Below are 144,179 nucleotides of genomic sequence, written 5' to 3'. Positions count from 1 at the left end.
ATTAGTTACTTGATCGGTTTAATGACTGGTCTGGTTCACAACCTTAAAGTTAGTAATTTAACCGGTTTAATCGGCCGGTTGGATTCTGACGACCCCTAGCTGCTACCATAGCATATCCCACCTCTGCTGGAAGAAGAGAAGTAGAAGAATTACTTGTTGAATCGAGGATCAGGATGGTGAATTTGCTTAGCGCGTTAATGGTGACTCGGATGTTGACTCGGGACCACCCTCAGGTTCAGGCGGCGTCAGCTCTTGGCAGCGAGATTCCGTTTGGCGATGTGTGGTGGTTCGTGTACGCCGGAATCTCCTGCTTCCTTGTGCTCTTTGCAGGAATCAGTCCGGCCTCACCCTCGGTCTCATGTCTCTGTCTCGTCGACCTCGAGATCCTTCAGCGCAGGTTCTCCCTCGAGAAGAAGCAAGCCGGTACTCTACTACTCCTCTTCTTCCTCTTCTCTTTCTCTCTTTTCTGTTAACTATTCTTATTACTACGGTGTAGCGGTTATACTTCCCGTGGTTCAGAAACAGCACCAGCTTCTTGTCACTTTGCTTCTCTGTAATGCTGCTGCCATGGAGGTATTGAATTTCCAATCCCCTTTCTACAACTCCTTCCAATCAATTTCTATTCGGTGAATCTCATTGTATATATATGTATCTGATATTCGCAATTGTGTATGTAGAGTTTCGTACTGATTGCTAAACCCTGCCTAACTCTTAAATAGCTGTTGGCTTTTGGAACTTGCAATCTGCAGGCTCTTCCCATATACCTTGATAAGCTATTCAATCAGTTTGTTGCCATCATCTCTCTGTCACTTTGTTCTTTCTTTGGGAGGTTTTCATTCCCTCTCAATGTTATTTCAGAGTTTTTGTCCTATCATGCAGTTTGAAAGGCTTTGTGATGGAGGTTATTCCACAAGCATTTGTAGTAGATATGGTTTGCTGTAGGTGCCACCTGCATGGCTTGTGCGAATTTTGATGTTAATCTGTTATCAGTTGCCTATCCGTAAGGAAGTCCTACAAACTTATTGCAAAGTGTATCTAGATTATGATGTGTGCCAGAAAGATCTTTTGCAGTTGTTTTGTGGACAGTTAAACGATCTTGGTTAGTTAAGAAGATTCTCTAGTGTGTTAGCAACATGCCTGCAAGGGTTTAATTTTCTGAATAACAATTGTTCCAGGTTCTGGACTACCTGTTGGGGCACAATGAGGCTTTATTTAGGCGTGCTCAATTAAAAGCTCTTGTATCCATTCACAGCCAGGAGGTATATATTGTTATTGTTCATCAATCAACCCAACTGTCTTGTCTTCTGTTTGATTAACAAATATTGAATTTGCTTGTTGTAAGGCTGGGAAAGGTGGTGAGCTTACACATGATGAGACTACAATTATTAGTGGAGCGCTTGATTTGACCGAAAGGTAAGTGCTCTAATTCACACAACATATTGACTTCAACCTCTATATTAGTGTTTTGTTACATGGCAATCCAATGCGGTTTTCAATTTGTCATATCAATGCGGCAGAATTTGAGGTTTCTTAACTATTTTTAGTTTTATAGCACACAGTGATGGTGGAAAGTGGAAACATGTGAAGGCTACTGCATGTACTGGTAAATTCTAACTAGGGTCTTGTGTTTTCTTCTTAATTTTGTCTTCGAACAGACTGCTGAGGAGGCTATGACTCCTATCGAATCAACATTTTCTTTGGATGTTAATTCAAAATTGGACTGGTTGGTTATCTTATATTCATGGTCATTATTCTTTTATCAATAGGGTGTAAATAGGTAACATAATTGTTTTTAAAATGTCTCTAATTTTTAAGATGAATTCTTGCTATTCTTGCTGCTGAAGATATATTTTCTGCCTTTGCTTGCATGTTAGAGCTAGAAATTCTTAGGTTGCATTCAGGTAGAATTCTTAGTGTGTATACCTTTTTCCCTAAAAAAAAAAAAAAGAAAATTAACCTTAGCAACCTAAAACCAGGGAGGCAATGGGAAAAATTCTTGCTCGTGGGCACAGCCGAGTTCCTGTCTATTCTGGAAATCCAAAGAATATTATCGGTCTTCTGCTTGTAGGTTTAACCTTGCCAGAATTTGACTTTTTCCCGATTATGTAGCCTCTTTGGGTTCTTCTTATTTACATTAATTCTTTTCTATAAGGTCAAAAGTCTCCTCACTGTACGGCCAGAAACAGAGACCCCTGTCAGTGCTGTATCCATTCGGAGAATTCCACGGTGCGCTTGTCTTTATTAATGTATTATCTCGCTTTGCAAATTTGGCATAATATCCGTTGTGTAACGGTTTATTTATATGGACAGGGTTCCATCAGATATGCCTCTCTATGATATTCTTAATGAGTTCCAAAAAGGAAGTAGTCATATGGCCGCTGTTTGTTAAAGCCAAGTCGAAAGGGAAAGAAACTCCGCAGATAATTGAAGAGAAACAAAGAAGAAAGCACTATTTTGATCGGGATTCACAGTTGACTACTCCATTACTTCAGAACCAGGACGATAAATTGGAAAGTGTAGTTGTTGATATTGACAAGTCTTCAAGGTCACCCAGTATCAATAAACTAACTGGTTTGCAACGTAGTGACAGCAAAACAAATTCATTAGAAAATATTGAAGAGGGTGAAGTGATTGGTATTATCACTTTGGAAGACGTATTTGAAGAACTTCTGCAAGTAAATTTCTTTTCTGAAATATGCCCTCCTTCTCCATTTCTCCAATGTTTTAATCATCCCCGCCCTCTGAAGTCTAACCTCTCTGCTTATTATAATTGTTTTACCATGCAGGAAGAAATTGTTGATGAGACTGATGAATATGTTGATGTTCATAAGAGGTAAATGGAGAACGAACCTTCAAAACTTAAGTGGTAGAGATGGATGAAGCTAATGCAAATCTGAGTTCTGATGTTCGTGCAAATTATATTTTGCAGAATACGTGTGGCTGCAGCTGCAGCTGCTTCCTCAGTCGCACGAGCTCCATCAACTCGAAGATTGACTGGTCAAAGGGGAGCAGTAAGTGATTAATTCTTCTTCTTCTTCTTGCCATAGTTGATATATGAAGTCAAATTTCCACTTTCTATAGGGTTTGGGTTTTGAATTATCACTTAGGTAGCTTGAAGTATCTTATGTAATTCTCCAGCATGAATGCTAGCTCATTATGTTTGTGTTTTGTGGTCTTGTTTCTTAAACATCCAGGGAGGCCAAAGTAAACCTGGGCAAACTCCTAAGAAGTCTTCAGAGGATCATGGATCCAATTCTACAAGGTAACAGAAGGAACTATGTGTTAAACTATCCAGATAAAGAGCCGTTAGTACGGAGTGGTTGCCTTTTGTGTCAACAATATGATGTTTACAAGGAAAAGCTCTGGATAGTTTTTATTTATTTATTTGATTTTGTTATCTATAAGTTTTACAAGTTTCCCTTCTGAAGGGGAGTATTTATATATGCATGTATGTTTATTGATATCCTAAAGATAGCTAAGATTATTGGAGTAATTCTGCCAACTTTTCTGCTGATGGAGCCAAAACGTACCTATCAACTCTATCAAGGCAATTCTCAAACCAGCCCTCACTTTAAATGCTAATGGAAGGTTATTGTAACATGTATCCTATCCACATTTCCGTTTAATTATCGCTTCATGGATTGTACAAATACCAGTTTTAATTTGATCTAGAAGGTAATTAAATAATCCAAGACACTGTTGTTGACTCTTCGTATTGGGTGATAGCATCCGTATCTTAGAACATGCAAAAGGGTTTTTGATACGGAATTATCTTCGTACTTATTCAATGGAAAAATTTTACGTGGCTATATAGGGTATGAAATATCATCATGATTAACACTATCATTATTTCTATAAATTGTACGCTGTTGAAGATTCCGTACTCGATCGTAACGTATAAGAAATGTAGTTAGAAACCTAGAACAGAACCAAATAAAGTAGGCAGAGAGATATGTATGATCCGGTCCTTGGTGGCTTGGTGCACTAGCACAGAGTGTGGGCTATTTAATGTGCAGTACAAATTTGTCACTCATGGAGTGGAAAGACAGCTACACACACCCCTCCTCCCAGCATAACACGTTATGTGTTCCTTCAGAGTTTTGCCAATGAGAAATAATTTTTGTACTATTATCTTTTTTTTTTGGTTATATTATGTTTATATCTAAAAATAAAAATGTATATCAAATGCATTAAAAGAAATTAATACAAATAACACAATTTTCTGTGGCGCGCTGAACCTTGGCCCATATGTGCACTTCTGTTTTCTATTCTATTACCTGTTTTGAGATGTCCTATCCTATCTACACCGAAGCAGTGTCTTAGTTTTTCTCATACCACAAGTTTTTTTTTTTTTTTTAAGCCTTTCGTCCACGTGTATTTAAAAATAGTAAAATAATAGAGTGAAGTTCATTCTGACTTCTGAGTGGGTAAAAAATTGCTTTAAGGAGGAGTAGTACGATTTCTGTAAACATAACTTAAGAGAAGGGGATTGTTTTCTACAAATGGGTCTAACAAGAAAGGATCGGATTCAAGAAAAAAAAAAACGATGGTTCTAAAGCAAAATATACATACATGAAAAGAACAGAGAAAAGAAAACTTGGAAGCTTATTTGGAAAGGTTGAGAAGCTAAGAGAGTAAAAGAAAGATGAAAATATATAGAAAGAAAGAAACCATATGATGCAAGGGCTGTACATTCATGTTTGTTCATAATAAATGAACACTTATTAGACACTTGATGAGCAAACAGAAGTTGTAATTGATGAGCCTTCAACTGCTAGTACTCTGCACTTTTTTTTTTTTTTAAAGAGTAGCATACTAGCACTAACAAAAAAAACAAAGATAAAAAAAACTCGCTATACTAGAATGTATATGGTGCCACTCGTAATTCGTAAACTAGTCCTCCCAGCGTAGAAGGAAGACGGTACACCTCCATATGATATAAAACCTAGTCTTTGTTCCCTCAACTGCCTCGAACACCGTCTCATCAACTCATGAGTTGGCTTCCCAATTCTCATTGACAAACATTGTCGCCTTGCCATCACGTAAAAGCTAACAATAAGATAGAGATAGTTTTGATAGAGTTTGATGAAGCAACTAACTAACTTGATAGAATGAAGCACCAGAGAACTTGGTTGCTCTCTGATCTCTATATATATACAAGTTATAAGGTTGTAATGAATGGCTTAAAAAAACTATTGGTGGCCCCTTATAATGGAACGAAGTAGTGTGTGTCACAATAATAATGTCTCCCTTGTGCCAAATCATCAAGAAAACGACTTGCCATTAATTAAGAGTGCTTAACCTTGTCGTTATTAACCCTCTCTACATTATCTATGCATAGCATATTCGCAAAACAAGCGCATTTGTCCCTCATTTTCAGGTCTGCCTCCATCTATCTCTCTTATCATTACATTATTTATCATAAACTTCTCAATAATCCCATGTAATGTATACAAGCTAAGCAATGTTACATTATTTTATTTTGCACCACATTTTAATTTGTTCAATATGCAGCACAATGTTGTGATTATCACCTTTATATACTAGATCATCATCTTACATATTATGTGGATTGTAGAAAATGAAAAAGTGTTGCACGTTTTGAAAGCCGATATTAACAATGTTAGTTAACCAGTCTTGTCTAGCATCAATTAACAATGAGTTATTCATTCTAGAAATTAGTAGTTTATTATTTCATTTCCAAACAAATTAAACAGGCTGCGAGACAAGGACAAACAAGCATTTCAATTTATTCAAAGACACGTACGTTTGGTAATTAATTATATATTTATATTGAGACAACACAACAAACCACAGACATGCATGCACAAAAATAAAAGTTGGCCACAGGTAGGGAGGAAGAGATCGAGGAGAGATTTTAGATTAGATCATTGTATTATAATATTCAGCACCAACTTTGATACACAATTTCATCATTGATGATAACATATAGATGATGATACCTTGAAAAATGGTAAAAAATAAAATACTACAAAATGAGTAATGCTTGCTTAAATTAGTATCATATTAGGCTAAGAGTACTTATGCCAATTAATAAGCATAGAGATACAGACCCTCATGATATAAAACTTTCCCCTTTGTTGTCTTACCATTCTCTAACTCAAATTGCACCTAAACATGTTGCTCCTCCAATTCAGGCAAATTTAGTCAAGTGAGAACCTGGCATGATATAAAACCTTATTGGACCACGTGTAGAGTTGCATGACCTCCAATATCTAAGGCTCCACTTGTACTTGAATTTCGAATCAAAGTCACGTGACATCTCTTCCCAAATTCAACTCACAAGTTCTAAGTCCAATCATGCCAGCCAGCGGCCATTAGTGATTGTCCATTCTCTCCTGAAAGCGATTAGCAAGTACAAAAACATCACCCTTGTCTCTAAGGCTGCGTTTGTTTGCATAGACAAAACACTAAGACAAAGACACAGAGATACAAATAAAATCGTGTTTAATATATAAAGACATAAATAAAGGCATTGTGTCAAAAAATAATGTATTTTGTATCCCTCCTAATAGAAAGAATATAGAAACATTAAGAAGAGACACAATTTATTTTTTATTTTTTTGTTCATTATTTTTTTAATTTTTTATTATTATATTTTATTTTCAAATTTTTTGAATGAAAAAATAAAAATAAATTAAATTTTCATATTTTGTTTTAATTTATCATTAAATAGAATACAAAAATACAAAATTTATGTCTGTATTTATTATATCTTGTTGTCAGAAACAAATGCAGCTTCGCTAAAGCTCATATCATTATCCTATCAAAAATGAGGGTCAAGCATGAGACACAAGTGATGAGGGTTTATTATTGGTTTTCCACTTAACCCTTTGGGATGAACCCAACAAAATAAACCAGAACTTTAGCATCACCCCCTTTTCTTTCGCCAGGCCACTTTGGATGAGATTAATTTGCTCTACTTCTTCAAAGTTTCAAATCAAATGGGTGTAGCATGTGACTTACAAGTTACAATCTTGTCAAATAATAATATCGCAACACTATACTAATACTGTTCGGAAAAGAAGACTATGGCAAATTGGCAATAATAATGAAACGCTCCCACATCTTATCTTTAGACAGATAAAGTATTATCAAAGATAAGATCTTTAGAATACATATATAGAGATCAGAAAACACTACTAAACTTTTGATTAGAGTCACTTTTAGAGGCCTAGCTATATGTAGGTATTAGAGTAACATTAATGCAAAGCAATGCAAGTTTGTAAGATCCAAATGGGGACATATTATTTCAGATATGTTTGAGTTTCTAACTTCTAAGTTTATGTGAAATGAGAGTAAATCATTTTCTTCCAAGCTGGTAGGGAGTCTTGTATGGTAGATATTTCTGCGAAGACATCTTTACATAATATTGTAAGAAAAATATTGAGTACTGTCGAATTTAGTATCACACATTAGTATTAGTTTTACCGGTGGATTTATTGACGGTTTAGATGGGAAATTCGTCAAGTAAAATCATTACCGGCGGATTTTCATTTTCGACGGTAAATTCAAGGATAATAATTAGATTGAGGTTGGTTGGATTTGTGGGAACTATAAAGATGGATATATGTCCAATTTTAGGGAAATTTATGTAAATTTTTTTTAAATAATATAAATGTTGAAGAATTTGTATTGTATATATGCTGATTAGTGTTAATTTGTATTTTCTTTGCAAACATGACGACAGGTAGCAGAGGTGTCATGAGTCGATCTTGTGGTCGTTAGGGAGAATTTTCACTACCGGTATCCCAAGGACTTCTCAATCATCACCCTCTACCTCGACTACCCCGTCGACCCTTGTCACATCATAGGCGGGTCCATCAAACCAGCAGTTCATCATGGTCTTGAAACCTAACTACGTGGCTCCTTCTGCTACGCCCCCACCTCTGCCCCCTACAACTTCAGTGACAGAGACTGCGGTGGGTGATTCCTCTAATGTGTCCCAGCCAGATGATCCTCCACTATCGCTTGTCATACGGACGAGGATTTGACTTGATGGCATGCATGCGTGAGTACTATTTTAAGGTCTTTTATCTGCAATCTATTTTGAATTTGTTAAGTTTTATGTGTTTTTATGTGTTTGTTAATTTTAAGTTTTTCATTGATAGGTTTGCACCAAACAACAATGCATGTACACAGGAGATCTCCAATGTGATTAAGTCCATGTACGACAACCCATGGCCATGAGCTACACGAAGATCCCTACTGAGATCAAAGAGTGATGGTTTCAGAAGTAGACGGTAAGAACCCAATGTTGTTGAATTAACTATATTTATTTTAATCGTATTTTAATTCGACTAATTAATGTTGTTAAATTACTTTATGCAGGAGAAATTTATATGGGATAGGGAACATAATATCTACTACCACCGGATAGCTAAGTGACTTCAGCATGATGCAGGACGTTCATCAGGGGAGCGACCACCTCACGATTTGGCTCCATCCAGATATTAAGAAGGAACTAGACGCCCATTTTAGTACTGATGAGGGGTTCAAGCGTCGCCGTCTAAAGAACAGAACTAATATGGCTTTGCTGAGGTTGTCAAAGTATACCGGTGGGCTCTCATGAAGACAAAGAACAGCCTGGTATGTAGTTTACTAATATTTTATTAATTAATACTTGAATTAATTGTTACTTGATGCGTGAGCATCTTTCCTATCTTTTTCTAGTGAATTTGCATTTGAATTGTTAAGTTTAATCAAGATTTAAATACTTTTTAGCCACTATGAATGCTACTTTGAGTTGTGTGTAATTTTATTTATTTCAGGTAGCATTCGAATGGATTTGACGGAGTTTTATAGAAGAAGAGAAGAAAGTGAATGATGCTGTCAACCCTAACCTCCTTGCACTCCAACGAAAATAACTTGAGTTACAGAGATCCAATTGATGTGATTCTAGTGGCATTAGAAAGCTAACTTTCAGAACTTTTCAACAATGTATAATAGTATACACTTCTTTTCCAACCTGTATGGCCATATTGGCGCCTAACTTGGCTATTCCCAAGTTAGGCACCGGAAGAAGAACCAGCGCTCCAAAAGCTTGCTGCCAGGGCAGCGCCTAACTTCAAAATCCCGAAGTTAGGCGCAATGATCAAAGGATCTTCAATATGCACGCTGCCAAGGGAAAGCCTAACTTCAATTTCTTGAAGTTAGGCGCCAATCCAAGGAAAAGGAATGGTCCGTGCATCCATCAATTATTATGCTCGAAGATTTTAATTAATTTCGATTAAACCTTATTTTATTTATAAACAGGAAAAGATATTATTTAGTTTTAGAAAATATATTTTACATTAATTATGATTAGATATAAAAGGAGAAGAGATCTTGACCTAGAAAATCTTCTAATTTTTCCACACTTTCATACTTTTCTCTACTAGGGTTTATTTTCTCCATGAGGAACTAAGCCTCCATTGTTAAGGTTAGGAGCTCTATTTATTTTGATGGATTAATAATTATTTGTTCTTCTACTATTGATTAATGTTTTTATTATTGTTTAAGAATTGGTTTCGTTCTTAATCCTAAGAATTAGTGATTATTGGAAAATAACTCTAATTCAACTTGAATTCTATTTGAATCTTGGAAAAGTTATATCATTAGAATTACATCTTGAAATCAATTCCTCACGACTCTCTATTTATCTAGATTTAACGCGATATGTGACATATAATCATCTTATTTTTGGGTATCTAAGGTTTGTGTGGCTCATAAACTAGTTTTGGACTTAACCCTCTAATTGGAATCAAGTGACCAAGAAATTGGCGGTTGATGAAGGTTAGAGGAGACTAAAAAGGTCTAAGGAATTAGGGTTTAGTCACATATAGTTTGCCATGAACATAATCTTTGCATGATCAAGGTAGTGAACATTGAATATTAATCTGGAAATTTAAATATCTCTGACACCTTAACTATTTTTATCATATTATTTTCTTAACCAATTTTAGTTTGCTCTTATTTAATTTTCTGTTTTTATGTTATTTGCTATTAAAACCCTAAATTTTGATTGTCTAAGTAGAATAACCAATTGACTATTGTTGCTTGATCTATTAATCCTTGTGGGATCGACCCTCACTCACCTGAGGTATTACTTGGTACGACCCGGTGCACTTGCCGGTTAGTTTGTGGGTTATAAATTCCGCACCAAATTTTTGGCGCCGTTGCTAGAGATTAATTGTGATTAACAACTACCAATTGATTGATTACCTAGATTAGACTTTTTCTTTGTTTAATTTTCTTATTTTATTTTTATATTATATTTTTTCTTTTTCGAAATGTTTTTATATGAATTTTTTTTAAAAATTTAATATCTCTTTTTGTTTTTTTTCCTTTGGTATTTTGTGCTAAGGAAAATAATGGAAAGAGATCATATGGGTTACTACTCGCACCCAAGGAGTGATTCATATTATTGTAGATGGAGAAATTACCCAAATTTTGGTTGAAAAAGTCAAGACCAAAGAAACTTCAGTGCTCCATGTTCCATCTATCAGGAACCACCATCTTCACATTCATACCAAGAACCATCCTCCTCTTTTTATTCATATCAAGAGCCACCATCTCTTTATTCATATCAAGAACCATAAGCTCTTGAGATTCTTATGAAAGAATGCATACATGATATGAGGATGAGTGTAAAAAATATAGAGAAACATGCAGAATTTATTATCAAGCACCTGGACAAGATACATGCAAATTCTTTCCCAAGAGATACAATGCAATATCCTATGGAAGAAAGTGAGAAAATCAATCAAAAGAGTTCATACTCCAGTGAATTAGAGAACTCTTCACCCTCACACATGGAAGAAGAGAAAGATGCACAAACAAAGGAGGAAGCCATGCACACTCCATACTTGCACATTCTAATAATTTAGGAGAAAGCCATACAAGTCCCTTTAATTCTATGCATGCAAGCTCTTGAGAAGAAAAATATAAATGCACCACCCACATTTGAATTGAAACCTTATCCCCCAACACTTGAATATGCTTTCCTTGGTCCTAGTGAATTAAAGATTTGTATGGGAGTTGCTTTTTGGTGGATATCATTTTTCTCCTTATGTCCACTGAAGTCATTTCTCTTAACCAACTGGAGAAAGAGGAAGAAATTCAAGAACCAACCGTCAAACTAGTGACGTTAAAGAAGCGCTTGTTGGGAGGCAACCCAACGTTAGGTAATTTATTTTCATTTATCTTTTTGCTTCGCTTCATGTTGCATAAGTATTTCATGGATCAAGTTTGGTGTTGTTACATGAACATGATAATTGCATTTCACTGGGTACTTGGCCCAGACTTTCATTGATAGTGTCACATTAAGTTTGGTGTTTGATAAACCACTATTTTATGGTTTATCTTGTGCTCAATTGAGTAGATTTTATCAATCTTTCATACACTTATTCATATGATTTGCATGAGTTTATGTTTTCCTTCCTGATTTTGTGCTATGATTGAAAACATGCTTCTTTGGTCTTAATTTTGATATGTTTAACCCTCTCTTATTACCATTCGATGCCTTGACATGTTCGTTAAGTGATTTCAGAGATTACAGGACAGGAATGACTTGGAGGATGGAAGGAAGCATGCAAAAGTGGAAGGAATACAAGAAGTTGAAGGAACTGCAAAGCTGTCAGCCTGACCCTCTCGCACTAAAACAGTCATAACTTGAGCTACAGAGGTCCAAACGACGCGATTTCAGTTGCGTTGGAAAGCTAACGTCCGGGGCTTTGATTTGATATATAATATCCATAGTTTCCCTGAAGCTATGCGACGCGAACACGTGCTCTACGCGGATGCGTCGCAGTGACGAAAATCAGCGTGACAGATTTCTTCTCTAGCGATTTCTGGGCTGTTTTCGACCCAGTTTTTGGCCCAGAAAACACAGATTAGAGGCTATAAAGTGGAGAAATCCATTCATTCATAATCACCAGCTCATAATTGATAATTTTAGATGTAGTTTTTAGAGAGAGAGGTTCTCTCCTCTCTCTTAGGATTTATGATTAGGATTTCTCTTAAAGGAATTAGGATTTCAACTTTATTATTTCAACTTACAATTTCTTCTGAGTTCCAGGTTCAATGTTCTTTTTATTTATTTTATTAATTCAGTTTATGAACTCTTTATGTTTAGATTGAATTTCTTTTATTAATGCAATTGAGGTATTTCAGATTTATGATTCTTATTTAGCTTTTTATATTCTTGGCTTTAATTGATTAACTGGATACTCTTGAGTAATCAAACTTATCGTGATTGTTAATTGTTATTTTTGCTAATTGAATTGAATTCTACTAACTCTAGTCTTTCCTTAGGAGTTGACTAGGACTTGAGGATCTAACTAATTAGTCCACTTGACTTTCCTTTGCTTTTGTAAAGGTTAACTAAGTGGGATTAAAACTTAATTCTCATCACCATCGATAAGGATAACTAGGATAGGACTTCCGAATTTTTATACCTTGCCAAGAGATTTTATTATTATTAATTTACTTTACTTGTCGTTTAAATTACTTGTTCCTTACTTTCAAAACCCCCAATTTACAAGATTCATAACCATTAATAAGAACACCTCCCTGCAATTCCTTGAGAAGACGACCCGAGGTTTAAATACTTCGGTTTATAAATTTTAAAGGAGTTTGTTACTTGTGACAACCAAAACTTTTGTAAGAAAGGAATTCTTGTCGGTCTAGAAGCTATGCTTACAACGGGAATTTATTCGTGAAAATTCTAGACCGCGCGAGAGTTTCGTTCTTCAAAATGGCGCCGTTGCCGGGGAATTGTAAACGTGTGCCTTATTATTGGTTATTGTAAATATTTGCTTTTAAATTGATTTATTTTCGAAATTTTTTTTTTCAGATTTTTAATTTTAAATTTTTTTTATCTTATCTTATCTTAGTTTTAAATTTCAAAATTCAAAATTTTTTTCAAAAAATCATATCTTTTTCAAAATCTTATCTTATCTCATTTCAAAATCAAATTTCAAATTTCAATATTTAAATTCCAAAATTCAAAATTCAAAAGTTAAATTTAAAATTAAAAAAAATCAAACATTTTCAAAATTTAAATCTTTTTCAAACCTTTTCTCTTATTTATTTTATTTTGTTTTATTTTCCTTTGCTTGTTTATTTATTTTTATTTTTAATTTTTATTAGTTACTATGAGTTCTCACCCCCGTCGCTTTGAGTTTAGTTCCAATGTTGTTGCAAGGAATGGAAATTATAACAGGAACATGCATCAAGGTCAAAACAATCAGAGATGGAAGGAGCCACGAGGATCTGATCAACCCTTCCGGCAGCAACACCTTCCACAATACCACATACAAAGACCATCCTACAATGCATGCCAAAACAATTGTTATGGTGGATCTTTTCGCAACAACCAACACCCACCTAACTGCTATAGTCAAGAGCCATTCCGAGGTGCATACCAAGACGATAGATATGGTGGACCCCCATCATATACCTATGACCCACCTCCTCAACATAGCTTTGAACCACCATACTCGCAAGCCCCTTACAACCAAACACCTCCAGACGACCCTAACCCGTATCTACCATACCAATCACCTTATGAGCCAAATGAACCATACACAGAACCACCCCCATTCCAACACAACTACTCTCATGAACCACCACCTCAATATACACCATCTCCTTATCATTATCAAGATGAACCACCTTCCTATTATAAACCCTCTCTCCCAACCAATGAACCCTCATATCCACCCCAACTTCCAATGGATGACAAACTTCGTGTTCTTCTTCAAGGGCAAGCAAAGATGCAAAGGAGTGTACTGGAACTCGCGACTGCCTTAACCGAGGTAGTAAATAAATTAGCTTCCCAACATCTAAGCACTCAAAGTACTCCCATGGCTACATGTGGAGAATCAAAAGAAGAGCGCAGCATGAAGGAGACACTAGAAACTTCAGTGGATAATGAGGAACATGGCTTTGTATTGGAACAAGTGGAGGAAGAAGTGGTTGCAGACTTAGGAGATGCTGAACCTCCATGGGAAAGTCAGGTTATAGAACCTCCTTCCAAGGCGATTGAAATTGATGATGAGGAGGGTGTACAACCTCCAAGGCATATCATAGTTGAAGACTTGGAAGAGGTTGGTCAAGAGATGGAGATTAAAGAAGAAGAAGCACAGCCTCCCATGTCCTTGGTGAGCAATGAAGAAGAGATTGAATTGGAGGAAAGCTACCAAGAGGAAGAGGTTGATATTGAAGAAACTTGCAAAGAGGTGGAAGTTGTCAGAGAAGAGCACAAGGGAGTGGAGCTTGCAAATTCGTTAGAAATACCTCCCCTAAGTTGCCATCATCCTTCACAACATTCAAGTGGGTAAAATTCATATCCCTTAGTTTTATAATTCCACTTGAATATGGGCTACTGGAGACGGATGGTCAACTTAGAGCTCTTTGTGGCATTAAGAGTAAGAGGAAGATGGTTAGTGGTTGGAGTTGTCAAGAAAGGTTCAACATGGTTGTGTGCTCAAGGTTTAAATACAAGGGTTGGTGTAAAGCTCAACTGAATGGGTCTAGGAAGTTGTTTGGCCGCTTTAGTGAGAATTTAGATTGCTTGCTACCCAGATGGAATCATAATGATCAACAAGAAGACGGGTGCAAAAGCAAGATTTGGGACCCCAGAATTCATTCTGGAAATCAACACTCTTGGGGCCTTGTCACTTGCTTTAACTTACTTGAAGGCTTTCTACCCTAGTTTGGGATCCCGGAGGCTACTGGAATTCCAAACATTGGTGGAGATTTTTGGATGAATTCAAGCACAAGCCACCATAACAGGGAGCTCACCAAATGTCCAACTTAAGGACTTTAACTAAAAGTGTTAGGTGGGAGACAACCCACCATGGTATGATAGTTCATTTTCTTCCATTTTGATTTTATTTCGTTTTTGAGTTTTATTTTATTCTATTTTTATTGAACCTGCAATTATTCATAGCATCCACACTATCATTGCATGTTGTATCCTACATAAAAAAAAATGTACGCGACGCGGCAGCGTCGCCAATGCGTCCGCGTCATATGTACGTCAGGAAGAAAAAGAAATCAAACAGAGAGTCACGCGAGAACGTGGCTGGAGACGTGCCTTTGGCACAAATTGCCCACGCGACCGCGTCACTGACGCGTCTGCGTCATGTGGGAAAAATGCCTCCCACGCGTCCGCGTCAAGCACGCGAATGCGTGCCCTGAAAATCGACGTAAGAAAGGGTGCACGACAGCAAGTTGTGATAGAGTGGGGCTGGAATGGCGCTAGATGCACAGGCCCTACCACGCGAACGCATGCCCCACGCATCCGCGTCATCTTCCAATATTGGCCATCCACGCGATCGCGTCCACCACGCGAACGCGTCACCCTGGAATTTGGCAACAATGAGTTTTGAATAGAGAGTTGTGCGAGCGCGAGGTTGTCCTCGCGCCAGTAGCACAGAATGAGTCATGCGTCACGTGACCGACGCGTCCGCGTCGATTCATATAAGCGCAATTCGCGCGAACGCGTACCCGCGCGTCCGCGTCGCTAGCGCCGCACAAATATCTGTAAGACCCGGTTAATTAATGGTTAATTAACCATAAATGAGAATTTATTCTAGAAAGCCAAAATGTTATTTTATGGCTAAATGTGATAGAGGAAATTGAGACGAGAATTTCGGTACCAATTTTATAGAAATCGGACCAAGATTGGACCGAACGGGCCAAACCGGACCAACCGGACCCAAAGTGGGCCCTTGGCCCAACATAACTAAACCAAAACCCTAGTTTTCAGCACTCTCTCTCCTCACACAACACCAAAACACGCTGAAAATGGAGGCTATGGAGGGAAGAACACTCTCTCAAGTTCTTTCTCTCACTTGATCTTCAAACCACCATAACTTTTGATCTAGAGCTCCGATTGCCACTCCGTTTGCGGCCACGCGTTCACCGCGGAGTGCTCTACAAAACCCATACAATTAATCTTGAGGTAAGCCACGTTTTACTGTTCGAAATTCAGCCCTTGATTTCGAGTTTCATGAGCAAAAATGTTGAGATTTTGGGTTCTTTGATGTTATAGGACCCAACTCTCTTGAAGGAGAAGGTTAATCTTGTCTCCTTGGACCTTGGGTGTGGTAAGATTCTCAACTCTAGTGTAATTTGTTGTTCTATGAGGTTTGGGTATTGAGATGTTGTGTATGGTATGATGATTGTGGCTTAGGTTGTGTATATGTGAATATTGGAGCTTGATTGGTGATTTTGGAAAGCTTGGAAGGGGTTTTGTGTGATAAAATCTGTTCTTGGAGGTGTTAGACCTTGAGAGCTTAGGAGAAGTGGTTTGGAAGTGCTCCGGTTAGCGTGGGAATCGGCTAAGGTATGGTTTCAGTTTCCCGTATCTAATATGTAATGTGGTAGGAAATACTTAGGCTAGAGGCCCTAAGATAGGCATTGAATTGTTGGTGTTGTTGAATAGTTGAGATATATGATGTGTTCATATATGTGATTATGAATATTGATGCCTTGATTGTGTGGAATATGAGAAATGCATGTTGTGATATATGCTTGATGGATGATTGAGGTTGAATTGATGGGTGGTACCATGTTGATGGTGAGTATGATGTTGATTATGTATAATGATGGTTAATTGGAAATGGTATTATTGGAAATTGGGATGAGGAAGGATGTATGACATGATATTTGTTTGTCCTTTAGCCATTTGATTGAGAAGTGTTAAAATGGTTGGATGTGGTTTTGGAAACCTTGGTAAAGTGTCAATGTGTGAGTTGAGGATGGCTTGTTGTTGATTTTGGTACATTTTGAATGATTTCAAAGAGAAGGGTTGAAATTGGCATGTTTGATTGATTTTGAAAAGAGTTGAAAGTGCTTGTTTTGAAAATGGCACCTTGTGGTTTTGTATGAAAACATGGTTTTTGGGCATACTTTGACGGGACATAACTTGGACTACGGATCTCTGATTTGTGCCAAATCTGTTTAGAAATGAAATTGGATCCGGGATGTCCATGCCGTTCGAAGAACGGGTGAAAAACGATTTAAAATGAGGAAGTTATGTCCGTCGGAAGATTGGGGTTTGAATCTGTAAATTCTGCAGCTTTTAACTTAGAAAATTTTTAGCAGAATGACCCCTCGCGCGTAGGCGCACTTGGTGCGTACGCGCCGTTCTTCGAGAAAGCGCCATCCACGCGTGCGCGTACGCGTGGACCTGTTTTCATCCCAAAGTTGATTTTTGAGTTTTAAAAGCCAAATTTCATACTTCTAAGCCTCCGATCTCACCACTTATGTCTTAAATCATTATGATATGCCTAGCATGAGAAAAAGGGCTAGTGAATGTGGTAACTTGCGAGTGAAGCAAGGGAAAAATGAATGATCATTGAGGATCAAAGATGATTATGTGAGATGCGGAGAATGGCGGTGGAAGTGCTTGTTGTGCCATGGGCCGAAGGGCCGTAATTGTTAATGAATTGGCTGGTTATGGATTTAACCGTGAGCCGGATGGCTAGATTATTGCCGTGTTACGGCGGAGCCATGTTTATGGCCAAGTATAAATGCATATATGATGTTGATTGAATTGTGAAGGTTTGCACTTCCACCATTGGAGATGAGGGTTTCCCTGGGTAGTAGCAATGGCTAGCCACCATGTGCTCCAGGTTGAGACTCGAAGCTCTTTTGACCCTATGTCGTAAGTGTGGCCGGGCACTGTGAAAGGCCCGGATGAGCTCGCCCCCATAAATATTCACCAGTAGGATGATAAATATCACAGTAGGGTGATGGATATGGATCATGATTATGATCAAGTTTATGATGAGTATAACTCGAGTTGGGGATGCACGACAGAGGGACAGTCCAATGGCTAGCTACCAGGACTTGTCGGGTTGGCTCTATAACCGACAGATGATATCATCAGCCACTAGGGACAGGCATGCATCATAAGCATACTACATGAATTGTTTGAGATTGCCTATTTGACTGCATATTACTTGCTATTTGCTAAATGCTTATTGTTCTTATTTGTAAATCTCTTGTCTGATATAACTGTGTTTGCTATATTATACTCCTGCTGGTGTTGGGAGGTCTGAAGGAATTGAAAGGGAAGTATTAGTTAGACTGAAGATCTTTAGTCAGTTGCCACTTACGGTTTAGCTTGTTTATAAGCTTTGATATTTCTGGAGGAAGTTCTAGGATTGCCTTCGGCTTTCCTCTATTATTATGTATTATATATGTGGAAGCTGTTACCGTGCTGGGGACCTCTGGTTCTCACCCATGCGGATTTTGTGGTTTTCAGATGCAGGACGCGAGGCTTCTCGTTGAGGCATGCTGGGGACTTCTGGATTAGCGAAGATCCTTTGTTCTCGGGACTCTATTTTGATTATATATTTGTTTAGATACTTTTATCTCCATTAAATAATACAAACTGTGATGACTCCTTCTAGAGGGGATTTTGGAGATTAGATTTCTGTATTTGTGTCCCTTTGGGTTTCCTTGGGTTTCCTTATTTTATTATATGTATATATTGCTATGCTCGAACCGGTTACCTTCGCGCCGGATTTTGAGTCTTGATATTCCTGTTTTTGATACTCTTTATATATATGATCTTGCGTTAGCTTATCCTTTGCTCGTTGTGTTAGTGATCGGAGTGTTGCGCTTTCGAGTTGCGGTTTTTGTTTACCCTTTTTTCTACAAGGCTCCTAGTTATAATCAATCATTCATACTACTATACGTACTAAATTTTTGTTTTAGAGGTCGTAATACCTTGCCATCTCTGAATTATGACTTAAGCATAAGTCTCTGTATGGTAGGGTGTTACATTATGGTATCAGAGCAGTTCGTTCCTGTAGAGCCTGAGGAATGGACTGACTATGCTTCTGTGCATTCTCTGTATGTGTGTTATGTGCTGTTAGTATATCTACTTGATATAGTTGGCATAAACGTTCATGAGCATGCATTTGGGACTTTGAAGCACTAAACTTCCGATATTGAGACTGATCAACTTAATATCGATTGTTTGGTGTGTATAGGAACCAGATGGCGCCTCGTGGACGCGGTAGAGGCCGTGGGAGAGGTCGTACTAATGCTCGTGCGCCGGAGACTAACCCTAATGACCCGGTGAACTTTATGACTGCGTTGGAGAATATGGCTGCTGCTATGCAAGCCACTGCTGAGGCTCTTGGTCAACAGATGAACAACCATGGTAATGACGGAGGTGGAGTTCAGGGCCCGATGACACTGGCGAACTTTTTGAAGGTTAATCCACCTAAGTTCAAGGGAACTACTAGCCCGACTGAGGCCGATACATGGTTTCAGGCTATAGAGCGAGCACTGCAAGCACAAGTGGTACCTGAAGGACAGCGTGTCGAGTTCGCTACCTATATGCTCACAGGTGAAGCGTCGCATTGGTGGCAAGGTATCCGACGCCTTCTGCAGCAGGGTGATGATTATATCACCTGGGATGTCTTCCAAGAGGAGTTCTATAAGAAGTACTTTCCGACTTCTGCTAGGACGGCCAAGGAGCTTGAATTGTTGCAGCTGAAGCAGGGTACTATGTCCGTATCTGAGTATACTGACAAGTTTGAGGAGCTGTTCAGATTCTCTCGTATGTGTCAAGGGACTCCGGTGGAATATGAGGAATGGAAGTGTGTTAAGTACGAAGGAGGACTCCGGAGTGATATTTTCGGTTCGGTGGGGCCAATGGAGATTAGGACTTTCTCCGAATTGGTGAACAAGTGTAGGGTTGCTGAAGAGTGTGTGAAGAGGGCAGCCGCTGAGAAAGGAAGTCACAAAGGATCATTTCCACAGAACCGAGGGAAGAGCTTTGCACCTAGAGGTCTGTCTTTCAAGAGGGGAGGTTCTTTTAGGAGGCCCAACAACAACTACTCCCAAGGGAAAAGGTTTGGGAAGCAGCCTCAGAATGATCAAGCTTGTACTAGGTGTGGGAGTCACCATCCGGGAGTACCATGCAAGGCCGGATGGGGTTTGTGCTACAATTGTGGAAAGGCGGGGCATAAAGCCGCAAGTTGTCCGGAGAAGCAAAAGCAAGGTGCTGGGAAAGCACAACAGACTGGTCGGGTGTTCACCACCTCAGCTGTGGGTGCAGAAGGATCTGAGACACTCATTCGAGGTAACTGTGAAATGGCTGGTCAAACTTTAAATGCTTTATTTGATTCGGGAGCATCGCATTCATTTATTGCATTTGAGAAAGCCCATGAGTTAGGATTGAAGATCGTAACCTTAGGTTATGACCTAAAGGTACATAATGCTACCCATGAAGCCATGGTAACTAGGCTAGGATGCCCGAAAGTTTCGTTCAGGTTCAAGCAGCGTGATTTTGTCCATAATTTAATCTGCTTACCGATGATCGGTCTTGATCTTATCTTGGGATTGGACTGGTTATCTGAGAACCATGTCCTGCTTGATTGTTCTACAAAGTCGGTGTACTTTATGCCGGAGATACAGAAGGGCCGGTCGTGGTGAATAATTATTACTTGAATTCGATGATGGTGAACTGTTCTGGAATCGAATGTCAGGGTATCCTGTTGTTAACCGCTGGTGTTTCGGGTGATGATCAAAAGTTGGATCAGATTCCGGTAGTGTGTGAGTTTCCGGAAGTGTTTCCCGATGATATTGAGGAATTTCCACCTAACCGAGAGGTCGAGTTTGCTATTGAGTTGGTGCCTGGGGCGGGACCAATCTCAAGTGCTCCTTATAGGATGTCACCGTTAGAGATGGCCGAGCTAAAGTCTCAGTTAGAGGAATTGTTGGGTAAGAACTTTATCCGACCAAGTGTTTCCCCGTGGGGTGCTCCAGTATTACTGGTAAAGAAGAAAGATGGAAGTATGCGGCTCTGTGTGGATTACAGGCAGCTGAACAAGGTCACCATAAAGAATAAATACCCATTGCCGAGGATTGATGATCTCATGGATCAATTACAAGGAGCTGGGGTTTTCTCCAAGATCGATTTGCGATCCGGTTATCACCAGATAAGGGTGAGGGGTGAGGATATCCCTAAGACTGCTTTCAGGACTCGTTATGGTCATTACGAGTATACTGTAATGTCTTTTGGGTTGACGAACGCTCCTGCAGTGTTTATGGATTACATGAATAGAGTGTTCCGTCCGTTTCTGGATAAATTCGTTGTTGTCTTCATTGACGACATACTAATTTACTCCAAGACCGAAGAAGAGCATGCGGAACACTTGCGGACCGTGTTGCAAATTTTAAAGGAGAAGAAACTCTATGCGAAATTGTCTAAGTGTGAGTTTTGGAAGGATGAGGTAAAGTTTTTGGGTCACGTGGTGAGTAAGAGGGAATAGCCGTAGATCCAACTAAGGTGGAGGCTGTGATGGAATGGAAGCAACCAACCACAGTAACTGAGATAAGGAGTTTTCTGGGTTTAGCTGGCTATTACCGAAGGTTCATCAAAGGCTTTTCGCAATTAGCTTTGCCGTTGACAAAGTTAACTCGCAAAGACACTCTGTTTGTTTGGACTCCTGAGTGGAGGAGAGCTTTCAGGCATTGAAGAAAAAGTTGACCACTGCACCTGTGTTAGTGTTACCTGAGCCGAACGAGTCTTTTGAGGTGTACTGTGATGCATCGTTGAAGGGTCTAGGGTGCGTGCTGATGCAGCATCATAATGTGGTGGCGTATGCCTCACGACAGTTGAGACCTCATGAAGTTAGTTACCCTACGCACGATCTGGAACTCGCTGCGGTCGTATTTGCCTTGAAGGTGTGGAGGCATTATCTCTATGGGGTTAAGTTCCAAGTCTTTCCGATCACAAGAGTTGAAATACCTCTTTGATCAGAAAGAGCTTAATATGAGGCAAAGGAGGTGGATGGAATTATTGAAGGACTACGACTTTGAGTTGAATTACCATCCGGGAAAGCGAATATAGTGGCGGATGCGTTAAGTCGGAAGTCGTTATATGCGTCTTGGATGATGCTTCAAGAGGAGAAGTTGCTCAAGGGATTCGAGAGTCTAAAAATTGGTGCTCGAGAAGTATTGGAAACTTGTGTTTGAGCCGATTAGAAATCTCAAGTGACTTTAAGTCCGAACTCCTAAAGGCTCATGAAAATGATGAAGCATTATGGAAGGTGTTACCGGCTATCGAGCAAGGAAAACAGTGGAGAGTGTCGGAAAAAAAGATGGGTTATGGAGATTCAAGGGTAGGATCATTGTGCCGGATGTTGGTACTTTGAGACAAGATATCTTAAGGAGGCACACAAAAGTGGATTCTCCATTCACCCGGGAAGTACTAAGATGTACCATGATTTAAAGGTGATGTTTTGGTGGCCGGGTATGAAGAATGATGTGGCGGAATATGTTTCAAAGTGCTTAACTTGTCAAAAGGTAAAGATTGAACATCAAAGACCTTCCGGGATGTTGCAACCTTTAGAGGTTCCGCAATGGAAGTGGGAAAGTATTGCAATGGACTTTGTGTCGGGATTGCCAAGGACTAGGACTGGTTTTGATGCTATCTGGGTGATTGTGGACCGACTGACGAAGTCAGCTCACTTTTTGCCCATTCGGATGACTTACACCCTTGAGGAGCTAGCTCGGTTATACATAAAGGAGATTGTGAGACTCCATGGTGTACCTGCTACTATAATCTCTGATAGAGATCCTCGTTTCACTTCGAGGTTCTGGGGTGCATTTCAGAAAGCTTTTGGAACCCGATTAAGCTTGAGTACAGCTTACCATCCTCAAACAGATGGTCAATCTGAGAGGACGATCCAAACACTAGAGGATATGTTGAGAGCTTGTGTTTTGGACCAACCGACGAGTTGGGATCGGTATATGCCGTTAGTGGAGTTTGCATACAATAATAGTTACCATGCGAGCATCGGAATGGCTCCGTATGAGGCATTGTATGGGAGGAAATGTCAATCTCCACTATGTTGGTATGAAGCTGGAGAGAAAGGCTTGTTGGGGCCAGAAATGATAGCTGAAACCACTGAACAAGTCAAGAAAATCCGAGACAGGATGCTTACGGCGCAGAGTCGCCAAAAGAGTTACGCCGATCAGAGGCGGAAGCCCTTGGAATTTGAGGAAAGAGATCATGTTTTCCTGAAGGTTACTCCGACCACAGGAGTAGGTAGAGCGATTAAAGCAAAGAAGTTGAATCCTCGATATATTGGTCCATTTCAGATCCTGGAGAGGATTGGGCCGGTGGCGTATCGGGTGGCTCTACCACCTCATCTTTCGAACCTGCACGATGTGTTTCACGTGTCACAGCTTCGGAAGTACACTCCTGATGCTAGCCATGTGTTAGAAACTGAATCAGTTCAGTTAAGAGAAGATTTGACGCTTCCAGTGGCTCCAGTTAGAATTGACGATACTAGTATCAAACGATTGCGTGGAAAAGAGGTTTCATTAGTCAAAGTGACTTGGAGTCGAGGCGGTGTTGAAGAACACACTTGGGAACTTGAGTCGGAGATACGAACGGATTACCGCACTTATTCTCAGGTAATTGAATTTGAATTTTGTGGGCAAAATTCCCAATTAGGTGGGTAGAATGTAAGACCCGGTTAATTAATGGCTAATTAACCCATAAATGAGAATTTATTCTAGAAAGCCAAAAATGTTATTTTTATGGCTAAATGTGATAGAGGAAATTGAGACGAGAATTTCGGTACCAATTTTATAGAAATCGGACCAAGATTGGACCGAACGGGCCAAACCGGACCCAAAGTGGGCCCTTGGCCCAACATAACTAAACCAAAACCCTAGTTTTCAGCACTCTCTCTCCTCACACAACACCAAAACACGCTGAAAATTGAGATGGAAGGGGAAGAACACTCTCTCAACTTCCTTCTCTCACTTGATCTTCAAACCATCATAACTTTTGATTTAGAGCTCCGATTGCCGCTCCGTTTGCGGCCACGCGTTCACCGCGGAGAGCTTTACAAAACCCATACAATCAATCTTGAGGTAAGCCATGTTTTACTGTTCGAAATTCCAGCCCTTGATTTCGAGTTTCATGAGCAAAAATGTTGAGATTTTGGGTTCTTTGATGTTATAGGACCCAACTCTCTTGAAGGAGAAGGTTAATCTTGTCTCCTTGGACCTTGGGTGTGGTAAGATTCTCAACCCTAGTATAATTTGTTGTTCTATGATGTTTGGGTATTGAGATGTTGTGTATGGGTATGATGATTGTGGCTTAGGTTGTGTATATGTGAATATTGGAGCTTGATTGGTGATTTTGGAAAGCTTGGAAGAGGGTTTTGTGTGATAAAATCTGTTCTTGGAGGTGTTGATACCTTGAGAGCTTGTGGACAAGTGGTTTGGAAGTGCTCCGGTTGAGCTTGGGGAATCGGCTAAGGTATGGTTTTAGTTTCCCGTATCTAATATGTAATGTGGTAGGAAATACTTAGGCTAGAGGCCCTAAGATAGGCATTGAATTGTTGGTGTTGTTGAATGGTTGAAATATATGATGTGTTCATATATGTGATTATGAATATTGATGCCTTGATTGTGTGAAATATGAGAAATGCATGTTGTGATATATGCTTGATGGATGATTGAGGTTGAATTGATGGGTGGTACCATGTTGATGGTGAGTATGATGTTGATTATGTATAATGATGGTTAATTGGAAATGGTATTATTGGAAATTGGGATGAGGAAGGATGTATGACATGATATTGTGTTTGTCCTTTAGCCATTTGATTGAGAAGTGTTAAAATGGTTGGATGTGGTTTTGGAAACCTTGGTAAAGTGTCAATGTGTGAGTTGAGGATGGCTTGTTGTTGATTTTGGTACATTTTGAATGATTTCAAAGAGAAGGATTGAAATTGGCATGTTTGATTGATTTTGAAAAGAGTTGAAAGTGGCTTGTTTTGAAAATGGCACCTTGTGGTTTTGTATAAAAACATGGTTTTTGGGCATACTTTGACGGGACATAACTTGGACTACGGATCTTGATTTGCGCCAAATCTGTTTAGAAATGAAATTGGATCCGGGATGTCCATGCCGTTCGAAGAACGAGTGAAAAACGATTTAAAATGAGGAAGTTATGTCCGTCGGAAGATTGGGGTTTGAATCTGTAAATTCTGCAGCTTTTAACTTAGAAAATTTTTAGCAGAATGACCCCTCGCGCGTAGGCGCACTTGGTGCGTACGCGCCGTTCTTCGAGAAAGCGCCATCCACGCGTGCGCGTGGAGTGCGCGTACGCGTGGACCTGTTTTCATCCCAAAGTTGATTTTTGAGTTTTAAAAGCCAAATTTCATACTTCTAAGCCTCCGATCTCACCACTTATGTCTTAAATCATTATGATATGCCTAGCATGAGAAAAAGGGCTAGTGAATGTGGTAACTTGCGAGTGAAGCAAGGGAAAAATGAATGATCATTGAGGATCAAAGATGATTATGTGAGATGCGGATAATGGCGGTGGAAGTGCTTGTTGTGCCATGGGCCGAAGGGCCGTAATTGTTAATGAATTGGCTGGTTATGGATTTAACCGTGAGCCGGATGGCTAGATTATTGCCGTGTTACGGCGGAGCCATGTTTATGGCCAAGTATAAATGCATATATGATGTTGATTGAATTGTGAAGGTTTGCACTTCCACCATTGGAGATGAGGGTTTCCCTGGGTAGTAGCAATGGCTAGCCACCATGTGCTCCAGGTTGAGACTCGAAGCTCTTTTGACCCTATGTCGTAAGTGTGGCCGGGCACTGTGAAAGGCCCGGATGAGCTCGCCCCCATAAATATTCACCAGTGATGGTGATGGATAAATATTCACCAGTGAGGGTGATGGATATGGATCATGATTATGATCAAGTTTATGATGAGTATAACTCGAGTTGGGGATGCACGACAGAGGGACAGTCCAATGGCTAGCTACCAGGACTTGTCGGGTTGGCTCTATAACCGACAGATGATATCATCAGCCACTAGGGACAGGCATGCATCATAAGCATACTACATGAATTGTTTGAGATTGCCTATTTGACTGCATATTACTTGCTAATTGCCTAAATGCCTTATTTGTTCCTATTTGTAAATCTCTTGTCTGATATAACTGTGTTTGCTATATTATACTCCTGCTGGTTGTTGGGAGGTCTGAAGGAAGTAGAAAGGGAAGTATTAGTTAGACTGAAGGATCTTTAGTTAGTTGCCGCTTACGGTTTAGCTTGTTTATAAGCTTTGATATTTCCTGGAGGAAGTTCTAGGATTGCCTTCGGCTTTCCTCTATTATTATGTATTATATATGTGGAAGCTGTTACCGTACTGGGGACCTCTGGTTCTCACCCATGCGGATTTTGTGGTTTTCAGATGCAGGACGCGAAGCTTCTCGTTGAGGCATGCTGGGGACTTCTGGATTAGCGAAGATTCTTGTTCTCGGGACTCTATCTTGATTTATATATCTTGTTTAGATACTTTTATCTCCATTAAATAATACAAACTGTGATGACTCCTTCTAGAGGGGATTTTGGAGATTAGGATTTCGGTATTTATGTCCCTTTGGGTTTTCCTTGGGATTTTCCTTATTTTATTATATGTATATATTGCTATGCTCGAACCGGTTACCTTCGCAACTGGATTTTGAGTCTTGATATTCCTGTTTTTGATACTCTTTATATATATGATCTTGCGTTAGCTTATCCTTTGCTCGTTGTGTTAGTGATCGGAGTGTTGCGCTTTCGAGTTGCGGTTTTTGTTTATCCCTTTTTTCTACAAGGCTCCTAGTTATAATCAATCATTCATACTACTATACGTACTAAATTTTTGTTTTAGAGGTCGTAATACCTTGCCATCTCTGAATTATGACTTAAGCATAAGTCTCTGTATGGTAGGGTGTTACATTATGGTATCAGAGCAGTTCGTTCCTGTAGAGCCTGAGGAATGGACTGACTATGCTTCTGTGCATTCTCTGTATGTGTGTTATGTGCTGTTAGTATATCTACTTGATATAGTTGGCATAAACGTTCATGAGCATGCATTTGGGACTTTAAAGTACTAAACTTCCGATATTGAGACTGATCAACTTAATATCGATTGTTTGGTGTGTATAGAAACCAGATGGCGCCTCGTGGACGCGGTAGAGGCCGTGGGAGAGGTCGTACTAATGCTCGTGCGCCGGACACTAACCCTAATGACCCGTTGAACTTTATGACTGCGTTGGAGAATATGGCTGCTGCTATGCAAGCCACTGCTGAGGCTCTTGGTCAACAGATGAACAACCATGGTAATGACGGAGGTGGAGTTCAAGGCCCGATGACACTGGCGAACTTTTTGAAGGTTAATCCACCTAAGTTCAAGGGAACTACTAGCCCGACTGAGGCCGATACATGGTTTCAGGCTATAGAGCGAGCACTGCAAGCACAAGTGGTACCTGAAGGACAGCGTGTCGAGTTCGCTACCTATATGCTCACAGGTGAAGCGTCGCATTGGTGGCAAGGTATCCGTCGTCTTCTGCAGCAGGGTGATGATTATATCACCTGGGATGTCTTCCAAGAGGAGTTCTATAAAAGTACTTTCCGACTTCTGCTAGGACGGCCAAGGAGCTTGAATTGTTGCAGCTGAAGCAGGGTACTATGTCCGTATCTGAGTATACTGACAAGTTTGAGGAGTTGTTCAGATTCTCTCGTATGTGTCAAGGGACTCCGGTGGAATATGAGGAATGGAAGTGTGTTAAGTACGAGGGAGGACTCCGGAGTGATATTTTCGGTTCGGTGGGGCCAATGGAGATTAGGACTTTCTCCGAATTGGTGAACAAGTGTAGGGTTGCTGAAGAGTGTGTGAAGAGGGCAGCCGCTGAGAAAGAAAGTCACAAAGGATCATTTCCACAGAACCGAGGGAAGAGCTTTGCACCTAGAGGTCTGTCTTTCAAGAGGGGAGGTTCTTTTAGGAGGCCCAACAACAACTACTCCCAAGGGAAAAGGTTTGGGAAGCAGCCTCAGAATGATCAAGCTTGTACTAGGTGTGGGAGTCACCATCCGGGAGTACCATGCAAGGCCGGATGGGGTTTGTGCTACAATTGTGGAAAGGCGGGGCATAAAGCCGCAAGTTGTCCAGAGAAGCAAAAGCAAGGTGCTGGGAAAGCACAACAGACTGGTCGGGTGTTCACCACCTCAGCTGTGGGTGCAGAAGGATCTGAGACACTCATTCGAGGTAATTGTGAAATGGCTGGTCAAACTTTAAATGCTTTATTTGATTCGGGAGCATCGCATTCATTTATTGCATTTGAGAAAGCCCATGAGTTAGGATTGAAGATCGTAACCTTAGGTTATGACCTAAAGGTACATAATGCTACCCATGAAGCCATGGTAACTAGGCTAGGATGCCCGAAAGTTTTGTTCAGGTTCAAGCAGCGTGATTTTGTCCATAATTTAATCTGCTTGCCGATGATCGGTCTTGATCTTATCTTGGGATTGGACTGGTTATCTGAGAACCATGTCCTGCTTGATTGTTCTACAAAGTCGGTGTACTTTATGCCGGAAGATACAGAAGGGCCGGTCGTGGTGAATAATTATTACTTGAATTCGATGATGGTGAACAGTTCTGGAATCAAATGTCAGGGTATCCTGTTGTTAACCGCTGGTGTTTCGGGTGATGATCAAAAGTTGGATCAGATTCCGGTAGTGTGTGAGTTTCCGGAAGTGTTTCCCGATGATATTGAGGAATTTCCACCTAACCGAGAGGTCGAGTTTGCTATTGAGTTGGTGCCTGGGGCGGGACCAATCTCAAGTGCTCCTTATAGGATGTCACCGTTAGAGATGGCCGAGCTAAAGTCTCAGTTAGAGGAATTGTTGGGTAAGAACTTTATCCGACCAAGTGTTTCCCCGTGGGGTGCTCCAGTATTACTGGTAAAGAAGAAAGATGGAAGTATGCGGCTCTGTGTGGATTACAGGCAGCTGAACAAGGTCACCATAAAGAATAAATACCCATTGCCGAGGATTGATGATCTCATGGATCAATTACAAGGAGCTGGGGTTTTCTCCAAGATTGATTTGCGATCCGGTTATCACCAGATAAGGGTGAGGGGTGAGGATATCCCTAAGACTGCTTTCAGGACTCGTTATGGTCATTACGAGTATACTGTAATGTCTTTTGGGTTGACGAACGCTCCTGCAGTGTTTATGGATTACATGAATAGAGTGTTCCGTCCGTTTCTGGATAAATTCGTTGTTGTCTTCATTGACGACATACTAATTTACTCCAAGACCGAAGAAGAGCATGCGGAACACTTGCGGACCGTGTTGCAAATTTTAAAGGAGAAGAAACTCTATGCGAAATTGTCTAAGTGTGAGTTTTGGAAGGATGAGGTAAAGTTTTTGGGTCACGTGGTGAGTAAGAGGGGAATAGCCGTAGATCCAACTAAGGTGGAGGCTGTGATGGAATGGAAGCAACCAACCACAGTAACTGAGATAAGGAGTTTTCTGGGTTTAGCTGGCTATTACCGAAGGTTCATCAAAGGCTTTTCGCAATTAGCTTTGCCGTTGACAAAGTTAACTCGCAAAGACACTCTGTTTGTTTGGACTCCTGAGTGTGAGGAGAGCTTTCAGGCATTGAAGAAAAAGTTGACCACTGCACCTGTGTTAGTGTTACCTGAGCCGAACGAGTCTTTTGAGGTGTACTGTGATGCATCGTTGAAGGGTCTAGGGTGCGTGCTGATGCAGCATCATAATGTGGTGGCGTATGCCTCACGACAGTTGAGACCTCATGAAGTTAGTTACCCTACGCACGATCTGGAACTCGCTGCGGTCGTATTTGCCTTGAAGGTGTGGAGGCATTATCTCTATGGGGTTAAGTTCCAAGTCTTTTCCGATCACAAGAGTTTGAAATACCTCTTTGATCAGAAAGAGCTTAATATGAGGCAAAGGAGGTGGATGGAATTATTGAAGGACTACGACTTTGAGTTGAATTACCATCCGGGAAAAGCGAATATAGTGGCGGATGCGTTAAGTCGGAAGTCGTTATATGCGTCTTGGATGATGCTTCAAGAGGAGAAGTTGCTCAAGGGATTCGAGAGTCTAAAAATTGGTGCTCGAGAAGTATTTGGAAACTTGTGTTTGAGCCGATTAGAAATCTCAAGTGACTTTAAGTCCGAACTCCTAAAGGCTCATGAAAATGATGAAGCATTATGGAAGGTGTTACCGGCTATCGAGCAAGGAAAACAGTGGAGAGTGTCGGAAAAAAAGATGGGTTATGGAGATTCAAGGGTAGGATCATTGTGCCGGATGTTGGTACTTTGAGACAAGATATCTTAAGGGAGGCACACAAAAGTGGATTCTCCATTCACCCGGGAAGTACTAAGATGTACCATGATTTAAAGGTGATGTTTTGGTGGCCGGGTATGAAGAATGATGTGGCGGAATATGTTTCAAAGTGCTTAACTTGTCAAAAGGTAAAGATTGAACATCAAAGACCTTCCGGGATGTTGCAACCTTTAGAGGTTCCGCAATGGAAGTGGGAAAGTATTGCAATGGACTTTGTGTCGGGATTGCCAAGGACTAGGACTGGTTTTGATGCTATCTGGGTGATTGTGGACCGACTGACGAAGTCAGCTCACTTTTTGCCCATTCGGATGACTTACACCCTTGAGGAGCTAGCTCGGTTATACATAAAGGAGATTGTGAGACTCCATGGTGTACCTGCTACTATAATCTCTGATAGAGATCCTCGTTTCACTTCGAGGTTCTGGGGTGCATTTCAGAAAGCTTTTGGAACCCGATTAAGCTTGAGTACAGCTTACCATCCTCAAACAGATGGTCAATCTGAGAGGACGATCCAAACACTAGAGGATATGTTGAGAGCTTGTGTTTTGGACCAACCGACGAGTTGGGATCGGTATATGCCGTTAGTGGAGTTTGCATACAATAATAGTTACCATGCGAGCATCGGAATGGCTCCGTATGAGGCATTGTATGGGAGGAAATGTCAATCTCCACTATGTTGGTATGAAGCTAGAGAGAAAGGCTTGTTGGGGCCAGAAATGATAGCTGAAACCACTGAACAAGTCAAGAAAATCCGAGACAGGATGCTTACGGCGCAGAGTCGCCAAAAGAGTTACGCCGATCAGAGGCGGAAGCCCTTGGAATTTGAGGAAGGAGATCATGTTTTCCTGAAGGTTACTCCGACCACAGGAGTAGGTAGAGCGATTAAAGCAAAGAAGTTGAATCCTCGATACATTGGTCCATTTCAGATCCTGGAGAGGATTGGGCCGGTGGCGTATCGGGTGGCTCTACCACCTCATCTTTCGAACCTGCACGATGTGTTTCACGTGTCACAGCTTCGGAAGTACACTCCTGATGCTAGCCATGTGTTAGAAACTGAATCAGTTCAGTTAAGAGAAGATTTGACGCTTCCAGTGGCTCCAGTTAGAATTGACGATACTAGTATCAAACGATTGCGTGGAAAAGAGGTTTCATTAGTCAAAGTGACTTGGAGTCGAGGCGGTGTTGAAGAACACACTTGGGAACTTGAGTCGGAGATACGAACGGATTACCCGCACTTATTCTCAGGTAATTGAATTTGAATTTTGTGGGCAAAATTCCCAATTAGGTGGGTAGAATGTAAGACCCGGTTAATTAATGGCTAATTAACCCATAAATGAGAATTTATTCTAGAAAGCCAAAAATGTTATTTTTATGGCTAAATGTGATAGAGGAAATTGAGACGAGAATTTCGGTACCAATTTTATAGAAATCGGACCAAGATTGGACCGAACGGGCCAAACCGGACCCAAAGTGGGCCCTTGGCCCAACATAACTAAACCAAAACCCTAGTTTTCAGCACTCTCTCTCCTCACACAACACCAAAACACGCTGAAAATTGAGATGGAAGGGGGAAGAACACTCTCTCAACTTCCTTCTCTCACTTGATCTTCAAACCATCATAACTTTTGATCTAGAGCTCCGATTGCCGCTCCGTTTGCGGCCACGCGTTCACCGCGGAGAGCTCTACAAAACCCATATAATCAATCTTGAGGTAAGCCATGTTTTACTGTTCGAAATTCCAGCCCTTGATTTCGAGTTTCATGAGCAAAAATGTTGAGATTTTGGGTTCTTTGATGTTATAGGACCCAACTCTCTTGAAGGAGAAGGTTAATCTTGTCTCCTTGGACCTTGGGTGTGGTAAGATTCTCAACCCTAGTATAATTTGTTGTTCTATGATGTTTGGGTATTGAGATGTTGTGTATGGGTATGATGATTGTGGCTTAGGTTGTGTATATGTGAATATTGGAGCTTGATTGGTGATTTTGGAAAGCTTGGAAGAGGGTTTTGTGTGATAAAATCTGTTCTTGGAGGTGTTGATACCTTGAGAGCTTGTGGACAAGTGGTTTGGAAGTGCTCCGGTTGAGCTTGGGGAATCGGCTAAGGTATGGTTTTAGTTTCCCGTATCTAATATGTAATGTGGTAGGAAATACTTAGGCTAGAGGCCCTAAGATAGGCATTGAATTGTTGGTGTTGTTGAATGGTTGAAATATATGATGTGTTCATATATGTGATTATGAATATTGATGCCTTGATTGTGTGAAATATGAGAAATGCATGTTGTGATATATGCTTGATGGATGATTGAGGTTGAATTGATGGGTGGTACCATGTTGATGGTGAGTATGATGTTGATTATGTATAATGATGGTTAATTGGAAATGGTATTATTGGAAATTGGGATGAGGAAGGATGTATGACATGATATTGTGTTTGTCCTTTAGCCATTTGATTGAGAAGTGTTAAAATGGTTGGATGTGGTTTTGGAAACCTTGGTAAAGTGTCAATGTGTGAGTTGAGGATGGCTTGTTGTTGATTTTGGTACATTTTGAATGATTTCAAAGAGAAGGATTGAAATTGGCATGTTTGATTGATTTTGAAAAGAGTTGAAAGTGGCTTGTTTTGAAAATGGCACCTTGTGGTTTTGTATAAAAACATGGTTTTTGGGCATACTTTGACGGGACATAACTTGGACTACGGATCTTTGATTTGCGCCAAATCTGTTTAGAAATGAAATTGGATCCGGGATGTCCATGCCGTTCGAAGAACGAGTGAAAAACGATTTAAAATGAGGAAGTTATGTCCGTCGGAAGATTGGGGTTTGAATCTGTAAATTCTGCAGCTTTTAACTTAGAAAATTTTTAGCAGAATGACCCCTCGCGCGTAGGCGCACTTGGTGCGTACGCGCCGTTCTTCGAGAAAGCGCCATCCACGCGTGCGCGTGGAGTGCGCGTACGCGTGGACCTGTTTTCATCCCAAAGTTGATTTTTGAGTTTTAAAAGCCAAATTTCATACTTCTAAGCCTCCGATCTCACCACTTATGTCTTAAATCATTATGATATGCCTAGCATGAGAAAAAGGGCTAGTGAATGTGGTAACTTGCGAGTGAAGCAAGGGAAAAATGAATGATCATTGAGGATCAAAGATGATTATGTGAGATGCGGATAATGGCGGTGGAAGTGCTTGTTGTGCCATGGGCCGAAGGGCCGTAATTGTTAATGAATTGGCTGGTTATGGATTTAACCGTGAGCCGGATGGCTAGATTATTGCCGTGTTACGGCGGAGCCATGTTTATGGCCAAGTATAAATGCATATATGATGTTGATTGAATTGTGAAGGTTTGCACTTCCACCATTGGAGATGAGGGTTTCCCTGGGTAGTAGCAATGGCTAGCCACCATGTGCTCCAGGTTGAGACTCGAAGCTCTTTTGACCCTATGTCGTAAGTGTGGCCGGGCACTGTGAAAGGCCCGGATGAGCTCGCCCCCATAAATATTCACCAGTGATGGTGATGGATAAATATTCACCAGTGAGGGTGATGGATATGGATCATGATTATGATCAAGTTTATGATGAGTATAACTCGAGTTGGGGATGCACGACAGAGGGACAGTCCAATGGCTAGCTACCAGGACTTGTCGGGTTGGCTCTATAACCGACAGATGATATCATCAGCCACTAGGGACAGGCATGCATCATAAGCATACTACATGAATTGTTTGAGATTGCCTATTTGACTGCATATTACTTGCTAATTGCCTAAATGCCTTATTTGTTCCTATTTGTAAATCTCTTGTCTGATATAACTGTGTTTGCTATATTATACTCCTGCTGGTTGTTGGGAGGTCTGAAGGAAGTAGAAAGGGAAGTATTAGTTAGACTGAAGGATCTTTAGTTAGTTGCCGCTTACGGTTTAGCTTGTTTATAAGCTTTGATATTTCCTGGAGGAAGTTCTAGGATTGCCTTCGGCTTTCCTCTATTATTATGTATTATATATGTGGAAGCTGTTACCGTACTGGGGACCTCTGGTTCTCACCCATGCGGATTTTGTGGTTTTCAGATGCAGGACGCGAAGCTTCTCGTTGAGGCATGCTGGGGACTTCTGGATTAGCGAAGATTCTTGTTCTCGGGACTCTATCTTGATTTATATATCTTGTTTAGATACTTTTATCTCCATTAAATAATACAAACTGTGATGACTCCTTCTAGAGGGGATTTTGGAGATTAGGATTTCGGTATTTATGTCCCTTTGGGTTTTCCTTGGGATTTTCCTTATTTTATTATATGTATATATTGCTATGCTCGAACCGGTTACCTTCGCAATCGGATTTTGAGTCTTGATATTCCTGTTTTTGATACTCTTTATATATATGATCTTGCGTTAGCTTATCCTTTGCTCGTTGTGTTAGTGATCGGAGTGTTGCGCTTTCGAGTTGCGGTTTTTGTTTATCCCTTTTTTCTACAAGGCTCCTAGTTATAATCAATCATTCATACTACTATACGTACTAAATTTTTGTTTTAGAGGTCGTAATACCTTGCCATCTCTGAATTATGACTTAAGCATAAGTCTCTGTATGGTAGGGTGTTACAGGTCACATATATTTTTTAATTTCTCTCTTATTAGTACCGTCCAGTAAAAAAAACGGGTATTAATCATTGTAGTGAATGAATATTTATTATTTTTAAATGAATTCATTTAATTTATTTAAAAATATTGAAGGATTCTAATTCTATATGCTATGATTTTATTTTGTTATTAATGCATATATACTCCTATATTATATATTCTATGATTCTTATATTTTCATATAATATTTTCAAATTTTCTTTAGTTTAATTTATTATTTTTATTCATCAGAATTTATTATTTGTAGTAATTATTTTTAGACATTAATTCAATTTTTTTAATTTAATAATTCAACAATATATTTTAATTATATATAATTAGAATATGCTTTCTCTTCTTTTTTATTTTGTGTTTTGGGTGTAATGTTTGTAATTTCTTTATTTTTATTTTTTCTATCTTAATTTACTAAATATTTTTATAATTTTGTTTTATATCAATTATTTTTTATGTATTTTGATTAATAGAATTATTTTTTAAAGACATTTTAAATTTGTTATAATATTTTTATAAAAGTTAATTAATAGATTCTTCTTCAAAATTTTTTTCTTGAAATTTGTTTAATGAGATCGTATTTTAATTTTTCTCCTTTATCTGTTATATTCATTAATTATATTAATTTTTTATTACAATACATTTTTTATTTATTTCACACATTATTTGTTTTATCTTCTTTTACTTCTTTTAATTGTTCTCTTTATTTTATTTTTTATTTTTTATTTTATTTTTACTCCTCATATAAATTTATTATAATTCATCACATGCATGTTCTTTTTAAATTTACGTGACTTTTTTAGGTTATATTTTACCATTGATGCTCTATATTGTTTAGTGTGTTTGTTTTTAATTTTTTAGTTATCTGTAAATATATTTATAAAAATATAATTTTATTTTGTCCAGTATTTACTATCACGTTTAGTAGATAAATAATAAAATTTTCATTTATTGTTATATTGATTGAGTTTAAAGATTTTATTTCTACTTTTATACATTTATTTATATTATATGATTTGTATTTGTGTTAGTGACATCACGACGGTTCATACATTTTAATATTTGTGTAACAAATCTTATAAATTATTTTTACAAGTTATAATTTATTTTTGTTTTATCTAGATATTCAATTTTTAATAATAATTTTTATTTATTTATAAATATATTATTTCCTATTTTTATTTAAAAAATTATAAAATAGTAAATATAAATTTTTTTAATTTTATCCTTAATATATATTTAGTTTGAGTTTTATTCTTGATATTTCAATATGTTTCAGTTATATTACTAAATAAATAACATTAAGTATAAATAATTAATTATACTAATTATTTGATTTGACCAAAATAAATATTAAATTATTTAATAAATAATGAATAAGAAAATGAAATAAATGAATTTAATTTAAATTTTTACCTATTATTTTATATATATAAAATTAGAATGTATTTTATACTTTCTTTTTTTTATATGTCCGTTATAATCTTTATAATTTCTTTATTTTGTCAAAAATTTCTATGATTTTGTTTTGTATATTTTTTTTATGTATTTTGATTAATAGTTTTTAAGGGTGTTACTATTTTATGAGAATGATATAGCTTGAACTTTGGTTATCTAAGAATTTACTAAGTGGCTAGAGTAGTTTTACGTCACGAACCAACAAATGCTAGCAATTGGAATGATAAAAAAGGCTAGCCAATCTGAAACTAAATGGGGATCAATAAAATTTTTACAGGTGAAGACCTATCCACGTGAAATAGACTGAGATGCTCTTCAAGGAACCCATTAAATCCACATGAATATAAATTACTGATTTATCCTTATATATATATATATATATATATATATATATATATATTAAATTTGGTAATCCTAATTTTTGTCCCTAATTTAAACTCTTTTTTTTCTTTTTAAACTCATCCTTAGCCTTGATTTTGTATCTACTTTTTTCTAATTCACTTTTTCTGCCTCTTAAGTTCGTCATTATGTCATTTAGTCTCGCTCTAAAATATTATATTATGTTATTATGTTGGAAGATATTTTTATATTTTTTTTAAATGTTATTTTTTATAATGAATATATTATGAGTTGTGTTGAAGTATATTGAATTGATTATTTTATTATTATTATTATTATTATTATTATTATATTATAGTTTTTTTGTTATTTTTTTCAAAAATTTTCAAAGAATATCCATAAATAATTGTGGGTATCTGCATTCGTTAAGGGGATAATTAAATAGGGAGACTTGCAACAAAGATGGAGAGCAAACGGGGTTTTTTTTTTTTTTAAACGGGAGTGAATGACGGGAAAAAGGGTCCGCCGCTGCGCCCACACGAGTATCTATTACTATATCTAACTAACAACAAAAATTCAATTTGAGCCGATTTGAAATAGGACACGTGAACTTTATCTGCATCAGATTTTAAGATAATGAACCTAATTCGGATTTAGGATCCTAACAATAGACCTAGGTTAGATCTTACTCACTTGACTTAATATTTTGAGTCATTACTGTAATAAATACTATACTATTAAATATGATTATATTTAGTATATATAAAAATTAGGTATACTTACAATAGATTTTATAATCAAACTAAAAAAATTCTAATTATATTTTTTTATTATTTTAAATGTTATTTACTATCTTATTGAAAAAAGTGAATAATAATAATCACTTACATAATTAAAATAGATCATCCTAATATATACATGACACTACATATATCAAGAATTATTATATGTGATAAATTATTTCTTTATTTTTCTAAAGATAATTTATATGTAAATTAACTAATCTTTATAACATACGATCTATTGCATAATTTTTCTCCTCTTAATATGAATAAATTGATGAATTTAATATATAAAATATAATTTATAGTATTTAACTTACGAAATAAGTAACTTAAGCCATTATCTAAGACAATAAATATAATAGTATAAATACCTACATATTTATTAGTATTTAAAAAATAAACAAATAATATAAACATAATTTTTTTGGTAGAAAAATAATAATGAAAGTTATTAATTAAGTTAATTACATAATAAAAAATTATAAATAATTTTTTAAATAATAATAAAAAATAAGATCACTATTTTCACATACTACAAAGTTTATAAAAAAATTTAAACAATAAATTAATCCTCAATAAATTATACATTAACTCTGTTAAAAAAAATTAAATGATATATTAGATATTATTATTTGTGTACTATAATTAATATATATATATATATATATATATATATATATATATATATATAATCGATTATTAAGTTATAATTAATTTCTAACTCAATTTTTGGTAATTAAATGCTGATTTTTTGTTTTTGTTAAATGCTGATATTTTGCTGATATTAATTTCTAACTCAATTAATTTCTAACTCAATTTTTGAAATTATTAAATGCTGGTATTTTGCAGCTAACTAATTTTATTTTTGTTATTAAAATTTTAAAAAAGATGAGTTGTTAATCAATTCTGAATTCAAATTTAAATTTAAATTTGTGTAAAAAAATATTTTAAATTTGTTTTCACTAACTAGAATTAATTTTAAAATAAAAAATTATTTTGTACATCATATTATAAAATAGTGTAATCATTCATCTTTTTAATGGAAATTATTGTCAAATAAAATGATATAAAAATGAAAAAAAATATATTCAAATCTAGGAATAATAATTTATTTTTTAATAGAATAAATTATATATTGAATAACAAAAGTTATTATAGTTTCTTTTTACACAATTTAATATACTCAACTACCGTGTTTTGGTAATATTACCAAAAGATATTAATCAATTTAATAGTTTTTGTAATGACATAAATTTATAAGTTTAGAAGCTAAAAAATCATGTCATAAAATATAAAATTTTAACCGGTAATAACGTTGATCATATTGTTTGACTTCCTGAATGAATATGATACCAATAAATAAAACTATCACAGTCAAATTTTAACAAAGACAAATCTCCATAAGTATTGCTATCATCAATGAGAATTGTTCTACTTTCAAGACAAATACTATTTTCTTTCACTGTATTTTTCAACTCGGCAGGTCGAGAACTAATCTTCCACGAATTGAAACTCCATTTATTAAGGGTTTGCAGCTGGCCAATGAGTTGTTACATACACAAGGCAGGATTTGAAACTCTAATACTTACTTAGGTAGATAAATAAGATGACCAATTAATCACTCAATTAATCCAAATCAGTTAAGACAAATACTAATTATTTTAAATATTTTTAATATTATAAATAATTAAACTTTGATTTTAATTATAACTTTATAAAATATTTATAATAATAATTATTATATATTTTTTTTATTTAATCTCTTTTAATAAAAAAATTTATATATTTTTATTAATTATCCCGTACAGTGTACGGAAACCTACACTAATATCATATAAAAATATTTTAGAAATAGGTCCAATTTATTAGATAATGATACCTTTAAAAGTACTTTATTTTATATTATTTTCTTATAAGAATATATAATACTTAATTAATTACTTGCCATAATCAGATGTTTGTTAGTAAATTATTAAGGCAATTATTAAATATGTTTCTTAAAGCATCCAAGTTTTTTTTTATATAATAAAAATGATATATTAAAAATATTTTTTTTATAATTTTCTAATAAGAATGAGTAGCACTTATCATAATTTTATTTTTAATAAAAAATTTTATTATATTGAAGTAAGTCTCAATAATAATAATAATAATAATAATAATAATAATAATAATAATAATGTTTTAAAAATATTATCAATATCATTTTTCGTTTAGAAATATTTTTGTTTCAACATTTACATTTTATTTCAATTTTATTCCTAACGTTTTATTTTAACATTTCAATAATCTCAATTATACTCTGGCTTTGACAATATTTGACGTGGCAATTATATGTTAATGTGTCATTAACACGTTAGTGTATGAGTATCATATGTCAGCGACATATCATTACACAATTGTCACTTTAGCATCTCCGTTAATAATATTATCCCTTAAGGATATAATTGAATCATATTTAAAATTAAGGATAAAATTATAATAAATTAAACGTTAAAGTGTATTTTTTAAATTTTTAAAAATTTTAAAAATAAAAAGTATATTTTATCATTCTAATTAATATATATATAAAAATCAAATTAAATAAGAAGTTAAATTTTTTTAGAAAACTTTTGAAAATGTTGAGAATAAAAACATCCATAAAATTACTATAAAACTAAAGAATTGCAAAATGCTATAGTATTGTACTCGATTTTTTACATTTTTTTTTGGGTATTTTTCAACTCGGTAAATAAAAAATTAATTTATCGTAGATAGATCTAAACTTTATTTTAAAGTTTTGTCTCTCATCAATAAATTATTATATGTACAAGGTGAGATTCGAATAATTGACACTTAAAAAAAGTAAGCATGATTAGACTATACCTAAATCTTCGTTCTTTTTTGGTTTTGTGAGATGGATTTGAACATTTCTAATTATAGGCATTATATTACAAATTCACTCATATTACATACTCATACACTCAATACTTTGGATTTGGATTATATAAAGTTTAAATTTTTATTTTAAAGAGTAAAGTGTGATCTTCTACCCTTAAATAGTTTTTCTTTCATATTTATTTTTGATCCCACTTATAAAATAAATGGTGAGAGATCACACTTTACTCTTTAAAGTGAAATTCAAACTTTAGAGGATCCAAATTACAATACTTTTAAAGAGTTTTTGTCTACCATTTGGTAATGCTAAAGTTCGAATCCAAGTATAGTATTTTAAGAGGCATGCTTCCAACAAAACCAAAAAAAGAAAAAAACATATTAATATGTTATTTCAATTAGATCTTTATTATATATAATTTTTTAAATCAAATTACGTAAGAAGAGGCTCGAACCCTAAACCTCCCATTCGGAGAGAGGACATATGCCATTTTAGCGATGTATACCTAAATCTTTAACGTAGTTGTTCAAACACGCCGCATCCAATCTGAATCCCGAAAGTAGTGTCCTTCTGAATTATTGGTGGGTCAATAGGAAGATCAAAGGGAAACCTATCAGGAAGGGACCATCGGAAAGTTGAATTCTAAGTCCCAAAAAAAAAGAAAGTTGAATTGAAGCCTTCAAAGTGTTTGGCGAATATAAAGCAAATCAAGATTAGTGCATGGCGCTTTCTTACCGAGTAAGTAATGGTTTACAAAACTGTGACAGGTACAAGTGGTTTCCAAGTACACCAACTACCATGCACTCCAGTAAGATATTGCCACATTACCAAAGGAGCCTTTATTGTGCTTTCTTTTCAATCATTAGTAGGTGAAGTGATTTTGAGTCTAAGATGCATTATTTGTGGTTACATTTTTTAATTTAAAGGTAAAATAAAGTTGAGGTGTAAAAGAAAAGCTATGTGTATATCACTCTTCTATTTCTTCTTTTTTCTTTTTTTTTTTTTTTTTTTTTTTTTTTTTTTTTTTTTGAATGTGTGCTATCACTCTTCTATACACCATAACCAGTTCTCTCTCCTCTAATCAAAATATAAAAGAAAATAAATTTGAGACTCCACGTTTTATCTTAAAACTTTGCCATTGTTACTTTTGAGTCTTGAACAAATTCTAAAATGAGACTAACACTTGTCCGCAATAATGGCATGCATCTCTTTAAGGGAGGAAACCCCACAAAAAAAATCAAACATTACTTTTTCCTAGTGGACGAAAACCTGATTTGTCTTTGCTTAATATGAGGAATATAATGCTAATATAGTTTAGTGCGCATTATATTATAAGGACCCAAATGACTGAAAGAGAGTATATCATTAAAGAGATAAAAAGATAAGGATTAAATTGTACATATCTATATATAAAAGGAAGGGCATCCCTCATGAAACGTAGCTAAAGAAAATACTTCACATAGTAACAATGAGAGCTTTACTTCCTCTACGATCTTTTTCCATGATTTCAAACCTTGAAGCTGCTGCAGTTTCTTATATAGCTGCGGTACATATATCCTATGTCTTCAGATGACTAGCTTGTTCTGTGGCACACTAAATTGTATTCAATACAAAAAAAATTAGGGTTTAAGGTTTAATCTTATTGCCCTCAAACTATGGGTTCACTCAAGCACCGAAAAGGGAAGTTCCACACAATCCTGAAACATCACCATCTCCGGACAATCGCAACATTGTTCCATTACGCAGAGTTTTGTGTCGTTTTGGTCTTGATTTTCAGGTTATCGATCAAACTCCCAATGGCTCTCAAAAACTCGAGCGAGTATTTAGGTGGCTTCGTAGTTACCCCTCGCTTTGTTTTCTTGCTCGGAAACTTCATAATCGTCGCACTATTCGTCCAATCTGGTCATTTCTCAAGTAACGGTTCCTCTACACACAGTTCAGAAACTGTTCTTTATGAGGAGTTCATCCAAAAGAGTAGTAGTTATATAAACAAAGAAATTCAAGAAAATAAAAATGAGCCCGGAAAAGACCAAAACAAAGAAAGAACAGAGAGCATCAAACGTAATCAGAATGTTGATGCAAACCGGGTTAGCTTAATGTGTAACGAAATCCATGGTGAGAAGATAACAAAAGGGGTTATTTGTTTGGAGGAAAAGAAGGAGTACAGAAGGTGTCGATCAGATATTTTGAGGCACGTGGAGAGAGAGAAACCGCGTCACGTGCTGTATAGGTGTGAGTCGGTGAAGAACAGAGGAAATGTTGGAATTTCCGGTTCGTATCCTGAGGATGGAATGAGTAACGATGAGTTTCGACGCACTATAGAGGCTTTCATTGCTCGCCAACAGAGACTCAGAAGACAAGAACAATGCTTCATAGCTTAGAATTCAGAAAAGTCTTAGTTCTATGTTTTGAAGCTTGCAAATTGAAGTGGTGACTATACCTGTAATTGCTTCTGTTTTACCCCTTTTTTTTTTTTTATGAAAAATGTAAATGAAGGTTAAAAATGTGAGTATAGACTATAGTTTTGATTTGAAAATGGTGAAACCTTTTTACATCCACCTAACCCAATTGTATCACATAGTAGAAACTCTATATGTTCGTCAATAATATTAAAGTGAAATTCACGTGGAGTTTATCGTGAAATTGATATTTAAGAACTATTAGATAATTTGATAAATTTAATTAATTTATTATCTAATAATTTTTTAACTATAAACTCGCGTGAAGACAATTAGACGTGAGTTTTCGTCTAATATTAAACTTAATCACGCTCTATTTTACTCTTCAATTTTTTGTTAAGATATATTTTGTAGAAATGATCGAATTAGACTGATGAACTACTTTTATAGATTTTATCATAAACCTAATCAATTATTTCTTACGAAAATTAACAATTCAAATCATACTAACTCAAGAAATTCTCCATTTTAATAAAAAATTGTTTACGAGTGTTAGGTGAAAATACTATTATATAAACAAAAGATATTCAAATTGTGCAAACTTTATATCCACACATCCATGATGAATCAAGCTTTCTAATTGTCCATGCTTCAAGCTTTTCTATGTTGTCTAACTTTAGAAAGAAAGGTTGAACTAAGGCTGCTCTGTTTACCAAAATAGGTCTATATTAAGGTTTCAAGCATTAAACAATAATAGGGTTGATAATTCTAATAACCTAGCCCTAATTGATTAGGCCATTATCACAGATTTTGTCAATTAAATGTTAGGTTGTTTGGCACGCAAGTAATGCCTAAAAATCTGAACCAATTGCTAGTTCAGCCCTTAATATTCAATACTAGTCTCGAACAATTTCATTCTATCCACTAACTTGTTCATCAAACTTTACAAACCTAGTTTCTAGTAATCAAACATGAGCATCATCATTAAACTAGAAAGTTAGCAACCATTGATCCTCAATTCAGTCCATATAGTCCTCATGCAATCATCATATACATCACATGCATTAAAAAAATCTAAGCACGTTATTAAGTAAATCCTACTCGTTGGTGGGATAAATATGAACTTTGTTGATGAAGAAGGTGGTGGCTCGGGTGTGCCACAACCACGAAAGCTGCAACAACTCCTCTCCCTCCTTCTTGTGGTGAAGAAAATGATGGTGACGGCGACTTGGCGAGGTGGTGGTATTGGTGGTGATTGTGTGGCAGTAGCTTTTCCACTTACAAACGGACTTGTTTTTTATTTATTAAAAGGTGTTTGTTTCAATACAATGATAAATTTATATGTACCTATATGTTAAAAATATGGACAAATAATAACAAGTCATGTGGAATTTATTTTTCACATCAATATCTAATTTTTTTTTAAAAAAATATATTATATCACTACTTTTACTAAAACTCTCTTTTAATTAAATAAAAATATAAAAAAATATTTTTTATTTAATTTTACAAAAGTCTTAAATATTCTTACTTTATTCGATTAGACAAAAATATTCTTTTAAATCAATCAAACTTTAAAATTTAACTAATCCTAATTTTATATTTTTAAATAATTTAAACAACAAAACAAAAATATATCTGAGAAACAAAAAAAAATTGTTCTTTTCATTTGGGTTTCAGAAACCTTTTCATCTTCTCAAATTTTCTCGTGTTCTTCTCTCCTCTTCGTATCTCTCTCTCTCTCTTCTCCCCCTGGAACTCAGTCTCTCTCATCTCTCTCACCGGCGTCGCATTGAAACTCTCTCTCTCTCTCTCTCTCTCTCTCTCTCTCTCTCTCTCTCTCTCTCTCTCTCTCTCTCTCTCTCTCTCTCTCTCTCTCTCTCTCTGGTCTCACAATCAAGGTCGTCGTCGCTCTTTGTGTCATCGGTCATCACCGTCTTGCACCAATCCTGCGCTTCGTCACCATCGTCAGCCTCTCCCTTCCAGTAACTCCCTCTCTGTGATTTCTATGATTTTAATTATTAAAGCATTGTTGTGATTTTTGTAATTAATGTAACTTGATTTGATTTCTATGATTTTATATTAATTGTTGTTAATTTTGACAAAATAAAAAACTTAAGCATCAATTTTATATTAGTTGTTGTTAATTTATGTACAATCACGTCCATTCTTAGCTCAGAAGGAAGCCCGTGGAAGATACGAGACTGCCCTGCTTCAACTCAAAAAGGACCCTCATCATCTTGTTCTTGTTGCTAAGGACAGCCACCACAGGCTTCCAAAAAGAAATTGTAACGGCATTTAAGCTGGAAGAAGCAAAATGATGATTGTGAAAACCCAGAAACAGAAACACCCAATATTAACATTATTGCCATGCTTCTCTACTGTTTGACTTTTTATCCTTTCTTCAACCTTCACATCTTTTAACTCCTTCAATCTTATTAATATTTTGTTTTCTTGTTGAAAACAACATTTTCCTCCATGGTGGACGGAAAGAACGAAGAGATGTCCACTTCCGAGCTATCTGATGGGGCAAGAATTCACTATATTTTTCAATCCATCTTTGTGAACAGTTTAGAGATATAATTTGGTATTTACATATGGTAGAAAGCTCTAATAAAAAATGAGATATAGGTATAAAATGACACAAAGACGAGGATATGGATATTTCTAAGTTTTATAACACCACATGACAAATGAGTATGAAATTAACTTAAAAACAGAATTCTAAACTTAGTTAGTTATTATAAAATTATTTGTATTTATCTAAATACTATTTTCAATCTATCTATCTTTCCTTGCTTTATCATTTCTTCCTTTGATGATGCAGCAAGCTATGGCAATGCAATAATTCCAGCAAGCTCTGCTTATGCAACAAACCATGATTGCACAGCAGGCTACAAATAAATCCGCCACCATGAAGTCTGCAATAGTGTTAGCGGCAGCCCGAGCTGCTGAAATAAGTAAGAAACTGAAAGTTGATGGACCTGAAAATGAAGAGAAAGAAATAAAATAGAAATCCAGGTCTGTTTACCTTATCAATTTTTTCTAGTGTAATTGTTTTATCGGTGCTTCTTGACTATTCATTTTTAATGTTTTTATTGTTGCAACTAATTCATTTTAGGGTGCCCTACATAAGTATCATGAATCCATTAAAGTAATGCTTGAAATAGATTTATAAGTTTGGTAAAGGTGCCTAAGGTTTCTGTCATTTTAATGTTTTAGGGAAAAAAATCATAATCTTGTCTCCATTTTAAAAGTTCCCATTCGGTAGTATATGTTTTACTATATTTAAGAGTTTGGGTTTAGTGCGAGTGTAATGCATCCTTTGCTTTTTTTATCTATATATATATATATATATATATATATATATATATATATATATATATATATATATATATATATATTACACAATTGCCTTTGTATTATAGAAGCTTGCAATTTTATGTGCCATAGCTGTGAGGTTGAGTAGCATATCTCTTTATTGTGGATATGCATTCTCATCAATCTTAAAGGTTTCCCCCTCAATGTATGCAATTACTATGCATAGTATTTTAAAATTGTTGCATGTTGACCTGTCTTTAAAATAGATGGCTGAATGACTGTGGAACAAGTAAAGTTTAGATTGTGGTGACAAAAACTTGTTTGTATATTATTTCTTTTTGTCCTTCATTTTCATATGCTAACAAAGGTCTTTAATTCATTAATTCAAGCTTGTAGCTTATGTATATTTCTGAGGTAAACAAAATAGGCATTTTTTTATTCCATATCATCTTTTAACAACACACGATTTCACTATTTAAAACCTTATTCACCAACAAGAAGCTAATAATTACACTGGATATGCTTTTGAAGTTAAACAACTTGAAGTTTGACTTTGCATTCTTAAGCAGAGGAGTAAGACAACCAAAAAAAGCAATAATCAGGAGGAATCTGCAGGATTATTATTACGGTGAAAAACTCGGTTATGAAGTTTGGAGACAATTCAAATTGTCAGGATACGAGAATGAGGCATGGCTCTTACATGGAGAGTGAAACAAAAATACTGGAATTTGTGGTTCCGAGTAAGCTCCATGGAATTGCTTCACAAAAATTGTTCAATATTGTTGAGCGTTTGCTTTCCCAAGCTGTGTTCAAAGCACTGTTTTATTTTTATTTTTTATTTTATCTGATAAATAATGTGCAATTATGCTCCTGAATCTTGATCTGTTGATTTCACAATGAATCCTGAATCCTAAATAATATAATATTACTAGAATACATTATAAAGTATAATTAATTTGCCTCTCCGCGCATTGCACAGGTTTCACTCTAGTTGATATTGAAGGCAAATGTTAGAATAGAAATTATAGTAGTTTCATTGTTGATGTTACTTCTAAATTTTAACTTTGGTTATTTCATGTATCTTTGATTTTTGTTGAAAACAGTTCCTGTTTTTCATAATCGTTGATATTTTCTCACTGAACAAAATGAGTCAATTATTTATTAATTCTTAATGAAGTAGTTTGGGTGTAAAGTGAAGCCTTCATTTATTCAGACATGTGTGACTTCAGATTTTAAATTGATGAGATTCATAAATTTTATTTCTATTTGAATGAGTTTTATCCTTTGCTAGTAAGTTTTAATAATATTCTAAATATGAGGACTTGCCTAGCTTACAACATAGAAGTGGTTCTAGGAATAGAAATGCTAGAGTAAAAATTAAGTTTCATCTAAATTCAAATATAATTGAATTAAAGACAGAAACATGAATTTTCAAAAAAAGTCCATAGAAAATATAGTGCATAATTATTTGTTTTAAGTAAAAGAGATGAAACTAACACCTCTTAATATAAATCAAACATGACTACATGACAATTACGAATTTTTAATTTTTGTTTGACTCTTTTTGTTTATACTTATTGTAATTCCTGGTAGCAGAGTCAATGACATTATGCAGCATCAAGTTGTGGGGTCTTAGAATCAAATCCAATGCAAATCGCATCCTTGTACCATTATTAACCTAAAAAATATAAATATATTAGGTTACCGACAAAACCATACACATTAGTAAATGAGGTACTATTTTTTTCAGCAAAAGAAATTACATTTATTGCATAATTATACGTCTTTTTGTAGTTTGTCATCCAGGTTGCTACCCATACCCCACAATCATTATTGTGTTAAATAAGACGTGATTAGCTTATGCAGATAAATATTTCAAAGAGAAAAATACAAATACAGATATTCATTACGAGCCAGGAGCTTGTTCTCCTATTTCTAGCGTACCCACAAATGTAAAATCAAATATACTTTGCCTAAATAGAGTGTTGTATTTATAGAATGAGTCATTTTTGAGTATATCTTCCAGATATTTTGCCTATTCAATTTGGGAAAAAAATTAAATAAAGGATGATATTTGAAATTTTTAAAAGATGTCATAAAAGTAAAAATGGAGAAATTTGATTTATCAGCTTTACAATATTCGATCTCTTTCCCTCTTTATTTGAAACAATCGGTAGAGAGTCTAGCAGAATTGTTTGATGATTGCACAAATAAAAGACAACCAAATAAAAATGCGTGTTGTTCTCGTTAACAGGTAAAAAATTCTAGTACCAACTTTCGCGTATTAGAATATTACTAGATACAAAAAATTTTAAAATAAAAAGTCTAGATTAATTCATAAAAATAAAGGCCAATAAACAATGAAAAAAATACAATAAATCATAAACCTTTTTTATACCTTCATCAACTTTTTTCACGAATTCTTTTTGATAATATTTTTAACAAAATTTCAATTTTGGTATCACATTCCAGTATGAATTGCTGAAATTAATAGTTAGGGGCTAAGTCAATGACACCAATTATACAATAAGATAAAATAAATAAAAATTATAACAAGCCTGAAAAAGATATGGCGCACCGAAAACACAACTGGCAAATACCAGTGTGTTTGAAATCCTATTCCTTTTCTCCTGCACGATTAACATAGTAGCCACCAAATTCAACACCTATGTGGTAATTAAGAAATTTATTAAGAATTGAAAGTATGCTAGAGTTAGTAACTTAATTATGCACTTACATCTCGATGCACCCATTCTTTAGAAATTAATGACTTGAAGTTGTCACGAGTTTCGCTAAATTTGTTTGTTGTCGTCAATACCTCATCACTATAAACATGAAACATATTAATATTGTATTATTTTTTAAAGCTTTAATAGATAGATAATGAGATATGTAACCTTCTTTTATTTGGTGCAAACACGTAGGTTGCCATTTCAATATCTTAGTCATCTAAATTCATGTATGCAGGAGGCTTAAATAAAACCGGGATCCACTGCAAAATAAAAAAATTGGTGAAATTACTAAGTTTTGTAAGCTTAGATGATCGACGCGAATTCTTGTGATATGCAAACTTACAGATGGCCATTCAATTCTCCGTTTATTGTACTCGGCCTTTTTGTTGTTTAGGGTATGCATGCAGATAGAATATCCACTTGGTGTACTCTTTTTAAGAGTGCCTTTTGCTCCTTGATAAATTCATATTTTATTATGTATTTTGTGCTCAATTTAAGTGATTTATTCAATATTTCACTCACTTATTCATGTAATTTGCATGGTTTTACTTTCCCTTCCTTATTATGTGATATATGTGAAAAACATGTTTCATATGCTTTAGAAATATTAAAATTAATCATCCTTTATTACCATTCGATACCGTGATTTGTGTGTTGAGTGCTTTCAGACTTTATAGGGCAGGAATGACTTAAAGGATGGAAAGGAAACATACAAAAATGGAAGGAAAGCACAAAAATGGAGTTTTGAAGAAAAAGGCAGTGACGCGAACGCATGGACGAAGCGGCTGTGTGCCCAGCGCGAAAGGCAGCGACGCGGACGCTTGACTGACGCGGACGCGTGCCTTGAGCAGAACGCAAATGATGCGTACGCATGAGCGAAGCGAACGCGTGATAAGGAAAACTCCCAGATGACGCGACCGCGTGACCCATGCGGACGCGTGACAGACGCCACGCACTAGAAACTGCAGAAAACGCCCCCCAGCGACTTCTGAAGCCCTTTTGGCCCAGATCCAAGACCAGAAAACACAGATTAGAGGTTATAAAGTGGGGGAATGCATCCATTCATAGGGGGATTCGATTATTCACTTTTCATAGTTTAGATGTAGTTTTTGGAGATAGAGGTTCTCTCCTCTCTCTTAGGTTTTAGGATTAGGATTCCTCTTAAAGGAATTAGGATTTCTTATTATTTCAACTTATTATTTCAACTTCCTCTCAGGTTCAATATTCCTTTTACTTTATATTTCTCCTTTACTTTCAGATACGTTAATGCTTTTATTTAATTACTTATGTTGCCAAATTGGCTTATGAACCATTCATGTTAGGATTTTCTTTATTTGATATAAATTGAGGTATTTCATATTTATGATTCTTATTTAGCTTTTTATATTCTTGGCTTTGATTGATTAACTGGAGGCTCTTGAGTTATCAAACTTATCGTGATTGTTAATTGTTATTTTTGCTAATTGAATTGAATTCCACTAACTCTAGTCTTTCCTTAGGAGTTGGCTAAGACTTGGGGATCTAACTAATTAGTCCACTTGACTTTTCCTTGCTTTCGTAAAGGTTAACTAAGTGGGATTAAACTCAATTCTCATAAGGATAACTAGGATAGGACTTCCAAATTTTCATACCTTGCCAAGAGTTTTATTAGATATTAATTTATTAATTCCTGCAACTTATTTTCCTTGTTCAAACCTTTCAAAATCCAAAAACATTGTTTTCCATAACTAATAATAAGAACACCTCCCTACAATTTCTTGAGAAGATGACCCGAGGTTTGAATACGTCGGTTTAAATTTTATTGGGTTTGTTACTTATGACAACCAAAACGTTTGTATGAAAAGATGATTGCTTGGTTTAGAAACTATACTTGCAACGAAAATTTATTCTGAATTCTAAACCGTCAATCATTCGTTCTTCAAAATGGCGCCGTTGCCGGGGAATTGCAAATGTGTGCCTTATTATTGGTTATTGTAAATATTTTTTTTCTTTTACTTGTTTATTTGTTTTTGTTTTTCCCTTTTATTTCTATTAGTTACTATGAATTCTCATCCATCTCGCTTTGAGTTTGGTTCTAAATTTGTTGAAAGGAGTGGAAGCTATAACAGGAATATGCATCAAGGTCTAAGCAATCAAAGATGGATGGAGCCAAGAGGACCTGATCAACCCTTTAGGCAACAACACCCCCCAAGATATCGTGGGCAATGACCACTCTACAATGCATACCAAGCTGATAGATATGGTGGACCACCTTGTAATTACCAACAAGCCCCACCCTGTGCTTATAGACCATCCTCTCAACGTAGCTTTGAACCACCACACTCACAAATTCCTTTTCACCATTCACCACTATGTGACCCTTATTCACCACAATCCCAATCCAATTACTCCCAAGAACCACCACAATCCTATTATGAACCCTCATATCCGCCCCAACCTCCAATGAATGACAAACTTCGTGTTCTTCTTCGAGGGCAAGCGAAGATGCAAAGGGACGTACTGGAACTCACTACTGCCTTAACCGAGGTAGTAAATATAATAGCCTCCCGACATCTAAGCACTCAAAGTACTCCCATGGTTACATGTGGAAAATCAAAAGAAGAGTGTAGCATGAAGGAGACACTAGAAACTTCGGTGGACAATGAGGAGCATGGCTTTGTATTGGAACAAGTGGAGGAAGCCATAATAGTTGTAGAGGAAGAAGTGGTTGAAGATTTAGGAGATGCTGAACCTCCATGGGAATCGAGAACTGTAAAGGATTCCGCTGAGAAGTTCGAATTTGATGCCAGGAAGGATAGTGCACAACCTCTAATGCATATACCTTGTGAAAAATTGGACGGAACAGACCAAGAAATTGATTCCATAGGTAGTGATGATCATGAATCAAGCTCTCCTAGTCACGCACTTACATCCGCAACTGAACTCCTTGATCGTGAAGAACCGTATCCAAGTGAATACGAAGATGACGTCGAGCTAGATTTCTCTCAACCTCCAACGTATGACTTAAGTGACGAGGAAGACATAGAAGACTTTGATCAGGACGCAGTTGCAGTTGAAGAATTTTGCAAAGAAGTGGAGGAATTCGCAGAAGAATACAAGGGAGTAGAGCTTACAGAACCACTGGAAACACCTATCCCAAGGCCATTACCACCTAATACAAGCTTCAAGTGGGTACAATCCTTAACCTTTATCTTTACTTTTCCACTTGAATATGGTTTGCTTGAAACAGATGGCCAGCTTAGAGCTCTCTGCGGCTTTAAGAGTAAGAGGAAAATGGCTCGTGCTCAGAGCTGGTGTGCAAGATTCAATAAGGTTCCACGCTTCAATTCGAAGTGCACGGATTGGTACCAAGTTCAATTGAATGGGTCTCAGAAGACGTTTGGTCATCTTGGTGAGAATACAATTTTTAAACCGCCCGGATGGAAGAATATAGATCAAGACAAAGGCGGATTTAAAATCAAAGTTTGGGATCCTGGAATCTATTCTGACATTCATCACACCGGGAGCCTGAGAATCTGTTTGAAGCTACTCAGAAGCTTTACATGCCTAGTTTGGGACCCTGGAGGTGTTGCCATTCCAAACATTGGTAGAGATTTCTGGATGAATTTAAGCACAAGCCACCATGACAGGAAGCTCATCAAATGTCCAACTTAAGGACTTTAACTAAAAGTGCTAGGTAGGAGACAACCCACCATGGTATGATCGTTCCTGTTTCAATTTTATTTCGTTTTGTTTGTTTTTATATTATATTATTTTCATTGAACCTGAATATTATTCATAGCATTGCATACTACATAATTACATATAAAAAAAATTTGCACGCGACGCGTAAGCATCGTTGACGCGTTCGCGTCACAAGTGCATTAGGAAGAAAAAAGTGAACAGAAAGTCACGCGAAAGCGTGGCTGGAGGCGTGCCTTTGGCACAAATTGTTCCACGCGACCGCGTCGCTAACGCGTTTGCGTCAGTTGTGAAAACATGCCTCCCACGCGTCCGCGTCACTCACGCGAACGCGTGACCTGGTAATCGGCGTTAAGATCCAACGCCCAAAAATCTGAGCTGGAATCGTGCAACTGGTGTGCGTTTAGCACAAAACGGCCCACGCGTCCGCGTTCCTGACGCGAACGCGTCACCTGTAAAACACTCATCCCATGCGAAAGCGTGAGCGACGCGTCCGCGTCGCGTGGATATTATGGCCCCCTAAATGGAAACAGAGAGTTGCGCTGAAACGACGCTGGAATTGTGCGTTTAGCACAATTTACAGCGACGCGGTCGCATGCCTCACGCGTCTGCGTCATCCATCTTTTACTCAACCCACGCGATCGCGTCAATCACGTGACCGCGTCAATCCCATTTCACCTTAGTCACGCGATCGCGTGCCCCACGCGTTCGCGTGGATTCAAAATCACTAACCCCCTTTTCACGCGAAACCCTACCCGTCGCGCCCCATAACCCCCCTTCTTCCTCTCTTTTCTGCAACTCCCTCCCTCCTCTACAACCACCACCACCGCACCCAACCACCCAGCTCCGACCACCGCGACCACCGCACCACCCCCGACCACCCAAAACCCGCCGCGATACCAACCCCCCTTTCTTCTTTCTTCCCTTCTTCTCTTCTCTCTCCTCGTCACTGCCCCCACCGCGGCCAACCTCAGACCGCCGCCTCCCACCACCGACCACCACCACAGCATCACCACCCTCGCCCCCTTCCTCCTTACCCCCCTCTCCACTATTAACCCCAACCCGAAGCCCCTTGCCACTGCCCCTGCTCCGCCACCGCGCCGCCGTGCCCCTCTCCCAGCGCCGCCGCATCACCACCACCATCTTTCTGCCCTCACCTCTGCTCTTACACATACCAGGTTCCGCCGAACGCCAATTTCTCTATCACTTGTAGTTATTTGCTTATTTTTCAGATTATGTTCGAATTAGGCTAGTTAGAGATGCATGTTTGTAGTGGATTCTAGGTGGTTAGGTAGCCAGGATGTGGTTAGTGGATTTAGGCCTGATAATTGTGCCGTTCTTACTACCTGTTTTATCTATTTCACAATTCTAATTTTGCTGTGATATTCATATTGTTCATACATTGTCTTCCATGTTTCTTGCTGCTGTTACACTGCTCTTTCATGTTCATGTTATTTGTGTCTATTTGCAGCTCTATTCAAATTTAAATGAACTGATTTTTCTTGCTATTTATTACTCGAAATCATCCAATTTTAGCCGGAATGCTGCCCAATTTTCTGCAAATTGTTTTTATGTATTGAGTTTGGTAACTTACTATTTTGCCTTACTTGGCTACAACTAAACCAATTCATGCCTGCCCGGGCTAGCATTCTTATTCCTTTTGATCCCCTAGTTAATAACCTGCACTATTGATGATTTCATGTTAGTTTTGAAACTTTTCTATCCTTCTGAATTATCATCAATACACTGAAATTTTTGCTTAAATATGAGTTGATTATTCTTTAAATTTGTGAATTTATTGTTACCTAGGAAACATTTATGGTGCCACTCACTTTAATTTCCTTTCTCCTAACTCACTGATTTCCACTTTCTAACCTCTTTTTCAATCCTAACCGATCTAACTTTCAAACTTCTCTTTTTGGTTTTTAACTAACTACTTTAACTTTCTAACTCAAGGCATGATTATTGTTTTTCCTAATTAACATGAATTCTACTTATGTTATATTTTGGATTGTGATTTTTTTTTCACCTCAGATCTTTCACTCAAATATAGTCCAAAATGTACATATATTTCACTCATTTCTTAATTCTACTGCTCGTTTGCCTTTATGCTTACATTGATACATCCTATTTGCCTACTTGTTTTCCTTCTTTTTATATCCTGGAATTTCTACTTTTCAGGATGTCTGACCCTCAGCGCAAAGGAAAAGGCAAAGCAACCACTGGCAAACGGAAGAGAGGTGAATCCTCTATGTCCATCCTCGACATTATGCATGACGACTCCTGGCGGGAAAAGCACTTTACCCCGCAGGAGAAGGCTGACCAGCTCTTCACTGCCAATGATCCAGTTAAATTTGTAAACAGATACTGTAAGCTAAAGTATCCAGTGTTTGCCACTTCCAAAAACCTGTACCTGGAAAGAACTTTGAAAATTCCAAAAGAACTACAGCAGTACACCTCCGAACAAATAAAACAGAGAGGCTGATTCTTCTTGGAGAGAAACTTGACAGAGGTCAATGCTTCCTGGGTCAGAGAGTTTTACTACAACTATTTCAAGACTTCCCTAGATGCAGTGCACTTCAGAGGGAAACAGATTTTGGTCACTGAGGAAGCCATTGAGGACATCCTCCACCTTCAGCCTAAATCAGATCAGCCTGACGGTTACCAAAAGGCTGAAGAAGACATGCACTTTATAAGATTTGACTGGGATGCTGTCAAGCAGAGAATATCTCTTGATCCTACTGTCCCTTGGGTCATGGGAAAGAACACAGTGATTCCTAAGGGAATCAAGCTGATTTACCTGAATGATGAGGCTCGGCTTTGGCGCCAGATTTTGAGCAACTATGTGATGCCGAGCACTTATGAGACAGAGCTGCCCGCTGCTATGATCACCCTCATCTGGTGTGTGATGGAGGGTAAGGACCTGTACCTTCCATGTTTCATCCGGTACTATATGGCCAGGGTCCATGTCAGAGGCACTCTCCCTTTCCCTTATCTGGTCACCCAGCTAGGCCATCGAGCTAACGTGCCTTGGGAGCTTGCTGATGAGAAGCCACCTGCTGCAGACTGCAAGAAGATTATCCCTCACAGCAGGAATTTTCAGGCTTTAGGTCACAAACCTCCATTCCTCACTGCTTCTGATGAGACCGCCACACCTTCAGCTGCCCCCTCTTCTTTCACTGCTGCACCAGCTACCACCACTGCACCTCCACCTGCCTCAGAGACCATTTACCACCTCGTGCATCGTTTATTTCAGCAGCTGGACCAGATGGAGCACCGCAACCAGCGACGATATGAGAGATCTGAGCGTCGCAACAAGCGACGCTATGAGTACCTCAAGTTGATGATCCGATCCGGCGGCGACATCCCCTCCAAGCCTGACACACCATCAGAGCCATCTGAGGAGGAGGCGGACGAGCATGAGGAGGAGACACATGCACAGAGAGAGGCTGAGCAGGCAGGACCAGAGCAGGCTGCACCACAGCATGCGGAGCCACACCAAATTCAGGCCGTAGACCCAGAGATTCCTCTACAGTCAGCGCCTCCACTGCAGCAGACAGATCCTCTTACACTTATCCAGTCTGCAGACCCTCAGGCCACCACAGAGACTCCAGCAGCCCATCCTTCCGGTGATGACACTTCTTCACACCCAGCTTGAGTGAGCATCGAGGACGATGCTATATTTTAAGTGTGGGGAGGTCGCCATCCCTGGCCTATCTTTTTGGTGAACCACTACAGACTCTTTTTTATCTTATTTTGTTTATTTTTTTGTATTTTTATCTTTATTTTATTTTTCAGTACTTACACATTATTCTTTTGCTGTATTTCCGCATTCTGCACTTTAGTTTATATCTTAGACATTTAGCTTAGTTTGTAATTCTAAACTTATTAGCTATAGAATACGTGGATTAATTAGTGTAGTTTACCCTTTTAGCATATAATAGTTTGGTTTAATTGAAAATAAAAGGAGTAAACTAGAAACTTTAGTAATTTAAAACAATCCACACACCTTGTATATATAGCATTACATGTTAGTTAGTTAACAACATTTCATCAAGGAGGAACACTAAGATTTTAAAAGCCACCCTAATATTTACATTGAGAATAATGGGAACTCTTGAATTCTACTTGCATGACATGTATAACTGATATATGATTTTTGAGCTAGAGAACACACAGCCTGTGAGTTTTGAGTTTAATTGTATGGTTACATTCAAACCATAAATTTCATTCCTGTGTGTTTTGCCCTTCTTTTTCATTCTGATGTTCTTTACTTTGTTTTAATCTATATGTCCAATATAGAATATAGATGCATACCAAGAGATGATTGAGGGCATAATTTGAATTTTCTCTCACTTATCCCAAATTAGCCTACCTTTTACATCACCCTTGTTAGCCCCCTTGAGCTTTTTAATCCCCTCTTGTTCTATAATCACATTACTAGCCTTAAGCAGAAGAACAAAATAAAAATACCAAGTTGAATCCTTGGTTAGCTTAAGATAGATATTGTGTACAATTTCAGAGTGGGGAATTTTATGAGAATATGGGATGATAGAAACAAAGTAGGAATTTAAAAAGAACAAGTTGTTTCAAAAACAAAAATTGGGAAGCACGCTCATGTGAAATCAAAACAATTAAATTACCATGTGCATTGATAAAAAAAATTAATAATATTTTCAAGGGGATACAAAAATTTCCCAAATGCAAAATAAAAAAAGTCAATGCACATGGGACAAAATTTCAAAAATTAAAATTAATGCATGAGCTTGCAATACAAAGTGGAAAAATTTTGGGTAAATAGGTAAAGGAACTTTAAAATTATATAAAGTATGTATGTTAGGTGAGATCTTAGACTAATCAAGGATTCACTTATTAACTCACTTAGCCTTATACATATACCCTTACCTTTACCTTGGCCCCATTACAACCTTGAAAAAGACCTCATGATTTTTGTATGTCTGTATTCCATATTTGTTGATTGGTTAGATGAAGAACAAAATTTTAGAAAGCAATAATAGAAAGAAGAATAGCGTGATTAACCCAATAAATACTGAGTGACTAGAGAGTAAACACAAATCTAGTGAAGGTTCAATAGCTCATCACCAAATATCTCTGCTTAATTGTTAATTGTCTTGCAAGTTTGTGAAATATTTTTACCCATCTCAATTGTAAAAGTGCTTTAACATTATCTAAGGTTTGGCTATGCATATATGATTCCTTGGGGATATGAATTAATTTAACTACATGTAAGCTTTATATACAAGTGAATAATAACTAGAATTGCATGACTCATTTAGGTAGTTTGCATTTAGAATAGAATGCATTGCATGAGATTCCACCACTTTAACCTTACCTTATTCTTTATCTTGGATTTAGCATGAGGACATGCTATTGTTTAAGTGTGGGGAGGTTGATAAACCCATATTTTATGATGTATTTTGTGCTCAATTTAAGTGATTTATTCAATCCTTCACCCACTTATTCATGTAATTTGCATGGTTTTACTTTTCCTTCCTTATTATGTGATATATGTGAAAAACATGTTTCCTATGCTTTAGAAACATTAAAATTAATCATCCTTTATTACCATTCGATGCCGTGATTTGTGTGTTGAGTGCTTTCAGGCTTTATAGGGCAGGAGTGACTTAAAGGATAGAAAGGAAACATACAAAAATGGAAGGAAAGCACAAAAATGGAGTTTTGAAGAAAAGTGCAGCGACGCGAACGCATGGACGAAGCGGCCGCGTGCCCAGCGCAAAAAGACAGCGACGCGGATGCGTGACTGACGCGAACGCGTGCCTTGAGCAGAACACAAATGACGCGTACGCATGAGCGAAGCGAACGCGTGATAAGGAAAACTCCCAAATGACGCGACTGCGTGACCCACGCGGACGTGTGATAGACGCCACGCACCAGAAACTGCAGAAAACACCCCCAGCGACTTCTGAAGCCCTTTTGGCCCAGATCCAAGACCAGAAAACACAGATTAGATGTTATAAAGTGGGGGAATGCATCCATTCATAGGGGGATTCGATTATTCACTTTTCATAGTTTAGATGTAATTTTTAGAGAGAGAGGTTCTCTCCTCTCTCTTAGGTTTTAGGATTAGGATTCCTCTTAAAGGAATTAGGATTTCTTATTATTTCAACTTATTATTTCAACTTCCTCTCAGGTTCAATATTCCTTTTACTTTATATTTCTCCTTTACTTTCAGATACTTTAATGCTTTTATTTAATTACTTATGTTGCCAAATTGGCTTATGAATCATTCATGTTAGGATTTTCTTTATTTGATATAAATTGAGGTATTTCAGATTTATGATTCTTATTTAGCTTTTTATATTCTTGGCTTTAATTGATTAAAGGAGGCTCTTGAGTTATCAAACTTATCGTGATTGTTAATTGTTATTTTTGCTAATTGAATTGAATTCCACTAACTCTAGTCTTTCCTTAGGAGTTGGCTAGGACTTGGGGATCTAACTAATTAGTCCACTTGACTTTCCCTTGCTTTCGTAAAAGTTAAGTAAGTGGGATTAAACTCAATTCTCATAAGGATAACTAGGATAGGACTTCCGAATTTTCATACCTTGCCAAGAGTTTTATTAGAGATTAATTTATTAATTCCTGCTATTTATTTTCCTTGTTCAAACCTTTCAAAACCCAAAAACACTGTTTTCCATAACTAATAATAAGAACACCTCCCTGCAATTCCTTGAGAAGACGACCCGAGGTTTGAATACTTCGGTTTATAAATTTTATTGGGTTTCTTACTTGTGACAACCAAAACGTTTGTAAGAAATGATGATTACTTGATTTAGAAACTATACTTGCAATGGAAATTTATTCTGAATTCTAAACCGTCAATCATTCGTTCTTCACTCCTCGGTTAGAGATTTGTGTGAGGTCCTCAGTGTAGTTTTTTTATTTTTTGAAAATTTGTCTTTAATGGAGACAGTATTCACACTAACCATATTTTCAGACAAATGTCGATTCCAGATAATTCTTCACTTGGCCGTAGATATCTTCTTATCACGTACACTTGTATGCTTTGATGCTTTCTTATTTGTACCAGAGTCAGACTGATGATGTTGTGGAGACTTTAGCAGTTTAAGAATTTCATCTGTATCTCTTGAATTACTAGATTAAAAAGGATATAAGAGAGTAGGAGGTCGAAAAACTGTGACAGTTGGATGTACGATAAATGATGATGGGAATAGGTTGTGTAGCGATAGATGCATGGTTGTCGAAGATTGGTTAGAATATACTGCAGCAGTATAAAAAACATGATACATAGAATAGAAATATTGGGGTATGTGTCGTATATGATTGAAGTACGGATGATGTAAGAGTTGGTTATCAATAACATTAATGTTATCCTTTCTTGTGTCTCTTTTTTTCTCGCTACCTTGAGGTGGTCTAGATAATTCTCGCTCATCACCCATCTCAAATACCCAAACATATATGTCACACAATTAGAATAACATTGTGAATATAATTTGCTAATAACATGTTAGAATATGTCTTTATATATAGTTTTAATTTTTGTTTACTCGTTCTTTATTTTTGAAAAATAATCTTTTAAAAAGAGTTTATTATTTTATATTTATATCAAATCATATAATTACAAAGCATGTGTATCTTTTATGAGTATAATTTAAAAAAATTTATTATTTAAAGTAGATATTATTTTTAGAAGTTATTATTAATCTTCATGACAATAAATATATAATTTTTAATAATAAATATATTATTTTTTTAAAATTACATATTATTTAAAATTTAGTATTTTTATTTAGACATTATTCATAGTATATTTTAGTATTCAAATCTACGTGAAAATAGAAGCATAATTTTTAGTAATAAATATATATATATTTTTAAAATATATATAACTGAAAACTTATTATTTTTATTTAAAAATTATTTATAGTAGATATTAACATAAAAACCTATTATTATTCTAGGTGATATTATTATTCAGACTTGTAATTTTTATATATAATATTGATTTTGGGTGAATATATGATTTATTTAAAAATAAAATCTGTGTGATTCATATTGATTATAACACGAATAAGATTGTCAATAATTAGATTGAATTTATATTTATTATAGATTCACCTTAAATTAATATATAATAGCAATTTTCTTCTATCATTGTTATGTATTTTTCTCAAACACAAAATCTTAAGCTTATACAATGGTAAAAACACGTAGAAATAATCGAATTCCTTCTTGTGAGGCAAGTTCTATTCCTAACATAAAACACGTAGAAATAATCGAATTCTTTCTTGTGAGGCAAGTTCTATTCCTAACATAAAGAATAATAAAAAACCAACAGAAATTTTGAATAGGTATATAATAATTATTATTTTTACTATTTATATTTTATGAATTTGTTCTCAATGTTCTTCTAGTATTTTTTATTAACGCAACTTTATATTCACTTATTTGATTAAAAAAATATGAATTATATTGTAATGTCAATTAATTTAGTTATATAAATTTATCTAAAAAAAAAGGGAAACCATTTTTGCCGTTCATAAACCCACAAAACTGAAACTTTTTTATATTTTTTTATTTGAAAATAAGTGTGAGTGGTATTATTTATCATATAAAATAAAAATATATAAAAAAAAAGAGGATGCCTAAGGTGGCTAGGTAAGGATGATGAGCATATATGATATGTTGCGCATTTTGGCAAAAAGAAAGAGGAAAAGGGTTTAGGGTTTGGTCATTCACTCCTCTCTCACTCTCGGTCGTGACTCACTCACTCTCACTCCATCGCTGTTCTGCCTTCTGCGCCCCTGCCATTTGTCCTTTGCCACCGTTCTCTCTATCGGTCGCCTGCGTCTCCTTCGTCTGATCGCCTTCACGCACAGTTGCACGTAGTTCTGTTCTCTGCTTGCTTCTCTTTATTCTCGCAAATTCGCTCTCTTCTACCTTGATTCCTTGCCGTTGTTCGTCATGCTACCACCATGTGTCGTGTCTCCAGCAGTGTGCTCTTTTGCGCACACAACCGCACACGTCCCTGGGTCTGTTCCAAGGCGGGTGACATTGACAATGACACATCTTTCATACCTAGACTCTGGTTACGGTGAATTTAGATTTGTAATTTGATGAAGGATTTTTTATGTTTTAAATTTGGTTGTTTATTGTGAATTTCAATTTGTCGTTTGATTAAAATCTTATTATTATTTTTATTTTTACATCATGGTTAACTTTTTTTTTTTGTTTTCCCTGATACAGTGAACATCTCTCATTGAAGGACGAAGTGACTTTAGATTGATTAGCTAGTTCTGTTGAACAATTGACTCAACTAGTCCAATCTCTTGTTCAAAGGTTGAAAAATAATGTCAGCTCCCCCTCTAAGGTATTTAAGGTCTTTGGTTCCAATTCTCAAACTCTTAATCAACAAAGTAGTGCAGCAAATAATCCATTGTTGCTATGCTCTATTGAGAAGGCAAAGACGAATTTGTCCATTGCTAATAAAAGAAGAACATAATCACTTGCTCCAATTAATGTTTCTAGATTAGAGCTACCTTTTGTGAGTACTAAGTAATAAGTAATTTTTTACTATTATTATTATTTCAATAATAACAGTTTTTTTTTTATATTTAGTGGGTGCAAGTGTGTTTTAGACCAAAAGCTTTTATGGGTTTGGATGATACTAAACTTGCAATTGCAGCATACTTGTATGGTAATCTATTGATGGATAAGTAAGTAAACTCAATAAGAATATTATTTTTAAACGGTATTGTGGATTTGTTTAGCTATTTTTATTTATGTTAATTTATCTTTGGCAGCTTTGAGGAGGATATAGTATTTTCTGGACTTACAGCTCGCAGAGATGTATTCAGGAGCTTGATGCAAGGAAAGCCAATTGATTCTCTTGTGCTAGGCTTAGTAGCAGCTATGATGAAAACAGAGTTGACCAGAGAAAGTGGTTATTGGTTTTTACGTACAACTTTTGCGATAAGTATATAGGAGTGTATATTAAAATAATATTCGTAGTTGTTATTTATATTGCACATATAAACAAGTGGCAAAAATAACGTAGATATCAGAGAAGACAAAATTGGATCCCAGTCATCTGCCATCTTGTATCACAGATGTTTATTAGGACAAAGTTGACTGCTTAAAAAGAGTAAATTGATATCATTTTTAAATTCAAATTAGCAAATATTGGTATAAAATAAATTTAATAACTAAAATTACTTTCTCTTGATTTGGTGTGTATCCTGTACCTGAAACTATTCACGAAGGTCATGAACACTGGTACCTCGTAGTGATCGATCGTGTTAAAAGATAAATCATTTTCCTAGACCCATTTTTCATTGAGAAACAGTTCAAGCGAAAGAAGACACCCTTGAAATTAGTAATATATTCTCTTTTTTGTTGTTAATTATCTAGATATATGACTAAAAAAGCAACATAGACAAAAACAGGCCATTTATTTAGATGAAGTATTGGAAGATCGTTCATTCTATGACTTTAAGACCACTCTAAATCTGATTTCTTTACAATTTGAATTTGAAGAACCAAAGGGCCTTCCCACCCTCGAAATTGTATCGTAACATCATATAATTAGTAGTTATTGATATGAAATTATATAGTACTCTAATATATACTCGATAGGTAGGAATGACGCGGGTGTGTGGGTTGCAAGTTGGATGATAGCTTGTTTTGAAGATGATCATTTTAACATAAAGATAATATTATACACTAATTTTTTCGGTCATTCTTTCTTTTATATTTAGGTAGTTAAGCCTAATGTGTAGATATTAATATTTTATTAGTTTGATGATGGGAATCAAATGAAGATTGCAGTCTCACTCATGTCGAAGAATCATAGTATGATCGAGTATAGAGTCAAAAGAAATGCCTTTGAAAATCTTAGAAAGCTGTATGAATGCTATAAATCTAATCTTGTGAAAATTCATAATAATCACGATGGTGATCACCATTATAATAATCACCATCTTGTGGGAATTCATAATCATCACGATGGTAATTATTATACACCTTTCTAAAATTTTCAAAGGCTTTTCTTTTGCCCAATACTCGATCATTTTATAATTCTTCGACACGAATGAGACTGCAATCTTCGTTCGATTCCCATAATATACCTAATAAAATATTAACATTTACACATTAAGCTTAACTACCTAAATATAAAAGAAAGAATAACGAAAAAAAAGTCTATAATATTATCTTTATGTTAAAGTTATCATCTTCAAAACAAGCTATTACCCAACTTGCAACCCACACACCCGTGTCATTCCTACATATCGAGCAAGATATATTAGAGTATTATATAATTGCATAAATTTTATATCAATAACTATTAATTATATGATATTATGATACAACTTCGAGGGTGGGAAGGCCTTTTGGTTCTTCAAATTCAAATAATGAAGAAATTAGATTTGGAGTAGTCTCAAAGTTATAGAATAAACGATTTTCCAATACTTCGTCTAAATAAATGGTTTGTTTATGTCTATGTCAGAATTTGCTTTTTTAGTCATATATCTATATAATTAACAAAAAAAAAAGAAAATATATTTACTAATTTCAAGGCTATCCTCTTTCGCTTGAATTGTTTCTTAATGGAAAATAGGTCTAGCAAAATGATTTGTCTTTTAACACGATCGATCACTACGAGATACCAGTGTTCATGACCTTCGTGAATAGTTTCAGGTACAGGGATAAACACCTAATCAAGAGAAAATCATTTTAGTTATTAAATTTATTTTATACCAATATTTGCTAATTTGAATTTAAAAATGATATAAACTTACTCTTTTTAAGCAGTCAACTTTGCCCAAATAAACATCTGTGATACAAGACGGCAGATGGTTGGGATCCAATTTTATCTTCTCTGACATCTACGTTATTTTGGCCACTTGTTTATATGCGCAATACAAATAACAACTACCAATATTATTTTAATATACACTCATATATGCTTACCGCAAAAGTTGTAGGTAAAAACCAATAACCACTTTTCTCTGGTCAACTTTGTCTTCATCATATCTGCTACTAAGTCTAGCACAAGAAAATCAATTGGCTTTCCTGGCATCAAGCTCCTGAATACATCTTTGCGAGCTGTAAGTCCTGAAAATATATATATATATATATATATATATGAATAATTTTACAAACATTAACTAATACAATTCCTATCCCTCTTACAGAATGTATAAAGATAAAGGCAAGGTAATAATAGATAATAACTAAGGCAACACAAAACATCACGACAACAACTAGGTAAACTCTTGGTGACTTCAACGCCCATATCCTGAAAAGGGAAATTTGTAGGGGGGTGAGAACATCATCCTCGAAAGGGTCCTTAGAAGAGGATTTTTGATAATTATTATAATAGGATATGTGAAGGTAAAACCGTTACAGTGATTAATAATCGCCTATGCATCTTTTCAAAATCAAAGATTTAATATAAAAATTCCAAAATTCTTTCTGGAAGAGAAAACTGTTAACTCTTCAAAAATCCGAAAGCCTTTCTAAAGTTTAATTTCCCATACTTTTCTAAGCCAAAACACAAACCAACCACGGCCTTCGGCCCATCTCATAATCAGTCACAGCCCTAGGCCCAAACAATTCAATCCACAACCAATCCATCACAATCCAACAGAGTTTCGGTCGCAAACACAAGTAGAAAAGTTCAAGCAGAAACAGGCAGTTACATCAAATAGAACAATTAACAATTAAACACAATTAATCACATACGCAAACCAAGTACAATATGCACACCCAAAAAATATCACATAGATGCATATGATGAATGCATGTCCTAGTGGCTGATGAATCTCATCTGTCAGTTATAAAGCCAACCCGACAAGTCCTGGTAACTAACCATTGGACTGTCCCTCTGTCGTGCATCCCCAACTCGAGTTATTCACAATCATAATCATAATCACACAACACCCACACTGGTGTTTTTCCACAAGGGCGAGCTCATCCAGAACTTTCACAATGTCCGGTGGCTAACCACTGCTTTTACCCAGGGAAACTCGTATCTCAGATAATTGGAAGTGCAGCAATCACTTTATTAACTCAATAATCATTCATATTCATACTCTGCCATCCGACTCATAACATATTCCACAATCAGCTGTAATTCATTATCATATACAGCCATTCCGGCTCATAACATAATAGCACTTCCACCATCCAACATCGTAAAACTCATAAAATCATAATTCAAGTCATAAATCACTTTTATCAAATCACTTTTCTTTGAAATCAAATTTCAATTCATCCCAGTCTTAACTTCAAAAATCCACCTTTTTCAAATCACTTCTAGCTTATAAGCCTTCTTTCTCAAAAGAAATTTCCTCTTTCAAAACAAGCCATATTTCCACAACATCCTTCTAAAACTTCCGAACGACTCAGCAACTAGGCCAAATTAAAAATCTCTTTTGAAAGATCCAAGAATCAGTCATCCTAAAACAGAATTTGGTAATAGAATTTTCTCAGCAGAGTCTCAAGACTTTAGGGAATGACAACCTATCTCAATTTTTTAAAAATTGATTGAAACTCTTAAAATCATAGATTCTTGGTTTAAGTAAATAGAAACAGAATTTATTATAAAAATGAATCATATAAAGTCACAAGTCCCAACCCAATCTAAAACCAATTCACTTGAAACGGAGCCAATCCATTTAAATCAAAACCACTTCCAGGTTCCTTCTTAAAACCAATTCTCTGACTTCTTCCAAAATGTCACAAACGCAATTATTCAATCAAAAGTCCAATTTCCTTTAAAATCACTAAAAGCTCCTCTGAACGAAATCCTTAAGTCTAACTAAAAGCATAAGCCCTTTTATATTTAAAATCAATATTAGAACATAATACCTTTCTTCAGTGATTCAAAATGGTAAAGTAATTCCTTTCTAAATAAATCGAACTCAAGACATAGTTTTCTTAAATAAATTAAACTAAAAAACATAACTATTTTCTTAATAAATCAAATAATACAATTTCTCAAATCCAAGCCTTTCTAAATAACTTTTCAAACAAAGTCTAAGATTTTTATAGAAATTTCGGCAACACCTCCCCTAAAACTTGGACTTTGCCACCCTTTTCGGGTCCCAACCAAACCATTCCACAATCCTTTTCAACGGTCCGAAACCCAAAATTAGTTCAAAATCAAGCTGGATCTAAAAGTGCGTACCATTTTCATATTTCTAGAAAACCAATTCAAACTCAAATCAATTTCCAACGGATTAAACTCGATTCCAAAACCTTAAAGAAACAACTTTAAAGAAACACTTCAAAACAGTCCATTTCACAAAAGCCAACAGTAGTCCAGTCCAACAAGCATTCACATCCATCCAAAACAATCAAACAATACACAAGACTTATACAATTACCAAAGGTACATTTCTCATATCAGTATCCATATATAACAATTCCAGATGAATAAGTTTAGTTTTGCGAAAAAGGCCCCTACCTCGACTCGTCGAACACATAAACCAAACGCGTCACAGGAACCTTCTCTCTCAACCCGAAATTACCGGTAGCTGGAATCACAGCTTCGCTCACTTTTGCAGTAGCAGAAACAACCCTTACTCGCAACATGTGGCCCCGATAACTTAATCCTAAAAAAATATTAATATTGCAAAAACCTTATAACACATAACGGGATATGAACGGGGAAGGTTTCAAGACAGAGATACTTACTGTAACCAAAGAATACTGACTGAACCAAAGGACAGAACCTTCAGCGGTGGTTCCGACAGCCACAGAACCGTCCTTGGCAGCCAGAATCACTGTGACTCAGCCTGCTCCGTTAGTAGTTTCCAGCACCTGTTCCATGGCAGCAACAGCGACGAGGTTAAACGCCTCCTCTCCTCTCCGATTTGGGGGGATTCCAGTAGTAGCAGCAATCTTCAAACAGAACCAGCAACTACCTCCAGTAACGGCAGCGGCAACGTAACTTACGACAACCACTTTATTCAACACAAACAATTTCAGTGACAAGCTTCAAAGTAAAAGTGAATTGGCAGAACAAGGAAGAAACAGGGAAAAGCTCACCAAAACAGTAGCGATTCTAACGGCGGTTTCCGACGGCAGTGGCGGCGTGCAGCTCGACGGCAGACCACACCCGCGGCAGCAACGACAGTCACAGTGGCTCCTCTATCTCGCGGCTCTGCCTCCCTTCCTCCACGCCTCTGGCAGCGACGGGCAAGGCTTCAGTGACGGCTTCGTTCATCGCCTCTTCCCTCTTGGTCTCTCGGTCTCCTCTGTTCGCGATTCACGGCGACGATAGAGGCAAGACACAACGGCGACGCGACGGCTCCGGTGGCTCCGTAACAGTTCGACAGCGACGCTAGCTCCTCTTTCTCACCTTCATCGCGTCTCTCTCTCTCCCTTGGCGATTTGACGACGACGCTTGGAAATGGCGACGACGGACGCGACGGGATGCAGCGTTGACGGAACGGCGATGGAGCGCAGCTGGCGGCGAGGCGTGGCGGGTTCGGCGGACTCGTGAGGGCGGCAGTAGCAGGACACGTGGCGGCCCTCTCGCTTCTCGGATCTCCTTCTCCCTTCCCCCTTCCTTTCTTCCTTCCCTTTCTTTTTTTTTTTTTTTTCTTTCTTTCTTTCACTTTGCAGCTGCTGGTGTGTGTGATGTTAGTGTGCGTCTGTGTGCAGGGTGTGGGTATGGGGGTTGGGTAGTTAAGGTTAGGGTTAGATCAAAAATTAGGGTTTAGGGGGTAATTTTATAATTTTAAATAAAAATAAAGATAATGTAATACTTAAAAATAAATTTTAATCCAATAATAATAATGTATAAAAGTATTATTTGTTCATCAATTTTATAAATTATTTTTAATAAAATGTTTAAATTCAAGAATTAGAGATAATATAATTAATTTTTTTATTTTCAAAAACATCAGTATTAATATTTTAAAATATTAATTATTTAGTACAAATCATATAAAATTTTTATTATTTCATAATCACTAACGTTATAATTTAAATATAGAAAATAACTCAAAAATTATCAAATTAAGTAAAATCTTCATTTTAATTATCAAAATTTGATTTAATTATTCTCAATGAAATAATTTCTAAAAAATAAAATCTAATAATAAATAAATTTGAAATCCACCCATAATAAGATTTTTCAAAAATTCTGGGTTTTACATCTTTCTCATAGCTGCCAAAGATAAATTAACATAAATAAAAATAGCTAAACAAATTCACAACACCGTTAAAAAATAATATTCTTATTGAGTTTACTTACTTATCCATCAAGAGATTACTATACAAGTATGCTGCAATTGCAAGTTCAGTATCGTCCAAACCCATTGAAGCTATTGGTCTAAAACACACTTGCACCCACTAAATATATAAAAAAAAAAATTATAATAATAATAATAATAATAATAATAATAATAATAATAATAATAAACCACTTATTACTTAGTACTCGCAATAAGTAGTTCTAATCCAAGAACATTAATTGGAGCAAGTGAGTCTGTTCTCCTTTTTTTAGCAATGGACAGATTCGTCTTTGCCATCTCAATAGAGCATAGCAACAATCGATTATTTGATGCACTACTTTGTTGATTAAAAGTCTTAGAATTAGAACCAAAGATCTTAAACACCTTAGAGGGGGAGCTGACATTATTTTTCAATCGCTGAATAAGAGATTGGACTAGTTGAGTCAATTGTTCAAACGAATTAACTAATGAATCTAAAGTCACTTTGTCCTTCAATGTGAGATGTTCACTGTAACGGTGAAAACAAAAAAAAAAATAACAAAGATGTAAAAATAAAGATAAAAATAAGATTTTAATCAAACGACAAATTAAAATTCACAATAAACAACCAAATCTAGAACATAAAAAATCATTCATCAAATTACAAATTCAAATTCACTGTAACCAAAGTCGAGGTATGAGAGATGTGTCATTGTCACCCGCCTTGGAACAAGCCCAGGGACGTGTGCGACTGTGTGCGCAAAAAAGCAGACTGCTGGGAACACGATGCATGGTGGCAGCATGATGAACAACGGCAAGGCATCAAGGCACAAGAGAGAGCAGATCTGCGAGAATAAAGAGAAGCAACGCAGAGAATAGAACTACGTGCAGCTGTGGGTGAAGTCGATCAGACGAAGGAAACGTAGGCGACCGGCAGAGAAAACGGTTGCCAAGAACAGACGACAGGGGCATAGAAGGCAGAACAACAATGGAGTGAGAGTGAGTGAGTCACAGCCGAGAGTGAGAGAGGAGTGAATGACCAAACCCTAAACCCTTTTACCTCTTTCTTTTTGCCAGGATGCCCAATCATATCATATATGCTCATCATCCTTACCTAGCCACCTTAGGCATTCTCTTTTTTTTATATATTTTTATTTTACATGATAGAATAAAACCACTCACACATATTTTCAAATCAAATAATATAAAAAAGTTTCAATTTTGTGGGTTTATAGTTTAGGGTTTAGGGTTTAGGATTTAGATAAATTTATATAACTAAATTAATTAACATTACAAAATATTTTTTTAATCAAAGAAGTGAATATAAAGTTGCGTTAATAAAAAATAATACAACAGTGAGAACAAATTCATAAAATAAGAACGGTAAAAATAATAATTAGTATGTACTTGTTCAAAATTTCTGTTGGTTCTTGATGATTTCTCATGTTAGGAATAGAATTTACCTCACAAGAAGGAGTCTGATTATTTTTACGTGTTTTTACCATTGTATTAGTTTATAATTTTATGTGTTTGAGAAAAATACATAACAATAATAGAAGAGAATTGCTATTATATATTAATTTAAGGTAAATTTATAATAAATATAAATTCAATCTAATTATTGACAATCTTATTCGTGATATAATCAACATGAATCACAGATTTTATTTTTAAATAAATCATATATTCATCCAAAATCAATATTATATATAAAAATTACAAGTTTGAATGATAATATCACCTAAAGTAATAATAGATTTTTATGTTAATATCTACTATAAATAATTTTTAAATAGAAATAATAAATTTTCAATTATATATTTTTTAAAAAAATATATATTTATTACTAAAAATTATGCTTCTATTATCACGTAGATTTGAATACAAAAATATACTATGAATAATGTCTAAATAAAAATACTGAATTTTAAATAATATATAATTTTAAAAAAATAATATATTTATTATTAAAAATTATATATTTTTTGTCACGAAGATTAGTAATCAGTTGTAAAAATAATATCTACTTTCAATCATTTTTAAATAAAAATAATATCTACTATAAATAGTAATTTTTTTCAAATTACACTCAAAAAAGATGCACATACTTTTTAATTATATGATATGATATAAATATAAAATAATAAACTCTTTTTAAAAGATTATTTCTCAAAAATAAAGAATGGAGTAAACAAAAATTTGAACTATATATAAAGACATTTTCTAACATGTTATTAGCAAATTATATTCACAATATTATTCTAATTGTGTGACATATATGTTTGGGTGCTTGATATGGGTGATGAGCGAGAATTATCTAGGCCATCTCAAGGTAGCGAGAAAAAAAAACACAAGAAAGGTTAACATTAATGTTATTGATAACCAACTCTTACATCATCTGTACTTCAACCATATACCTCACATACTCCAATATTTCTATTCTATGTATCACGGCTTTTATACTGCTGCAGTATATTCTAACCAATCTCCGACAACCATGCATCCATCGCTACACAACTTATTTCCACCATCATTTTATCGTATGTCTAACTGTCATAAATTTTCAGCCTCATACTCTCTTATATCCTTTTTAATCTACTAATCCAAGAAATACAGATGAAATTCTTAAACTGCTAAACTCTCCACAACATCATTAGTCTGACTCTGGTACAAATAAGAAAGCATTAAAGCATACAAGTGTATGCGATAAGAAGATATCTACGGCAAAGAGAAGAATTGTCTAGAATTCACATTTATCTGAAAATATGGTTGGTGTGAATAATGTCTCCATTAAAGACGAATTTTCAAAAAATAAAAAAATTACACTGAGGACCTCACACAAATCTCTAACCGAGGAGCAAAAGGCACTCTTAAAAAAGAGCACACCAAGTGAATATTCTATCAGCATACATACCCTAAACAACAAAAGGCTGAGTACAATAAACGGAGAATTGAATGGCCATTTGTAAGTTTGCATATCACAAGAATTTGCGTCGATCATCTAAGGTTACAAAACTTAGTAATCTCATCAAATTTTTTTTTTATTTTGCAGTGGATCCCGATTTTATTTGAGCCTCCTGCATACATGGATTTGGATGACTTAGATATTGAAATGGCAACTACGTGTTTGCACCAAATAAAAGAAGGTTACATATCTCATTATCTATCTGTTAAATCTTTAAAAAAGTGTACAATATTAATGTGTTTCATGTTTGTAGTGATGAGGTATTGACGACAACAAACAAATTTAGCGAAACTCGTGACAACTTCAAATCATTAATTCCCAAAGAATGGGTACATCGGGATGTAAGTGCATAATTAAGTTACTAACTCTAGAATACTTTCAATTCTTAATAAATTTATTAATTACCACATAGGTGTTGGATTTGGTGGCTACTATGCTAATCATGCAGGAGAAAGGATTATGATGTCAAACACACTGGTATTTGCCAGTTTTATTTTCGGTACGCTATGTCTTTTTCAGGCTTGTTATCATTTTTATTTATTTTATCTTATTGTATAATTAGTGTTACTGACTTAGCCCCTAACTATTAATTTCAGCAATTCATAATAGAATGTGATACCAAAATTGAAGTTTTGTTGAAATATTATCAAAAAGAATTCATGAAAAAAGTTGATAAAAGTCTAAAAAAGGTTTATGATTTATTGTATTTTTTTCATTGTTTAATGGTCTTTATTTTTATGAACTAATCTAGACTTTTTATTTTAAAAATTTTTGTATTTAGTAATATTCTAATACGTGAAAGTTGGTACTAGATTTTTTTTCCTGTTAATGAGAACAGCACGCATTGGTATTTGGTTGTTTTTTATTTATGCAATCATCCAACAATTTTGCTAGATTTTCTACCGATTGTTTTAAATAAAGAGGGAAAGAGATCGAGTATTATAAAGTTGATAAATTAAAATTTTCCATTTTCACTTTTATGACATTTTTTTAAAAATTTCAAATATCATCCTTTATTTATTTTTTTTCCTATATGAATAGGCAAAATATCTGGAAGATATGCTCAAGTATGACTCATTCTATAAATATAACACTCCATTTAGGTCAAGGATACTTGATTTTATATTTGTGGATATGCTAGAAATAGGAGAACAAGCTCCTGGCTCGTAAGGAATATCTGTATTTGTGTTTTTCTCTTTGAAATGTTTATCTGCATAAGCTAACCGCGTCTTATTTAACACAATAATGATTGTGGGGTATGAGTGGCAACCTAGATGACAAACTACAGGAAGACATATAGTTATACAATAAATGTAATTTTTTTTTCTTAAAAAAAATAGTACATCATTTACTAATGTATATGGTTTTGTTGGTAACTAATATATTTATATTTTTTAGGTTAATGATGGTACAAGGATGCGACTTGCGTTTGATTTGATTCTAAGGCCCCACAACTTGATGATGCATAATGTCATTGACTCTGCTACCAGAAATTACAATAAGTATAAACAAAATGATTCAAACAAAAATTTAAAATTCGTAATTGTCATGTAGTCATGTTTGGTTTATATTAGGATGTGTTAGTTTCATCTCTTTTACTTCAAAAAAAATTATGCACTATATTTTCTATAGACTTTTTTTGAAAATTCATGCTTTTGTCTTTAGTTCAATTATATTTGAATTTAGATAAAACTTAATTTTCACTCTAGCATTTCTATTCCTAGAACCACTTCTATGTTGTAAGCTAGGCAAGTCCTCATATTTAGAATAATATTAAAACTTACTAGCAAAGGATAAAACTCATTCCAATAAAGATAAAATTTATGAATCTCATCAATTTAAAATCTGTAGTCACACATGTCTAAATAAATGAAGGCTTCACTTTACATCCAAACTACTTTATTAAGAATTAATAAATAATTGACTCATTTTGTTTAGTAAGAAAATATCAATGATTATGAAAAACAGGAACTGTTTTCAACAAAAATCAGAGATAAATTAAATAACCAAAGTTAAAATTTAGAAGTAACATCAACAGTGAAACTACTATAATTTCCATTCCAACATTTTCCTTCAATATCAACTAGAGTGAAACCCGCGCAATGCGCGAAGAGGCAAATTAATTATACTTTATAATGTATTCTAGTAAATATTATATTATTTAGGATTCAAGTTGTTTAACTTCAAAATCATACCCAAGGTAATTATTAGCTTCTTGTTGGTGAATAAGGTTTTAAATTATGAAATCATGTGTTATTGAAAGATTATATGGAATAAAAAAGGTCTATTTTGTTTATCTCAGAAACATACATCAGCTACAAGCTTGAATTAATGGATTAAAGACCTTTGTTAGCACATGAAAATGAAAGACAAAAAGAAATAATATACAAATAAAATTTTGTCACCACAATCTAAACTTTGCTTGTTGAAAAATAAGAATGCATATTCACAATAAAGAGATATGCTAGTCAACCTCACAGCTATGACATATAAAACTACAAGCTTCCATAAAAAAAGGCAATTGTGTGTATATATATATATATATATATATAAAGATAAAAAAGCAAAAGATGTATTGCACTCGCACTAAACTCAAAACTCTTAAATATAGTAAAATATATACCACCAAATGGAAACTTTTAAAATGGGGACAAGATTATGATTTTTTTTTCCTAAAACATTAAAATGACAGAAACCTCAGGCACCTTTACCAAACTTATAAATCTATTTCTAGTATTACTCTAATGGGTTCATGATATTTATGTAGGACACCCTAAAATGAATTAGTTGTAACAATAAAAATATTGAAAATGAATAGTCAAGAAGCACCGATAGAACAATTACACTAAAAAAATTTGACAAAGTAAACAGACCTGATTTTTGTTTTGTTTCTTTCTCTTCAATTTCAAGTCCATCAGCTTTCAATTTCTTACTTATTTTAGCAGCTCGGGCTGCCGCTAATTCTGTTACAGATTTTATGGTGGCAACTTTATTGGCAGCCTGCTGTGCAATCATAGTTTGTTGCATAAGCAAAGCTTGCTGGAATTGCATCTGTTGCATTGCCACAGCTTGCTGCATCATCAAAGGAAAAGATGATGAAGCAAGAGAAGATAGATAGATTGAAAATAGCATTTACATAAATACAAATATTTTTATAATAACTAACTAACTTCAGAATTCTATTTTAAGTTAATTTCATACTCATTTGTCATGTGGTGCCATAAAACTTAGAAATATCCATGTCCTCGTCTTTGTGTCACTTTATACCTATATCTCATTTCTTATTAGAGCTTTGTACCATATGTAAATACCAGATTATACCTCTAAACTATTCACAAAGATGGATTGAAAAATATAGTGAATCCTTGCCCCACCAGATAGCTACAAGCTTGAATTTGTTAGAATATAATTAGGATCAATTAGTATTATTTAGTATATCTAAATATTTATTGTAGGAGATTACGTCTTTATTATTACGATTCTGTTAGTACCTATAAATACCCTTTTATATTGTATCATTCTACACAACTTGAACAGACAACTTGATTACATTCAATAATACACAAATCCTTTTTCCAGTTTAGTCTCTTGTTTCTAACATAGTATCAGAGCATATGCCATTCTTCTTTCTCTTTTGTCACTCCTTTGATGCATTCTTCTTTCTCTTTTGTCACTCCTTTGATGCTTTTTCACCTCACCGACTAGCCTATTTTGAGTTGAATGATCAAACATCATTGTCATCCGCTGTTTACCTATTCTCATAAAGAAATCATATAGTTTTCGCTCTCTTTCGGTAATTTCGTCTGCGTTCTCTCGTGGTAGTTCCGTTTGTGTTCTCTCGTGGCAGTTTCGTCTACGTTTTCTCGTGGCAGTTCCGTCTGCATTTCGTCTGTATTTTTCTTGTGGCAATTTCGTCTGCATTTTTTCCGGCAGTTTCGTCTGCACTTCCTTTAGATAGCGGCAGTTTCATATGCGCTTCCTTCCGGCAGTTCCGTCTGCACCCGTTTTATCAATTTATGCAGTTTTTTCTATTTATTTCGTTGTTTTAAATATGTTTCAAACTCAAGTGTCACTTGAGTTTGAGGGGGAATGTTAGAATATAATTAGGATCAATTAGTATTATTTAGTATATCTGAATATTTATTGTAGGAGATTACGTCTTTATTATTACAATTATGTTAGTACCTATAAATACCCTTTTATATTATATTATTCTACACAACTTGATTACATTCAATAATACACAAATCCTTGCTCCAGTTTAGTCTCATGTTTCTAACAGAATTAATGGATTAAAGACCTTTGTTAGCATATGAAAATGAAGGACAAAATGAAATAATATACAAACAAGATTTTGTCACTACAATCTAAACTTTGCTTGTTGAAAGATTAGAGTGCATATCCACAATAAAGAGATATGCTACTCAACCTCACAACTATGCCACATAAAACTGCAAGCTTCTATAATACAAAGGCAATTGTGTGTGTGTGTGTGTCTATATATATATTATATATATATATATATATATATATATATATATATATATATATATATATATATATATATATATAGATATTATAGGAGTGTTCAAATTCAAACCAATCCAAATTAAACCGCTCATCCAATCCAATCTAAATCGAAAACCGACTAAAATCGCACTAATTCGGATTTGACTGGATTCTATTTTTTGCAAACCGCTGGATCGGATCAGATTTCGGATCTACTTTTCATAACCGATCCAATCCAATCCAAACCGCACAATGTGTTATAATATTATTACTTATTATTATATTTACAATTATACTTATAACATGTTCAATTTGTTATACATTTTTATATTATTCATGTATTATTATTATTATTTAATAAATATTTTATGTTCAAAATGTTATTTATTTATTTATTTTAACTAACCTAGAATTTAATTTCCATTGTTATGTTATCGTTGGTTTTTTAAGATATTGTTGAGATTTGTTATGTCATTGTTGATTATTTAAAATTTGATGTTGAGACTTGTTATATGTATTTAATTTTTTTAATTTACAAAACCGCAAATCCAATCCAATCCAAACCGCTTGAAATCGGATTGGATCGGATCGATTTTTTAAAAAAAAAAGCATCCAATCCAAACCGCACTGCAAGTAAAACTAGTGTTCGGATCGGATGAATTTTTTACTCAAAATCGATCCAAACCGCATATATATATATATATATATATATATATATATATATATATATATATATATATATATATATATATATATAAAGATAAAAAAGCAAAGGATGCATTGCACTCACACTAATAAACCCAAAACTCTTAAATATAGTAAAACATATACCACCGAATGAAAACTTTAAAATGCGGACAAGATTATGATTTTTTTTCCCTAAAACATTAAAATGATAGAAACCTCAGGCACCTTTACCAAACTTATTATAAATCTATTTCAAGCATTACTCTAATGGGTTCTTGATACTTATGTAAGGCACCCTAAAATGAATTAGTTGTAACAATAAAAACATTGAAAATGAATAGTCAATAAGCACCGGTAGAACAATTACATTAAAAAAATTTGACAAAGTAAACAGACCTGGATTTTTGTTTTGTTTCTTTCTCTTCAATTTTAGGTCCATCAGCTTTCAACTTCTTACTTATTTCAGCAGCTCGGACTGCAGCTAACTCTGTTGCAGATTTTATGGTGGCGACTTTATTGGCAGCCTGCTGTGTAATCATAGTTTGTTGCATAAGCAGAGCTTGCTGGAATTGCATCTTTTGCATTGCCACAGCTTGCTGCATCATCAAAAGAAGAGATGATGAAACAAGAGAAGATAGATAGATTGAAAATAGTATCTACATAAATACAAATATTTTTATAATAACTAACTAACTTTAGAATTCTATTTTTAAGTTAATTTCATACTCATTTGTCATGTGGTGCCATAAAACTTAGAAATATCAATGTCCTCGTCTTTGTGTCACTTTATACCTATATCTCATTTTCTATTAGAGCTTTATGCCATATGTAAATACCAGATTATACCTCGAAACTATTCACAAAGATGGATTGAAAAATATAGTGAATCCTTGTCCCACCAGATAGCTCGAAAGTGGACATCTCTTTGTTCTTTCCGTCCACCATGGAGGAAAATGTTGTTTTCAACAAGGAAACAAAATATTGATAAGATTGAAAGAGCTAAGAGATGCAAAGGTTGAAAAAAGATAAAAAGTCAAACAGTAGAGAAGCATGGCAACAATGTCAATGTTGGGTGTTTCTATTTCTAGGTTTCACAATCACCATTTTGCTTCTTCCAACTTAAATGCTGCCACAATTTCTTCTTGGAAGCTTGTGGTTGCTGTTCTCAACAACAAGAACAAGATGAAGGTCCCTTTTGAGCTGAAGCAGGGACAGTCTCGTATCTTCCACGAGCTTCCTTCTGGGATAAGCATGGAGGTGATTATACAGAAATTAACAACTAATATAAAATCACAGAAATCAAACCAAGTTATATTAATTACAAAAATCACAACAATGCTTTAATAATTAAAACAACAGAAATTACAGAGAGGGAGTTACTGGAAGGGAGAGGTTGACGATGGTAATGAAGCGCAGGGATGGTCCGCGAGCGCGACTTGGTGCGAGACGGTAACGACCGATGACACGAAGAGCGACGGCGACCTTGATTGTGAGACCGGAGACGAGAGAGGAAGAGAGCTTCAGTGCGACGCTACGGTGAGAGAGATGAGAGAGACCGAGCTTCACAAAGAGAGAGATACGAAGAGGAAAGAAGAACACGAGAAAACTTGAGAAGATGAAGATTGTTTCTGGAATCCAGATTGAAAGAATAATTTTTTATTTTTTTTGTTTCTCAAATATATTTTTGTTTTGTTGTTTAATTATTTGAAAATAGGATTAGTTAAATTTTAAATTTTGATTGATTTAAAAGGGTATTTTTGTCTAATCGAATAAAGTAAGGTTGTTTAAGACTTTTGTAAAATTAAATAAAAAAAATATTTTTTCTTTTTATTTAATTAAAAGGGAGTTTTAGTAAAAGTTGTAATATAATATATATTTTTTTTAAAAAATTAGATGCTGATGTGAAAAATAAATTCTACATAACTTATTATTATTTGTCCATATTTTAAACGTATCGATACGTATGAATTTATCATAGTACTGAAGCAAACACCTTATTAAAATCATGTGGCTAAGAACACAACTAAAATTAAGCATCCAACTTATATCAAATTGAACTTATTTATCTTTGGGAAATGCTACTATGCTAGTAGAATATACTTATTCTTAATTTAAAGAAATGAATTCTAAATTTAACTAAAATCGTCTTTCCTGGTATTTCGGGATTTTAGGCAGTGACAAATACGGGTGCACAGACCCGGCCCGGTCCGAAGGCCCGGCCTGGTCCCGAACACTTTAGGGACTAATTTGGTGTGATTTCATCGGGTTTAGGGTCGGGTACGAGTCTCAAAAATAGACCCGGTCATTATTTCGGGTTGGGTCCGGGCCATATCTCGGGTCACCCGAAGTCGGTCCGGTGGCCCGGTTATAATACCCAATTAATATTTTGTATTATTAGTGATGGATCATGACTATTCTTATATGGAATTTAAGTATTGTAAACCTTAATATTTTGTGTTATTAGTCATTATAAGACTATAAGTTAATGTTTTATGTTTAGAATGCATAAGACTTTAGACTAATACATAAGATTGTGTTATTTGTATTGATTTAAATATTTGGTATTATTAGACAATATTAGTATTGATTGTGGTTATGCTTTAATTTTGAAGAATGATTGGTTCTTGTTATATTTTTCTAAGTGAATTTTACCATGTTAACTAATGGTTGGAGTTTTGGAAATTTGGATATTTTTAAATGCTAGCTTACAAGAAGGTATCAACGTAATGTAATGTTAACGGCCCGGTTTTCACCCGATTTTCACCCGGTATAATTGTGGCCCGAAAGTGTATTGGTTTCATCGGGTCTAGGACCGGGTTCGGGTCTAATAAATAGACCCGGTGTATATTTTGGGCCGGGTCTGGATCAAATCAAACCTGGCTTCACCCGGCCCATGTGCACCCCTAGTGACAGAGGGTGAAAGGAGCTGTGGGCTCCTTGTTGGCAGCAATGGTGATGTAGCAGTGGCGATGTGAAGTGTCTTAATGATAAAATCATAAAATAGAACCAAGATAGCAAAACAGAGCCATAGCTGGCAGTGGGAACGGTTCGCCTGTTCGGGGTGGTGGTGTGGCGGCGACAGCAAAACGGTGCTGACCTCAGAATGACAAATTAAAGAAGGGAAATGGAAGAAAGATCGCAAGTTGGAGTAAAGAATGTTAGGAGTGTTTTTCTGGTAATGAAGGAAAGTTGCTTCTATGGGAATGGTCTTATGTGTAATCTTTACAAAATTATTTAGCAACAGATTAAAAATGCCAAGAGAATTGTTTTTATATGCAATCTAGACCTACCAAGTTTCTGGAGCAGTTTCTCTGTGTAGTGCTTATAAAATTGTTCAGACAATATTCAAAAGAAGTGTTGGCTAATATAAACACGAGCACTACAGTTGCTTATGTATCTAAGATAGTGTTTGTTTTTTGAGATTGAAATTAATACTGGAACTGAACTCAGTATTATATTTGGTGATTAGAGATTGAAACTAAAATTTTAAATCCAGTACCTCAGAAAATGCAAAAAGAACAGATTGAAAATTCTAAGACTAGAAACTAAAATTTTAATAACGTACATTCCTTTTTAAAAATGTTTTTATTTAACTTTTCAAATTTCAGATCTACCATTTAATCTTTATATTTATTTTAAATCAAACATGACCTTAGATATAACGCAATTCAATACATTTTATACTAAACACAATACAAAAACTTAATTCAATCTTAGTCTCAGCCAAGAGTATGAATTTTCTAGCGTTGCATTAAAAAGCTTAAAATATAGACTAAAACAACAGTTAGAAAACCCTGGGATTAGACCTTTCGAAACAACGACTTTTAGAAAGCTTAAATTTTTAATGCTGCATGAGGGGAATATCTTTTCAGTTGGAGCTGCCACACAAGTCTGACTCTCCCAACTTGTAACCCTTCAAATGAAATTTAGTATTAACTAGAGCTCCTCGTACGGTATATGTATCTGTATAAACTGAGTTTAATGTTTTTGTTTACATTGCCGTGTGCTATATTATTGGACATCACTAATTACCCAACCTATTTACTATGTAACAATAACATAACAGATACTCGTGTAATCGTGTGAAAGAGGCTAATAAGCATGCCCATCGTCAGTTTTGTTTGGTCCCTTCCATTTGAAGTTATCTGCGTAAGATTTAGGCTGCAAGCAATAAAACCGGAACAAGAAAGTTTAGATTATGGGGTTAAATTTAATAAATCATAGAGGCAAACAATACATATATCTGGTACTCCTAATCCATTTTAAAACAAAATTTTGTGGGGACATATGCCCGGCCAACCTCTTGCATGTGGATCCTTCACTGGCTCATTTGAACACGGAAATAATTTCAACTCAAATTACTATATGAAAGAGCATAGTTACCTTTAAAAGGGGAGTGTGACGTTTTTTAACCTGAAAAGAAAGAAAAATAAATTGAATTTATTTTTTAGATTAACTTAATAAGCCTGAAAATGTCTAAAGTAACTTGTAAAATTAATACATATATATATTGGCTCTGGCCTCTCCTCCTATCTATCATCTTCAATGAAATTAAAATAAAAATGACTGAGTTAACAAACCAAGAGAGAAGCAAAAAAAGTTCTATGGTGATACCGTATAGTCCCAACCGTGTTTTTCAGCAAAAGCCCTGGCAGCAGCTTCGCTATCAAAGCTGAGAGCTGCCTCACCGACATAGGAGTAGGGATCACCGGTTGAAGTCCAACCCATCAACGGATTTTCCCACCTAATATTTTTTTTTACATCAAAATGGTTTCTCATAAACAACCTCACTTCATATATATAAAAACATACACAGATAGTGACAACTTTCAACGTTTCTACTTCAGCTAGGCAGGTCTTTCAACACTGTAACTAGATGAAATAATCAAAGAGTGGATACAACAATGAGCAAGTCAAATAGTTTCAAATCTCCAGAGAAACAGAGTTGATTGTTCTAGTGCGGATATGTTATGGTGAGTTCCAAACTTCAACAATTGGTAAATTCTCACATGCAGTTATCTTCATGGATACTAAAAAATTGTTGATGATTTGACAAATTTAACTAAATTATTATCTAACCACTATCAACTTTATCAACTTTATATAAAGACAACTGTATGTGAGTTTTCACCCTAAAGAAAACATACTTTTGCGTAGATAAGAAATCCATTTTCCATTTTCCAACTTTGCCTGAGCCTTGCTGGGATGCGGTCCTTGCAGGGGAATAAATGACGACCTGTAAGGACAAAAATCCCGGAAGTTGAATCATACTTGATAACAACAAATGAAAAGTAAAAAAGAAGTAAAGGGCAATAACAGCATTATTAGCATACCCTTCTCCTTAGATGTTGTTCTGGAATACCGGATATCATTCCAACCTCCCCTGGCTTCACTTCCACCAATGCGTCTGACTCTATGTTAGAGCTCAACCATCTACTCCACCCTCTGTAACCGTCACAACCACTTCTTCCAACCACCCTTCGTATTCCCGGTAGCATATTCCCTGCCATTTCACCCAACCATCAATCCAACGGCTTTTCTCTCCGTAATCGTTTTTGTAACCGCTTTAAACTGTGTTGATGCTAAAGGAACCAACTCGACAACTTCCAGAGGGTTCTCAATTCATCACCTACTGGCCCATATGTCATATAACTGTAGGTATTCACGTTGTGAGCTGGGCTAGAATTTGGGCCATGGCCGTTTATAATTTGAACTGGGCTATAATTTTGGGTTATTATATATGTATTATGTTTGTAATTTTCTAGTAGTTAGGTTATTACTCTGCTGAAATAAGCGTAAAAAATTTGAATCTCATTTTGTATATATAGCCACCCTACCCACTCATTGGTTAATAACAAATTCTAACAATTCATTAACTAGCCGATAAATTTTTAAGTGAAACTCTGATCCGCAACTAATTTGTTATTGGCCTGTTAAAACGAGGAATACTATGAAAACCAAAAAAATTGGTACACTTCATTCTTATATATTTTTTTGGTGTTCTGTATATTAAAAAAGAACAAGATTTTGTACGATTCTTGAACACCCCCCCGGGGGCGGGGCGCAGGGGCATGATTCTCACTTTAATTGATAATGATCATATTCTTTTCTTTTAGTTTATATGAAAATTTAGAATTTATAAGTAAACACAAAAATATTATCTTACCCTTAATTTATAAATTTTTGTTAACTAATATTTTTAAAGTATTTATGAAAATTTTAGTGGTAGAAGTTTCAATGATAATTTTACTTTTATTTTTAAATTAAAAATTCTCATGTTGAAAAACTTAATCAACACACTACTAAATGCATCCTTAAACAAGCTTGACTAACTTAAACAAAAAATTGCAAGTAATGCTGGCAATGGATAGGGTAGGGTCTAAACCCTATTCTATCATAACCCTACCTACGAATTGAAAAAAACTCTACCTACTCTATTTGCAGGTTGAGAATCTCTCAATTCTAACTTTACCCGCACTCTAAAATTCTAAATCCTACCCTACCCGCAGAAATATCAAATTTTTTCAAAGTAAATATAAAATTCAATCATGTCGAATTTTATACATATTAATAACATAAAAAATAAAAAATTAATGCTCTAAATTACTAAATTAACTAACTAGTTTTAGTGGTTGTTCACTTATTGTAAGTTATTACATAAACGAGGTTGTGAGTTCAACTCTTACTTCCTTTACTTATTTAATTTTTATAAAATATGTATTATATATGAGGTGCGAGTAGGGTAGGGTAGGGTACACCCTAAACCCGTACCCTATTCTACCTGCAGGCATAACCGTACCCTACCCTACCCGCAGCGGGTCGGATAGCCTACCTTACCTGAATAGATTGGACCGGATTGGATACCCGCGGATAGGGTATGAATTGCCAGTCCTAATTCCAAGTGCTCGTTTAAATCAGATTTTTTTTTTCATTTTTCTTTTAACTTTCAAGAAAATTCTCATTTCTATCAACAAAAATTTAAAATATTAATAAATTTATTTACAGATAAAAACAAACTAAGTTTATACACAAATATCTAAGTATTAATTTCATTATGAGTATATTTATTTGAATTTTGAATTTTCATAATTAAAATTATAAATTTATTCATCTTTGACAATATAAATTGAGTTTTATTTATGTAAATTATCAATATTTTAAATTTTTATGGTTAAGAATAGTAGTTTATATTATTTGTGATCTTCCTTAGTACCTTATTAATATAGGATAATTCTTAATTTACCGTGCACACACCATCGCATAGTAGTACTACAATGATTAGCGAATAAATTAGGAACACGTTGCTAACACTGAGTTTGATCCAAATCATTCACATATTTGCTAACACTGAGTTTAATGGTATTTCCAAATTAAAAATCTACAACAAAATACAATGTATTCTCTCATACAGCTAAACTATTATATATATTTTGATTTCTAAAAGATTTAACAGTTAATAAAATATAATTTTAAAAAGTTAAAAAAATATTTTGACTCTTCAGACACTATTTTCATAATAACAAAATGTATCAAATGAAAATAATTATATGTACACTAGAAATCAATTATAAAATCAACTACTGTTTATTTAAATATATATTACATAAAAGTGATTAATTTGGTAGTTAATTTTTTATATACACGGAACATGTATAATTGAATTATAAATCTTATAAATTTTAGTTTTGACAAAATATATTTTTAACTTTTAAAATTAAATCATTTACCCAAATGATAGTAAAGATTAGGTTTGGAAAAGTATATGGTTAATATGATGAAATTATAAATATCACCTTCCTTCCTCTCACTTATGTATAGAGAGATTAGAGATACACAAAAGAATTAACGCATAATGGGGAAAGCATGTAGTTGGTCTCTTATATCCATTTTCATTATTATCCTTTCATGCTGTGTGTCTGAAATACATGGAAACAAACAAGGTCGGGCTCTGGACAAGTTTTTCAAGGCCAAGTTCAAAGCAGGATCACAAATCAACAGGGGGCACTTCGAGGCACCAGAGATTGTGCATGAAGCCGCCACTGCCACCGCCGCCGATGTGGGTTCTCAGGCGGGTCTGAAAGAGAAAGACAGAATTGTGAGTTTGCCGGGGCAGCCAAAGGTGAATTTCAGTCAGTATGGAGGGTATGTCACGGTTAACCATTTGGCAGGACGTGCCTATTATTATTACTTTGTGGAAGCTCAGACTTCTAAGGAAACAAAGCCCCTTCTTCTTTGGCTCAATGGAGGTATAACATTCAATTCACATAAGCTTTCATTCATTTATCTTTTATCAAACAAAAATTGAAAATTAAAAAAAAGTACATAACTAAATTATATTAGTTTCATTACTTTCTAAGAAATTAAAAATAAAATTAAAATATTTTTTTCAAACAAAAGAGAAATTTACACATTTCTTACCCTTTATTTTAGTAAATTAGTCTTTTTGATTATTAGATAAAATATTAACTCAAAATTATACACAACATTATTACATAATGCATGCTATTTGCTAATGAGGTATATCACCAACTTTTTTATTAAAATGGAACATGCTAATTAGTTGAAGTGTTCCACACTAAAAAACATGAAAGCTATTTTTTTTTTTTCGTTTTAATTTGAAATCCTTAATCAGTAGCGTCCACACATGCTCATGTAGAAATATTCCTTTGACTACTGGCCAAGTACATACCTTTGTCATCTATTTATTTATTTATTTTGGTGAACATATAAAAATTGTTATTTTCATTTCAAAATAAATATCAAATTAACTAATTTAATATAATTACAATTATCAATATTTTATTACCGATTACGGATGTTTGTACTATGGAAGGAAAAGTATAGGTAACCAACAATATTTTTAAATAATGTGTAAACAATGTGAATTAATAATAGAGCTAAAAGAGTAAATTAATTTTAAATTTAATTAATAACATTAAATTAGGGTATAATATATTTTTATTTGATTGGTGGTTGTTCATGTTATTCAAGATGGTCATTATTTAAGAGTAACTAATTTAATTTTGGTTTACTACATAAAACATTTTATACTGTATTAAAATTAAACTCCTAGTATAAATCTCACAATAGACGAAATTCTTTTATCACTTCAACTTATTATTTTTTCCTCTAATGAAAAACTGTAACAACAATGAAATAATGAGCTGGATACAAATCAATGTAGTTGAACACATTTGCAGTATCCAAATATATTAAGTTTACTAATATATACCAAGATAATAATTAGTTAAATTAGGTCATGTTTATCTTAAAGTATATTCCTGAATTAGTGAATTTGAATATAAGTTGCATCTAAATATACTCATTTACAGACATACCTAGTTTGTCAAAATAACAATTATTAGTAATCAAATTAAGAATCTTGCCTGAAAAACTAGTCATGTACATCCGATCCTGTCGTACGTGGGACTTACTTATTAATGGTCTATTTTGTTTTATTACTTATTTAGTTTGGTCTATTTTTATCCTAAGCCAAAAAATATCTTTGATTTACTTGTAACTGATATGTTGGTTGAAGTAAATTACAATAACAAAAAAGTAATTACCCCTACCTTCCCAACATTATTTAATTTGTGCTTCATACTTATAAGAAGAAAATTTTTTGACCTATACCGTGAGATCTCACCTATTCACAAGAGTAGTTCAACCAACATATTTTCTCAATCAAACACTCTCAAAAGTCATAATTGTTTGGAAACGCTCATTATTCTTTATTTTCTTATATTCAGTGAACTGTAATGTTAAATATTTATTTAAGATAGACTGATTAAATAGATTAATAATATGCTAAGGAGAAACTATTTTAATAATGAGTAGTTCCCTTTTTTTTTTTATTGTTATGCCAATGTGCTCTCACATTGGCGGTGATTTGAACATTGAATAGCAGGTTGGTTAGATCCCATAATTTGAGGACTCCTGTTCAACTCTAGAAGAATAAACATTAACAAATTCACACACACACATATGTTATGTGATGTAATTAGATATTAATTGATCTCTTTGATGTTATTTAACTTGTCCGTACATTTATATATTCGAATAAATATTTAAATTTGTCCCGATCACTCGTTCTTTAAATTATTATAAAATATTTTTTAATTAAATTCATTTTTTGAAAATTTTAAATTAATCACGTTGATTCTTTTGTTATTTCTTTTGTTAACAGCATCAAAATTTACTGATATTATATATTAAGTGATATTATAATATACATCTAAAAATCTTAATTAACTGCTAATATTATAAAGTTTATAAAATTAGATCAAATCAAAACTTAATTAAGGGAGAACTTTGAGGCATCATAATTCTTTAATTTGAGATTTTATTTGATATAATTTTATAAACTTATTATATTAGCGGCCAATTAGGATTACCAGATATGTATTATGATATTATTTAACGTGTCATATCAATAAATTCTAATGTAGGTAGCAACGGAAATGACAAAAATACTAATATAACTAACTTAAAATTTTTAAAAGATAAATTTAATTAAAAAATATTTTGAGGATCAATTTAGAAAACAAATAATCTCTTAGGACTTATGTAACCATTTACTCATATATTCTTTTCAAGAATACAACTACTAGCTAGAAAAATAAAATCTTACCATGAAAATAAACGTTATTTTTCCTTTTTTTTTAGCTAGTGTGTAGGTGCTTTTTTCTTTTTTTGTCTCTAGCAATTCATATTGTTCTGTAAATGCAAAAAGATATATAGAACATTTACCATGGAAAATATGACTTATTTGTATGAATTTCGTAGGGTTTAATGTTTAGGGGAAAAGATATTCGTTTTTAACGTTTTAAAAGAGCTTTTAGCGAAGTGACAAATATATATTCAATATATCATTTCAAAAATAACAGTATTTACAAAGATTGTATCAGCACAAAATTATAGATGAAACTATGAAAGAAATTAAAACAATCTCAAATTCTCAAAAGAGTTTGGAAGACAAATCTACCACTTTTTGATAAATAGATAGGTCCTCAAAACAAATTTTTCTTTTAGGATATCAGATCAATAATTTTATCTTTTTTTTATGAGTATTATTATGTATACAGTTTTGATAAAGAATTCTATAAATACTATAAATATCAATTATTATGTATTTAATATATATAATTTAATTTTTATATACAGTAAAAAAACAGACAGTCAATTATGTATTGACGTATTAGCAAAAATAATTAATTTTTAAATTTACTACTTAAAAAGTTATCTAAATACATTAATTTGATTAGATGATGATAGTATTAAATTTTTTTACTATTAGCATATTAAAGTTAACACACACACACACACATATATATATATATATATATATATATATATATATATATATATATATATATATATATATATATATATATATGTTTGATATCATAATTTTTTATTAGAGTAATCCACTACCAAAAAACAATTCACAGTAAAATAATAAAACTTTTTACACTTGAATAATTAATTTGTTCATAGCAAAATAATCAAATTTTTTATGAATATAAAAATCTGTCACCAATCAGCAACCATCATTTTATTTTTTGTACTTTTAAATTTATAGATGTTTTTGTTACAAATGTGAAACAACCTGGTTTGACTATAGGTCCTGGATGTTCATCCCTTGCCTATGGAGCAATGCAAGAACTTGGACCCTTCCGAGTAAACAGTGATGGACGAACACTTTACCTAAATAGATATCGTTGGAATCATGGTATGTATGTATATATATACTACCTCAATTGATTTCCTTTATTTGAGTAATTTGTAACATATTATGTTGTGACTTAATTGAATATAATTTGAAGCTGCAAATGTTTTGTTCCTGGAGTCACCAACTGGAGTAGGATTTTCTTACTCAAACAGATCATCAGATTATGCTGATTATTATAATGATGACAAGAAAACAGCAGCAGATAACTATGTATTCTTGGTGAATTGGTTGGAGAGGTTTCCTGAATATAAGAAGAGGGATTTCTTCATTGCTGGGGAGAGTTATGCAGGGCATTATGTTCCTGAACTTGCACATACTATTCTCTACCATAACAAGAAGGCCAACAAAACAATCGTTAACCTTAAAGGAATACTGGTATTCAATTACATTATTGCCTCTCTATTTCTCCCCTATGGATATTCTGATTCTTATTTTAATAATGTAACTGGTTTTTTTTTTTTTTTTTTTTTTTTTATAAATTCTTACAAAGATATTCTGGAAAAAAAAATATATCGAGTAACAATATCAAAAATAAAAAAGACTATATATATATATATATATATATATATACGAGAATTCCATACATTTTTAAATTTAAATATTGTGCTTCAATAAGTGAAACACTGTTTTATTAACCAGAATGGGATAATAATAATATGGTGAAAACTTCACATGAAGTTGACTGTATCTGAATTTTCACCTAATAATATAAAGGGATGAGAATATTGCCGATATAAGTCATTGTTGAAAATTCGCCATCCGTGAATATAATTGCTGTGTTTTAAATAAAATAAAATTGGGATTTAGACATTCAGTACATTTTGGTCTCCCCAAACTGTATTTTTTTAATTTTAAAAGAAGATTACGAAGAAAAAATGAGTCTTTAATTTTTTAATTCGAAAACATATAAATCGTTGACTAATCAAAAATATAAAAACATTCTTAATTTTCTAAAATATGAAATATTTAAATTTTTTTATCTAAAATATCTAATGACTAATCAGTCTTTTAGAGAGACTTAGACGTGTCACATTTTAAAAAGTAAAAGACGTTTTTATATTTTTAATTAGTCGATGATTTATTTGTCTTTTAAATAAAAAGTTAAAGAATTATTTATTGTTTATTCTGATAATTTGCAATCAGGCATTTCTAAATTGTATTGTTTGAATTTTTCTAATATATGGTATATTTGCGTAACGTCTCCATATATATACATAAAACACTAAATTCTTCAATAATACTGTATTTTATACTTTAGTCCCCAATATATAAAAAAAACCTAGCCGATTTCATGAAGTAGTATGAGAAAAATGATATTAATGAAACAAAACTAAATTATTATTATGCAGATTGGGAATGCAGTGATAAACGATGAAACAGACGATGCTGGAATGTACGATTTTCTTGCAAGCCATGCAATAATCTCAGACAATGTTGCACACGATATCAACACATATTGTGATCATAAGTCTTCAGATCCTTCCGATCAGCGTAGCCTCCAGTGCGATACAGCATGGGATGCATTTTATAGGGCTACTCGTTTCATTGATATCTACAACATCTATGCTCCACTTTTTTGCCGCAATGAAAGCCTCACAAAACGGCCCAAGAAGCACTCTGTGAGATTCCAATTCCAATTATTGAACCTTCAATTGTGATATCTACTTCTGATTATAAAATGGATACAAGCTAAGTTAGTGAAATATTTGATGTGTTTAACTTTTGAATATCATAATTGTTTGCACATACATAGCTTAACTAGTATTTATATATTTTAACTAACTAAAGTCGGTCTAGTGGTAAACTCACTTATCCATTTAAATAAGTGCTAGAGTTCGAATTCTATTTTGTATATACAACAATTCATTAATTATTTATTTTTGGTGTGTGTGGAGCAGCTTGTTGCTGATCCGTGCAGTGATAATTATGTGATTGCCTATCTTAACCGGGCAGAGGTTCAAGAGGCCATCCATGCGAATGTTACCAAACTCAAGTATGACTGGCAACCTTGCAGTGGTGTCATGGGCAGGTGGGGTGACTCCCCTTCAACCATGCTTCCCCTTCTACATGAATTCCTTCACAACGGACTAAGGGTCTGGATTTTCAGGTACTCATAAAAAGGTTTTGCATAACATATATACTCCATTTTGTCTTGGTAGAGACTCCAATATATAGTGAGAGTGTGCATAACATACAGAGTGTATTTGATTTCTTTCTATCATATTATTTATCCAGATTTTATCGAATTATGTTAGTTCTAGTCCGATTATTTCATTCGGAGCTATTAGAGAGAAATCCACTTTTTGGGGAATATAAGTCGAAGTAATAATAATATTTCTAGTGGAATATCTTTGTTATATTGCAAATCTTTTGAATAAACCTCTTAAAGAATTAGAAGGTCTATAAATAACAGATCTAATTATATTAGTGTCTATAAGGTAGCATTTGGTAAAGAGATAGAGATTGAAAGACTGAGACTGAGAGACTGAGACTAAGAGACAGAGATCGAAATAAATTTCAGTATTCTATTTGGTGCAAAGTGAGAGACAGAAATTGAAACAAAAATAAAACTCTAATTTAATTTGCACAAAGAATAAAATTGAAATTAATTAATTAAAATGAGGGTATTTTACGTATAAAATGTTATTAAAATTTCAGTCTCCGTCTCTAAAAATTTCAATTCCATGTGTCCCTACTTTTTGGAGGTACTCAAATATTGAAATTTTATGGATAGAGACATAAATTTTAGTACCAGTCTCTGAACCAACAAACATGATACTATGTCTCAGTCTTCCAATCTCTGTTCCAGTACCTCAAAACAAATGCTACCTAAGGTGGCGTTTGGTAGAAAGACAGAGACGGAAAGATTGATACTGAGAGACAGAGACTAAGAGACAGGGATTGAAATAAATATCAGTATTCTGTTTGGTGCAAAATGGGAGACAGGAATTGAAACAAGAATGAAACTCTAATTTAATTTGCACAAAGAATAAAATTGGAATTAATTAATTGAAATGAAAGTATTTTAGGTATAAAATGTTATTAAAGTTTCAGTCTCCATCTCTAAAAATTTCAGTCCCTGTATCCCTACTTTTTTGAGGTACTGAAATACTGAAATTTTAGAGACAGGGACAGAAATTTTAGTACCAGTCTCTGAACTAACAAACACAATACTAAGTCTCAATCTCTCTGTCTCTGTCTCAGTACCTCAAAACAAACGCTACCTAATAGATTTCTTTTATATAATACTAATCGATAAAGTCTCATTAGTAATAACTACATAATATCACTTTTTGTCTTTTGAGAGCAATTACTTTTTGTCTTTTGATTAAAAGTTAGACATTGCTACATAATATCATTTTTAATTTGATAAGATTTTGATATAAATATATACGTTTCATATTGAAAGTAAAATTTTTCAAATAAAAATGATATTATCAAATTTAGGTGTGATGATATTCAATTATTCATTATCTTAAACTCATTTCTTAAATATAATAGTAGTACTATCCTTTTCGTATTTTTTTATTTGTTTGGTAATCAAGTAATTTTTGGTAATCATTCTTTTCATATGTTTGAGTCGTAATATATATAACATTTTTTTCATGAAGTCTTTTCAATTTTTATTTAGATTATATAATACTTAGTAGATTCATATTTCATTAGACGTCATAATTAGTCGCCGAATTTTTTGGTTTAGAAACCAGTTCTGGTTATAAGTGTCGATTTATCCTAATCTTTATGAAACAAGTTTATTGTAGTTGTAGCATTCTCTTCTCGTTCTTTGGTTCACGTAAATTATTCTAATAAATGTATGTGTACTGGTGAATTATTAATTATTTATTGTTGTTTATATATATCAAATGATATGCAGTGGTGACATAGATGGAAGGGTGCCTGTTACTTCAACAAAGTATTCACTTAAGAAGATGAACCTTTCTGTTGAAACTGCTTGGCATCCTTGGTATCTGTTTGCAGAGGTAAGTAATAACCAATAATTGTCCTTACACAATTCTTTTTTGTTTCATTTTCTTTTTATGCTTTAAGAATTAGAGAAATAATACTTCCAACATCTTTTTATGAAACTGAATTGGAAACAGGCTGGTGGGTATACAGAAGTGTACAAGGGAGGCTTAACTTTTGCGACAGTAAGAGGAGCAGGGCATCAAGTGCCAAGCTACCAGCCAGCAAGAGCCTTTTCTCTCCTCAAACACTTTTTAGACGGCACCCCGCTTCCAGATACTACAAGATATACTTAATTTGTCCTGCAAGAATAAGATTTTTCTTTATTTAATATATAAATAATAATAATAATAATAATCTCTTGCTAGAAGGCAAATTAATTTCGTATTGGATTTTGATTTGAACTTCTACTGCATGAGAATTAGTGAAAATAATAGTGTTTATTATCGGTTTATTAATAACTTTTTATTGGATGTTTCTTTTTTTTATTCAATTTCTTTTTTAACAGAGTTAGTTGAAAAATATAAAATCTAGATTTTGTGTAAAATCTAAAAAGTGAATTAAATAAATAAAATATAAAATTATAACAAGATTTAAATAGTAAAATTATTAAATTTAATAAAAAATTTTATAAAATCAATCGATTCATTTAAATTTATAATATTAAAAAATTTAATAATTAAATTGGGATTCTATCATGTTATGCGGAGTAAATATTCATAATCGTCCCTGAGATTCATGCAAATACTTATAATAATTCCTAAGATTCCGATTTTTCCATTGTAGTCTTCTAGATAGAGCTCCGAGTACTCAAAGTGGTCCTTGAGTATATTTCTGGTGATGAGTCATCACTGGAGTGCTGACGTAGACTCAGTTTGCCACGCTGGAGGGCTCCCAACGGTTAGCTGAGCTGGCGAATTTCCAATTTATACCCAGATTAGTCCCTCCTATTATATTTAACCCTAAATCCCCAAATTCTCATATACTTCATCTCTTCCTCTTGTTCATCTCTTTTTCTTCTTCTTCTTTCAAGCATATATCAGATACTATAGGTGTTGGTGTTGGTGTTGGCAATGGTGGTGGAGGAGGAGTAGTTTGGGTTGGGGGAGGGGTTAACAACCCACAACCCTCTGGATCTTCTTCAGAATCAAATCTGGATGGAGCTTACACAGCGCTACAGGCATGGAAATTTGCAATCACTGATGACCCAAAGAAAATTCTAGGAACATGGGTTGGTCCAAATGTGTGTTCTTACAAAGAGGTTTTTTGTGATTTTACTGAAGATGAAATGGGTGCATCTGCATCAGCATTCTCTGTAGTTGCAAGCATGGATCTCAACCATGCAAATTTTCAAGGAACTCTTGTCAAAGAGCTATTTTTACTCACTGACATGTCCCTTTTCCACCTTAACAGTAACAGTTACTTCTCTAGGACAATCCCTCAAGAACTCTTCTACAAGAATCTTGATGCACTGTTTCTCAACAAACAATCAATTTAAAGGTGAAATTCCTTAGAATCTTGGAAATTTCCCTGCATCAGTGATAAATTTAGCCAACAACAAGTTGAGTGGGAACATCCCAACAAGTTTTGGATTCATGGGTTCTAAATTGAAGGAGATTATGTTCCTAAATAACCAGTTAACTGGTTGCATCCGTGAAAGAGTGGGGATATTCACTGAGATTCAAGTTCTGGATGTTAGCTACAATACTCTCATGGGTCATGTGCCAAACACATTGTCTTGTCTACAAGACATTCAAGTCCTTAACTTGGCACATAACAAACTTTTTAGCGAGTTATCAGATGTAATATGCTTTCTGAGGAGCTTTGCAAATTAGATTCATTCAGCATACATGTTTAATATTATTATCAAAAAAATACTTGCTGACTTCCGAGACTTCTAATATGTTTCATGATTATTATAGAAAGACAACACCTGATGCTTGATGGTATATACAAGCCAGACAATTTATATTTCACGTGACATGTTTGAAAAAAGAAGAAGAGATGAACAAGAAGAAGAGATGAAGTGTCTTTGAATTTAGGGATTTAAAGTTAAATATAATAGGAGGGACTAATCTGGGTAAAAATTGGAAACTCGCCAGCTCAACAGTTGAGAGCCCTCCAGCGTGGCAAACCGAGTCCACGTCAGCACTCCAATGATGACTCATCACTAGAAATATACGTAGGGATTACTTTGAGTACTCGGAGCTTTATCTAGAGGACTACAATAGAAAAATCAAAATCTTAAAAATTATTATGAGTATTTACGTGAATCTCATAAACGACTATGGGTATTTACTCATATTATGCGAAAATGGAGTCGATTTATAGAGAAGAAGGGATTTGGCTTTCATTAATGACTAGGCCCTGGGGCATCGGATCACGAAAGGGCATCAAAATATAACCTTGCATTAATTGTAGCCAAAATGACGTAATATGTGTGGCCTTGGAAGTACAGGGAAGCCAACTCCGTTCTAGACTTCTAGCACAATGGTAAAAGATTTGATGGTCTAGACAATTTCTAAATTATTAAAGAGTAAAACCTCTCTTCGATCTCTTCTCTCGTCATTAGAAAATAATAATACGATCTTTATTTATTTTCTTTATGTGATTAAAAGGATTTTTTTGTCGGTACTTCAGTTATTTTTTATCCAAAAACTGACAAGAGAGTCCTTTTGATCACACGAAGAGAATGAATAAGAACCGTATTATTATTTTCTAATGGTGAAAGAGTGCCAAGTCTTTTTCTAAATGATTAAAGGTTAAAGCCCAAAGTTTAAATTTTTACTATTGGACCACACCAAAATAATTATGTCATTATAGACTATAAAAGTTGAGTTTAATAGATAGCACGAGATTATTAACAACGAGACTTAACACAAAAGTAATAATTATTTGGATTGATTACGCATTATTATGTCTTGGATTGGGTTTTAAGAACGACATGTATGTTCTATATTGTTGAACCTAAAAAAAAGCTAGTTCAAGATTATTATTTTATACACTTTTTTCTACTTTTGGAAGTTAATTTAATTTTATGTATTTTAATTTTGTTTATTTAGTTACTAATTTAAATTTTATGTTAGAGGATTTAGAGTTTTCTTTATTTAACTTAATAAGATATTATAAATAACTCAAACTATTGTAGTAAGTAATTATAGGTGTAAAAAGTAAAAAAACAAACCCTTTTTAAGTTTCATGATAAAAGCATGGTGTAAACAAGTGAGGTTGAGTAAGTCACTTTCTTGTTGCATCGAAAAATTAGGTAGAAAGTTGAGTGAGTTCCTTCGATTTAATTTCCAAACTATGGTGTGAACAAATTAGATTGAGGTATTTCTTTCTTGTTGCATTAAGAAATTGAATAAAAAAAATTAATTGATTCTCTTTGTATCCAATTTTAAGTAAAACCCCTCCCCGATCCCTAACCATTTAGAAAATGACCTGTCGCCCCCTCACCATTAGAAAATAATAACACGGTCCTTATCCATTCTCTCCGTGTGACTGAAAGGACTCTCTTGTCGGTTTTCGGGTAAAAAGTAACCGGAAGTACCGACAAATGGATCCTTTCGATCACATAGAGAGAATGGATAAGGACCGTGTTGTTATTTTCTAATGGTGAGGGGATGCCAGGTCCTTTTCATAAATGGTTAGGGACCGGAAAGGGGTTTTACTCGTTATTAAACGGTGGTAGTAATAAAATATATTTTTTAAAATTTTTAATAATTATTAAATAATTTTTATTTAATTTTAATTATTAATTAATTTTTTATATATTATTTAATTATAAAATTTATTTTTTATTTTATAAATTATTATTTTATTATTTATCAATTATAGTCTATTTTATCTTTAAAATTTTATCATTAAGTTCTATGAATATTTAATTGTAATGTCTTTTTCAATTTTATTTTAATGTTCAAATCTTAGTCTTATATTTTTCAATCTTAAGATTATTCATTTCTTAATTTGTCATCAATTTATTTTTCAATTATCCAATTCTATAATTGTAATATTTATGAATCTCCTTTCACTGTGATTATCACACTACAAAAAAGAAGATATGTCGCCACACTTTTTTCTTGCTATACTTTAAAAGTATGGCCAAAAGAGGTCAATGGCCACACTTTTATAAAGGTGACGATTGATTAGAGATTTGTCGTGAAAGATCTTTTACAAACTTCAAGATAAATAAACAAGGTTTAATTTCTTTAAAAGTATAAATATCTCCGAAATTCTTGACTCTCACCACCACTATCTTCTCTCAAATTAACATTCAGGCTCTCTATTCGTAAGCATTCAAACATTCAAGGTTCTCAAGCTCTCAGTAAGATACAAGTAGGGGTGACAATGGGTAGGGTAGGGTAGGATTTGGATTCAACCCTAACCCTACCCGCGGGTTGAGAATATCCCAACCCTAACCCTACCCGCTCTTAACCCGCGGGTACCCGACCCTACCCGCGGGTTACAAAAAATATATAACATTATTATATAACTTGATGATAATTTAAAATATAACTGATTTTTATGTAAAAAAAAATATTAAATTATCAATTAATAATTTTCTTTTAGTGGCTAAGGATCTTTTGCATTTAATAAGAGGTCTTTGATTCAACATCCACTTAAAACATATTTTTATATAAGTATATAATATAAATATATATAGAGTGCGGGTTGGTCGGGTAGGGTTGAAACTCAACCCGCACCCTACCCGACTCGTACGAGAACCTTACTCGCATCCTACCCTACCCGCTTCGGATCGGGTTGGCAACCTTACCCGAGCGGATGGGATCGGGTTGGGTACCCGCGGGTAGGGTACATATTGCCACCCCTAGATACAAGTTTCACCCTCATCAATCCAGGTTATTTTAATCTAATTAGGAATTTAATCTGATAATTGCTTGTTCAATCCTTTAATTCTCGTGGGAATGATATCCACTGCCCGTGGTATTACTTAAACGATCCATGCACTTACCGGTATTAGTGAGCTTTAATTTTTGCTCATCAAAGAAGCAAAGACGGTGGCATATCAAAGCGGCACCATTGAGGAGAACAAGAACGACGAGTTCAAGTGGAACCTGGGAGGAGCATAGGCGATGTGCAACCAAGAAAACCGCAGCAATAGAGGTGGGTTGTGCGCGGAAGTAGACCTCTCCGTCGCGATCTTGGTCTCTCAGTGGCGGCACGAATGAGCAGTGACAACCACGACGATCAAAGCGGTAGCTTCCCTAGTCCTTGAAGTTCTCTTTGTCGAAGTGCTGCCGTCGCCATCGAATAGTAGGGGATTCAAATATCCTTTTCCTCCCTTTTCCGGCGATAGTGTCGAAGACAAGCGGCGGTAGTAGTTTTGACGGTTGTGGTGGTTTCAAATTTCTCTCTCTCTCTCTCTCTCTCTCTCTCTCTCTCTCTCTCTCTCTCTCTCTCTCTCTCTCTCTTGCATTCTATTTCTCTTCTTTCATGGTGGTGGTATCGGTGGCAGATTTCTCACTGTCACTACCTAATCTTTTTTCAAAATATATGAATTATTGTGATGTTGTTGCTGAGTTTGAAGGATTGGATTCTTGAATTTTTTGTCTTGAATTTGAATGTTGTGTTGTTGTTGATGATAGATTCTTAAATCTGAATGTTCTGTTGTTGATTATGAATAAAATGGATAGTTGTGGGAAGAAATGGCTGATAGTTTGTGGGATAAGGCGGTGGTGGTGGTGGTAGTAGAAAATACAGAGTGTGCTGGTGCAATAGGGGATATTTTTGTCTTTTAAAAAATTATTTTTTCAAAATGATGATTTTAATACCAAATAAAATGGTGACGATTTCGAATAAAAAATAAAATTAGGGACGAATCATAGTTCTAAAATTCAAACCAGACTGACTGGTTCAACCGAATTAATTGAAAACCGATCACCTAGTCGGTTCGGTTGATCTTATAAACCAAATGGCGAAAAATTGATAAAAAAAAAACAGACGAACTGGCAGTTAACCGATGAATCGCCCGGTTTATTTAAGGGTTTCAGGTTCAATTACAATTCCTCAAAATGGCGCCGTTTAACCTTTAAAAAAAAAAAGAAAGACCATATTCCTCGAAAGTTCCAAACGTAGCCCGCAGCTAGGGGTGTTCATAGGTCGGGTGAAATCGGGTTTGTCATAACCCAGACCCGACCCTAAATATAAACCGGATCTATTTTTTAGACCCTAACCCGCCCCTAGACCTGATAAAATATAAATATTTTCGGGTCACAACTATATCAGGTTCAAACCGGGTCTTTGAAGCTTTAACAATAATTTATAAAGAAACTTACTTATAATTCACTTATTTATATAGAAGAAACTTGTTATCGAAAAGTTGATATCCATATTTGAACTTGAATTTGTCCATAAATTCTAATTTGATGCTTGTTTGATCTATTTTCTAATTTAACAAGTGTGATTAAAAATAAAACAATAAGCTTATAATTAATATAACATAATATTGAAATTAATTTAAAACATATATATCTTTTTTAGTTCCCTTAGGGTGCACATGAGTTCGGTGAAGCCGGGTTCGCCTTGACCTGGACCAGACCCAAAATAATGATCGGGTCTATTTTTGAAACCCTTACCTAGCCTTAGACCTGATAAAATCGCACCAAATTAGTCCCTAAAATATTCGGGACCGAACCTGGTCTTTGGTCCGGGCGGGGCCATGTGCACCCCTACCTGCATCCCCCCAGTCCCACTCCTCTCTTTCTCTCTGAAATTCAAATTGCCAGTGGAGAACCCTAGCCCCCAAACATAGCTCGCAGCCCCATAGCCCCGCAATCACCGTCCCTCTTCGAAGTCATCGCGAACTCGTCCCCTCCGGAGACAGGCGTCGCGTGTGGAAGCTCTGTGGCCGTCGTAGGAAGCTCTGTCACTGTCCTAGAAAGTTCTGTTGCCGTCGGGTGGAAGCTCTGTTGCGATCGTCGTCTCATTTGTTCAAGCGCTCTCTCTCTCTCTCTTCGCTGGCAGTTCCCACTCCTCCATCGTCGCTGTCACTTTCCTTTCTCTTTCGCCGCCGGTAAGCACTGTTGGCCGAAATTATTTTTGCTTGTTTTGTAATTTCTACTGTTGTTAATAATATTGAATTGGTGATTTTCAAGTTTTGATAATACTTTTTTAGTTTTGTTAATAATACTGGTATTAGTGGTTTTCTGATCGTCTTAGTTGCTGAATGATTATGTTAAATATTTTTTGTTGAGTTGATTTTGTTCATTTTTTTTGTATATTGGGTTATCTGTTTATGAAGGAGATATTAAAATACTTAATGATGATTATAATTTGTGATGAGTTGTTCATTTGATTAATTAAAAATTTGTTTATTAATAATTCTTTTGAGGAGTTCTTTGTTGACTATGATTTTTGTGCCTAAATTGCCTAAAAATAGAGATGGAAGAAGATAAGACTCACTCTTTTATTTTTGAATTCCGTATCTAAAATTTAGGGCAAATCAGTTATTTAAGCCAAGGGAATGAAAAAATTACATGAATCAACCAAATCAAAAATTGCTTCATGAATCTACCAATCTACATTTTTATATAGTTCGAATCTACCTAATTCAAACTGCGTTTTCATGTAATTTGAATCACCCTGATTCGAATTACACACACCCACACACCCACTAATTCGAATCAGGATGATTCGAATTACTCACACACACGTGCACATAGTAATTCTTTTTTTTTGGTGACTTATTTTTTTTTTGGTGACGTGCACATAATAATTCGAATTGGGCATATTCGAATTACCCAGTTAAAAAAATTATTAAAAAAATTTAAAAATATATATTTCGTGAGTAATACTTAAAAAAAATTATTACAAAAATTTATTAAAAAAAATAATAATTTAAAAATTAAAAAATATATATTTTATTTCATACATTAAAAGAAGCTAACAAAATATTTAATTACGAGACTTCTTTAAAATATTAATGAACTATCAATTCGAATTCCATACAATACTCTTTTGCTCATTTTTAATAGCTCATAAATATTCTTTAATAAATTTTTTAAATAAATTTATTTAAATTATACTACAAAAAATATTTTATTCTATGCAAAATAATTTTAAAAAAATGGCCTAAAAAATGTTAGGAGTACTATAAAAATTTGTAATATTCTAATAATTTAAGTAAATACATGCATGTACTCAAATTTTAAATAAAATACTCTATATAGTCAATAATAATTTAGAAATTAAAAAAAATATTTTATTCCATACAAAACAATTAAAAAATATATTTTATTCCATACAAAATAATTTTAAAAAAATATCTTAAAAGATGTTATGAGTACTATAAAAATTTGTAATATTCTAGTGATTTAGGTAAATACATGATAAAAATATATTTTTTTAGTTTTTAAATTATTATTGACTATGTAGAGTATTTCTTTAATGTCCTAAGTCATTAGGACATTACAAATTTTTATAGTACTCCTAATATCTTTTAAGCCATTTTTTAAAATTATTTTGTAGAGAATAAAATATTTTTTTGTGGTATAATTTAAATAAATTTATTAAAAAATATTCATGAGCTATAAAAAATGAGCAGAAGAGTATTGTATAGAATTCGAATTACTCACCATATAATTCGAATCAGAGCGTAATTCGAATCATGTAATATTTCACCATATAATTTAAATAAATTTATTAAAAAATTTTATTAAAAAATATTCATGAGCTATTAAAAATGGACAAAAGAGTATTGTATAGAATTCGAATTGATAGCTCATTAATATTTTAAAGAAATCTCGTAATTAAATATTTTGTTAACTTTTTTTTATTGTATGAAATAAAATATATATTTTTTTAATTTTTAAATTATTAACTTTTTTAATAATTTTTTTTAATAAATTTTTTTAAATTATTATTCACGAAATATATATTTTTAATAATTTTTTTAACTGAGTAATTCGAATCTGCCCAATTCGAATTACTATGTGCACGTGTGTGAATAATTCGAATCACCCTGATTCGAATTAGTGTGGGTATAATTCGAATCAGGTTGATTTGAATTAGTGGGTGTGTGGGTGTGTGTAATTCGAATCAGGGTGATTCGGATTACATGGAAATGCAGTTCGAATTAGGTAGATTCGAACTATATAGAAATGCCTCTTAATGAATTCATGAATCAGTTTTTGATTTGGCTGATTTGCGTAAATTTTTGCTCTGCTTGACTTATTATCGTGATTTGTTTAATTATAAACTTTAATGTTTAAAATGTTTATAAACTTTTAATATTAAATTATAGATAATTTGTTATATTGATAATAAAGTGAGTTCTCAATTTCAAAAGAATTAATAAAAATAAAAAAATATTTTTCTATTATTCTTATGTTGTTGTGTTGGGTTTTAAGAGTGCAATCAAATAATGAAATTATTTACTAATGGTGAATTGGTGGTTTACAATAATAAATTTTTGTTATAAATAAAAGTTTATTAATAAAAGCTTTGAATATAATAGATAATTAAAAAAAATAAACAAAAAAAGACTTAAAAATATATTTATCTTTCTTCAAAAAATTTCGTTATTTTTTTAAATATCACAAAAATTAATAGTTTTGATACTAAAGATTTTTTTAATAGTTAAATTTTGAGAGTTTTCTTTTTTTTGTAGCCTCCTGTTTCTTAGGAAGCATCTCTGTGCTTATCAATTCTATTCTATGCTACTGCGTACAGCAACATGAGCGTACATGACACGCTGCGCAGAGGACTATCCATGGCTGCAAAAAACCCTTCGATTAAGGTATGGGACTTCTCCTATACACACTTTGTTTCCCATTCTTATCCTATAATGCTCGAATCGAATAAATAAGATATATGTTGCATCTGCGACCAAGCTCACGGACTGTGTGTGCAGCATTTCGCTTCCGCAGCAACAAAAAGATGACTGAATATTTTACAGTTTCTCCTCTTTCATTCAACCTTTTTAATGGGTGCACTTTGCACTCTTGCAATTTAAAATTGCAACTGATTAGTTATCAGTCTTATTTTTTCTCTTTTCTTCCCTTCCCTGTAATGTAATGTAATTGACAAATGGTAGCGTTTTGTTTTGTCCCTTTTTTGGAGAGCTAATGCTGACTTTTGTAGTGGAGGTTTCGATAGATCAAAATAGTATGAGTCAAGCTCGAAGACAGATTAGTATCAATTAAATATCAATTAAATGCAATAGTATCAATTAGCCTTTTTTACAAACATGTTAAGACGTATTAGTAAAAGAAAAATTGGTTGATGTTAGTTATCTCCAACAGATTATTTTGGGTTCTTCTTCCAAGGCTCGAAGACAGATTCTTGCTGAGATGGGATACGAGTTTACAATAATGGTATATGTACTAGCGTGTATTGTGGCTTTGTAAAATTTTAATTCCTAATTGGTTACCATAACAGAAGGCTGAGCATATTTATTTTGGCTTAAAATTTAGACTGCGGATATTGATGAGAAAAGTATCAGGAAGGAAAAGCCAGAAGATTTGGTTATGGCATTGGCTGAGGCGAAGGTATGAATGTTTGGTTCAATTATTACTATTATTATTATTACAAATCTTCCAAATGCAATGACTTCCACCTTGGATACTGAGATAAAAATTACAGTCCAAGTAGAGTGTCTTATGTCTTATTTTAGATAGACCCAAATTGACTCACCCTTAAAATTTCAATGAGCACCTTGTGCATTTACTCTCCATCATTACTAGTTGTTCTTAATTTGGCTGGCTTGATCTTGATCCATCAATTTTTTAGAGTAATTAGTCCGCATTGCTATTTCGATTCTGTAGTGATGTACTGCATTAGGCAGTGGCAATTATCCAATGGCTGGCAAATCATTGTGCATTATCTATATCTATATGATAATTAGGGTAAGCTGTGTTTGGTAATAAATCGAAATTAAAAAATTTGAGACATGACAGAGATATGTTGCTTCTTTATATATCTATCTGTTTCTCCGAATAGGTTTGTATAACCGAATTTCCCATGTATTTTTATCTTAGTACGGTTACCAAACGGGGCCTTAATAGACTGAATATTAATATTTTTTTTGTGTATATTAGATCGAAAAATAATGTGATGACTAAAAAGAGAGTGGGATGAAAAGATTTTGTATTCTTATTGTTCAGTTAATGCTACAAGAACTTCACTCCACTCTCCTTCTCAAGCTTCTATATGAAGCAAAGCGCATGCTTGATAATGAAAACCAGCTGAAACACGATCATATATTTATTTGGTTTCGAAGATTTTTTTTTCTGATGAATAAAATATCTGTTCAAGGTCTCTTGCATCTAGTTGTTGTGACTGACTATGCAGAAAGATTGCAGGTTTCATGTTATCAGCCAGTAATTTCATCTAAATAAGCACATAAACTAAAAGAATGGTATGATTTTTCCAAAATGCATTTAGTATTCTTACGTTTTGATATTCTTATTAGGCAGATGCTATTGTGCAAAAGCTACTAATTGGAAGTAACTTGGAGAAAGATGGTCCCACCACTTTGTTAATTACTGCAGATACTGTATGTATGGAGTATGGACAATTTCTTTTATCTTTTAAGTTTTATTTGTTTAATTTCAGTAATGCATTATTGGAAAGAAACTTCAGATAACATATCTGCCAGCAACTTTCCGTGTTATGCTTTTGACATGCTTAGCCTGCTGATATTTTTTTCATCCCAGTTGAAGTTCTATTAGCTATCTACGATGTATGCATTTTTTCTATTTTTGTATGACCCTATTATCTAAGTATATATTAGTGAGAAGAAAGGAGTAAAGTTACATTTTTGCGGAAAATAATGAATCCTCCTTAGCAAAAGCTTACTCCTTCCATTTTATAATATTTGTTCAATTTGCTCTTCTTATGGTCTCAAAATATTTGTCTAATTTATAATATTTAGTTAGTATCAATTTAAGTTTTCAAATTTATCCTTAATGATGTAATTTGAAGAAAGACAATTAAGTGTAATATTAATTGTATTAATTAATTGAAGTTTGTCATTTTTATGAGTTTAATTTGGTCTATTCACATAATTTTGTACTATTATCGAGATTTTTTTTGTTTTCCTTAGTCCGTGTTTTTTTTTTCTTTTTTGGAAAATGAAAGAAGTAGATTTTCTCAATAGATGGGCTTCCCTCCGTTTTGCTAGATGAAATAGATCAGTTGTTTGATAAAAGAAAACACTAGTTAAAACTCCACCCATGAAAACGAAAAGTACAAATTATTGCTGATAAATCTATTGAGAACATTATATTTAATTAATAGGGTATATATCTGTCCTCCAAGCTGTGTTGTGCACTTACACTTTCTGAGGGGGCAATTCTCACATTCTTTCTGCTCTTCATTTAAAATTTATATAATACTTTTCTAAGCCTATTTCTGTCTTTACAAATGTTCTGTAGGTTGTGGTGTACCAAGGAATAATCAGGGAAAAGCCAACTAGTGAGAAGGAAGCTCGGGAATTCATCAAAGGTTTAGTTTGGGTCTGTTTCTGTTTTATATGTACACATGCCAGGAACATTCACAAATTCAAATAATTTGCAGGATATTCTGGTAGCCATGCAGGTGTTGTAGGATCTGTTATGGTTACTAACCTCGCCACTAGAAAGCGCTCTGGGGGATGGGATAGTGCAGAGGTGCAAGTTGTTGATGCTTGAGTTTGTTCAATATTTTTCTCATTCTGCAGATAACTAACATCTCTCATTGTTAAGACAGGTTTATTTCCATGAAATACCAGATGAGGTCATTGATAATCTGGTAACCTTTTTTTTTCTTTTAATTTTTTGTAATTACACTTTTCACCCCTTTTCACTGAGCTAAGTATGGAGGTGAAAATAGTACTTGAACTTGTTTTCAAGATCTTTGAAACTTTCCTTTAGGGAATTCGTGTTGGTGAATATGTTAGGGACTAGGGTATTATGGGGTTCCCAAAGTCACACGTCGAGTAATATTGGATGCTTGATGTTGTATTTAAGGAGAGTGGTTCTTTCTTCTTAATAGCTAGCTTTTAAGGTGTGATTCTCCCCTTTTCTTAGGTTGAGTTTTCTTATTTGTTGGGAGCTTTGCAGATTGACGATGGAGTTACATTTAGAGTTGCTGGCGGTTTGATGCTGGAACATCCACTCACATTACCATTTGTAGATGCAGTGGTTAGTTATGTTTCTTTCTCCATAACGATCTTCCTTAGAAGTTTATGTTGCTATTCATGCGCATTAACATCAGTTCATTTAGAAATATCACATTACCAGCACAGCAAAATCCATTAACCTACTCTTCTTTCAGCATATTCTCTTTCTGGGACTTCATGTAAAGAATGTCAAGATTGTTATCTCTCCCCATTTTATTGTGGGCTTATTTTGCTTCCAAAATCACATCTTTGTTGCTATGATAATGGGATTGGTTTCCTAGATAACCAGGTTACATAATATCCCCATTACACAAACACAAATGAGTATTGAATATAACATGATATGATACATATTATATACAGCAATTTTATGACATATTAGTTACAAATTTAAGAAGTTTAAAGTATGAGATATGCATATACGCATACAATATGCATACGTGAGTAAAAATGAAGTATTTGTGGTTTGCGCATTAATATATAATTATATACCAAGGGGATAGATGTGGATTGGTTATTTAGGTTTTGTTTTGTTTCCTAAAATTTCATATGGATTTAATTTTAATGCACTTTCAATGTAAACAAATTTTATACATGCATTCAATTACAAATATTTTTTTTCTTCTCAAGACTTGAATCTAAGACTACTAATTAAAGACTAATACCTAACCTTTTCTCATACCAGTAATTTTTTACTAATTTTACATTTATTGCTGCTACACAAATTGAATAAAAAAAAATGGTGGATTAGTCCACTAGTCATAATGTTTCTCTTGAGTTGGATCTTAGTACAGATTCTTCTCTCTTTCTGCCATTTTGTTATCAAAACTAGTTCTTCTTTTTGCCAGGTTGGTTCAACTGATACTGTGATGGGACTTTCCAAAGACCTAACAGAGAAACTCTTACTGGAAGTTCTATAGGTGCTGCAATCATGTGAATCGTGTTCCGATTGATGTAATTGCTAAGATTACTGCAACCATATTCAAATGTTTGAATTGATGCGAACGATTCATGTAGTTCAAACTTCAAAGTATAGGCAAGAAGGTGCAAGACCTTTCTGAATGTGCAATTTTCAATCACAATATGTAATAGTATATTATTTAACTTATGTGCTTCATTGCTTCGTACTTTTTAGCAATGCCATGGATGTGTAATATTTCGCTTTCCCTTAAACGACTAAGGGAAACAAACAAAGATGAAAAACCTAGATATGGTGCATGTATCGAGGGTTATCGAAAATTGGGTCGCTTTGGACTTGAATGTGAGGTCCAAACGCCTTTAGGTGACTTGTCCGATGTCTTCTCCAGCGAGGATGAATCCGTCTGAGTTGTTTGTGAGCAGAAGTAGGGGATTGTACTTGTAAGGAACTAGGGTTATATCCCGATGTCGTGGTTATATCTCGATTCTGTCCACCATCCTTTTGATCACATGCATGGAAGTCCTGTTCCAGCACACCAGGATGGTGAGGTAGTGCCTGAGCCTGGCCCTGTCGTCGATGACTACATCCCTGAGTTTCCTCCAGTAGATTTGGATATGTCGATGGAGTTGCTTTCTATTTATTTCTCTGACCTTTTCACCATAGAGCCTATTGGGAGTTTCGCCGTGGCGCCTGGCCAGGCCTCAGCAGTTGAGCATATTTCTCCTAGTGGTACAGCTTCAACAGGTGACAACAGTGATGGTAGTCCCCATAGTACATTAGAGGTCATTGTTATTTCTGACGACGAGGATATTGAGGAGATAAAGATCGTGGATCTGACTTCTGTGGACGATGAGTTTCCCGAAATTGATATAGAGATCGTGGACTTGACTTCTGACAGCGATTAGACAGCGACATCAGCATCTTCTTTTGGTAGCGCTCAGGTGTAGCGGTTCTATTGTTTTAGATTCTCACTTTTGTTTTTCGAGAGACAAGGCTAGAAGACTAGGCTACTTTGAGTGTTAGATTAATGGCTTCCTATATAGGTCAGACCTCGGAGATATTTTGAGTTGTATATATTCATAACCATGAGGGAGTAGCTAACTTTTCATCTTTTGGGTACTGTATATATATATATTATCCTATTTGTGTGTGTATCTATTTACCGTTTTGGTTCGCAAAATCTTGTGTTTCTCTTTAGTTGCGATTTTATTTTTTTTAAAAAAGGTTTTTCATAAATATCGAGTTCCGTTAATCCAATTACAGGTTTGATATTATTAATAAAAGTATCAATGTAGTTTCAAATTAGTAACACTCGATGTTTCAGTATAAGTATCCCATACTAAAAATTAGATCGTTACACAATATCTTAAATAAGAATATATAATAAATGCATTATTATTATTATTATTATTATTATTATTATTATTTTCTACCCAAATAGAACCGAACTAAAAATAATTTCACTCAAAATTCTTAATTTTTTATTGATTAAAAATATTTAAGCTCAGACCCACATTATAACAATAATATGAAGTATGTCCACCAAAAGTGCCCAAGATTACAAATTATAATTATTAACATTATATTAACTTAAACCAATTTGTATTGATTGAGTGGATAATTTATTCATTCATTTAAGTAAATGTCAAAAATTTAAATTTCATCATGTACAATAATTCATTAACAAATGACATACTTTTAAATATAATTTAGATCTACAAAAAATTAATCATTATCTTATGAAAAAAAAAATATATATTACATCAACTTGAGCTAATTATGCCAATTGGAGATGCAAACTGACAGTGATACAATGTCTCAAGTCCCAACCCCTCACAACATTAGAACACGTATTATTATATATTACTAATTTTACAACTAAAATGTATTATTTTTTTATTATAATTAAAATTAATTTTTTTATAAAATTAAAGAATTTTTTTCTTTTTTTTTTCTTTTTTTTTTTATCTTTTTCATTCTTTCACTCACTCTATCTTTATATATCATTATTAATGACTAATTACAAATTTATCGATCAAAATATACAGTATGATATTATCTAATTGCACTCAAATTAAATTAAAATTTAAATTAAAATATAGTTATATTATATTTATATATTACTAACTAATTTAATAATTAAAATGTGTCACATGACACTCTCTGTAAGACCTAAAAATTTTAGAAGATCTTATTAAGAGTTAATTTAGATTTATTTATTATTAAATATTTTAATCCCTAAAATTATTTTATTAAAAATAATTAAAATAAATTTTGATTAATTTAGTTTAAAATAATTTAAGATTTTATCTAATTTTATAATTATTGAATTATTTTCTATATTTAAATTATAATGTTTAATAAATATAAAATAATAAGAAATTTATATGATTTGGTTTAAATAATTTAGATTTTGAAATTTAATACTTTAATTCTTATAAACAAAGAAAATTAATTATATTATCTTATATTTTAAATTAGAATATTTAACTAAAAGCCAATCAACAAATTGATATTTAAATAATATTTTTAAAATAATTTTAAAGGATTAACTTAAAATTTAATTTAATATAATATCTCTTAATTTTATTAAAATTTAACAAAATTCCAATTTGCCTAAAAATCCCTAAATTCCCAATCAGAAACCCTAATTCTACCCTAGCCCATACCCACATTCACCGTCACTCACCTTACCTCCCTTCATCCAGACACACACACACACAAACACACACACATAAAGAGATATTATATTAAATTAAATTTTAAATTAATCATTTAAAATTATTTTAAAAATATTATTTAAATATCAATTTGTTAATTGGCTTTTAGTTAAATATTCTAATTTAAAATATAAAATGATATAATTAATTTTTTTTGTTTATAAAAATATTAATATTAAATTTCGAAATTTCAATTATTTAAACCAAGCCATATAAAATTCTTATTATTTTATATTTGCTAAATTTTATTATTCAAATATAGAAAATAATTCAATAATTATAAAATCAGATAAAACCTTAAATTATTTTAAACTCAATTAATCAAAATTTGTTTTAATTTATCTTTAATAAAATAAATTAAAATTAACTCATAATAATATTTTTTCGAAAATTTTGGGTCTTACACTCTCTTATTAAAATTTAGAAAAAATATTTTCTTCTAAAATTTGTAAATCTCATTTTTACATTCTCTTATCTACCTCTTTTTTTTTCTATTTCTCTCCATCCTTTTCACTTTATATATAATTTATAATTTATATTTTATATTAGTAATTTGATAAATCAAAATATGTCACCAGATATTTTTTATTATAATTAAAATAAAACTTTTTTTACCTTCCAAAATTAACAAATTCCCTTTCTCATTCTTTTTTTTATCTTTCTCTCTCTTTTCTATGATTCTTTATTTTTTTCTATCTTTTTGTTCTAAAAAAACAAAATTAATAATATAATATAATTTAAATAAAAAATATTATTATATATATATATTTTATTTAATTTTAAATTTTTATTACTTATCTTTCTAATCTATAATTTTTATTTTTTTCTTCAAATATTTATTACATATAATTTAAAAAAATACTTATATTGTGACTAAAAGTTAGAATCAAGATTCAATTGTTTAAAAAAAAATAAATTTGAGATAATTTTATAACTATCAATATAAATTTTTTATGTTAATATCTAATTATATTTTTATATATAAAAAAAAATATTATTTTTAAATAACAAACATAAAAATTAATTATTTCTATTTGTGCAATAGATTTAATACTTAATAAAATATAAAAATATACACGTTAAATTCTTTCAAAAATATTAAAATTAATTATTAGTAAAAAGTTAAACTCTTTTATATAAAAATAATAACTAAAAACTTTATTAATTTTTTTTTTATCTACCGAAATCTTTGGCTTCTTGGTCAACAAAATTTTTGTCCCTTATAATTTTTTATATAAAAAGTTTAATACTATAAATTTTGTGTTATAATCTATAATATCAGCATATATTTTAAAAAATACTAATTAGCAAATAAATACAGCCACGTCATTTAAGCACATGTAGAACAAAATAGCCTTCGTCACCATAGTATTGGCCAAATGACCATCCACCGGGGCCAGTGAGTACTATCTATATTCTATCCACACAAACATTGTAAAAATAAGCTTAGCTGTCTTCAGCACTACAGTTTTTCCAACCAAGGACTTGCAAGTTGCAATTATGTGACAACCAGCAATGAGCAAACGGCAACAGTTTTCACCGGCGGCGGCCAATGACCCCGCTTCCACAGCCACCGCCGACGAAAGAAAGAAAAGCCGGAGAACTCAAACTACAGCCCTGTCCCTTGACCACGACATCCTGTGTATGATCTTCGCTTTCCTCGACATGTTCGAGCTCGTTCGCTGCACTCTCGTTTGCAAAACATGGTTATTCTCTTCCTCCCTCTTCTCATCTTTTCCTAATTTTTAAGCCCTAGTATATTGAATTTGAACAATAACGGGCAGATTCATCACGTGCCTCACTGAAATTTTGCGTGTGTTTTTGTCGATTGGTTTTTATGAAGGAATGCCGTCATTGAATCTTTGTCGCTGCGAGAGTTTCATCGCAGGAAGCTGATGGGTTCTTCTGAATTCCCGAAAAAGCCCCTGAGGGTAATTTTTGCAGAAATGGCTATGGAACAGCATAGGTTGGCGCTTCAAGATGGTTCCTTTCATGTTGATCAATGGAAGGGTCATTCAACCAGGTAATTTCAACTTTTTGATAGCATGTACTTAATTTCTTGGTGATGTGCATATCTGCATATATGTCGTTCTGTTGTTACTATTGAAGGTAAATGGCAAATAGGTTTTTTGACCATTTTTAGTGGAGACACACAAGCCTCTACAAAACTTAATTTTTCAAGGTTCCTACCAGTGAAACGTGAGACACATAGGACATAGTTGTCCTTTTTTTTTCTTGTTTTTACATCTTAATCAGTTCAGTTTGCATAGTTGTTCTGATTCTTGGTAGACTAATGATACAAACACTTCTCAATTCTCACATACTCCCCGGTGATATTATGCAAAAGCTTTGTCTATACTTCTTGGCTCATAGTTTATAAGAGTAATTTTTTCATGAGGGTGGATTCTCTCAATTGGAAAATCCTCTTGACCATGTTAAGGGTAGAATTTTACCACTGATTTGATACTTTTTTGGATGCATTTTAGAACCCACCATATGACACTAGACACGGGTAACTGGATTTTGCAATTGGGAGTATATATTTTCAAATTTTCATAGTCAATACTAGTGCAATGTAAAAGTTGTACTGTTGTAGATTGCGAGTACAATTGTGAATAATTTTGTGAGAACATGACACTATGAAAGGTCTTATTATTTGGTATTGAGATAAATCATATTTGGAGGATGAGGAGTTGATGGCTATTTCCACACATTCCTGGCTTTCTTTTGTCGTGTTTATCTTAGCTGTATCTAACGGTGTTTATTTAATATTTTTCTCATCGTCATTGATAACAACTTACTTATGACAAGCTTAGAGCTGATAAGTTTAAACCTGAGGGGCAATGTTAAAAAAGCCAATGACTATATATACTGATACTGTGGTGTATCTATACCTAAGCACTCAAGCGATCAAACTATGCTGACTTACATTCAGCCTTCACTTCTCATTCTTTTCCATTTTCCTATGAAGTCAAGACTTATCTTTAACAACTTTGACTAGTACATTATCCATAATATGCCTCTTAGGATGTTTGTTATACATGCTTGCCAATCAAATGATCCTTGCGAATTTCAGATTCTTGCTTACCAAGAAAAAAAATACTAATGTTGTACTCATATGGAAATACTATTCTAGCTTCTGGCATTTTTCCCATACTCCAGTGATGTTCACTACAGTCATTCATGTTTGTCATACCATAGTGGGTTATACAAAAAATCTTTTAGTGATGTCACTCCAATTCAAAGAGTATTGTTGGATTCTCAATGTGAAATTCTGTATTACATGCCATCTTTTTTAGTTTTGTTTTGTCCTTTTCCCCCCTCCCCTTTTGGTGTGTGTCTGTGTGATATACATACAATACATCATTGGTTGGATGGATATTGATGTTCCCTGCTTGGATTTTAAATCAGGGTTGCTCAGTGCCGAATGAAAATGGGCACAGTTGCTACAGGTGTGGGTGATAAGGTAAATAAATACACTATTTGCATATTTCATTATTTTTACTGTATACTAAATTCTTAATGGATTATTAACTTTCATTTTTCTATTTATTTAACTTTGCTTATGGAAACAAAAAATTCATATATTGGATGTACTAAATATAAAGTAGGTTTATGACTTGAAAATTGTGTTTTTTAAAGCATGAATAGTGGTACCTCCTTATACAGCTTCACCTCTATATTAGACAATATGTGAAGATCTTGTGTTGTTGAAGAGCTGGTAGGGAAAATGGAAATTAAGAGGAAGGTTTCTATGTAATGCTCACCTCTATCCATATATATTTAGATGAAACTACGAAGATAATGTGAAAAAAATTGAAATGATGCATGCAGGTATAATCAAAGCTACTATACTTGTCCCTATAACTTTGTTATTCTTAGTAAAGAAAAAAAAAAAAGGTGAATGGAGATTCAACATAGATTATAGTGCATTAAATAAGTTAGCAGTGGCTACAAATTCCTGTAACTATAGATTTTGTGTTGCTACTTGCTAGATGAATCAAGCTGCTAGTGTATTATCTAATTTGGATCTTTAATAGGGTCATTACTAGATGAAGGAATGCGACATATTGACCATGGAACTCAATCCCTTGCCTCCCTATTGCTCTCCTAGTGTATACCCTTTTAATTATGATCCTGCTACAACAATATTTTGATATCCAGACAATGTTCTCTATTGTGTTCTTAGGAGATGTTACACCCATGGTACTTTCCTTTCTTGTACTTGTTTATGTTACTTCCTCCAATTAAGGTTATTTTGCTATTTCATTTTAGTTGAGTTTTACTTGTAGCTGACCCCACCGAGTAGTAAACGGGTTATTGTTGTTGTGATTGTTATTTTTTGGTTTTTATTTTTTTATTTTGTTTAGCTCTTATACTAACTATTCTTGTCATTCTGTTAGGTTATTCGTCTCTGGTCAGTAAACAGCTATAGATGCATAGAAGAGTACTCAGTACCAGCTATGCTTCCTCTGGTTGACTTTGATTTTGACGAGAGCAAGGTGAAATGGCTTGATGAATATTATATGTATTTTACTGTTTGTCTTGGAAGACATGATTCCACCTGTTTAAAATATAGTATAAGCTTTTGTTGGGAGTGGAAAAAATCTTAGTTACTCTCAAATTTTATCTCAAATGTTTAATTTGTTAATTCTTAATCCTTTTGCATTCCTTAAAGAAAGCACGATTATTATCTATGTTATCTTTTATTTGATATGAAGACTTGATAGTTGCCAAAAGAATGTAGACTTAACGTCAACCTTGTCATGGTAGTTGATCACAAGGTCATTATTTTATCATGTTCATGTATCTTTTGCTTCAAATTTTCTGTTGAATTTAATTATGATGTTAAACATCTCTGGGCCAGTTTCTATTTGCCATCATAAAAAAATGATTTCGTCAGTTCGTGATTATAGTTTCTTGCTTGCTTGTGTCTGTATGCTCTCTGATTTTATTTATTTATTTATTTATTTTTTGTCATGCATGCTCTGTGATTTCTGAAACCTCTTTAATTATCTGTAGATTGTTGGTCTAATTGGTAGTCGTTTATGCATTTGGAGGCGGAATGGGAAAAGAAGCATATTTTCTTCCCCTGAAGGTGCAGTTGTAAAAGGGTCATGCATGCGGTAAACAAAAATGAATGATCTGGCTATTAATTTTATTTTCTAAACTATTTCACAAGACAGTCAAGTTCTTCTATGCATAGGGTGAAGCAATGGCATGATATACAACTTGGCATCTATTATTAATGGTGGTACATTGCACCAATGATATCATGGAGTTAGAATGTTTATTTAAATTTTTGCATGGTTCTTTTTTTATGTTGTAATTTTTTATGATCATGGGACTTGAACCAATACTCAACGGCTAGAAATGACATGTTATGCAAATTTTGTTCTCTGTGTAGAGTGTAGACTATAGAAACTGCAGATTTCTGGTGCTTTTGGCGCTTCCTTCTGTATTTAACACTATGCCTATACTTGCATCTCCATTTCTGACAAGTTACTGCAACTCAATCTTGCAGTAACCCACCAATATGTCATTTCTAGTGGCTCTTTCCTGGAAAACTATATTCTACTTGTTACAATGCTTTCTCAAAGAACACTGCAGTTTCCTTCAAACATACGTGGGCTACTAAAAGTTATCAACCACATCTGGCTTTCTAATTCTCAGATGTCAACATACCCTTCCACTACGAACCCACACTATCTGCTACCTTCCGTGCTGCCACATTCAGAAACCTACTTCCAGCTCATCTTTCAAGAATTTTGTCTAGGAGTGTGCATCCTCTAGCAATACCTTTGTTTCTTTGTGACTTCTCTCCTTGAAAAGGTTTCTTCACCAGTGAGTTTAGTCCCACTTTTACCCTCCAACCAAACATAACCAAGAAATAAAAACGGAATATGTTTCTGAAACCAAGTTGACCGTATGTTTAGGACTTTATGATCAAGAGTCTAAAGCTATAATAAACAGCAAAGAGAAAAGAAAAAAAATAAAATCATTAGTTAAAACCTAGTAAAGGGCAACAAAGATAGACATAAACTTTTACATATAAGGATTTGCAGCTAGAGATCCTTGGCTGAATTTTCTAGAATAGCTTCTTACGCCAACTGTAGAGCTCTCTCTCTCACTCTCACACACACAGAGTAAGAGCCATGAATTACAATGCTCCATACTGGAAAAGTTTTTGTACAAATTGTTCTGTACTTGCAGCTATTTTGATCCAGAAGCTATGGTTGGATATGATGATGGGGCCATTCGTGTTTTTGACATGTACAGCAGGAGCTGTTCTCAAATAATAAGGTATTTTGTAAGAGAGAGTGTGTCCCCTGTGCCTCTTTTTATGTCCTAAAATAGTCAGCTGCGTTGAAAAGAATACAAATTGCATATTACGTGAATAGGGGAAAATTATAGGTTGATTTATGTGTAGCTTCAGTAACTTAATATGTCATCTAACATTCATCGTTGCAACTCTCTCTCTGCAGGATGCATTCGGCACCTGTAACTTGTTTATGTGTGAGTGAAGATCAACTTATATTGAGTGGCTCCACTTCGGGGAGTATTACAATTTCAGATCCTTACTCTGTCCAGCAAGTGACAACACTTAGATCAAGTGATGGCAGAGGTAATAGTTTATCCCTTTTAATTGGCTATTTTTGTCAGCATGATCTCATTCAGTATACCCAACCATTTCTTAGCACAAACACCTTTTGTGGTACCTCTTGCTGATAATTCTCTTCTGCTACTTGCTCATTTGTTCATTGTCTCTATTCTGAAGGCTCAAGTTTCCTATTTTAACATTAATCAATTCTTGTATTTTTAATGCTCTAATTAGGTTGCATACATTACACCCTTTGGGTGCGGCTCTTTCCCAGACCCTGCATTAATGCGGGAATTCAACTTTAACTGATTCCTCATTTTAAAGAGAAAGTTTGTCTAAGTTTTGTCAAAAACATACAAGACTGTATGAAAAATATGAAAGAAGCCCGGAAATAATGTAAAGAGTATAAATTCATCTGAAAGAATATTATAATAAAAAACTTAAATAAAACGTACTAATATAAAGAGTTAATGACATAAAGTACTACATAGTTATGTAAAAGCATTGGGGTTAGTTCATATTCCTTAATCAAGTAAATTGTAACATATTTTGTTATTTCCTAAATGTAATAGTGCTTAAACTAAAGAAGGCGCTTCTCGGTTTAGCGCCTCCTAGTAAGTAGTCAACACAATAAATAAATAAATAAAAGGTGCCACCGTTTTGAACAGTTCATCTGGGTATATAGTTTGGAAAAGGGTGATATTTTGGTAATAAGTTTTAGAAACAGTAGTATGTTAGGAAAAAGATTAAGAAAGAAGAATCCCTTCTGACTCTAATTGGGGTTTAAGAAAATGCTAGGGGAGTAAGGTAGAAGTACTATACATGCTATAAGAACGAACGATAGGATTTTAGTAGAATGCTGTATTCTGTTTTGAACCAAATATTTCAAAGGCATTATTCTTTCTGTGCTGCAACTGAATCTAATTTATGGTTTTCCTGTCAGGTATAAGGACCTTGTGTTTAAATCCCTCCTCTCAGCTACTGTTTGCAGGATCAGCTGTTGGATATACTTATTGTTGGGACCTTAGGTATGCAAACGATGCCGTAATACAGGCTAATTTTTGTTCATTAATTAAGCAAGGACATTGGACACCTAATTATGTGAAGCTAGTATAATATATATGTACATAGAAATCCAAAACTAAATGGTTTTAATAAAGTTTGCTTGGACATTCCTCTTGCCTAGTTGTATCATTCTGAAAAATTTAGGACCTTTTAGGCTGTGTTTGGATTCTGTCATTTAGAAAGAAATACATACAGATAGAAATAGAGACACGCACACGCACACGCACACGCACACGCACACACCTGCACGCATGCGCGCGTACACACGTAGAAATTGTATCTCTATCCTTCTCTCCACAAGTAAGCAAGTATCTGGCTGCACACTGTATTTTTATCTCAGATACTAAAATATCCACCCATTGTTAAGGTTTGGGCCTTGTTATTTCATCTTAACATAATTTTACTTCATGCATATACCCTTTGTGATCTGTTTTTATAATTTAACCAGTAACCACAGACTATTTGCTGCATTTTATTTATCATGTCCTGAACCTCTTTTGTTCTCATCACGCAGGACAAGGAAACAGTTGTGGGGCAAACGAGTGAGTCCGAATGTAATATACTCTGTGCAACATATGCGTGGTGACAGATCAACACTAGCTGTTGGCGGAATAGACGGTATCTTAAGATTTGTGAATCAAAATGATGGTACCATTGTTTCAAGTTGTATCATGGAGGATAAATTGATATCAAGCCCTTCAGGATCCTTTCAGAGAAGGAAAGGAAGAAGGTTGCCAGATAACTACCTAAATATTGATATCATTCCTACGAGTGCTAGACCTTCTATCACATGCCTAGCTGTCGGAATGAAGAAAGTTGTTACCACACACAATTCTAGTGATATTAGATTGTGGAAATTTACCTGAATAGCTGTACTTCATATTTTGCATAGTCAAAATTTTATGTTATTGGTTTGTGATTTGTCTTCTATGATGAGAAGTTTACCATCTCTTCACATGCAGTACACCATAAATTAAGTTGGTTAGTATTAGAGTCGTTATAGTGTAAAAACGGAGAACTTTTAATAAGAAAAAGAAAGTAGGTATAGAAAATGATTGTGTATGAAAATTATAATGTTCATAAAAGAAAAAAAATCAATGCCCTTTGTATATGATTAAATTGTCTAATCCTTTTCAGTAATTTATTAGATGATTTATACTAACCAGTAATTACCATTGAGGTTTGCTCTAATTATTCTCAGTCTCCTATAACTGATCAAAATTTTTTTTCCAAAGGTAGTAGGTTATATTTTATTAATCAATGAAAAATAAAATACAAGAGTGTCCAAAATAGAACAGCATAGTGAAAAGTGAGAATCTCCTAAAAAATACACTGATGATGGTATACATCCAATGGTGTATAGTTAAAATAAGAATAAACTAAAAAAAAAAGAAAGAAAGGGTAGAGTACTAAGTTAGTCCCTACGTTTGGGTGTAATTCTGTTTTGGTCTTTAAGGTTTAAAGTGTTCTATTTGAATTTAAAAAAGTTTCATTTAGCTTTAATGTAGTCCCACTGTGAGGTCAAAGTTAAATAATTAACGAAATATCCTACATGGTATGGAGAATAAGTACAAGCTCCAGAAGCACAAAATCAACGTGGAAGTATCAATATATTTATTTATTATTTTTCTTACAATTTAATGAAATATTTTCTATAGAACTAAGAGAATGATAAATAAATGTATTGATGCATCTATGATTGATTTTGTGTCTCTGGAGCTTGTACTTATTCTCCAGATTATCGACCTTGTTTTTATATACTGCTGCCATGTAGGACATTTCGTTAATTATTTAAGTTTGACCTTACGGTGGGACTACATTGAAACTAAATGAAACTTTTTTGGATTCAAATAGGACACTTTAAACCCTAAGGACTAAAACATGATTACGCCCAAATGTAGGGGACTAATTTAGTATTTTACCTAAAAAGAAAATAATAAGGTGAATTGTGTGAAATTATGAATTGTCCTCATGGGAACGACGAGCTAAAATGGAGGTTTTCTGGATTTCAGGAGTAACTTGACGGGGTTTGCAAGAATGGCAGACGACATTGAAGTACATCCTTTAAAAACTAACTGGTTGCCTGTTTTTCAGCGGTGCCAGCAAATGATGGCAAGCAATTGGGGGTTTCGATCAGCATTCTTCAATGAGTTAAGCATCTTCGTTGTTGCAATCCACCATGTCTAGAAATCATCAAAACTCTGCGAGGGAAGACAGTCTCTAAGGGAACTTTGAGACCATACTTCTTTACTTGTACAGTATAGAGCAAACAGTGAATGATCGTTTCTGTTGCTTCCTGACAACAGGGGCATGTTGGCTATGTAGATGGGCAGTAGTGGTGGATCTGAGCAAGAATCGGAAGGCGGTCATGTAGAGCTTTCTAAATAAATATCTTAATTTTGTGAGGCAAGTTCAGCTTCCATAGTTCAATCCATGACTTCTTCTGTTGCATATGATTAGGGCAAAGTTCAAGAGGTGAGTGGTGAAATAAGTAGCCGATTTTGTAACCTGAAGCAGTATCATAATGTTTGGAATCGTTCAAATCCCATCACAATTTGTCATGACTCCCATGAATTTTAACTGCAAGAATACTGTTAGAAACGTCTTAGGGAAATAATTCCTGAATGAGGCTCTGATTCCAATTCCTGTTTTCGGTAATTAAATCTACCATTCGTAGAACAAGATTGGAAATAACCTGTCTGTTTGGCATTGCCGAGATCATTAGAGGATACGGAGGAGGTAGCATGGATCCTCAAAGGTTCAGATGTTCTCTCCAATACCCACCGCCCAGTTAAGACCTTTTTCAACTATCTTTCGACCTTTCAATATGCTCATCCATCCCTAAGGAGGTAAGATTCTGCAGTTATAGCATTACCATTTCTAAAGTACTTTCCTCTTAGGATTTTGGATAATAGAAAAGTTGGTTGCGTTACCAATCGCCAATAATGTTTGCCTAAGAATACCAAATTCTGAATTCTAAGGTCTTTAAATCCAAGACCTCCTTCTCTTCTTAGGCGAGTCATAGTGTCCCAGTTAATCCAAGCCATCCATCTTTCAGATCCTTTTTGCTCTCACCAGAACTGAGAGAGTAGAGAGTGAATTTTTGAAATTAAACCATTAGGTAATTTAAAACAAGACAATGTATAAATAGGAATAGCTTCCCTGATAGCCTTAAGCAATACTTGTCTACCCCCCCGAAGATAAGAGATTGCGTTTCCATCCTTGGATTCTCTTTCGCACCTTCTCTTTGATCATACTGAACGAAGCCTTTTTAAATCTAGAGATCATAAAAGGCAAGCCCATATATTTGTCTTGAGCCTCAATGTGATTGATATTTAGAGAGTTAGCCAATTGTGTACGAGTAGTAGAAAGAGTGTTGTGACAAAAAAAAATATAGCAGATTTATTAAGATTCACCCTCTGACCACTGATGCTTTCATAAGAAGTAAATAAATGCAGAATGTTTGAACATGTCTCAGGGTTAGCCGTACAGAATAAGTTGGAATCATCAGCAAAAAGGAGGTGATTGACCTTGGGGCATCGCCTGTGAACCTGAATACCTTGAATTAGTCTGCTTTGTTCTGCCTTGTGTAGCAAGAAGGATAGACCTTCTGCACAGAAAAGGAAAAGGTAGGGAGATAGAAGGTCTCCTTGTCGGATACCTCTATTTGGTTTAAAGAAACCATAGGGTTGCCTTCCACAATGACAAAATAAGAAGCAGTTGTTACTAATTCTGGAATCTACATAATCCACCGGGAATCAAAACCAAACTTCTCCAAAATAAACAAAAAAAGTGTCATTCTACTCTATCATATGCCTTACTCATATCTAATTTTAGGGAATGGATCCTCTCAATATTTTTTTAACAATTGAGGAAGTAAAGTGTGATCTATTACCATTAATTTTATAAGTGAGACCAAGAAAAAACATAAGAGAGAGAGAGAGAGAGAGAGAGAGAGAGAGAGAGAGAGAGAGAGAGAGAGAGAGAGAGAGAGAGAGAGAGAGAGAGAGAGAGAGAGAGAGAGTAATGAAGGGTTAGAGATTACACTTTACTCCCTCAATTTTTTTTTAACAATTGAGAGAATCAATTCCCCTAATTTTAGGGCCATTTCAGTTATGAGCACTTGTTTTTTGTTTTTCAAGTAATGCATGCACTCATGGACAATTAAGATATTGTCAGAAATTAATCTGCCTTTAATAAAAGCGCTTTACGTAGGCTAATTAGTTTGTTCATCATACCCTGAAGTCTATGTACAATGATTTTAGATATAATATTATAAAAGAATGAAGATAGACTTATTGGTCCGACCTGAGTCATATCTTTAGCATCTGGAATCTTGGAGATAAGACAAATCTAAGTGTGATTAAAATCTTTCAAAATTCTGCTTCCTAAGAAGAAGCTCCTAACTGCTCGCAAAACATCACCACTGAGGATGTTCCAAAATCTTTGAAAAAATTTTGCTGTCATACCATCATCTCTCGGAGAACTTTGAGAATGAATGCTAAATGTAGCTCGTTTCACTTCCTCCAGAGTCACTGGTCTTTGAAGCCTACGATTCATAGAAGTTGTAACCTTGGCTTCCAAGCCAGTGAAAAAACATTTAGGATCCTCATGACAAGAGGAGGAGATGTCTTTAAAATATGCTTTTGCCACGGAAGCGATTCTAGCATTAGAAGTCGCCACTCCACCATTACCGTCATTTAGTTTCCAAATCAGTTCCTCCTGGTACTGTTTTTGAATTTCTGATGGAAGAAAGTCGTGTCATATCACCACACTTGAGCCATTTGATTCTAGATTTTTCCTTCTAATAAGATTCCCCATTTTGCAGTGCTTTCTCAAGTTTTTCTTCCAATTCTAAAATGATTTCACCTCTATGGATTCCTGATAAACGAAGTGCCTCTAATTCGGATTGTAATGAATCAATCTCCAACCTTGAACTAGATATGTTTTCTTGCTGCCACTTGACAATCTTATGCCGATATCGCATTATTTTTTGAGCTAGAATATACATGGCTGATCTTTCAATCTGTTCATGCCAAACCTCTCTAACAATCTGTCTTATTTCCTCATTGGAACACCATCTTTCTTGGAATTTGAACCATCATTTAGACCTCTCAATTCTCGGGTTAGAGTCCAAGAGAATAGGGGAATGATCTAACCCTGATTCTGAGAGTTTAAGAATTGATGCATTAGGATAGAGTTGCTGCCAGTCAACTCCTACTAGGAACCGATTCAGTCTCTCCTGTATTAACTCATCACCACTTCTTCTATTTGACCAAGTGAATAGTCATGGAACTGTTGAATGATTGGTGTTAATTCAGTAAGCTGCAACATTCTATGTTTGTCATTTGAACTTAGGTAAATACCTAAAACATCGCAGGGATCACTAGAACCAGTTGCCAAAACTGATACTGCAATGAAGAATCTACCATGCTATAAAATCTGGACAGTGTAGCCATATCTCCATGCCATTACCAAACCCCCAGATAAGCCATCTAGATCCACAATAAATCATTCTTTGAAACCACAAGATCTTAGTTTCACTTCAACTTGTCGAGATTGATTTTTTATTTCGCAGATAAAACCAACATCAGAAGAGTAGAATTTACAAATCCCTTTAAGATTGTGGATTGTCAGGGGTTTCTCCAAATCCCAATAATTCTATGAGATTAGCTTCATATTTCTCTAGGTGCCACTTGAAGGTTGGCATCCTTCACCGTCATATCGTCAGATACAATATCATTGAGACAATTTTTTTAAAGATATGATTGAGATATTTACCTCCACTCCTCCATTTGAAACCTATCATTGACTTTTTGACAAGTTGTTTCAGGCTTGGTTTTTTTACTCTCTTTTCTAGACTTAGTCATGGCACTATTATTTTGTTGGACATTATTCAGGGGATAGGATAACTCCAATAAAGTATTAGAAGAAGAATTAGTAACAGTAGTGTTATCATTGTCACCTAATTCATCCTCTTTTTCAGTTCAAGAACCCGAATTGACAGCATTGTTATCTCTGTTCTGATTTTTCTGGTAGTCTTGTATACTTTTTTTTGAGAAGCTATCAAAAATTTAGGAAGGTGGACATTTTTTCTTTGGTCGAACTGGAACAAAATCATCCCATGGTTGATTAGGATTGAAAAAAGACTCTTTTTTTTTTTTCAGTTAATCATCTTTCAATTTGATCTGTCTTAAGCCATTCACCAACTCTATCTTTCTTGACATTATTTTACCCATAATCATCAACAAAAGATTGACAGTTCTTAGCTTTGTGTCCCAATTTTGCCTAATAGGTACAGAACACACCTATTATTTCATAGCGAACTCCAATTTTCAGTATTTCTTTGTTGAAATCATCCAATTTCAGAGTATCTCTCACCCTTTCATCATCGTTCAATTCCACTTTAGCCTTAACTATAAGTGGATCTTTGCCTCTGACTTCAAATAGAACAACATCTTCAATTTGTCCAAGTTTTTCACATAATTCCCAGCCAACTTTGATTGTTTTGTATTGTTCTAGTAAGCCCCAAAATTGTGCCTATACAGGAAAGGAAGAGATGTAATTATCTTCCTTGTTCACTGTCTACTTCCATCTATGGATATGAAGAACAAAACCCTTAAAAAATCAGGGATAACCTTCCTCAATTCAAGTCACATCAAAGTCATTGTAAAAAAAAGATTGAAATTGATTCCTGAATTTTTTAACTACTCTGAATCCTTCTGGTTTATTCCATATTGTATAGAGAGCTCCTTTCATAGTACCAACTAAAATGACCCGATATGAGAAGATCCTTTCAGATAGACTCCTTGTGCAAGTTTGGATTCCTTCAGTAACATCTTCCTCGACCAAGACGATCAAGTCATCTTCGTTATCGCTATTATCGATATGAAAATTTTTATTCTCGGATTCACCGCTCAAAATGCCGAGAAAATTTGAGGAGCAAAGAGAAATTTAAAAATTGTATGAGAATTGAAAGAAGAGAACAAAGAGTGATTGGAGGAAGAAAAAGAAAAGACCAAGAGGAATTAAACTGTGGTGAAAAGGAAATTAAAACGAAGAAAATCGGAAGAAGAAAGTGAGGAGATTTCATGAAGTGGAAGAAATTTGAAGAACAAAGTGAAATTTGAAGATTGTATAAGAACTGAAAGAAAAAAGATAGTGAGTGATTGGAGAAAGGAAACGAGAAGGCTAAGAGGAATTAGAAGGTGGCGAGAAGAAGATTAAAGGAAGGAAGACTGGAAGAAAGAAAGTGAGGAGACCCATGGTGGGCGTTATTTTGACCTATGTTACATAATGTATATTAAAAATAGGATAAAATATATTTTTTATCTCTAAAGTTTGTTAAAAATTTTAAAAATATCTCTAAACTTTAATGTTTTAATTTTTTCTTTGAAATTTTTTATTTGCATCAATATATCCTTGAGAGCTAAAATTTTTAAAAATTTAGGAGCAATCCAGCAATATAATGCATGACACATATGTCTGATTTGCTTGTGTTAAAAGTTATTCTTGTGAAATTATTGCTAAATTTATCCTAAATTTTTTGAAAATTTAGTCGTCAGACATATATTTAATGTAAATCAAAAATTTTTTGGACAAAATTAAAATAAAATAAAACTTAAAAATATTTTAAAAACTTTTAACAAATTTTAAGAACAAAAAATATATTTTAACTTTAAACATATTTCTTTCCGACTCATTCTTCAACCAAGCAAACTCTTCTATGATTCTATCTACATCTATCCTGGCTTAATGCCCAAATTTTGAAGCATTTGAGGCATTGGTATGCATGGACGATCAAATAATATAACTTAAAGCAATTATTAAGAATAATATTTTCTATATTCTACGATATTTATTGGTATATCAAAAAAACATAATCTATTTAAGATTTTAGGTCAATGAAAATTTACTCATATCACCATTGTCGTATATTCGTCTAAAATGTACATATAAATAAGAGTTGTTCCATTAGATGCTTATTATTGACTAATTTTAAAAAAGAAAAAAATGTTGACATTCATCATGAATAGTTGTGATTCAACCGTTGGATTAATGTATATCTTATTTGAAGTAGTATAATTTTATTCTAATTATAGCTTTTTTACATAAAAAAATTAAAAAAAATTTAAATCAAGTATGTTGAATTTAGTAAATTAAACTATGATTAAAATGATGATTAAATATTGTTGAATTAATATTAAATTATTTGTATGATATATTTTATTTAGTGTGCAAAAAGTTAGTGTAACTAAAACTGACCCAAAAAATAAGTACTCAAATCCACATATATACTGGCCCATTATCAAATTGCATAAACAAACTTTGATTCATTAATAAGTTGTTGAACCATATAGAAAAGAAAGAAAGTAAGCTCATATCTATCATAAGATCATTCTGTGGTCCAACATCCAAATTTATATACTTCACTTAGACTCTAATTAGATAATTCAAAATTCATTTCATTTGAACACCACACCACTGAAAAGCAAATTCTCTCTTCTCTTTCTTCACTTTCTTTAACATCACATCAATCTAAATCAAGAAGAAAGAAAATGATATCTCTGAACTAGGGCACGGTTAAGAACAAAAAAGTTATTTCCAAATTCAAGCAAGAAGAGAAAGAAAAAGGAGTACAACAAGAGGAAAAATCTCATCCGAATCGAGGATCACAAAAAGGTGATTTCTCTATTTGTGCTTCATCAAAGAATGTTGAAGAAATCAACTGGGTTACAAGCACCGAATTGAAAAATGAAGAAAGTAAAATCAATGGTGCTCTGCTGCTTATCAATGGTAAAAAAATAAACTTGGGGCCAAAGTAAAGATGCATGGTCCAGATTCATGAAGTTTGAAGAAAAAGGTTGAAAGAAAAAGATATGGTTGCATATCACTGTTTCTGCCCCACCTCTCTCTCTCTCTCTCTCTCTCTCTCTCTCTCTCTCTCTCTCTCTCTCTCTCTCTCTCTCTCTCTCTCTCTCTCTCTCTCTCTCTCTCTCTCTCTGAATGCTGCTGCTGATTCTGATCTTGGGAGAAGAAAAACCAACATATGCTGAAGTAAGGTTTCAAGCCTAGCAAGCTTCACTCTTCTATAATAAGGGTGAACGGTCAAGGATTGAAGTAAGGAGTGAAAAGCACAAAGTTTGGGTCCTCATAGCTCACTGAACTATTCATTCTTCTCCTTCATGGTTTTCATGTTGTATTTTTTTTCTCAATTTAGTCTGTCTGAATTTCATTGGTAAAAGGCAAAATGGTGAGGTTTATAAGAAAAATACAATGAATGAAAAAAGACTGTGAGCTAGACTTGGAAAAAAAGTCTAAGTTATTTCAGAAATTCTTTGAATGTATTTCTGTTTTGTGGTCATGATCCTGAGGGGATTCCCTTGCAAGTTAGGTTAGCACTTTGCAGTTGAAAGCTAGGGTGAGTCCTAGTCAAGCTCAGATTGGATTAGAATTTGGACTTGTCCCAAATAGGATTGGGTAGATCTTAGGAAGAATTGTGATTGTAATCTATTGAAAAGATAGTAAAATTCCATCATTGTTGGGATGGAGACTAGATGTAGGGTACATTATACTGGGTAGCCAAATCAGGATACATCTGTGTGTCATTCTCTACTCTCTTCTTTGTTTCTGGTTCTATACTAAAGGAAACAAAACTAAAGTATCTCCTGATTTCTCTATAAAGCTTCACTTCTTTACAACTCTACTTGCAAGTAACTCTGTTCTGGCTCCTACCGCATCAGGAGACAAAACTAAAGTTTCTCCTGTATTTTCCCAACAGAAAGCAAGGTTTTAAGTAAAGTTAAAAGGAGGTCAAGATTCAACTCCCATTCTCTTAGCCACTAATTACCATCAAGATATATCATAATTTTAAAATTGGATTAGACTAGCTAGTTTCGATGATCTATCCAATTCAGGTTTATCAAAGAACTACATTTGCAATCAATTTGGTCAATAGTAGTCAACCATGTTAAAAATTAGTCGGTTCGAATCAAACTAATTGCAAGCTGGTGTAACTCTTCTACTAGGCCATGGGTGAGTGTGTATGAAGTCATGGGTGGTCATGTAGAGCCAAATGGACCATCTAACAATCCATAAGAGGGGTCATATATCAGCACATGGGTCGTATACCAGGTCTAATCATGGGACAATGCACCTTCCCAACAACCAAAATTCCATAATCAATATCTAACTTATGAAGTAAAACACATCCTACTTTAATTTACTTATACTTATAGTGGACTTTTTGCATCTAGATCCTAAATGATAAATCCGAATAGAAGCTCTCACAGTAGCAAGATGAATGTCGATGAGGAGTACATATAAACAAGGAGAAGGAGGAGAAGGAGAAAAATGAGGCACAGAAGGAGGAGGCAAATGAGGAAAAAGAAGAGAAAAAAGAGAAAATAGAAAGAAAGAAAAAAAGAGCGTGTATTTTATATTTTTCTAAATGTATTTTACATTTTGTATGTATTTTTTTATTGTTTGAGCATACCTATGGTTGTTAACTCATTCTTCCGTCGTTGAATTAATATTTTTATTCTTAAATAACCCTTCTCAAACACAAATATGACTTAAATCAACCGAAGTCATTTAAGAATCTTATATATTATTCTTGCATCAAGCACTTTCAAATTAAAATTGATTACTAATTGATCATATATATTACAAAGATATTTTAAATATGTATTATTAAAATATTTTTCTATATTTGAGATCCTGATTCCAAAATGTATATAAGTATAGAAATACTTAGTTTCTATTAGTTAATCTAGTATAAGATAAAACAAAATTTTAACCTAAATTACAAACAACTTGTAATAACTCTTTTGATATATGAAGAATTTATAGAAAATGAATTAAATTAGAAATAACAATAATTTGTATTTGATAGACATAAATAATTTATTAAATTTTTATTGCTCCACCTCATCTCAGATTTCAAACCCGACAATTGAGACATGATACTAAAGAATTTATCTAAAATATTTTTATTCTGCATAATTTTCTTTATGTTTTAGGACTTTAAACTTCCAAATTAAGTTTTGCTATATAAAACCAAACCATTAACTTTTGATTGAGGTGTAGATTAAAAATTTGACAAAAACATAAAAAAAAAACTAATATATTTTAAAACAGTAGTATTTAAATACTTAATTTTTAAAATATTGGTAGCAAGAAAAAAACATTGTATTTACTCTAACTTTTTTCCTCAAACCTTCGCAAATACCTTTTCTTTTATCAGTTACACAACAAAGGGATAGCAGAAATGAATCACATGAGCTTATTGGAAAGAAGACTGATTGTTGATAAAGCTAGGTATAGGGGATAACAAGACAAATGTGATGAGTGATGTTGGGTTAAGAAATGAGAGAGTGAGCCAGTGAGGGCAGGTGAGGATTTGGATGGGAGGAGGCAATTGAAGAACAATAATGATGTTCAAAGAGGCTAGGGGAAGGTCTATGTGGCAAGAGCGTTGTCAATAATGACTGCTAAGGAAGTTTACTCAACACTACAAAAGGTCTCATTGGCAGCTCGCTTGAGCCGATAGATTTCTAAAAATTTCGAAGGATGGTACAGGATCAGTTGCCTAATATCAGAGTTTGTGAGATGGGTGGATATGACGTGATACTTATACTAGAGAATGAGATGAAGGGGGTAGACCAGGTGGCAGAATTGCCGGTGGAAGATCGGGACGAGGATATAAGTAGGGGTGGAAATAAGCCAGGCTTTACTCTTAACAGGCCAGGCCTGTAATAGAGTATATTGACCTTAGCCTGGCCTGTAACCTGGTATAGGCTTTTTAATGAGTACTGAGTCTGGCCTGTTATTAAATCTGGCCTGGCCTGAAGCCTGTCAATAGGCTTATTTTTTTTAATAATAATTAAATTTAAGATATAATTTAATTTTTAAAATTATAAAATATAAAATAATAAATTTATGAATAATATTGATACAAATACACATATATAATTAAAGAGATAAATGGCTGAGTGGATAAAGGTATTTTCATAAAATAGAAGACCCAAGTTCAAATCCTTCCAATAGCATTTTTACTAGTATAATAAAACTCTCTATATATATTTGCAGGCTCAGGTCGGCCTGACAAGCCCAACAGGCTATTTCAAAAGCCTAGGCCTGGCCTTTTAAAGAATATAGGCTTTTTTAATAGCCTAAACCTAGGCCTATTTCCTATCAGGCCAAGTCGAACACAGGCCAGGCTGCAGCCCTGGCAAGCTGCTTGGCCTATTTCCACCCCTAGATATAAGGCAGAAAGGCAGAATAGTAATTCTACGAGATCTTAAATGAGTGGCGATTTTCTTATTATTATCACAATTCCGCAAAATCTGCTCCCAGGATTGTTAAAGAGCATCAGATGTGTGTCCAGTAAAAGTGAAATTGGAAGAACTAACTAAACAAAATCTTAAAATTATAAGAGGGAATGATGTAGCCCAAGCCCATATAATATTGTTTGATGGAGTCCTGATTTAGCCAAAAATACTTTAGGAGCATGAAGAAATTTGTGCTCATCGTGGTGTAGAAATCTCTTTGTAGAGAAGTCCAAGACAGGTTGAAAGAGAGAAAATCCAAACACAGATATTTGATTTGGTGGGAGAAGGGAGAAGGGACTAAGGCGAGACTTGATGGCTCTGTTAGATTATGGACTGATGAGTTGAGATGGAACTAAGTTTGGTTGTAGCTTGCAGTGGTATCAAATTGGTAGAAGGTGAATTCTTTAGCACAAAACAAAATAGGAGTTTGAAATTTTAGGGGTTGGGGTTGTGAAAAAGAAGAGCATGATAAAGAGCTTTTGAATTAGTAATAAAGTTGATATTGTGGATATGGTAGAGATAAAAAAAAATGGTAGAGATATAGAGGAGTGGTAGTGTAAGGTGGGAGTTTGTAGGTTATGAAGAGGTATTGCAAGGTTTGATTCCCATGTGGGGGAGGCTATCTTTAGGAAAATCAATTATTTTAAAGGTGTGCGGTGGTTGTGTGCGAAGAGTATTTTGCTCAAAAATACTTTTTATTGTGCTTTCTATGTGGTATCTCACACGAGTCAAGAGAAGTTGGAGTATTGGAAGGAGTTGAGTTTTGTAAATGATCTTTACCAGGTTCTTATGTAATGGTGGAAAACTTTAACGAGATAGTATGGAAAAAAATGAGCTATTAGCTACCAATATTTACAGAGTATTTCAAAATATGGACAAATGACAAAACTTTTAAATCTTCCTCTTAATGATGAGTAGGAATAAAAGAATTTTTCGAAATCTAAAAATAGATGTTCAAGAAGTTTTCCACAAATCCTTTATAAATGCGAAAGACTCTCAGAAGGTTTAAGTGTTTAGGAAAGGTGTAATGGTGACTTGGTGAGTATATCTTTATTTTATTGAATTAAGTCTTTATTTTGTGTTATTATCATGGTTTTGAAAATCGAATCGGACCGGACGGTTTAACCGGATTAACCGAAAATCGGTCACCTAATCAGTCTGGATAAGGTCAGAAACCGTCTGCCAAAAAACCGATAAAAAAACCAGTCGAACCGGCGGTTAATTAGTGAACCGGGAGAACCGTTCGATTTTTTAGCGGTTTTTGGTTAAGAAAGAAAAAGTGCTAAACGGCCTCATTTTTCCTTTAAAAAAAAAGAAGAAAAGAAAGGCTAAACGCCTAATTGCCTAAACGAAGCCCTAATCCTTTCAGCAGAAATCACCCACAACTCCACAAGCCAGAAGAGGGATCTGGGATCAGCAGTTCAACACCGCCATCGCCACTGCATCCCGCAGCGACGGCGTTGAGAGCCGCAACCACCACCGCGTCCTGTTTTTTCGCCGAGTTCGCCTCCTCATTGGTCGTCGCCGAGCTCGCCTCCTTGTTGGTCGTCGCCGAGCTCGCCTCCTCCTTCGTCATCGCTGAGCTCGCCTCCTCTTTCCTCGCCGTTACTCGCCGCCGGTAAGACTCTGTTCTTGTTCGGTTATTCACTTAGTCCTCCTCGCTGCCTTCTGATTTTCTGTGCTTGATTATATGATTTATTTGTTATCTGTTCATGATTTTGTTTGCTGGCGTCATTATTTGTTTGTTTGCTGGCTTCATGATTCTGAGGTTATTTATTCATGAATTTGTTTGCTGGCTTCATGAATTTGTTTGCTGCTTTATTTGTTCGATTTTGATTTTGATTTTTCATTTTCTGAGGTTATTTGCTTGTTTGCTGGCTTCATGATTTGTTTGTTTGCTGGCTTCATGATTCTGAGGTTATTTGTTCATGAATTTGTTTGCTGGCTTCATGAATTTGTTTACTGCTTCATGAATTTGTTTGCTGCTTTATTTGTTCGATTTTGATTTTTGATTTTGATTTTTCATTTTCTGAGGTTAGTTGTTTGTTTGATGACTTCATGAATTTGTTTGCTGGCTTCATGAATTTGTTTGCTGCTTTATTTGTTTGATTTTTGATTTTGATTTTTCATTTTCTGAGGTTAGTTGTTTGTCTGCTGGCTTCATGAATTTGTTTGCTGCTTCATGATTTTGGTTGCTGAATTATTTATTTGTTCATGGTTTTCTGAAGTTATTTTCTAGTATTTGATTTTCTGATTGTTACAGATGGAACAATCACAAAGTAACCCATAGCCACAAGATAATGCTGTTCAAGATTCTCAAACTGGTTCATCCAGAGGTAAACTTTGATGTTTGAAGTTGTTTGTGAACTTCTAATATTAAGTAATTAATAATTTATTATATGAAATTTTAAGTTTTAATAAGTTAGAAATTATTGAATTTATATATTTAAAATTATTTTTAGGTTTTTTAATAATTTTATTTAATATTTAATTAAACCAGTTGAACTCCGATCGAACCAGTAAATCATTGAACCAATAACCTCACCAGTTTCTTAACCGGTCCGATTCTCGCAATCTTAGTTATTATTGACCTTGTAATAAGCTCAACTTTATTATGTTGAGTTCTTTTTTTTCTTTAAAGATTGTATTTGTCTTTTCATCATTAATTCTCATCTTACATTAATTAATTCAAAAATTTCTTTGATGAAGGATAAAATTAGGTAAAAAAAATAAAAATTTTAATTAAATTTATAAAGAATAATTTTTTTGTGTCTTTTTTACTAAAAACACCAATCTTTATTTTTCTTAGAAATTTCATATTTTACTATAACATTATCTCATTAATTATTATTATTTTTCACCAACACAAATAAACTCATTTTATCTTATCCAATATCATGCTGATACTACATTAACAACCGTAAAAATAATGAATAAGAGTATTTGTAAAAACTAATATGATTTATCAAAAAAAAGTGACACTTACCACAAAGCTATTAAATTTGTCTTTATAAAAAGATGCTTTATTTTGATTGTTTAGTGGTCATATTTTATATTAGATTTGTGTTTTTTTTTATTAAAAAGTATTTCTGTTTTCTTTAAAGTATTACTTTTGCTCTGATAGTAATATTTTAACGATTTTTATTTTAAGATTTTTATATTATTTATCATTATTTTATTTTTAAAATTATCTAAAAATAGATAGATTTTCAAAATTTTTTATTTTTTCTATGTGAAGAATTTTTTGCTTTATAATTTCAAGTGCATGATCTAATATTTGATATAGTTATTCTATTAATTTAGAACAAGAGTTTTTTTTTTCTTTCTTCATTTCTTTTTTTATTAAATTATCTTTTCATATACAAATAATAGGTATTTCTCAACATAAGTTTTGAAAATTTTCTTCAAATAATTGTTTATTGAGTAAAGTATATTTTTTGTCCTTAAAATTTGTTAAAAATTTTAAAAATCTTACTAAGTTTTAATTTGTTTCAATTTTGTTCTTGAAATTTTTTATTTGCATCAAACATACCCTTGAGAGCTAAATTTTTAGAAAATTTAGGAACAATCCAGCAAAAATGCATGACATATGTGTCTGATTTGTTTGTGTTGAAAATTATTCTTGTGAAATTGTTGCTAATTTCATCCTAAATTTTTTAAAAAATTAGCCGTCAGAGATATATTTAATGCAAATCAAAATTAAAAATTTTGAGACAAAATAAAACTTAGGGATATTTTTAAAATTTTTAACAAATTTTAAGAATAAAAAATATACTTTATCCTATTTATTTATTATCATTACCTAAAATTTATTTGTGCATGTTCAACGCTAGTTTTTTTTACTATTTTTTAGGGATTTTATTTGTCTTTCAAATTCCATTACTTCTTTTTTAAAACTATTATATGATATTTTAAATATTTTAAGAGTAAAATCTTACTCTGTCCCTAACAATTTTCATAAGTGATGACCTGTACTCCAACAAAATCAAAATACCATTCCAACTTCCATCCATTCATTCTGTTAGACATTCTAGCCCTTCTATTAAATTTTCTGTCAAATGGTAATGGCAAAATTCTAACTGTACCGTTAATTGCATACGTGTCACTGTACAATTTTGTTAAGACACATAGCGCCCCTTGTTAAGTAGTTAAGACGATTGCGTTTTATCCACTCCTAAAATGGTACATTTCACTTCTCCACCATCATATGAAGAGGATTTTCCAACCATCTCCTTCGTTCGCACCAACAATTACATGAAACCCTAAGAACACACTTGGAGGATCACTTGACGAAGGACCAACAACGACTTGATGGTGTACTGACGGCAAATAACTGACAGTGGAGTGATATCATCTTGACTGAAGTAAGTCATCTCTTTGTGCTCTATTTTTGAAACCTTCCAAATCGATGGTGTGATCCTCTGTTCTGGTCCCACAAAACGCTTTCCCAACGCATGTTTCCATCAATTAGGAACTTGCATTTTGGTCTGGCTTTGGCATATCTCTATTGCAGAGAAATTTTTGAATTCTCAACAGGCTCGTGATTCTCATAAGAGGAATTCGAGGAATTAACTTCTGGTTGCTAATGGTGTTGTTGCCTTGGCACCGTTGAAGAAGCTGTCAGAGACATGAACCTATAGCTCACCTCCCAGACCCTAGGCCAGCGGTGGTTAGCAGGGACTGGTAGCGGTAGAGGAAGAGGAGGGGTAGATGTATCTAGAATGACAGTAGAAATTTTGATTGTTGCAGAATCTATTACAGAATTTGGGGTTCTACAAAACTACGTGGTTCTTGTGCTTAGATAAAAAAAAAAATTGTAGAATGGGTGGTGTTCAAATTGGGGTAAATGAAAACGATAAAGATGGAGACTTTGAGGAAGAAAAAAAAAGCGTGAGTAGATCGAAACCAGAGGTTTTGAATGAAAGAGAAAGCAAAAGATGATGTTATTAAAGTAGCCGTTGGAGTAGGCAAAACTGGTATTGATTTGGGAGTGAGCAAAACACAGTCATTTTGATGACTCAGCAAGGGACTATGTGTTCTAACAAAATTGTACAATGACACGTATGCAACTAACGGTATAGTTAGAATTTTGTCGTTACCATTTGATGAAAAATTTAACAGAAAAACTAGAATGTTTAACAGAATAAGTGGACGAGAGTTGGGATGGAATTTTGATTTTGTTAAGGTGCCAGTTGTCACTTATAAAAATTATTAGGACTGGGGTGAAAGTTTACTCACATTTTAAAAACTTCTTTACTTATTTTTGATAATAGTAAAGAATTTAAGTGGTTTATCCTTTTAAAAAGTTCTCGTTTCTTATCTTGATAAGACATAAATTTATTATTTAATAATTATCATTGTGATTATTTACCTCTAATAAGATTCTTTTTAAGTTGTTATAAATATGATTAGGAATATTTTTTAAGTTTTTTGTACTACTATATACATTATTTTATTATTCTCATAATTTTTTGTTATTTAGGTAGATTAATTAATATTTATATGATAATGATATGAATCCAGTTTATTTTAGATAATTTTTTTATGATCTTTACTTTTTTTTTGTTTATTGATTTTTTCATCATTTATTAATTTTATTTCTAGTTCTTCATTGGTAGATTTTATTCTTATGGGTACTTCTAATTGGAACTTTTCATAATATACTTTTTTTACTAAATAATTTTTTTAAAGTATTTTGTTTAGCAAAATTTTTATCTGCTTTTATATTTAAATAAGATTTAAGATAGTTTGTTTTTCATTATTAATTATCGTTGTTATTTTATAAAAATAAAAATCTTCTGTTATTTCAAGACTTTTCAAATTGTTGTTTGGTGCATGAATTTTCACACTTCGTACAACTGTACCAACAAGTGCACTGGGTCGTCCAAGTAATACCTGAGCGAGTCAGGGTCGATTCCACGAGAATTGTGGTTCGAAGCAAGTTATGGTTATCTTGCAGGTCTTAGTCAGGCGGATAGAAGAGTTGTTGGATTTGAATGCATAAGAGGAATAGTTTATAAAATACTTTGTAAATTAAATTATAATCAGGAACAAGAAGATGGTTAAGGCTTGGAGTTGTTTTGTCCTTCTGAATTAACTCTGGTCTTACTGTCTTCTCCAATTGTGAATGATTTCTTCTATGGCAGACTGTATGTGATTGACGCTGGTTTGAGCAGCCGCCAATACTCCTCCAGATCTGAATCCCAGGGTTAGTGTAGATCCATTCTGATTGAGGGTGAAGCTCTTGCAGTCTACTCTCCTTAATGATCCTACTCAAAACGCCACAGACAAGGTCGAATCTTCCGGATCAGAGAATGCTGTGCCTTTAAGTTCTAGCCTCTACCACAGAGACCCTAATCTCCCCGTAAATCGGTTGGACTGGTGTCTCAAGAAGTTCCCAACGAAGTCGTGGATTAGCCGTCGGAAATATGTATAGTCAAGCTGGCGGTTCAATGCTTTCCACTGAAGTATTCACACGAACCCAAGTAGACACGGGTGGTTGTCAGGCACGTGGTCCTAGTATGATGAACGGAGCTGGTTGTCACAGACCATCCCATTCACCATGTTGAAGAACGAATATACATCTTAGAATTAAATCAAACACAGATTGAAGAGAAACAGTAGTACTTTTATTAATTCATAGAACTCAGCAGGGCTCCTCCCCTCAACTTAGGAGGTTTAGAAACTCATATTGATAGAGAATAAAATGATAGAAACGAAAATATAGTGTAAAGTGGCCGAAGATCCCTTAACAAAGAGTGATCTTCTACTTTAAATACTAAACTAATGACTAGTAAGGGTAAAACAGTCTTTTTAGTACTAAAATCCACTTCTAGAGCCCACTTGGTGAGTGTTTGGGATGAGCTTTGATGAGATCCACATGCTATAAGGCCTCTAGGGTGTTGAACACTGGCTAGGGGATTCTCTCTGGGCATTTAGACGCTGGTCTCTCCTCCTTGGGCGCTGGACACCTGAAATGGGGTAGGAGGCTGGCGTTAGACGCCAGTTTTGGGCCTTCTAATCTGAAGCAAAGTATGGACTATTATACATTAATGGAAAGCTCTGAAAGTCAGCTTTCCATAGCCATTGAGAAAGCTCCATTTGAGCTTCTGTAACTCTAGAAAAGCTCTTCCGAGTGCAAGAAGGTCAGATCCAGACAACATCTGCAGTGCTTTCTCTGTCTCTGAATCAGACTTTTGCTCCAGCTCCTCAATTTCAGCCAGAAAATATCTAAAATTGAATAAAAACACACAAACTCATAGTAGAATCCAAAAATGTGAATTTAACACTAAAACCTATAAAAGCTTAATAAAGCCTAAACAAAAGATGCTAAAAACTATATGAAAATGATGCCAAAAAGCGTATAAAATATCCACTCATGACAACACCAAACTTAAACTGTTGCTTGTCCCCAAGCAACTAAAAACACAGTAGGATAAAAGAAAAGTAAGATACAATAAATTTCAAAGTTTCCAATGAAGCTCAGTTTCAATTAGATGAGCGGGACTTAGTAGCTTTTTGCTTCTGAACAGTTTTGGCATCTCACTATCCATTGAAACTCAGAAGTGTTGGTCTCTTTAGGAACTCATAATTCAGATGATATTATTGATTCTCCTAGTTCAGTTCTTTTTTATTCTTGAACACAGCTTTCAGAGTCTTGGCCGTGACCCTAAGCACTTTATTTTCCAGTATTACTACTGGATACATAAATGCCACAGACACTTTAACTGATTGAACCCTTTCGGATTGTGATTCAGCTTTGCTAGAATCCCTAGATAGAGGTGTCCAGAGTTCTTAAGCACACTCTTTTTGCTTTGGATCAGGACTTTAACCGCTTAGTCTCAAGCTTTTCACTTGACACTTTCACGCTACAAGCACATAGTTAGGGATAGCTTGGTTAAGCCGCTTAGGCCATGATTTTATTCCTTGTAGGCCCTCATAACCATTAATGCTCAAAGCCTTGGATCTTTTTACCTTTGCCTTTTGGTTTAAAGGGTTATCGGCTTTTTCAGTCTGCCCTCCTTTTCCTGCATTTTTGGGCAGTAATGGATTTTTCTCTCTTTTTTTTATTTATATTTTTTCGCCATTTTTTTCTTTTTCTCTTTTTTTTCGCATGCATATATATTTTTTTGCAACATGCTTTTTCTTTTTCTTTTGCTGCTTTTTCTTGCTTCAATAATCAATTTTTGAATTTTTCAGATTATCAATAATATTTTTCCTTTTTCATCATTCTTTCAAGAGCCAACATTCTAAAATTCTAGCTTCAAATATGCACTGCTTATTCATACATTCAGAAAACAAAAACAGAGCCACCACATCAAGATAATTGAACTATTCTTATTATAAATTTGAAATTTATGTATCTCTCAATTCTTTTCAAATAAATTTTCTTTTAAGCAAGGTGAGAGATATATGGGACATTTTACAACTTTAAGACATCAATGCAAATGATCATGCAATAAGAATAAGAGAACAGACAAAACATAACAGAAAACAGAAAAATACAACAGGAAAGAAGATAAAGAGAACGAATCCACCTTTAATAGTGGCGGCTAGTGCTCCTCTTTGAGGATCCAATGTGGTACTTGATCTCTTCAACGTCACTCTTTTGTCTTTGTTGTTCTTCCCTCATAGTCCTTTGTTCTTCCCTTATGGCTCTTTGATCTTCTCTTATTTCATTGAGGATGGTGGAATGCTCTTGACGTTCCACCCTCAATTGCTCCATGTTAGTGCTTAGTTCTCCAAGAGAGGTCTGTCATTGATCTCAATAGCTTTGATGAGGAAAATATATTCCTTGAGGTATCTCGGGGATCTCATGCTAAGGCAGTGATAATGATGAATTTGCTGTGTCGGTCTAGAATTTCTCTTAATAGAAATAAGAACTTCGTTGTAAGCATAGCTCCAAACCAACAAACAATTCTCACATCAAAAATTTGGTTGTCACAAGTAAAAACCCCAATAAAAATTAACCAAAGTATTTAAACCTCAGGTCGTCTCACAAGGAATTGAAATGAAATATTTAATTATTGGCTATGAAGATGCAAGGGGGTTTGATTTTATAATTGGCAAGAAAATAAATGACAAGAAAGTAAATGATAAGAACTAATAAAATAAAGGAAAAGAACTCTTGGCTAAGACATGGGAATTGAGATCACCATCCTTGTCAACAAACCATGTATTGACAATTATGAGGAACCAAGCTCATTAAGTCCACTTCTATGCTTGAAGTATGTCAAATGGCTTGATCAACATCAATCCATAAGTCCTAACCTAGATACTAATTGACTTAGTAGTAGGTTAGAGTCAATGGTTATCAAATTGACCACTAAGGGTTCTCAAATCACCAATTCATTGAGATCCAATAACTCAAGGTCACTCAATTCCCTTAGTATAGGCCAAGAGTCAAGAAAACTACCCAAAAACTAGAAAAAGCATTTCATCAAACACCTAGAGTGCAATAAAAGTAAACATCACAAAATGCAAGAATTAACAAAACCCATAACTAACACAAGCAAGAAATCAACAATAGCAAGTGAAGTAAACATCAAAAGATATAGAAATATAAGATTGCATGAGAAGAAATTGAGATCCAACAATTGTTCATAAACATAAAAGAGAGCAAAACAAGAAATTAACAAGAGAAACTAAGAAGATTAAGACAGTAGAACACTAAAATATAAAGAGAATTGAAATCAAAAGAAGAATTGAAAGATAAATTTGAGAGAGATTAACCTAACTTTACCCTAATTTCTATCCTAAATCTAGAGAGAGGAGAGAGCATCTCTCTCTAGAATTCTATCCTAAAACATGATAAAAACTAAACTATGACTACTTGGTTCATCCCCCTTCAATCCTACGAGTTGGATTGAGCCCAAAATGCTTCAGAAATCGCTGGCCATGAGTTGCCTTTAGTGAGTCACGTGCAGCTTCCCATGCGTACGCGTGATGCACGCGTACGCATTTTTAAACGCCAAGCAACTATAACAAATTTTATATCATTTTGAAGCCCCAGATGTTAGATTTTCAACGCAACTGAAACCGCCTCATTTGGACCTTTGTAGCTCAAGTTATGATCGATTAAGTACAAAGAGGTCAGGATTGACAGCTTAGCAATTCCTTCATTTCTTCATGAGTTCTCCCACTTTGCATGCTTTTCTCTTCATTTCTTCCATCCAATTCTTGCCTTATGTACCTAAAATCACTCAACAAACACATCAAGACATCGAATTTAATTAAAGTGAATTAAAATCACCAATTTAAGGGCCTAAAAAGCATGTTTTTACACTTAAGCACAAATTAAGGGAGAATTACAAAACCATGCTATTTTATTGAATAAATGTGAGAAAAGTTGATAAAATCATCTAAATTAAGCACAAGATAAACCACAAAATTAGAATTTATCAAACCTCCCCACACTTAAATCAAGCATGTCCTCATTCTAAGAATAAAGAAGGATAAGAAAAGGGGTATGAACATTTATTCAATGCAAATAAACTATATGCACCTATCTATATGCATGCAACTAGATGCAAAGTGATTCTACCTACTTGGTTAAAAATAAATCAATCTCCAAGAACATATATAAGCAAGTAGGGCAAAGATAGTATGATGATTCATGAATCACACCAATTCAAATATCAAAATGAAGTTCAAATAGACTTGCAAGAAGAAAGCTCATGAAAGTCGGAAACAAGGAATTGAGCATCGAACCCTCACCGGAAGTGAATCCTCTCTAGTCGCTCTAGTGTATAGGGTTGATTACTCAATTCTCTTCTAATCATGCTTTCCATGATTTGTTTTTCATCTAACAATCAACAATTATTCAATGCATGCATACATTTATCATGATGACTTATTCAGAGGTTGTAATGGGGCTAGGGTCAAGATAGGGATGCATATGGTCAAGTGAGCTTGAAATTTGAACCTTTGATTAACCTAATTTCTCACCAAACACATATAACATACAACCTATACAATTCTAATACAATACCTAGCTATCCATGATTCCCACTTTTTTTCCACATACTCATGCATTCTCTTTAATTCACATTCCATGTGCATTGTTATTATTACTTTACTTTGGGGTATTTTTGTCCCCTTTTTATTGCATTTTTTTTCTTTTATTTTTTTCGTTTCTTTTTCTACATTTTTTTTCACAGTTTTTTTTTTTTTTTGCAATAAAGTACATACAAGAGTATCAATGCATATGGTTTAAACATAATTAATACATGAGTATGTACCCAATTTCCAGTATTTTCAATAAAATACAAAGCACACTTTTACCTCAACCAATGTTCCCAAGTTCCCTATTCCCAAATGATACACACCTTCACTAGCCTAAGCTAATCAAAGATCCAAATTAAGGGGCATTTATTATTTTTCACTTAGAGGTAGTGATGTGCTAAAAATTAAGAACAAAAGGGATTAAATAGGCTCAAAATTGGCTAACAATGGTTGATGAAAGGTATGTTATTTGGGTAAGTGAGCTAAATAAAATGATGGCCTCAATCATATAAATGCATGTATACACAAAATAATGGACATGTAGAATCAAACAAATCAAAGATTACAATCATAAAAAGAGAACAATGCACACAAGAATAAAAATAAGTGGTTATAAGATGTAACCACACAATTGGGCTCAAAACTCACATGCTTGTGTTCTTGGCTCAAAAACCATGTTCCAAAATAAATTCTTCAAGAAAGTTCAACAAATTTTTTTTTTTCAAATTGGTAGGGTGTCCTAAGATAATTTTTCTTGGAAAAGAAATCATCACCTTAACCAAGTAGTCCTAACATAAAAAGAAGTGGTAAAAATACGTACAAATTCTAACTAACATACAACCTATCATGCAATGCAACAACTAACTAACAAAGAAAATCAAGAATTGGCGTTGAAAAAGGAAATTGTTACCCACGGAGATCGGTCGGACGACCTCCCCACACTTGAAGATTTCACCGTTCTCAGTGCATGCAAAGAAGAGTAGGGTGGACGGGTTGCTACAATTGATGAGTTTCTTCAAAGGATTATGCGGTTGGACTTGTTTGTTGCCCTATTTAGAAGCTTTTCCTTTTCCTTTTTTGGTGGCCAACCTAAAAGGAAAGAAAAAGAAAGAAAATTAAGCCTACATCAAAGATATCAAAGCAATAGAGCATAGGCGGGGGCTAATGCCAAATAAGAGTAAGGTTCTCACTACATGTTAGCTACGCATGTAAGTGAGAGAGCAATGTAGGCAAAGGGCATCTCAACTAATACTTGATGCGAGAGTAAAGTCAAAGCATAGGTACATGACATGAAGAGCATGTTGCATCAAGCTTAATCAACAATTGACACAAACAAGATTAGTGATAAGCATGAGAGCATTTGGTTCCATCATAACTCAATGATGATGAGGTACAAAAGCAAAGAATAATGAATTAGGAAGGACTAAAGCACTAATCTTGTGTGTGGAGCAAATATGACCATTAATGCTAAACAAGTCACGAAGCACCAAAATAATGCAAGAAATTCTCAACAATTGAGTAAGAAAATTCAACACCATTATTAGAATAAGAGACTTAGAAAAGAAAGTAAGAACAAGCTATAAGAACGAAATTAAAATGCAATGAATAAATTATGCATATGCAATAAACAAAAGAAAGTGAAAAATAAGAAAAATAAAATTGATAAAAATAGAATTTTGAAAGGAGAGGAAGAAAGTAAGAAAGGAAGATGAGAGAAGAAGAAAGGTATAAAGAAAGAAGAAGGAGAGAAGAAAGAAAGAAGAAGAAAGGGGAAGAATCAGGGCGCGTTAGCGACGCGTAAGCGTCGCTCACGCGTGCGCGTGGATGGAAGGATGGACAAGCAACGCGTAAGTGTCCCCCACGCGTATGCGTGGGTCTATTTTGTGTGAAACGCACAATTTCAGCACCAGTTTCACGCAACTCTCGGGTTTTTGTATCGGGAGTCCCAATATGGCATACGTCGCGTACTTGTCGGCCACGCTTACGCGTTGCTCGCCATTTTTTTTAAAAAGAAACAGGGCACTCTCCTAATTTACAAACATTCTAAAACAATCAAAATTCAAATTTAACAACAAATATTTTTTTAGATTTTGAAATATTTTTCACACACAAAACACACAAAACTTACACTTCAAGCAAATACAATTTATCAACAACTATTCTAATCATGACATGAATTTAACAAACAATCTATCAATAAAAGCAAAATATATAAGAGTATAGAAAATAAGAAAAAACTACCTACAATGGCAACTCAATTCATTCATTGATTATATATACAAGGGAATGGAAAGAGTTTACCATGGTGGGGTGTCTCCCACCTAGCACTTTTAGTTTAAGTCCTTAAGTTGGACATTTGGGAGGCTCCTTGTCAAGGTGGCTTATGCTTGTACTCATCCTTGAACCTCCAAGAATGCTTGCTCCTCAATTGGTTGTCAGAATTTCCAACCATTTTCACCAAGCTTGGGTGAGGTTCTTCCCAAGATATGAGCTCCCAAAATTGGTCTTCATGTTGTGATCCGGGATCCCATATCTTATTTTCACACCCATCTTCTAATTGATCATTATTGTTCTATCCGGGTGGTAATTGATCCGAATTCTCAAGTAGACACCAAATTCTCCTCCTAAACCCACACAAATTAGCATTCCTCCAACCATGGAACCTATGCCTTGAGGATTCAACCTTTATGAGCCTAACATTGTTTTTTCAACCACTACATAATTCTCTCCTACTCTTAACTCCACAAAGAGCTCTAAGTTGACCATCATTTTCAATCAAACTATATTCAAGTGAGAAAGTAAAGCTTAGGGATAAGAATTTTATCCACTTGAATGTTGTGTAGGATGGTGATTTAGGAAGGGATATCTCCAATGGTTTTGCAAGTGTCATTCCCTTATGCTCTTCCTTGATTATCTCCCTCTCTTGATAACTTTCCTCAACTTCTCCTTTCTTGTCAACTTCTTCCAACTCTTCATCATCATTAACTAAATCAAATTTTGGAGGTTGTGTGAAGTCCACTTCAACATCAACTTCACATCCATTGGAAGAATCTTCAACAAGGTCACCAATGTCACTTGGTGTAGAGTTGTCTTCAATGACGGAGCTTGCTTCTTGCTCAACTTCTTCCACTTGGTAGCTTCCTTCCAATTCAATCTCTTCTTCATTGCTTACCAAGGGTATGGGAAGTGAGGTATCTTCTTCCTTAATCTCCATGTCAAGCCCAATGGGGGAGGATTCAATTGTACATAAGAATTCATCAACAATTGAATCCATCTCTTGATCAACCTCTTCAAAGTTTTCCACCATGATATGCCTTGGAGGTTGTACACCTTCCTCAACATCAATATCAAACTTCTTGAAAGAGGGCTCTCTAATGCTACATTCCCATAGACTTCTAACATCTCCTAGGTTTTCAACCACTCCTTCCTTTTCAATCATCTCTACCCTCTCCTCTTGTTGCACTCCTTGCTTCAACTCCTCTTCTTCACCTTGAAGCTCCAAGCTCACCTCCTCATTATGCTCCTTGATTGCTTCTCTACATTCAACAATGGGAGTGCCTTGATTGCGCGAGCTTAGGTAGGATGAATACATGTTGCTAACGCCTTCCGCCACGATAGCAATCTTGGCTTCTATCTCCTTGAACCCTTCTTCATGCTTCATACATTTAGCTAGAAGCTCTTGTTGCTCTCGCCTTAGGGGTTGGAGAAACTCACCATTTGAATGTGATGGTGGAAGGGAGGGTTCATTGTTTGGGAGAAAGGGTTCATAATTAGAAGGTGGTTCATCTTGGTATGGATATGGAGATGGTTGGAGGTGGTTCTTGGGAGTAGTTGTGTTAGAATTGTGGGGGTTCCATGTATGGTTCATATGGCTCATAAGGTGGTTGGTATGATGGATAGGGATTAGGGTCATA

The 144,179-nt window shown here is 34.1% G+C and overlaps 5 protein-coding genes, 1 long non-coding RNA gene and 2 pseudogenes across 6 annotated transcripts; 6 read left to right on the top strand and 2 right to left on the bottom strand.

Moving 5' to 3' along the window:
- Positions 1–89: 89 nt before the first annotated feature.
- On the top strand, positions 90–3,692 carry LOC112772511 (DUF21 domain-containing protein At4g14240-like; annotated as a pseudogene).
- Positions 3,693–41,281: 37,589 nt separating this feature from the next.
- On the top strand, positions 41,282–42,823 carry LOC112772913 (uncharacterized). The gene has a single exon (XM_025817924.2). It carries the CDS (start codon positions 41,943–41,945, stop codon positions 42,666–42,668), a length of 726 nt encoding a protein of 241 aa, XP_025673709.1. The 5' UTR covers positions 41,282–41,942; the 3' UTR covers positions 42,669–42,823.
- Positions 42,824–63,892: 21,069 nt separating this feature from the next.
- On the bottom strand, positions 63,893–68,095 carry LOC112771399 (uncharacterized). Its single transcript, XR_003187055.2, has 6 exons — positions 67,478–68,095; positions 67,124–67,392; positions 66,894–67,041; positions 64,394–64,721; positions 64,222–64,308; positions 63,893–64,136 (listed from the first exon to the last, which is right to left on the bottom strand). It is a non-coding gene; the product is annotated as an uncharacterized lncRNA (long non-coding RNA).
- A 12,515-nt stretch (positions 68,096–80,610) lies between these two features.
- Positions 80,611–82,515, bottom strand: LOC112772100 (NADH dehydrogenase [ubiquinone] iron-sulfur protein 4, mitochondrial). The gene is made up of 5 exons (XM_025816977.2): positions 82,144–82,515; positions 81,958–82,046; positions 81,425–81,554; positions 81,194–81,223; positions 80,611–80,971 (listed from the first exon to the last, which is right to left on the bottom strand). Exons 1-5 carry the CDS (start codon positions 82,318–82,320, stop codon positions 80,903–80,905), a joined length of 495 nt encoding a protein of 164 aa, XP_025672762.1. The 5' UTR covers positions 82,321–82,515; the 3' UTR covers positions 80,611–80,902.
- A 2,113-nt stretch (positions 82,516–84,628) lies between these two features.
- LOC112772099 (serine carboxypeptidase-like 40) lies at positions 84,629–92,979 on the top strand. Its single transcript, XM_025816976.3, has 7 exons — positions 84,629–85,056; positions 88,434–88,541; positions 88,636–88,916; positions 89,891–90,160; positions 90,440–90,648; positions 92,416–92,521; positions 92,642–92,979. Exons 1-7 carry the CDS (start codon positions 84,663–84,665, stop codon positions 92,798–92,800), a joined length of 1,527 nt encoding a protein of 508 aa, XP_025672761.1. The 5' UTR covers positions 84,629–84,662; the 3' UTR covers positions 92,801–92,979.
- A 365-nt stretch (positions 92,980–93,344) lies between these two features.
- On the top strand, positions 93,345–94,339 carry LOC112770325 (leucine-rich repeat extensin-like protein 7; annotated as a pseudogene).
- Positions 94,340–102,081: 7,742 nt separating this feature from the next.
- LOC112769403 (uncharacterized) lies at positions 102,082–106,732 on the top strand. Its single transcript, XM_025813917.3, has 9 exons — positions 102,082–102,261; positions 102,767–102,838; positions 102,938–103,012; positions 103,936–104,019; positions 104,900–104,969; positions 105,042–105,133; positions 105,213–105,254; positions 105,566–105,646; positions 106,473–106,732. Exons 1-9 carry the CDS (start codon positions 102,199–102,201, stop codon positions 106,542–106,544), a joined length of 651 nt encoding a protein of 216 aa, XP_025669702.1. The 5' UTR covers positions 102,082–102,198; the 3' UTR covers positions 106,545–106,732.
- Positions 106,733–110,580: 3,848 nt separating this feature from the next.
- LOC112769402 (F-box/WD-40 repeat-containing protein At3g52030) lies at positions 110,581–117,859 on the top strand. The gene is made up of 9 exons (XM_025813916.3): positions 110,581–110,969; positions 111,107–111,286; positions 112,675–112,729; positions 113,667–113,765; positions 114,286–114,389; positions 115,477–115,566; positions 115,749–115,888; positions 116,808–116,892; positions 117,444–117,859. The coding sequence occupies exons 1-9, from the start codon at positions 110,779–110,781 to the stop codon at positions 117,793–117,795; spliced, it is 1,296 nt and encodes a 431-aa protein (XP_025669701.1). The 5' UTR covers positions 110,581–110,778; the 3' UTR covers positions 117,796–117,859.
- Positions 117,860–144,179: the final 26,320 nt, after the last annotated feature.

This window comes from Arachis hypogaea, chromosome 18 (assembly GCF_003086295.3).
Source record: "Arachis hypogaea cultivar Tifrunner chromosome 18, arahy.Tifrunner.gnm2.J5K5, whole genome shotgun sequence".
Classification (NCBI taxonomy): Eukaryota; Viridiplantae; Streptophyta; class Magnoliopsida; order Fabales; family Fabaceae; genus Arachis; species Arachis hypogaea.
This window is presented reverse-complemented; position numbering and strand designations above follow the sequence as displayed.

Excerpts from the sequence above, each read along its gene's own strand:
- LOC112772913 (XM_025817924.2), top strand. The coding sequence starts at position 41,943 with ATGGGTTCACTCAAGCACCGAAAAGGGAAGTTCCACACAATCCTGAAA.
- LOC112772100 (XM_025816977.2), bottom strand. The coding sequence starts at position 82,320 with ATGGCAGGGAATATGCTACCGGGAATACGAAGGGTGGTTGGAAGAAGT. Across the intron at positions 82,047-82,143 it reads AACAACATCTAAGGAGAAGG|GTCGTCATTTATTCCCCTGC; the intron begins GTATGCTAATAA and ends TTGTCCTTACAG. Across the intron at positions 80,972-81,193 it reads GTCACACTCCCCTTTTAAAG|CCTAAATCTTACGCAGATAA; the intron begins GTAACTATGCTC and ends TATTGCTTGCAG.
- LOC112772099 (XM_025816976.3), top strand. The coding sequence starts at position 84,663 with ATGGGGAAAGCATGTAGTTGGTCTCTTATATCCATTTTCATTATTATC. Across the intron at positions 88,917-89,890 it reads TTAACCTTAAAGGAATACTG|ATTGGGAATGCAGTGATAAA; the intron begins GTATTCAATTAC and ends ATTATTATGCAG. Across the intron at positions 90,161-90,439 it reads AACGGCCCAAGAAGCACTCT|CTTGTTGCTGATCCGTGCAG; the intron begins GTGAGATTCCAA and ends TGTGTGGAGCAG.
- LOC112769403 (XM_025813917.3), top strand. The coding sequence starts at position 102,199 with ATGAGCGTACATGACACGCTGCGCAGAGGACTATCCATGGCTGCAAAA. Across the intron at positions 102,839-102,937 it reads GATACGAGTTTACAATAATG|ACTGCGGATATTGATGAGAA; the intron begins GTATATGTACTA and ends CTTAAAATTTAG. Across the intron at positions 105,134-105,212 it reads GGGGATGGGATAGTGCAGAG|GTTTATTTCCATGAAATACC; the intron begins GTGCAAGTTGTT and ends TTGTTAAGACAG.
- LOC112769402 (XM_025813916.3), top strand. The coding sequence starts at position 110,779 with ATGAGCAAACGGCAACAGTTTTCACCGGCGGCGGCCAATGACCCCGCT. Across the intron at positions 111,287-112,674 it reads TGGAAGGGTCATTCAACCAG|GGTTGCTCAGTGCCGAATGA; the intron begins GTAATTTCAACT and ends ATTTTAAATCAG. Across the intron at positions 114,390-115,476 it reads GTAAAAGGGTCATGCATGCG|CTATTTTGATCCAGAAGCTA; the intron begins GTAAACAAAAAT and ends CTGTACTTGCAG.